The sequence below is a fragment of the Colossoma macropomum genome, unplaced genomic scaffold (genome assembly GCF_904425465.1).
Source record: "Colossoma macropomum unplaced genomic scaffold, Colossoma_macropomum, whole genome shotgun sequence".
Taxonomy (NCBI): Eukaryota; Metazoa; Chordata; class Actinopteri; order Characiformes; family Serrasalmidae; genus Colossoma; species Colossoma macropomum.
The window spans coordinates 41,015,017-41,136,043 of NW_023494789.1; the positions used below are offsets into that span (position 1 = coordinate 41,015,017).

A 121,027-nucleotide genomic window follows, 5' to 3' on the forward strand; every position below is an offset into this window, starting at 1 on the left:
AAATGTTCCAGCTCATGGCTCAGTCAAACTCCACTACAGCGGAGAGAAATGTCCCAGCTCATGGCCCAGTCAAACTCCCCTACTACAAGAAGTCAGCGCAGGCATCTGTTAGCTGATGTAGCAGATCTGATGGTTGGCACTTTCCTCCGAGTGTATTCGGCTGTCCAATGATGATGCGTTAGCAGCAGTTTGAAAAGATGCGGTGGTGCTTCACAGGACTTGGAGGAAGCCTGTGCTAGCCATCACCCTCCTAGCACTGGTATTGCGTGATTGGGGGAGTCCTAACTAGTGGGTGGAATTGGAAATGACTAAATTGGGAAGAAAATTGGGGAAAAATACATAAAAAAGAACAAAAATACACCAAAAAATCATTTAATTGCAAAAATGGTTTCGGTAGTGATAATTCTTAATGTTACACACTGCTTTTGGGACAGTTTACTTCAAAACAACAGTATGTAACTGCTCACCATGTGGCCATGAGGGACAGGGATGCAGTCTCACTTCCTGCTCTAACATGCAGGGGTGTGGCTAAAATAAGGCTCCGCTTAAGGAATCAAACTTGGTAGTAACATGAAAACATGGGAGAGCATTTTTTTAAATCTTTTTGAATTGATAAATTTAAACCTTTCAACTTCACTTTAAAAGAAATCTTTAAAAAAGAAAATGGAAAAAAATGTATTATTTTCACAAGTGTAAATTTAGGGGTTAGGGTTTGGGACAGAAACCTCTCAATAGAAAGAACTCTATAAATGTATAAATACATAATTAGATTATTACTCAATGAATCAATTAATCAATTACTACCTTGATTACAAATAGATCTTAATATAATCCTTGTAAATATGTAAGGTCTGAAAACCTTTGAATACTTTCAGAACAGAGTTTGAACTACTTTTGTAAAATGGTCCATATATGTGAGAAGAATGTTTTCATGCTTTTTCTTATTGAAAATGGCATGATTAATAAGAATATTTAAAACAAAAATGTTTTTAGGGGGTATTCTTTGCATTTTGTTGCCATAGCAACAAAAGTATGTGAACAGAAAAGTGCAATTCACATTAACATCAAGGTTAATGCTAAAAACTAGTCACTGCTAAAAAACTAGTCACTGCTAAAAAAGCTGTGATCCTTTCAAATATTGTCGAGGACAAGAGGCCTTGATGCGTGACCGGACAGACATATACTCTGTATCACACATTTTTCTTCCAAATTACAGAGTAAAGCTTAGAGTGACATTTGTAAACAGGATGTATTTGGATCACTCTACCCCATTAGTTTAAACTGCAATGTAGGCCTCATCAAAAAACAAACAGACTGACAGAGAAAGGCACGTAATAAGAGAGAAATTTACCATTTTACTCACAAAGGCCTACAGAAACACAATGAAGTAAAGGGTTAATATACTAAAAGGCTTTTTAATTATATCAGTAGTAGAACTCTTTGGGGTAATGGATTTGAAAGTCTTTTATTCCTCTGATCAATTGTCGTTTTAATGTGTAATTCAACTGAGAAGAAGAACAGCTGAAGACTTTCTAATTGTTCCTCAGTTTCATCCCTGAGGGACCCCCGCACTGCAGAACTGTGCACTCTCCCTTTTCTTGTATCTGAATCATCACATAAAGAGATTTAGGCCTGCAACTAACTGATTAAATGAATAATTTCACTTAGAGAGTGAAAAGCAGTGCAGTGCAGGTGTCTGCAAAGTGAAAAAACCCACTCCCACCAGAAAGAGAGGAAAAGCATCATCTATTTCTTTCTCCTTCTCTGTCTCTAGAAGCAGTATCTCAAAATACTTATTTTCTTAAAATATTGACTTAGTGTCTCAAAGTAGTGAATGAGATTTTGTTACTATGCTGCGTTATTACATTTCAAGGAAGTAATTAGTCATAATAATTAGTCATTATTATATTATGAGAAAAAAACAGGCATATATGAAAGAACACACCTGGTCAAATGACTTGTTGGATTAAGAACACAGATGAATATGGCATTTTTCTGCAACTTCTTGCACAATTTCTATTTATTTATTGAGTTTAACATATTGGGGAAAAAATAAAACATACAATATAAAATGTGCCATAACTTTTGCACAGTCTGCAATTGTATTATATTTTTACTGCAATGTGTTAAATTCAGCAAATAACCAGTAACTGTGCAACAACAAAAATGTCTTTTGACCAGCGGTGCCCAAACTTTTACAAAAGTGATTATTTTACATATTAATTAGTTATTACAAAATGCTAAGTCATTATTTTGATATTGGAAACTGCTATTTTTAGAAAATGTCAATATGCAAGATAGTAAGTCATTGTTTCACACAGCGAGTCAACAGGACACGGCGTCCGTGGTTTCCAAAAAGAGTTTCGAATTTTGATTCATCTGACCACAGAACAGTTTCCATTTTGCATTCTATTTTAAATGAGCTTTGGCCCAGAGAAGATGGCGTCGTTTCTGGATCTTGTTGACATATGGCTTCTTCTTTGTATGATACAGCTTTAACTTGCATTTGTGGATTGCACGGCGAACTGTGTTCACAGACAATGATTTCTGAAAGAGTTCCTGAGCCCATGCAGTGATTTCCAGTACAGAATCATGCCTGTTTTCAAAGCAGTGCCATCTGAGGGCCCGAAGAGCACGAGCATCCAATATTGACCGTCTGCCATGTCCCATGCATACAGGGATTTCTCAATTCTCTGAATCTTTTGATGATATTATGTTTTTTTATTAGTACTGCTTACTTTTCCAGCCTTTTGTTGTCGCTGTCCCAACTATTTTGAGATGTATTGCTGCCATCAAGTTCTAAATGAGTTAATGTTTTGCATGAAATGGTAAAATGTCTCACTTTTCAACATCTGATATGTGTTCTATGTTCTATTCCTCTCTGACCTCTGTCATTATTTTGATTTAGGAAACTGCTATTTTTTTTTTGAAAATGTCAAGATACAAGATATTAAGTCATTATTTCACACAGCAAGACAATAGTTTTACAAAATAAGTCATTAGTTTGGAGACACTAAGTCAAAATTAGGTGTTTTTTTTTTCTTCTACCTGGAGGGGACTCCTGTAAAAATGGCCCTGGTACTGAGGCCTAAATCAGACAAAACAAAAAAACAACATGCTTGAAGGAATCAGGCCCTATGTAAAAGTTTCCTCCGCAAAACAAATGAGTTGTTGTGAAACGCCTCCAGCATAGTTTCATAAGAAAAAGAGAGAATAACGAAGAAATCTCTGAAAGGCGCTGATCATGTAGGCTAAGCTAATCTGCGCCCGAGGACGCTGTGTTCTCTCATATGCCTGAACACTGTGTCACTGATGATTTTCTCGCGAGCTCCAAAGTGCCTGCGTTAACAATCACTCTATTGGCTCGCGCAGCCTTGAGTCTGTCAAAAGCCCCTTTTCACAGCGCAGCAAACATTTTTCAATTAACTGCCATCCACAGACACATTCAGCCCCCGAGAAGGCTTGAGTCAATACCAGCCTTGTCTCCCTGTGACCTTTGCAAGGTTCTTCATAATCTCCCTCGTCGTCGCGCGATAATACCGGAGAGGTGTGGAGGAGGCGAGGAACGTTTCTCCCGAGCTGCTATTTGCCAGTCACACCGGCTCAAGGCTAAACCACAAACTGAATTTGAATAGGAAAAGGCGGAGGTAACATGAGGGTAAAAAGTGGACGACAATGGCCGCCGTTAAATCGTGACACCTTGGATGCTGGAATTTAGTTTACTGATATCCAACGTCACTTCGTGAGAGATGAGCTCCGGTTTAAGGGATTGAGCACACAAACATTAGGTTTCTGGCTGTAGGCAGTAGTCTATAAGCAGGTGCGTATGGCCCCTGCACTACAGGGGCCTATAAAGGGCCCATATCCTACGTTTTCTGTATTTTATTTCCACTTATAACATTTGTGTGGGTTAATATAACAAAAACAGTCATAATTCATATTTACATGACCATTTTCAAACCTCTTTCTCTCTTTGAATCAAACAGGCTGTTTTTGTTAGTGTGCCTTTAAAAATTATGGTGACACTTTATTTTGACTGGTCAAAATAAACTGGACTGGTCCTTTTAGACAAAACAAACACTCAACAGACTCAAAAACATATGAGGGTGAGGGTTAGGTTTTGGGTTGAGGTTAAGGTTAAGGTCAGGATTAGGGCCAGGGTTAGGCTTTGGGTTGAGGTTAAGGTTTGGGTTAGGATTAGGGCCAGGGTGAGGGTTCGGTGTTGGGTAAGGTTGGTAAGGTTAGGTTTTATGTATTGGAAGTAACATTAACAATACATCTACTTAATGTAAGTAATGCATCAACAGAACATCTACAAGATATTTACTTGAATGTATTCAGATGCTTCACCACTGCTACTTCACTGATATGTTGTTGATGTGTTACTGATGCTCTGTTAAGACTTTATTAATCATCTACAAAGTCGCTCCAAATAAAGTGTTACCAAAATGATATATGTAAATGAGCTCTGTTCTAAATGGCTGCCCTGTATTGTGTGTCATTCAAAAAGCAGTCCAGGCTGAAACTCTCCTTATAACTTTGAAGTGAATGAGCCAGAGCTAAACTTTTTGAACTGAAAAAATATGAATTCCTTGTATGGACTGTTTGGACTGGGAAGTAAATGGTATGTTTTGAAATCTTAACAGTGTTTATTATATTGATACAGAAGGGGAAATCTGCTTTTCCATGATATGGACCCTTTAATGTATAATAATAATACAATGTTTGCGTCATTTTTCACGATATTGACTGAAACTTTTCATCAGGACAGTATGATTAGATTAGCCCAGAATATAGTTAAATATAGTGAAATATTATTTTCGTGTCTTTAATTTTCAATCTGTGAACATTTTCCTGATCGAAATTTAAACGGCTCATATCAAACATTTTTCTGTATTTTATTTTTTCCCCCAGATGTCCATTTATAACATTTGTGTGGGTTTATGTACCAAAAACAGTCCGAATTCATTTTCACATTACCATTTTCTCTTTATCCTTCAGGGTTAAACAGGCTGTTTTTGTTACTGTGCCTTTAACGTCAGTGTGAATCAGACATCAGAACGCATTTCTCTTTCTTGATGTATTTCAGAGTGAAATATAATACTCAGGTGGGAAGTGACTGTGTAAGGGACATGATTTTATTCTTCAGGATTTGAGTGGAGCGTGAAAAGTTGGTGTTCTGGAGTCACACTGTCAACAGAATCTGTCTGTTTTGCATAAAAGCCAAAGAGAAAAATAAAAAAAAATGAACAGATTTAGTCAAAAATGAAGTAGTATGACATATGAGTAGTATTTTCTGTAGTTTCTGAAATATGATTCATAATTTATAACTTGATTTTTTTTTTATTCATTTAGTTTTTAGTCATAGACGAGGGGAAGCGCCAGTTAGCATGCTGCAAAAAGCATGAGAAAAAAAGAAGTGAGCTTATCATTACAATAAATGTGTGTATGAGTATAACTGCCTAATGTGTGGGCAAGAGATGGACTGTGTATGCATGTGTGTGTTTGTGCATGTCACTCCATCATCAGTAGCCCTGTCCTCCCCAAACACCCCCCCCCCCCCCAGCCTCCAAGCTTCTCTGCATTGCAGCATCAGCACAAACACAGCCAGATATGTGAACTACCTCACTTGTGTTAACATGAACTCAGGTTGCCAGTGCAAACAAACATAAGTGATTATATTACAATTGGTCCAAAAACGGAAAGAGAGAGAGTAAAGCGAGGAAAGGAAAGGAGACTCTCTGCTGATATATGTGTATGTGCAGCTGGGAGCTGAGCAGATGATGCGTGATGCTCAGATATTATTGGTTCGTTTAATTTTTCCTGCTGCGTGAACAACTGGAAGCGACAAAAGTCACTGCACTTTAATCAAAGATTACAGAGTGGATTGGGCTTAATGTGACCAAGGAAATTAACCAACAAGGTAAAAAATGTCCATTTTGATTTCTGGTTGACATTAAGACTGATATATGTAAATCACCCCTGTTCTGATTAGCTGCTCTATATTGTACCTCATTTAAAAAGCAATCTGGGCTGACTTCAGTGTGAATGGGCAGGGCTAAACTGATAGGCTAAACAGGCAGACATAAATAAATGTGCTGGTTTTTGTGACGTCACATAACCAATGAATATAAAACAGGCTGTGTTTGCAGCTCAGTTTCCATATAGGAGATCCTGTAATGACCTGTGAGGTCCTGTAAGGCCTGGACAGTGAAAGTTTCGTTTTGAATCTTTCGGAATGTTTGCGTATTGCATCAAACACTTTTATCTAAAAAGGGAGGAACAATTGGTTTTCCATGATATGGGCCCTTTAAAGAAACATTAAATCATTTTATTTGTGCATATAAAATGACTAAGAATTATTAGCACTAACTCCTAAATGTCCAGATAAGAAAAGAAAAGAAGATAGCAATAATTTATCAGGCCATTTGAAAACTGTCCATCCTTCTATTGTCTAAAAAGTTCCTGATATGAGTAAACAACTCAAGTATGGATTCAGATTTCATGGCTGACGCACTTCTGGCTGTACTTGAACAGATTACTTTCCCTTAGTCTATTTGTCTGTTCACAGAGAGAGAGAGAGGCTTCAGGAGCACTCAACGTGAAGAGGAACACAGTATCCTATATATGACAGATACCTGCTGCGCTGAGTACCGCACCTACTGCAGTATTAGATACACTGCATAGCTCTCACTGCATAGCTGGACACATAAAGACATTTCATCCATAGTAGTATATGGACCATTCTAGTGAAAAAAACTGTTTGGTATTCAGTCCTTAGATATTTATAAGGATTATGCTGTCATCTTTTTAAACACAAGGCATCAATAGAGACAGGAATAAGCTAAATATATAATCATTTATAGAATACTTTCTGTTGGGAGGTGTTTGTCCCAAACCCTAACCTCTAAACTTACACTTTTTTATATTTTTCTCAATGTTTTAAATCTTTTTTAAGTCAAAAGATTTAGATTTATCCTGAAAACTTTACTCAAAAAAGCTGTCCCATGTTTTCATGTCGCTACAGAAACACTGCATTTTAGAGCAGGAAGTGAGGCTGCATTCCTGTCCCTCGTGGCCACATGGTGAGCAGTTAGATCTCATTGTTTTGAAGTAAAATGAGTCTCAAAGTCTGAAAATCAGTGTGTAACATTAAGAACTGTCACCAACGAAACACATATTTTCTGCGATTAAATAAACTCATTTGTGTTTTAATATTATGACTTTATATGTGTACAGCTGTTCAAAGCTGTGCTTGCTAGTCATGCACTGGCTAGCGTTTTTGAGTTCTGCCCAAAATTAGCTAAAATTGTCACGACCGAAACAGTCACTACCAAAACATTTGGTAAAGTTTTGGCAGTTTTGTGACTGTTTTGGTAGTGACAAAATAGCATATTCAGTCATTTAATAAAATAAACATAGTTAAGGAATAGCGTGACTCGAAGCAAAAATCTAAAGCCCAAGTCAGTTAGAAGTCCAAATTGTATTTTGAGCTCCGACTTTAAACCGGTTCAGTCAGAGTGATCCATATACGTCTGTGCATTCTACTAAGGTGCACACTAATTTTGATATTTGAGTATTCGTTAGAGGTAATGAACGGGAAAGGCAAAAACAAAACAAAAAAGGAAACAAATACACAAAACATTGGTTAAAAAAAAAGTTAATGTTGGCCTGAAGGCTTACTTTCTTCATTTTTAGGTGATAGTATAGTTGTTACCAGGCCTAAAATAAAACCCACAAGATTCTAGCAGCACACAGAGGAAAATATCTTTAAATATGTTTTATCATTTAAAAGCAGCCGAGGTAAATCAGTAGGTTTTCGTGAAGGTTGAATAACATAGTCTTACCAGATGAACTAATGAGCTAACACTAGAGTTAACCAGTGCAACCTTGGGTGCTAAAAAGACTCTACATGATGTGCCAACCTTTTACCGTTTCTGCACCTAGCTAACATCACCTAGTTAGCCTAGTTGGTATAAATGCTGCTACTGTGCTATTAAGACTGATATATGTAAATGATCTCCTATATTGTCTTCATACAGAGAAGCCAAAACACTCATCATGCCAGCAACAGGCAGAGCTAAACTCCTGTAGACTTAATAGGCGGATGTGTTTCTGTGACATCACAAAAACAGTGAACTCAAAACTCGCAGCTTAGTTACTGTAAATGGATCATATATACTGGACAGTGAACAACACCTTTTGAACCTTTAGCAATATTTACATAATTAAGCTCTTTTATTGTATAAAATTGATGATTTTTTCCATGATATGGGCCCTTTAAGGTTAATGCTTGAAACTAGTCACGGTCAAAGGGCTGGTATCCTTTCTGTACTGCCGAGTACAAGAGGTCAGACAGGTATATACTCTGTATCGCACCTAATTTTTCTGCTAAACCACAGAGCAAAAGTTAGCCTGGCTTTTGTAAACAGACCATGAGTGGACAAGTGGACGAGTGAGTGGAGGTTGGAGGTCTATGCAGATCATCTGTGCGCCACAACTACATGGTTTGAGCTGTGAGTCACTGGGAAACAAAATATAAGAGCAGATTGACAAATAGACGGGATGGATGGAGCCTGCTGAGCAAATGTGGGCCCATCTTCAATCACTAACATGTCTACAGACATTTATGAGCTTTTAATGAGTCCGAACGTAACACACTGCTGCCACGGCTGCTGAACGGGCTCTTAATAGGGTTCTGCTCGTGGAAGCCCACAGTCTTTTGTGAATAGGCCTGGTGTGAACAGGTTGACTTGATGCAGTCCTTATCGCTTCACCACAGAGAGACTGCCTTAGAGGGCACTGAGGGTGAAAAAAATACTTTGCTTTTCTATTCTGAGCTATTAATTCCTGACACAGGACTGCACACAAACAAATCACCACATTTTGTATAGAACGGCAAATGTTGTGACAGGGTGCACGTACTCACGCCTTTCTTTTCCATTTCTACATTTCGCCGCATCTGTGGGGCAGGGAGCGTACAAAAGCTGTTAATTAACCTATAAATCAGACAAAAGCCCCACACCACAGAGAACTGCCGTCAGCAGCTGCCTCACTTGACTCATATTCTTGTCCTCAAAAGTTTATGGCAGCATGTGTACACTGTTAGAAATAAAGGTGCTGTGCAGGTACATTTTTCGTTTATCAGAGTACAAATAATGTAAAGGTACAACAGTGTTTTTTAGGTCCAGTTGTGCACCTTAAATAAGTTTTCCAGGTGAAAAGTTTGTATTTGTACCTTTTCATAACCGAATGTTTTAAAACAGAACAATAAAATAAAAAGCCTGGAGACGAGACGGGGTGTGTGGAGTCAATACAGCTTAGAGAATATAGTTTCAGTGGATTATGGTTCAGTTATGTTCCCTGACTAAAGGTACTGAGATGTACCCTTGAGGGTTCCACCCCAGGGACAAGCGGGGTACAGCCCCAGGGACAGTTTAGTACCTTTGTTTCTGAGAGTGTATATAGTTGACAGAGAAGGCTGTCTCTGGTTCAAGTAAAGCCTCTGCTGACAGCAAATGAAACAGAGAATCTGGAAAATTTGTGATGTCAGCGGAAAGCATTGCCTAAATTCTGTTTCCCTTAGAATTAATCATGTAAAATGAAAAAAAAGGAAAGAAAAAAATCAAGGATACGAAATATATCTTTGTGAAACTCATAAGACAACGTTAAACACAAGAAAGAAAACAACTTTTGACTGCACTGCATTAGCCAACATTTGGGCATTTCTACATTGTTGATGTCACACAAGGAGGGAACATCAAATGGATGCAGTTGGTCAAAAGTCATGTTTTGATGATTTTCTAAGTGAAAAGAAGTGAACGCATCATCCGCAGAGAACTTAAGCCTTGTGTATTGCTGGTCTGCGGGACCCATTTTCACTGTTTACCAGAAGAAAATATTTATTATTATTTCAACCTCAGATTCTTGGCCTTTGCTCATTTTCTGTGAAAAACATAAAATAACCCATTTTCAGTGTCTTCACTCTGTTCACCCCACACATTTATATTACATGTGTGGTGTTGGGTGAACCCGCGGGAATAAAAGTGTGGAGGTGCTGTGTCCTTCACTCTGGTCTCCTCCTACATGGCCTGCTGTTAGTGTGTGTTTGTATATGTATGTGTGTGTGAGGGTGGACAACATGGACAGGCTGCTGACTGGCTACAGCTGCTAAAGGAGAACCCTATGCTGGACACTTGTGATATTTTAATCATCTGGTATTTGTGCATAAATTGTTATGGCTGTATTGATTAAAAAACAATAAAGTGGTGGCTCCACCAGACCACTGAGTAACAAACACATCACACCACACAAGGGTTAAATATGCCATTTTTCTGCACTACTTCAGTGCACAGTATCTATTTATTTGCCGAGTTTAACATTTCAGAAAAAAAATAAACATAAAATATGAAATGTGCCACCATAACTTTTGCACACGCCACATTTTTTCCAAAATGTTAAGTTCAGCAAATAAACAGTAATTGTTCATTAAAATGTGCAGAAGTGTGTTCTCTGTAGGGGACGTGTTCACCACTTTACAAGCCATGGGCCTGCCAGCGGGCCCAAGGTTTTATTACACACTTCTATAACCTAAGAATAGCTCCTTTAGTTTGCACTGAAGTCCCTGTAGTTACTGAATAATAAGCCTTAGTATGAAATAAACCTGGAATGTTGGAAGATTTCACTTATTTTCACTTAGAAAATCAACAAAACATAATTTGACCAGGGGGCGCCCAAACTATACCATTACTGTGTTGTATGATAGTGTCTTTCAACAATGGTAAACGCTGAAGAGCCTTGTTCACCATCTCCTCTTGTCTTCTTTTGCTGTGGTAGTAAAGGCAAACTCTGCAAATTTTCTTAAGAGAGGCTGAAAACCAGTCCATTCCAAAAATGTTGGATGGCATTGAGGTCAGGGCTCTGTGCAGGTCCGTTTATGGATAGACCTCGCATTGTGCACGAGGGCATGGTCATGCTAAAACAGCAAATGCCCAAATCATGAAAAACAGCCCCATTATTCCACGTCCATCAAGCTTTACAGCTGGAAACATGCATTCAGGCAGGTAGCGTTTTTCTGGCATCCACCAAACCCAGATTCATCCGCCAGACTGCCAGATGGTGCAGCGTGATTCATCACTCGAGAGAACACATTTCTACGAGCCCAGTGGTGGTGAGCCTTACACCACTCAGCCACTCGGCCATGGAAACCTAGTTCATGAAGCTCCTGACGATTTGTTCTTGTGCTTTCAGAAACAGTTCAGAACTCGGTAGTGAAAACTGCAACCAATCCACCTTACAGTAACAGTGCTTACAGTTGACCGGGGCAGCTTTAGCAGGGCAGAAACTTTATGAACTGACTTTTTGGAAAGGTGACATCCTACGACAGTGACACGTTGAAAGTCACTGATCTCTTCAGTACGACCCAATCTACTGCTGCTGCTCGTCTATGGAGAGTTCATGGCTGTATGCTTGATTTTATGCACCTGTTATCGGTAGATGTGGCTGAAATAGCCAAACCCACTAATAAGAAGGGTGGTCCACATACTTTTTGTAATGAATTCCAGCTCTGACTGAAAAAGTTAACCCACAGGAAATAACAGTTTCCATAAACTTTGGTCAAGATACGTTATGAGTCAAAAGTTTGGGTATACCTAAGTGTTTTCCTTATTTTTATCATTTTTGGTGCTCCTTCAAAGCAGCCCTTTACGTTGGTGCAGCTTTGCAAACTCTTGGAATTCTCTCAAAAAGCTTAATGAAGAGCAATCTCAGATGCTTCTCCAACAGGCTTAAAGAGGGTCCTACATATGCTGAGCCCTCGAGAATGACTTATTTGGAAGACACTAAATATAAAACAAAACTGGTGTGAAAATGAAGTCATACATAGGCACCAATGCCACTACAATATTTTGCCTTGGAAACAAATTTCAAGCATTTAAGCATAACGTCAAACTTTGTATCTCCAAGACGGTTTTCTTTTCAGGAGAAGGAAAAAAACTGAAATTTTAACACAATGTAAAGGCCAATTGATTTTTATAAATTATGTCAAAAAAATGCAAACTTATAAAAATGGATATACAAGGTTTTGTCCGGCCGCAGTGATAAGCTTTTAGATCAAAATGTCTTTAAGCCCTTAAATTCCCAGGCTTGTTACTACTAAGGCTTATTATTCAGTAACTACAGTGACTTCAATGCAAACTGGTTGAGCTATTCATATAGAAGATATATAATATTATAGAAGATATATAGAGGAGAACATCTTATAGAAGATCTCATATTCTTATAGGCTATAGAGCTATGTAAAAAAAAAAACTTTGGGTCCATCGGTGGGCCCTGGCCATTTAAGCAGTTAAGTGTCCAAACTTTTGACTGGAACCTCGTGTCTTTTAAAGGTAAGATTTAAAATAGAACAGATTTAACACAGAAATCATTTAGTCTTTACTGACCTCTAATGGCAGATGATAAAGCTTACAACAGCAGGCTGTAAACAAAATCAGCACAAACACAGTTCCTCTATAGCAAGGTCGGTAAAGTGAATTACAAACAATGACAAATTCATGGTTTATTTATTCATTATTTCATAAATCTAACATGATTATTACACATATACATTCTGAATCTGTTTGATCATTTAATACATTCGGAATAGGTCAGTGTGAAGTTATACAAGTGAACATAGTAGGATGTTGCAAAAGGCTTCCTTGCTTCATTTTCATGTTTTTTTTTGTTTGTTTGTTTTTTGGGCATTTAAAGCATTTACAACCACCTGCCACTATAATTAGGCCCAAACAGTGTAGACTACCAACTTGTACTTGCCTGTGTAATGGCCTGTCCCAAAGTCCACCCTAACGTGACATATTGCACAAGCACTCGTCAAGACATACATATGTACCGTATCAGAGTCAGACGGATGATTGCTGACATTCTTGCAATATTCGTTTCAAAACAGTGTTTCAAAAAGTCACCAATGCATTGAACTGCAGGTCATGTGCTACTGAAGCATTGTTTTCAATAATCTAAAACCAATAATGGTTGCAATAGTGGTATAAGTGTATAAAATGGTTCTAATATGCTCGTCATGCACAGTTTCACAGGTTTCAAACACTAGAAAGCTGTAAATAAAAATTTTAAACATATCCAGAATGATAAACAGAGCTGTAGATGATTAGAAAATGACTGAGAAAATGACTGTGTAACTTCAGAAGTTCAAGTGCTTTGGTTCTAAAGAAACTTGCCAGTTTCAAATTGTTTACAAGAACTAGATGTCTGAAGCTTCACACAAAGCTATTACATGAAATGTAATTGTTATAAACATGTTATGTTATAAACACACTGGCTGATATCTAAAATATCAGTAGTTCGGAGACATTTTTGGCCTAAAAGCACATTTTTCAGAATTCATCCATGGCAGAGAGGTATATTCAGATATTTTTTTTAGATTTTTCATCATTTTACCATCATCAACATTAAATATAAAACCTCAGAGGACACGTGTAGGTTCACTGGTGGTTTTGGATAGTAAATAAAATGGCTATATCTGTGTTGTAGACACGGCAACCCCTGGTTCCTATCACCACCACTGTAAAGAAATCTGAGTCTGTAAGTTTCTCTACAATGAACCGTTTAACATCAAACCACTCTGAATGACTTTAATTAGATCTTAAAGACTGAATAATGGAATTAAAAAAAAATCTGTTTGAGTAAAATCCATAATTCATCTCAATTCAAAAGTGGATATCAAATCTTGAGGCAAATGAATTAACTTCAAGAGAAAACTACAATGTATTATTTATCACTTAGCAAGTGATTTTTCACGGAATTCCTGAAATATTGAATTTAAAATCTAAAAATACCTTTTGGTGACTCATTTCTAACATTTAAATCAACATCTGTTTTATTTAGAACTGCACAAGTTTGTGATTCCCATTTTTGGACATTCCTGTAGTGAAGGGGTTGAGCTTTGTGTGGTCTTTTGAGCAATTTAGAAAACATACATATGTAAAATTTTACTGGTAAGCACATGAAACGCACACACAAAGTCCACAAAACTGCAAAAAAGTGAGTTTGGGACAGGCCAGGTGTTTTGTGTTTTGCTTTCTATAGCACACCTGATTCAACTCATCCTGTTATTATTGATCCCTTCATGAACTGATTAAGGTGCACTGGAGGAGGGAGAACACAACAAAGTGCAGTGCATGGAGATCCTTAATCTTTCAAGCATCAAGAAAACATTGATATGATAATGATGCTTTGGGTGAAGCCCAGGTCTTAGGTTGTACAGAATGAGCACATATTACGTTTTTCTTTATGTTCATGTTACCCACATTTTTCAGTGGAGCTCAGGTCAAAGCTGCACTGTAAGCTTTTTTTGTTAAAATTCAAAGAGTAGCATTAACGAGTCAGGAAAAAAAAAACTTACAATATGTAAAAAAAAAAAATCAGAGCCGTCAGATCAGATTTTGCAAGTTTTTCAGACCTCATCACACGTCTTTACGTATTAACGTCACGCACACAGCCTCAAAAAGAAGGTCCGGCTTGATGTTTAGGCCTCAAAACATAATCAGCATTATACTGATGAAGATACTGATATGACGACAATACTAGATAATTCTGTCCCATCCTCGGAAGACACGTCCTTCACCAAGTTTTGACTGAGTTTCTCTTTAAATCATCAATCATCAGATTCATCCACTGTGTGGGGTCCAAAGCACAGCCGATGTTATAAAAGGTTCTTCTGCACATTTCATACGATGACACATTTCCACCAGAGAGGTCCCCAAATCTTACACAGAGCATGTTTGCACTTCACATTAATGTGCATTTTTGGTGGTTTTGTCCATTTTACCGTCTTGGCTGTAAATATGTCTCAGTATGTGCTAATGCCCTGGTATAGGCTAAAAAAAATAATATAAACGGAAATCCAGACTTTGCTCTGCTTTAAGCTTTAGCTCAGCGATAGCTGCTTTTCTCGCATCTCCAGCAGGAAACTTTTTTCAAAAGTAGAACAGTTTCTTGTAAAATGTCCCTCAACGTTCAATTTTTTTATGAGGCTGAAATCAGCTTCTCATTCAGCACCTTAAACGGTGCCTGAGGTACCAGAATGTAACTGCTGCACTGTTTAAGGTGGAATGGGAAAATTGGAACAAGAAACTGACTTCAGCTTCGAGACTTTTTAGTGTTTGACAGTTTCTCGTTGCAGATTAAATGAGGGAACCAGCTGGAGCGATTATAAACGCAAATAAGTCCATTCATCTCCAAATGATCAATGTTCATCTTAAATATTTCTCTTTGCCTTTTTGTTAGCTACAAGCTAGGTGAGATTGTTATCTGTGTTGCTATGGTGACCAGCAGCCTTCGTGTTGATCTTCAGGGTTAAAGGGTGAATTAGCAGATATACATTAACTCCAGTGTTGAATGACCAGCAGAGCTTTATTTTACTGTAAAGGAGGATTATTTGATTTTTACCTAAAAATCTAATTCTGCTGTGGAGCCGCAACAGGGCAGTAAAAAAGCCACATGTTGCCGACCGCTGACATGGGAAAATTAGATATAATCTGGACACACTGGGGACGCACTCCCATTTAGGTGTAAACGGAATCCAGCCAAAGTTTATCCAGATACGATCCAGACACTAAACACATGTTAATGCAAGGTGTAAACAGGCTCATAGTGTAGCTTTAAGATAAGCCTTGCATAACTGTTCTTAAACTTATGTAACAAACTTGTTTTAATTTGGCTCATGTTCATGTTCTTTCTTAAATAATTGAAACAGCCGTTACTTGGTTTTCCAACCCAGCACTGGCACTTCCTATTGTCATTATCAATTAAATTGCCCCCTAAATTTATTATATCTTGTAATGTGTAAAAATATTTGCTACTGGAACAGAATCCACAAAGACAGAGCAGTAGTCATGACATTCTGAGAGACCTTCAAGAGCTGTATATCAAATCAAATCTGCCTTTCTGTATAAACATAAACTTCCCTTGTGTATGTGGGATGAAGATAAGTATAAAAAATGATTTGTTTCAACTGAGTCATTACAACGATCAAAATAAGTCAAAATAAAAAGTATATTCAGCTGCAGTTCAGTGCAAATATAATTGCATCATCCTAGAAAAGTAAACGTCTAGTCCAGAAAGACTAGAGTAAACCTGAGAGGAAATGCGGTACCGTATTCCTGCTTCAGAGGAAGTTTGAAGGCCACACTCGAGCATGTTTACATGAACTGTAAACTCATGCGCTGCCACGTGTTTTTGTTTTGGTATCCTCCAAAACAGGACTAAAACTGTTCATCTGGGCCGACATTTTGTGCCCTGCTGTAAGTCTCAGTTATCTAAATGGATGCAGTTTAGAGGTCCACAGTGGCGTCCAGCCGGTCCAGCGTTTCAGTACTGTTGCCTTCGATCAGCGCAGGCGTGGCGGAGGCGATGGATGGGTATGGCCGGGCTTGCTGCAGATTGACATAAGTGACCTGTAGGTTGACGTAGTGTTCACCCTCCAGCGACGAGTGGATGTCCTGCAAATCCTGCACCAGCATGGAGAAAGTCGGCCTGAAGTCAGGCTCTGGGTTCCAGCATTGCAACAGGATACACCACCTGCAGTGACCACGAAAACATACTTCACATACAGGCAGTGCGTATATATGTACATGGCAGACAGTGAGGTGTGCTTTACAAAAAAATGTCAAATATAGTCAACATTTCTCATTATGCAAGGCTATTATAAGATTATTCAACACAGTCCTGTACAAAGGTTTTAGTCACCTAAGCAACGACTCATTTAAAACATTTATCTGGGGTTACTTATTTTAAAAAAGTCATTATCTTGTGAGCTAGTTTGAAGAAGACAGGTCTGGTTCCTGACTTTGGTTCTCTGGGCACTAAGAATTCCACTGATTTCTTCAAAATTCAGTCGTTAAGATGTAAAAGAATCCAGAGTGGTTTGACACGAAATACTCCATTCCAGAGAAACTTTGAGTCAGAATTGTTCATAGTGGTGATAAGATCCAGATGTTGAATGCCCCTAAAAGCTCCCACACAGAAAGATATTACATTAAATGGTTACAGGTATGTTGTCTGATGCCTGAGACATTGTTTTCTGATAGTTTTGAGAAACATTTTGGCTTAAAACGTACACGTCTTTTTAAATCCATTCATGGCAGAGAGGTGAATGCTGGGCAAAATACGACCCAAAAAGAATATAATTTTTTCCGATTTACCACTATCATCATTATTACATATAAAAACTCAGAAGAAATGTTTCACTGGTGGCTTTGGATAGTAAATAAAATGGCTATATTTGCCTTATAGACATGGCGACTCCTGGTTCCTATCACCACCACTGTGAAGAAATCTGAGACTGTAAGTTTCTCTACAATAAACCATTTCACATCAAACCACTCTGAATGACTCTTGTTTTTGTATCTCAGTGACTCAGTTATCCCACTAAATCGTATCCTGAGATTCTCTTTAGCATTAGACCTGTGAAGATCAAATGACTTTACAAAAAAATGTACTTCAGCCATAAATGACAGGATGTGGCTTTACACTGTCTTAACCAGCTTCATGGAAAGCTGACCCAAAATCATGCAGCAAGAAGGTCATCCACACAAATACCCTTTAACCTCTGAATTATGATAGTAAACAATAGCAGACTATCACGCGTTCTTACAGGGAGTCGAGGCAGTACTGAGGCTGTGGCAGCCGCCGTCCCTGTAATAGATACGGAGTCATGTCATACGGGTCCACATCAGGATACGGACTTGCTCCTCTGGTCAGCATCTCCCACATTAAGACACCAAATGACCACTAGAGGGCGCACCAGAGACAAGGTGTTAAATATCAGATACTCTGTGTTTATAAGTGGTAACATAATAACTATACAGTACTGTTAAAAAGTTTAAAATCAACATTTTCCACAATATAAAACCAATATGGTTGCAGATAAATGTATAACATGATTCTAATATGCTCATCCTGTACAACTTCACAGGTTTGAGATAAGCAGAACACAACAAAGCTGTAAATGAAAATGAAGAAATGTTAAATGTGTCCAGAGCTGTAGAAGATCTAAAATGACTGAATTAATCAAATGAATGAATCAAATTAATCCAAAATTCTTCATATTTTTAAAAGTGGCCAAATCTCAAAGCAGAAACTTGAAAAAAAAGCATGCAAATAGATGATCACAGGATAATATTTATCATTTTATTCACTTGTTCGCAGAACTCTTGAATTATTGTATAAAACATCTAAAACACTTTTTGGCAAATAATTTGCAATATTTCAATCCATGTTGTTTAATTATTGTATATAAAATAACAAAAATGTGTTAATATGGCAAGTAATTCTAAACTTTTGAACATCAGTGTCACAAAATAATAAAAATAAAGTAACTTACCACGTCAGATTTGGTGGTAAATTTCTGGGTCTGTAAACTCTCTATGGCCATCCATTTAATAGGAAGTTTGGCTCTTTTATGGTCCTGAATGCTGTAGTACTCTTTATCGAAGACGTCCCGTGCCATGCCGAAGTCAGCCACCTTCACTGTAAACGTCTCATCCAGCCTGGCACAAAGATTTGTAAGACTAATTATATGCAGTATATAGCATTGATGTTATAGTCACTTCTCAGCTATTCATCCTTCTTATTAAACATCAGACAAGTCACTCACATGCAGTTTCGTGCTGCCAGGTCTCTGTGCACAAACTTCTTCAGTGCCAAATACTCCATTCCTTTAGCAACCTGAAGCCCAAAGCCAATCAAGTCCTTCACTGTGGGGCTCTAATAACACAGGACACAAAATACATGAGTGAATACAAAATATCTATGCATTAAAGCACACATGTCAGGCTTCAGTCCTTGTGGGCCAAAACACTGCAGTCTTCAGCACGCTGCCTCATTAGTTCAGCTCATCAGCTAATTGGCAAGGCCTTCATGAGCTGAATTCAGAGCGTTAGATGAGGGTAAACGCTAATCTCCACAGCACTTTGGCCTGGAAGGCCTCCGGTTTGACATGCCTGCATTAAAGGAATATGAAAACTCATATTTACTCCCCATTTTCTCTAAATGTAGGCCAAGTTTTCTGTTCAAAGTTTGCTTCCTTGGTTTTGCACTGGAGGCTGTAGCTAACAAGTAATGGAAGTTGTACCAACTGCTTTCCAGAAACTCAGGCTGCTTTTTGTTGAGATAGAGAGGGAAGTGTTAGGGCTATAGGGCCCTCCAAACAGAGGTTTTCAGAGGGACACTCCAAACGTAGTGCTATGAGAAAAACTTCCTAGTTAAGATTTCAACCTCTAACCCATGTAACTCAGTTCCAAGGGGCAAGGTGACACTCAAAAACAAAGTGCAGGGCTAAAAATAAGAAGTGGGATTCAACTCTGCCATGGCAGTATGCGTTAATTTAGCATGTCTGACACTTCGGTTGTTATTATTACAGATATTTTATGTTTATCAAGAAGCTATCATACTTCAGTGCTATCATAATTCATATCTTATCATATTCTCCACTGTACCTCAAAGGTGACACTACTGGTTACAACTATTCTTATATAACTAACGCTACAACTATCCTTTTAAAACCAGCAATCATGTTTGACAAGTATATTAGAGCATCATATACCAGACAAACATGCTGTAGATCCATACTTCACTAAAATAAAGTACTAAAACAATAATAATTAATAACAATAATAATATTTAATTATAAATTCATAATATAGTACTAATAGTTTGCTGATTATATCCATCCTGATTATGTACATTTCAGCTGTCCGATCTTGTTATCTTCATTTAGGTAAATGCTGTGCTTCCAAAGAGAGGACGCTTGCTTTATAGGGAAATTTTGCACTGGTTGTGGGGTTTATGTTAACCTCTCGTTAATGGGGGCATAATCTTGATATTGTTTTCTCTTGCTTGGAAAAAAAAAATATGCGGTGAATTGCCCAACACAGCGGTCAGTACACTGTCATTGTGGCGCTCCACAGACCTCATGCAACTTGCTGTAATATTAGAAAAAATTGGTACCCAAAAAAACTAGCCAGATAGGAGCCCACCAAACATTTGTGCCCAGGGGCCGATCACTTGATGATCCGGACCTGCCTGTGCCTCATGAGGGAGCAGTTAGAGGGTATGGCTCTGAGCAGTTTGTGTAATAAGCTGTGTATTAGTAAATCAAACGTTAAATTCAGGCACATTATGGGTGCATAATGCAGTTACATCAAGGCATATAAACTACAGGTATGAAAACAATGAAAAACTCATGCTGCGCACCCTTTCTTTAGAGCGGATGAAGTGTCGGAGGTCTCCGTGTTTCATGTATGGCAGGACTACCATGGGGAGCCCGTCAGCCGGCAGCAGAATTCCCAGCAGTGACAGCACATGAGGGTGGTGGAAGGCTTTCATCAGGATGCCCTCTCGCAGGAACAGCTCCACCTCCTCTACTTCTGTTATCCCTGTCAACATACAGCAAAATTCTTTCACCTGACTTTTTACCTGACTGTTAGGATGGCATGTGCACAACCGTTCTGTTAGGAATTACATGCTGTATTAATAAATTTTGTTATTTTACAAACAATAATCTAAAAATGGGGTTTTAAGTATTACGACATTTTCACCAAAAGGTATTTTTAAATGTTTTATTCAATAGTTTAAGAATTTGATGAATAAGAAATGAACAAAACTGTTTAAGAATGCACTTTAATTAATTACATTTTTGGTCAAGTTATCTGCCTTGGGACTTGATCTCCACTTCTGAATTATGATCAATTCTGGATATTAATTTTGGTATAAATTAACTCTGTGTTCTATAGTTGCGCAGGACGAGTGTACTTGAACAATTTTATACATTTATGTGCCACACAATTGGTTGGATCTTTTGAACAGCGATTCCAAACATGTGAATGGCAGTGAAACAAAAAGTTTGGGCGCCCCTGTTCAAATGACATTTGTTGATTTCCTGGTAACACTTTATTTGGATGGTCCACTGTAGATGCTTTGTAAATGCTCAGCATGTCTTGAAGTAACATTCAACTAAATATCTATTAAATGAAACCGAACTTCAAGTTCAGTATGAAAAATTTTATTAAATCTATTCCTAACCCTAAACCTAACCCTAACCTTAACCTCAAGGCAAAACCTACACTCACTCCTAACCCTAACCATACTGTTGTTGATAATCAACTGATTATCACCAGAAAGTTTGTTAGTGATTTAGGTATCTGTAGAGCATCTATAGGGGACCATCCAAATAAAGTGTGACTGATTTTCTAAGTGAAAATAAGTTAACATATCCTATATAGAGAACACAGGTTTCATGCACAATTACTGTTTATCTGCTGAATTTAACATATTGAATGAAATTAAACATAATTTGTTTATGACACAGGGGTGTCAAACTTCTGCATGCTTGTTGCGTTGATTTAACTTACAAAGTTGCTTATACAACAACAGAGGACAACATCTGTGTTCTACACGGTTTAAAACATGAATTCACTCACTGTTCAGTGACTTCACTGCACAGTGGATTTCACGGTTGTTACTGTCAGTAAGGTAGCCATGATACACTGTCCCAAAATGACCTGCAGAGATTTGAGAAACAAGGAAAGAAGAACGGATTTCAAATGATGGAAAAGAGAGCAGGATAAGTATAACCTGGATAAACTGGAGAATAAAGTTAAGCCTTTGAGGCCTAAATGAGCCCTAAACAAATCCAAAAAGTTTTAATAAAATCCATCTGAGGAGCTGTTACCCTTGCCGATGATCTGGTCCTGCCGGACTTTGAGCTTCTCAGGAGAGATTAGCACGTCCTTCACCTCCTCCAGCAGCTCAGGTCGCAGCGATGACATGGAGAACCTCTGAGGAGACACCAGAGGAACAGCAGAAGGATCTAGGGGGCCAGCGTACGCCAGCCCAGAGAACGCCATGCCGGAGCCATGCGAGCTACCATGGGACAGTTCTACAGGACAGAGAAACCACAGCTGACTTTATCACATCAACAAAACACCAGGAGAACCCAAACTTTTACATACAACTGTTTCATATTAAAGAACACAGGAATTGTGTACAATTTACAAAACCAGAACCAACTGTGTATTTTGTTGATTTCCATATTTGTAGGTGAGCAAGTAAGTCAACATTTATAAAAGTGTTGCTATCGTACTTAAATGCTATTTGTTTGTTGTGGCAGTATACAAATCTTTTTCTCACGCCTCCCTTTTGACCCCTTACTCAGAGACAACAGTGTCCGCATTCGTCTGATAACAGCTACTGGGAAAATATTTTATTGATTATATTGATTAAAAGCATCTGATTTGATTTCCATTCTGCTGGTAAAATGGCCTCTAGGGGGCCTGCAGGAAGAGGCTACATCATGTGTCAGTATGATGTTCGTTTGATTATACAGTCTAGTAAGGAGTAACAAATGATTTCCATTTGAAAAACACACTCGTGACTGATTTACCTCGTCTGTAGTCTCCTACAGGTGAGACATCCGCGCCTATCCCGTTCCGAGCGGAATACCGTGACAGCCGAGCCTCTGCTTGCATTGCTACAAATAAGACAAAACTCTTTCCAGATGAACTTGCAAGAAAGAGTTGTTATTATTACTATTATTGTTATTATTATTATTATTACAGATATTTTATGTTTATCAAGAAGCTATCACACTTCAGTGCTATCGTAATTCATATCTTATCATATTCTCCACTGTACTGCAACATTACTGGTTACAACTATTCTTATATAACTAACGCTACAACTATCCTTTCAAAACCAGCAATCATGTTTGACAAGTATATTAGAGCATCATATACCAGACAAACATGCTGTAGATCCATACTTTACTAAAATAAAGTACTAAAATAACAGTCAATAATAATATTTAATTATAAATTCATAATATAGTACTATAGAATTAATCTATATTATAGTATTTTAGTATTTTTATTTAATTGTGAAAAAACAAATTTTCTTCACATTCCTGAAACAAAAGAGTCTGATGTAGTATGTAAACACTGTTAAAGTTTCAAAACATACAGTTCACTCCCTTGTCCATATATGGAAACTAAGCTACAAAAACAGGCTGCTTTCTGTAAATTCACAGAAAACAACCCCTTGACACATCTATCTGCCTATTTAGCTGAGAGCAGTTTAGCTTCACCCACTCCCGCTGAAGTTATAAGGAGTGTTTTAGCCCAGACTGCTTTTTGAATGAAGGGCAGCCAATCAGTACAGAGGTAATTTACATATGTCTGTCTTAAAGCCACAATAACAAAAACAGCCTGTTTAAAGGGATGAAGAGAGGTTGAAAAATGTTCAATTCTGACTGTTTTTGGCACATAAAATCACACAAACATTATAAGTCAACCTTAATGAAAAGACAAATGCAAGGAAAATACAGGATATGGACCCTTTAATAGTATATGGTAAATTTAATAAGTAACATTAAAGAAAGGAGCACGTTATTCCACACAGAAATGAATTTGGGACAGGAATATGATCTCACCTTTCTTCCTCTTGCGCAAATGTCTCATTACTGCATACGCTAAAGCAGCGCCTACAGCCAGTGCTGCCAGTATACCCAGCACAATGCCCACTGTGGAGTTGTTTCTGAAGTACACCACCCGGCCAATTTCATACGTTTCCCCATTGACAGAAACCTGGAATGATACACAAAACTGAGAATGAAAAAAGTGTTGCTTTCTTTTGAACTGAACTACATTGAGGTGAACTGAGTTAAAAACAATGGAGGTTAATGGAGTCAGATAGCACCTGAAGCTGGTCATCTCACCCTGACAGGTGCCCCCTCCCTGGGGATGGTGACATTCTTGGGGATTCTGCAGACGATCTCGTTGTCCAGAACTTTGGCGTTGCAGTCCACTCCATTTATTGTCATGACAATGTCCATGCATTGGCTCACCAGGCTCAGTTTAATGTGCTTGAAAGAATAATTGCAATCAGATTCAATAATTAGTGCTTCTAGAATGCAGTAGGTCGGCTGACAATACAATACAGATTAAAGTACAAAACAGTATTATAGATTATCTGTGTCAGTCCTTGTATGTAATTTGTGCTTTGTCTTGAAGCTGTTTCTATATTTTCTAGTTGCTAGATTTTCAAACATTAGCCACTCATAATTTCAAACAAGCATAACTGGCTGTGTCTTGTGACAGAAGCACTGGCAGGGCTTTTTTATAAAGTTTACTCTGGCTGGCTATTTCTTTCTAAATAAAGCACTAAAATGACTCTTAGATTTCCTTTGTACTTTCCAGTACTACTTTTTAAATAAGTAATAAGTATAGTAATCTCACTACAGTTCAAGGTGAGTAATAAGTAATTTATAATGGATTACTTTTTTGGTAAATACCCCAACACTAGTTGTGCCATATCGAATAGTCCAAAAAAATCATCAATCTAATTTTCATGATTTTCCAGTTACCCCAAATGCTGTCAATCAGCCAAGAATAAAAAAAAAAATTTGCTTCTTTAGTTTAGAACTGGAGCTATGAGGCTAATGTTGCTAACAAAAAAATCTATAGTCTTCCAAACCGTTTCCACAAATACTTTCCCAAAACTTCTCTCAACTTGATCAAACTGCAATCAGATCTTAATTCAGTTTGCAGAGACAAGTCGATGCACTTTAGAAGAACACAGTATTAACTATGAACCTTTAGCACAAAGCTGAGGTTATCATCTTATTACAATTTTCTGTTCCACTTTATATTGTGCTGCAGCTACACTGTAACTGCAAGTACATTATAGAGTACAACTGCTGCACCATTTAAGGTGGAACAGAAAATTTGATGAGAAGCTACTGATTAGGAAGCCAGTATCAGCCTCAGATCTACATGTGGCATGACAGTATATGGGCACAATACACACACACACACACACACACACACACACACACACATTTTCTAAAACCGCTTATCCCTCTGGGTTGCGGGGGGTGGGGGGGTGGTTGTGGGGTGGCCGAAACCGATCCCAGCGGTCAGTGGGCGGAAGGCAAGATACACTCTGGACAGGTCGCCAGTCCATCGCAGGGCAGACAGACATATACATTCACACACCTAGGGGCAATTAAGCGTGTCCAGTTGGCCCGACACACAGAAAGGACCCTGGTCGGGACCCTGGAAGAGTCCTTTCTATGCGGAGTTTTCATGGTCTCCCCGTGTCTGCATGGGTTTCCTCCCACAGTCCAAAGACATGCGTTTGGGCCAACTGGACAGCTAATTGCCCCTAGGTGTGTGTGAATGTATATGTCTGTCTGCCCTGTGATGGACAGGTGACCTGTCCAGAGTGTATCCTGCCTTCCGCCCACTGACCGCTGGGATCAGCTCCGGCTCCCCACGCGACCCAGAGGGATAAGCGGTTTTAGAAAATGTGTGTGTGTGTGTGTGTGTGTGTGTGTGTATTGTGCCCACTTACTGTCATGCCACATGTAGATCTGAGGCTGATACTGGCTTCCTAATCAGTAGCCTCTCATTCAAATTTCATGTTCCACCTTAAATGGTGCAGCAGTTGTACTCTATAATGTACTTGCAGTTACAGTGTAGCTGCAGCACAATATAAAGTGGAACAAAAAATTTGAATAAGATGATAACCTCAGCTTTGTGCTAAAGGTTCATAGTTAATACTGTGTTCTTCTAAAGTGCATTGACTTGTCTCTGCAACCTGAATTAAGATGTGATTGCAGTTTGATCGAGTTGAGAGACGTTTTGGGGAAGTATTTGTGAAAACGGTTTGGAAGACTATAGATTTTTTTGTTAGCAACATTAGCCTCATAGCTCCAGTTCTAAACTAAAGAGGCGACAGCGCTACCCACTGCGCCACTGTGCAGTGGGCACAATAAAGATGAAGAAAAAGTAAACAGGAAATTGGTGGTAACGTACCAAACTATCCATAGATTTCTTTGGTCTGTTTTTGCAAAATGGAACACAACACCTCATTTTGCAGGTTTATTGTTATTTCAATATGTAACATCAACTCCCTTACGGTAAATAAGCCGTGCTAACACTGCGTACCTGCATAGTGCCTTTTTACAACAAACCGCAGTGTGAGACGTTATGCAGATGATAAGGCAGATGATAAAGATGATAATGTACTCCCAATTTTAGCTCGAAATGCGTAAATAGAGTCTGTCCAGGCTATTTTACCAAATTCTTTTCTTCTAAACAAGTCCACCACGCTTGTTGACATAATTTAATGTAAATATTGAACGATTTTTCCACGTATTCGTGGAACCGGTTTTGGTGTTTTGTTAGCACTGTTAGCCTGGCACCTCCAGATCTAAATTAAAGAAACAAAATTTGGACACCAGATATGTCTTGGCTCATCAGCTGCATTTGGGATAAAAAGAAACCTAATCCTGTAAAGCTGGTTTGCAAAGGAACATGTATGTATAGAAGAGTATGAAGAATACGGTGCAGACACACATGCAGTGAGACTTTAGTTTGTCCAGGCTCCAGCGGGAACACCCGGTCTTCATGCTCAAAAGGAATGGGTTGGCCATTGGGGTGACAGCTGAAAGGCTGAGAATAAAGATCTTTAGCTCCGTCCATGTCCACTGAGAGGACACCTTCAGAATCCTCACACACTGGACTCACACACTCCATCTGTGTGGGGGTAACAGTACCCACACACACCTGAAGGATTAAATATAAAAATATTTAGTCAACATTTTAAATTTCTATTAGCATAATAGGAATAGTAAAACAGACAGTGTTGAAAAAACTTACACTTTGGACAGCATTTGAGTTCTTGGGTGTATAGTAGATTGTTGTCTGGGAGGGTGTGTCCAGATTCTGCCCCATGATGATGATTTTGGATCCCCTTCAGGAGAAAACAGCCAAAATGTATTTTTAAGTAACCAAAAGTATTATTAAATTATTAGTTTATGCTGTCTCTAAATCTTCAGCACTACTACAGCTGAATAACAAATAGTGACAGTAAACATCTTGCCATTCTAATGTTTAGTTATATTCTAAGCAATAATACCTATACAGTGCAGTTTAAATATGATAAACTAAAGTTAAAAGTTATTTTTAGATATTTTATTCAACTCAAAAGATACGCTGGGAATTAGAATATTATCAAATGATAAATAATATACTGTATGTTTTACAGCTGGCTGTAATTATTTAAAACCCATGAAGGTGTGCGGCACTACCATCATATTAGAATCATTTGATCTGTATGGTAGTGTATATACACTATAAACGCTCACCGACCAGGCATAACATTATGACCACCTCCTTGTTTCTACGCTCATTGTCCATTTTATCAGCTCCACTTACTATATAGGAGCACTTTGTAGTTCTACAGTTACAGACTGTAGTCCATCTGTTTCTCTGCATACTTTGTTAGCCCCCTTTTACCCTGTTCTTCAGTGGTCAAGACCTCCATGGACCCTCACAGAGCAGGTACTGTTTGGGTGGTGAATCATTCTCAGCACTTCAGTAACACTGACGTGGTGGTGGTGCGTTAGTGTGTGTAAATGATCTTAAAAACTCCAGCAGCACTGCTGTGTCTGATCCACTCGTACCAGCGTAACACACACTAACACACCACCACCACTGAAGAACAGGGTAAAAGGGGGCTAACAAAGTATGCAGAGAAACAGATGGACTACAGTCTGTAACTGTAGAACTACAAAGTGCACCTATATAGTAAGTGGAGCTCATAAAAAGGACAATGAGCGTAGAAACAAGGAGGCGGTCATAATGTTATGCCTGATTGGGGTATATGCGCAACATGGCTGAAAGTATGCAGACTCCCCTTGGGCCGGACTTTGGACACCCCTGACTTAGGTGATCAGGGCTGTGTTGGCAGGGGACAAATATGATGAGCTGACTTCTTGGACAGGTCTTTTTCTATGACAGTCACTGAGCTCTTCAGTACGACCCACTCTGCTGCCAGTGTATTTCTATGGATTATGCATGGCTGTATACTTGCTTTCAAGCACCTGTTAGCAATAGGTGTGCCTCAAATGGTTTAGCACTGCAGTAAATGGATGTTTTTCTTAAGTTTTCCCCTGTAATGAGACTCACTTGTTAAAGCTGCAGGTGGGCTTCACCTCCGTCACTACAGGGTTTTCCCTGTAGCTGAACTGTTGGGCTGCAAACACAGTTGATTTGTCAATCAAAAGTGTCAAGTTCACTTCTGCTACGTCATCCACCCCCTCAGACACGAAGACTAGAGAGGACCAGGTCCCGTTGGATGACACACTGTCAAAAATGTAAAAGGCAGCTTTATGACAAGGGCATGAACAAAGTGAAATCAATAATGCTGAATGTGACTGTACTGCTAAAAACCTTTCAACTGTGCAAATCTTGTCCCCCAGACGGACTTCCCTAGTTAGCCCAGCGTCCAGATGTTTTCCTGATAGTGTGATCCTACTACCTCCAATCTTGGGCCCATAGTCAGGACTGATGTCTGTGATTTCTGGAGTCTGATAGTGAGAATTGATAAATTTCAACAATCTAACAAACATAACAGCTGATGCACTGTGTAGATTCCTAGGTTTGAACTTTATCCCTTTTCAGTACATTAAGGGTTTTACAGAAACAAAGCAGTGGCACAATGAATGAAATACAACCAAACTGATTCAGTTTTTTTTGTATACATGGATGCGGGAAGTAAGGGTGCTAAGGGGGTCGCAGCAAGCCCCAAACTGCAGGATTACAACTGCTAAAAAATTAATATTGAATACATTGAATTTTGTAATAAGTAGAGTGTAGTAGAGATCGATGTGTGCTTGGTTTAAAGTTGGGTTTGCATTTTTATATTTTGTCTATATATTTCAAAATCTGCTGTACTCATGCACTGTTTACAGTAACACTGTACTTTCATTACAGCTAACCAAATCAAGTGCTGGCCTGGACTTTGGGGAATGTCACTAAAACACAAGCAGGTATGTAGCATTTTATATATTTTACAAAACATATATATGGATCATTCTACTGAACTGGTTCAAAGTCAGAGTTAAAAACCCACTTCAGGCTTTTAACTGACTTGAACACTAAAATCGTTTTGCTTTGAGTGACCCTATATGTTATTTCTGGTTATTTTATCAAAATAAATGATTGACAATTCAATTTTGTCACTAACAAAACATTCATAGCACTACCTTTAAACTTTACCAAATATGTCAGTATTGACAGTTTTTTTATTGAAAAATTAAACTCACTATGAATCAGACAAAGAAATCAAAAAGATCATTGAAAAAAATATTATTTTCACAAGTTAAAATTCAATAACAGACCTTCCCAAAGAATGGACTCTATAAATAATGCATTTGTATATATTTCACTTAATATTATCTCTAACGATGCCTTGAGTTTAAATATATCACAACATAATCCTTGCAAATATCTAAAATCTCAATATTGAATTTTTAAATAGTTTTTTACTGTGGGAACGCAGTTTGAACTTATTTGGTACAGTAGTCCATATACTGTACTTAAAACTTTAAAAATTTAAAACCATTTGTCGTAATAATGGCATTTTTATCAACCATTACATCTCCTGGTCAGTATGTGTTCAAGAGTTAAGTTTCTGTTACCACATGTAAACACTCTGATTGGTCACTCAGTTCATTTGCATAAAGTCCATACAGAATGAGAAAGCAGAGAGAGAATGTGCATCAGCAGATTGATCTATATTTGTCTTCTTTCACCTCATTATCGCACATTATAACATGTTCTGTTTTTTATTTAAAAAAAAGGCAAAACATTCTGCATGGCGTCATCGTTCATGTCATGTATATGCCGCTTAAAATTTCAGCAACCCAACTTAAAATGTCCCGCATCCCTGTTTGTATAGCACTTTTCAGCTTTTCAGAAGAAGAGGAGCTCTTACCACGAAGCTGAAGCCTGATATGTTTGCTTTTCCAGAGATGGAATAACTGCGCTCTACTGCTCCCTCCTCCACACCCACACCGATCTCCACATTTTGCTCCAAATCCGAGGCCTGAGGAAGGATACTGCATACCAGCCTGAGAGGAGAGACAGGTCATGAGTTTATTGTGGTTGTGTGTGTGTGTGCTTGTTTTTGTATGCTTTCAGGACATATAAATGGACAGAGAAAAACAGTGCCTTTACCAAAGCTTTGTTTTTTTACAACTGCAAAACAACATAATTTCTTTTTGGTTACTGTGGCAAAGGTTAGGTTTAGGTTTATAAAAATCTTATTACATATACACACTTATATACAAAAGATTAAGGCACCTAAGGAAAATAGGTTCATAAAGCTATTTATCTGGTCAATAAATATCTCCTCATGGCAGCCTAGCATTATTTGCAGATGCAATCCAACAACTGGTTTGGCTAATTAATACTTCATAATGTTAACCCCTTAAAATCCCAGGCTTATTATTCAGTAACTACAGGGACTTTAATGCAAACTGGCTGTTATTTTTAGGTTATAGAAGTGTGTAATAAAATCTTGGGCCCTGGCCATTTATGGGTTAAATCAGATGTGCTGGTGATGGAATTTAACAACCCTATGTGATGACCATCATCGTCCAGGAGAAACTTCATTATTCAAACTAGCTCACAGGATATAATTTACTGGTTTGACAAGAAATTGCAAACACAGTTAACAAGCAAGATAAAAGGCTTAAAATAATGCGCTTAAGTGCCCAAGACAGTTGCACAATAATGCATAAATAATGTATAAGGCACATACAGCACTGTGCAAAAGTCTAGGCATCACTGTTTGTTAAGCCATTTATTTATTTAGCAAAAAACACTAACATTAGAATAAATAGAAATAAACAAATTAGTAATACACTGTGGTTTGATGTGTATGTTAGCTTGAAAAGTAAATTCTACTGATTTTCCAACACTTCTGCATAACGATCTGAGTTAAGATGTAAACAAACTCATTCAGAGTGGTTTGATGTGAAACGCCCCATTCTAGAGAGACATGCCAGAAATGTCAGAACTGTTCACAGTGGTGTTGATAGGAACCAGATGTCTGACTCTAAAAGCTCCCTCTCAGAAAGGTTTTACATGGCATGGTTATGAATATGCTGCCTGATGCCTGGAACACTGCTTAATTAAAGTTTTGCATTATTGATGTGGCCTAAAATCCAATGATGCATGCAAAAGAGTCCCCAAAGAAAATTTACTTTTTCAGATTTACCACTTTTTTACCATCAACAACATATTTAAACTCAGAATACATGTGTAGTAGATTTACTTTTTTTGAATAATAAATAAAATGCATATATTTGTAGACTTTGCAACCCCTGGTTACCATCACCACACTGTGAAGAAATCTAAATTGTTAAGTTTCTCTAAAATGCACCATTTCACAAAATCACTCTGAATGACAATATATATAAACATTTGAATTATTGAGAAATTTTGAAATATAGGTGGAATTCCCCTTTAAGCACTGGCAGTGGTCTCCTTGAGAAAGTCCAGTGCTTATACATACCCTTCAATATCTAGTTTATCTAATCCTTAAATTATTCTCAAATGAAATCAGGTGTGCTGCTGATGGAGTTTAACAAATCCATATAATGGCTGGAGTGAGAAGCCTGTGTCTTCTAACCGACATATTAATAACGATTTCAAAAAATGATAACACATTGCTTATATCACATGCTGAAGTTAGCCGTCATCAAACATTACTGCATGTGCCACGACAATGACCATTAATATGAACCCCGCACTATTATGTCACTGGACTTAATCTATCATGGCAACTCATGACAGTATATGACATCTCTCATGACACGTTTATGGCATGCTTATGATGATGATATATAGCAGCAAGTGCTACCAACAAAATAATCTTATGACATTTTAATGTGTTTATGTTTATTTATATTCATTTTATTGTTACATAATGTTTTTACCCAAAAAACAACTTACTGCTGAGAATAAAAACAACTTTCAGAGTCCAAGACTTCTGCACAGGACTGTATGTATGACATCATATCCTGATATCATAAACAAACGTGTTTGTGTGTGTGCACTACTCACTGGTTACTGTTACTCTTCTTTGGTATTATGGAGCAGCTGGTCTCTCCGACTCTAACTTGGTGAGTAGCTGGAGTGATGGCAGGTTTTGTAGGAGACTGGAGGTCCCAGCCACACAGCGTAAGCTCGGTCTCACCATCAGGGGGCGCCGTCTTTGGGAAAAACTGAAAAATCACAGAAGAAACCTATTAAAGCTGCAACAAGAGATTTTAGCACGACCATGTTGTGGCCATGACGCTGAAACACACCAGACATGTCAGGCAGACGACACGTCCACCATCAATAGACGCTGCTGATCCACGACTGACAGACAGTCCAGCAGTGCTCAATGTCTCTGACCGACAATGAGTCCTACTGAACTCATCTTACCACTCCTTCTACTACTAGTAAACCCAGACCGACACCATACAAATCCATAGAAGGCAGCTTAACCCCTTAAAGTCCCAGGCTTATTACATGCTAGGGCTTATTATTTAGTAACTACAGGCACTTCAACGCAAACAGGTTGAGCTATTCTTAGGTTATAGGCGACTTTGTGCTCGACGATGGCCCCTTGACCATGTAAGGGGGTAAAACTGTACACACAGATACGCAGGTGGTCTAAAGCTTTTAAGATAAACAGACAAACACATTGGATGATTTTCAGAAGAGAGCCTCAGCAGTGTGGATAGTTTATTTACAGTAAAAATGTCAGGAGGATTCTCTGTAAAATGTTTTGTTGTATAATACTGGGTATGACTGGACTTCAACAATGAGACGTTCAGCATCTGTGGATCCCAAAACAGTAACAAAAAACCTGGCTTTTAGTAAAAGCTGGGAATTTTTTTATATTGATGGAATTTTCTGTTAACTGTTACTACCACTACTCTTTTTATATTGTAATACTCTTATTATTGTAACTGTTCTGTGTTGTGTGACTGCTACTGGCTGCTAAATGGCTTTCGGCAACAATAATGTATGTATGTATGTATGTATGTATCTATCTATCTATCTATCTATCTATCTATCTATCTATTTGCTGCTGCTGGCAGTGGTGGTAGAATTTCCCATCGCTCCACCTACTGAAAACAATAAAATATAACATCTGACTCTGAGTTTATTCAAATTTATAACATTTCAAAAAAGTCAATTTCATTTGCTGAGTTTTTCACGATTTGCCCTTTAAGACATTTGGTTTAACTATATTTTTGCCTTCTAAACTGTTTTTGCAGTTTTTAAACTGGAATTAGAAACTCTTACTTACTTTGTGTCTCAATGGAATATACGTACTCTAGCTGTATCTATTGAATTGCCATACCTTTAACAATAAATTATAAGTTATAATCAATATATAATCAGCCAATGACACCATCCAGATTCTTCACATCATTTTAGTGTCACTGTTGTAGGTTACTGTGCACAGTTGTTCCTCGTCTCCAAAGGGTTCTCATTTATTACTTGGTTTGAGAACAGGGCGGGTGCCTGTCTGGATATCAGTATCAGTACTGCAGAAAATGCTGGATCGGATATCAGAGGAAAAAAAACAACAACTATCCAATTCTGTAACAAGTCTAACCTGCCTGTAGCAAAAGATCATATGTCACCTGAAGCCTAACATTTTTTTCTAAGGGTCCACATCTTAGAAAGCCAAGTTGTCCTCATTTTCTAGAAGTATGTTTTATAGCTGGAGCAGGCGATTCTGTAGAAACCAGGAAGAGCAATCTATTTTTTGAACTGAAAAAATCCCACCCCCTACTTCCAGACATCCTTCCAAAGCCACTCCCACAAAACAACGAACGTTCATGGCCTGCGAACATATACACACACAGATTACACACAAGATAAACACAGCTAGCTAGCATACACCTACAGCTTAGTTAGCACTGGACTAATACATAATGTAGCTACACAAGTAGCTAGCTATGTTGGCTACATAATTCAGGAAAATAACAAATTCCCCATAAACTAAACAAACCACATAATTACCTGTCCAACAGAAAAACAGCTTTACAGGCCTTTTAACTCCTTCAGGTTTCACCACCTTTTGAAAACCCACCGATGATCCCTCTGGTTTGACCTGCATATCCAACCTCTTTTTGTTCAAAGCCTTTTCTACCTCTGTCTCTACAGCAGTGCAAGCTGTTGTAGGTACCTGTGTAACTTCCTCTGTCATTATTGTGAACCTAGCTCACTACCTTTTAAAAGCTATGTGATTGTATGAGTCGTAATGTTGGCTAACGATAGCTTCTAGTAGAGTAGTAGTGTGATGAGCAGTTTTGCACGGTGCTTTTAGATGCCCGTCTTAAGTGAAGTGCTTCAATTAAAATCCCAGTCATATCATTATTCAGTAACAATATGAACTGCAATGCAAACTGGTTGAATTATTCTTAGGTTATAGGATTGTTCAACAGAAATTTAAGGGGTTGAAAGAATGAAAGCTCAGTGGCACCCTTTAGAGGGCAGCAGTGAGTAATGTTTGTTTGGCTGATGTTAATAACACCTTTAGAGGGCGACGGTGAGTAATGGTGGTGACTAATGTTTGTTTATTTTATGTAAATAACACCTTCAAAGGACGGCAGTGAGTAATGTTTGTTTATTTGAGTTCAAACTGTTTCTGTTGTCAGTTCAGAGCGACTGTATATTAACAGCAAGATAGCCAGTCAGTTAATTAGGCCACTTTAGGCCTGTCCTTTAGCAGTTGTATACACTGAACAATAAAAGACAATTACATTTATTACAGTTATTTATATCATCAGCTAAAACGTCATGATCGTGACAGGCCGAGCTATAGAGTAAGTGTTTCCAATAAAGCGGCTGCTGAGAGCGAATGGAAAATGTGAGCACGTGTCTTACAGAATCAGCAGGTATGTTCTATAAATGTACTAATCCCTGATTACGGTTTTAATACAATTATCCATGTCAATCAGCAACACAAACAGACTCCAATGCTCTCTCCCTTTCTCCTCAAGCATGAGTTTGATCATTTATTTTAGCCTTCATGGTATCTGCATCTTTATCAGTGTCGTCTGAGGGACACTTCCAAAGGAGCAGTGAGTCTAGTGACCGCACAATTATACTAACATGACTAAATCAAGGACCTGCTTGTTTAGACATGTTTTCACAAACACAAACCGACGCTGCAAACACACTGACACATCACAGTTTAGTGAGCGCAGCAAAATGCGAAGTTGGTAAGCAGGGACGTATGTATTACCTGGGTGATGGAGGGAGGGCAGGTGCGGTTCGTCCACTGTCCCTGGCACTCGGCCAGTCGAGAACAGCCCCCCTCGCACCAACCACAGCCCATAAACCATGGAGCCCTCAGACACTCTGAACAAGTCAGGAAATGAGCACATCCTGGACCTCTAGCAGACACGCTGACCACCTGAACACAGAGAGTAAGAGAAAGAGCGTAAGAGACGCTGCTATATGTGCACAGGACAAGAAGAGCAGTATAATAAAATGTTGTTCTGTCTGATGGAAGCAAGTTGAAGATATCTAGTAAGGAACCTGAAGAGGAAGAAGATAAATAGAGATGAAAAGAGAAAAAAAAAGAATATATCCCTGCTGTCGGAACAAAACCTCGTATCTCCAAAATGGTAACTTTAGAGGAGAAGGAAAAAACATACTTTACTTTTAATGTAAGTCAATGGAACCAGACTTTTTTCCACTTTTTTCCAATTTTTTAATATAAAGGGCAAGAAATTTTCAAATTATGTCAAAACCTGAAAAACGGGGCTCCCGAGTGGCGCAACCGTCTAAGCGTTGGCCCTATCATCAGGAGATCCAATGACGTTGCGTGAGCGTCAGTTCGAAAAAATGCAGTGGCTGGCTTCACAGGTCTCGGAGGAAGCCTGTGCTAGCCTTCACCCTCCTAGTGTTGGTAGTATCGTGTGATTGGGGGAGTCCTAACTAGCGGGTGGAATTGAAGATGACTAAGTTTTGTTCCGACAGCACCAATATACAAAGGGCAAATGGTTGCAGGAGTGGGCCACAGAAACAGAGAGAGAGAGAGAGAGAGAGAGAGAGAGAGAGAGAGAGAGAGAGAGATAGAGAGAGAGAGAATACTTCAGATCCAGCAGACTAATAAAGGTTGTCTTAAACTTTCGTAGACAATAAGGCAGCAAATTTCGTAATCAACTGTAAACATATCGTCACTGTGCAAAAAAGTATCTAAATTTTATGGATTTTTATTTTTGTACATCATTTGAGCACAGCAGCCGTCCTGTACATCGTGTAAAAAGTTCTTGATGAACAGACCAACAGAAGTGCTCCAAAATTGCTTGACACAAAGCCTCTTTACATTAACTTACATTACATTTACATTACATAAAGTTACCATTTTTGCAAGGTAAGTGTAGTTTAACCCCTTAAATCCCAGGCTTATTACATACTAAGGCTTATAATTCAGTAACTACAGGCACTTCAGTACAAACTAGTTGACATATTCTTAGGTTATAGAAGTGTGTAATAAAACTTTGGGCCTGCCGGAAGGCCCTGACCATTCAAATGGCTAATTATTTTGCCACAATTCCTGCTTGTAAGCTAGTCGAATTATATTTAGTCTATACAAACAGGCAACAGAAGTAAAAACCTGAACACATGAGTGGTTTAGTGATAGGAGAGGCGATTCCTCACCTAGAAGGTTGTGGGTTCAAATCCCAAGACTGACCAGATATACCTTGTTTTTCTCCTTGGCAAAGCACTTAGCTGCTCCCAGAGCATGGTTAGGTAACAAAATGGCCAGTCTCCCTTGTAGGATCGATAAAGTACAGGAATAATGGGTGCAGATGCTCACAGACAGGTGTACTGTGTCATACAATTAATATCCTACCATGCTCTGCAGCAAGAATACAAAATACTGATCAGAAGTTTGGATTAAGAGTAAAAGATCTAAGTAACTTTGACAGAGGGTACATTATTGTGACACAGGTGGCAGCAGCTTCAGTTACAAAGACTCCTCAACTGGCCAGTGTTTCGACAAGAACAGTAACTAAAGTGACATCTGCATTTCTATCTATGCAAAATAACAGGTAAATATTTAAGTAAACGAGGTTGGAAAACCAGAAGAGTAACTGATTTTGTCCTAATTTGTGCTGTGAGCATTTCAGACATTCAAATCAACGGTTCACCAAAGTTGGTACTACATTTTGTAGCACCTTGCAACTGCGATGTGTAGCAGTAAAACTGCAATTCAATATCATGCAGCCCTAAAGTGCGTATATATATAAAACCAGATCAATATGAATCAAAGGCGGAAAGAGAGAGTGAGAGATTTAGCAGAGAAATTGCACCTTGTTTCCCACGACAAAGAGTAAAGACTCCTCTGATCGATTAGCAGCAATGCGGGAAACCCTCTCCTCCTCTCCCACGAGAGAATAGTTGGCAAACACCATGGGGCTGGACCTTCTCAGGATGACCTGTATCCAACAGAGCGCACCAATCATCAAACAGAACTGTACAAAAAAATGCAATAAATTTCCGTGCCCTTCAGTGGCCAAGGATAAAGTGACCACCTGTAGAAGTCTCCCTCGTTCAGTGCCAATGTGGGCCACAGTGTCAGCACCGATGGTGGTGACCAGAATAGAGGTGAGTAGCTCTCTCATTTGTCCGCTGAAGAAGTCAGTTCTGACATGGGGCATTGCCACCATGGTGGGCACAGCTTCACACACGCGTTTATTCTCTGCCCCCTGGAAAACACAGAGAAGAGGATTCATGTTCACAACACCCCACAATGTAACAACAATAACTGCAACAACAACAACAACAATAATAATAATATTAATATGGTTAGTATAGTTTAGTGGGTAACCCCTCTGCCATCTATGCTGTAGACTGGGATTCAATCCCCCACCTGGGCGTTTACACCATACCAGTAAGAGTCCTTGGGCAAGACTCCTAACACCACTGTTGCCTACCTGTGTAAAATGATCAAATTGTAAGTCGCTCTGAATAAGAGTGTCTGCCAAATGCCGTAAATGTTATGTAGTGTAATAATAACTGATAAGGAGTATGGGACAGGGAACATAATGTAAATAAGAGGCTAGCTTCCATTCACTGTTAGCCATGGTAGCATCTTTAAGCATTTGTTTTTTAGAGCAAGCTTCAACCCATGACTAAATTCATAAATATATAGAAATATGTGAAGAGTATGTTAAGATTCTGTTGCTAGAGAATGAATTTATAAAACCATTAGTTGATAAGAAACACAGTTGTAACAGCAAACGGCCTTGGCTATTCCCTACTGTTAAAGAACTGATTAATGTACATAGCAAAACTACACTTTTCTGGTCTCCAGCATACAAATGATTCCACCAATCATGGTCCTGATGCCTACAGTCACGTGCAAAAATAAGTTATCACATCCTATAAAGGGAACAAACATAATATGGCATTTTTTTCACAAATTGTACTTCTGTTTATTTGCTGAGTTTAATATATTAGGAAAAAATAACCATTTACTCACATTTTATGTTTTACTTCTTCCCAATATAAACTTAGCACAGTACAAAAGTAAACAACAGTAATTGTGCATTAAATTGTGCATGAATTTATTCTTTGTAGAGGATGTATTTTCAACAAAACATGTAAATTGACTAGCAGCACCCAAAACTTTTGCACATGACTGCATTTGTTGAGAGCATATTGCTGCATGAGGCTAGAAGGACAGTGAGCAGAAGAGTAAAACTGCACAAGGTAAAAGCCTTGTTCCATCAATGTAATTATATATTTAAGCAGAAATGCATAGAGGAGTAAATATCAACTAGATATAAGTTAAGTTACTCTTTATTAATCCCACAACGGGGAAATGCACCTCCAGGCAGTCGTGGGCTAGAGGTTAGGGAACCGGCCTTGTGACCAGAAGGTCGCTGGTTCAATCCTCCAGTACGTGACTGAAGCACACCTAACCCCCAACTGCTCCCTGGGCATCATGGATAGGGCTGCTTACCACTCTGGGTAAGTGTGCTCACTGCCCCCTGATGTGTGTGTGCCTTTACTAGTGTGTATGTGGTGTTTCACTGCATGGATGGGTTAAAATGTGGAGGTGAAATTTCCCCATTGTGGGACTAATAAGGGTCACTTAATCTAACCCATCTGTGCTGCGCTGGGCAGTGAGCACACTTGCACACTTGCCCAGAGCAGTGGGCAGCCCTATCCACGGTGCCTGGGGAGCAGTTGGGAGTCAGGTGCTTTGCTCAAGGGCACTTCAGTCATGTCCTGTCAGCTCAGGGAGCGAACCGGCGACCTTGTAATTGGATTGTATTTAATTAGGAAATTGATTGTATGCATTATGACAGCCACAAGTCTGGTTGTTTAGACTTGATTTCACATATCACAAAAATACTGAATTCAAAATCAGCTTAGTTTCCTTATGTGGACTGTATGGACTGTATGAGTGAACGGCAGGTTTTGGAACTTTAATAGTGTTCACATACAAAATCAAACTCCTTTATATAAAAGCAGGGAGGTCAATTTGTTTTTCATGATATGGTCCCTTTAGTAAGACTGCAGGTAAATGGGTGTGTCCACCAGGCTGTGTTTCTGACCGCAAGACAGAGCACCAACTAATCACGACTGACTCATTGAAAAAGCCAACTGTAACCGGCTTCGGAGACGTAAGTCAGTGACATGCTTCACACTTCAGCTCAACTGTAGTTATTGTGACAGGATGAGCTGTCTATGAATGAGGAAGTCTGCAGACATCGACAGGCCACATGAGCCATTCCCACGCCTCTGGAGTCCTAAAGCAGCTCCATGCACACTCCTGTCCTGAGGCTGTGGGTTACAGCAGCGCTCACAGGAAGCACACTGTGTCAATAAACGTGAGCTTTTGGCAGAAAAGAAGCTGTTCTGCGTACTTACCAACGCAATCATGACATTAAGGAGTCTACTTTTAATGAATCATCTCAGGGCAAACATTTTTCAGAGCAGACGTCAGCAAAACATAAATATTGGAGGAGATTAACACTTACATGCTTTCTGTTTTCAGGACAGCAAGTCATTTTTTTAGCACTCTTGTTAATCTCCATAACATATTATGAGCTCAGCTCTGCTTTTGAATCTGAAAAGCTTATGAAGGCTTCTGCTTACATGATTGTAGTTATTTGTCAAATCAAAAAATAGAAGTGACGATGTCAAAGAGAAAAAAAGAATGAATGTGATCCAGTCCTGTAACAAACCTATCCTGAATCAGTGCTCACTCACACTGTGTGATGTAATGCCGTTAACTGAAGTTCTTCCTGTGGGGTTAATAGACTGAAGTAGTAGTTTCAGCAGAGACTTTTAGGTCATCTTAAGTGAAGTACTTGACTGCAATTTTAAAGCTTATTAGTTTTAAAACACACAAACACACACACGCAAATATATGTACATATATATCGCTTCTGTCAGGAAAAAATCTTGTATCTCCAAAATGGTAATTTTACAGGAGAAGGAAAAAACGTACTTTACTTTTAATGTAAGTCAATGGAACCAGACTTTTTTACAAGTCAGTTTGGGTCGTTTCTTTTGATCCATTAATCATGAAATTTACATGCAATGTAAAGGGTAATAGGTATTTTCAAATTATGCAAAAAACTAAAAAAAAAAACAAAAAACAGTGTATATACATACACACACACACACACACACACACACATACGCAACTGAATAAGCACTTTCAAATTTGCATTTAAATTAGACTAAAGTCCAAAATATGCTGCCATACAATACCACTATCAGCCAATACTCAAGGTTTACTGCTTTGGTATCAGAAAATAAAAAGTTGTTTTGTGCTGTCTCTATTTTAAATCTGTGACGTTGAACAGTACTATCATCATATTAGAATCTTTTTATACATTGTTAGGTTTTATATTGAAATATATTATTGAAATATAAAACTATAAAATATAAGGATATTTGATTCCAAATTTATTTAAATTTTTTTGTTTGTTTTGCTGCTATGCACATAGGATTGAGGGAAGGAATGGTTCTGGGAGGTGTGAGGTGGGTCTGAGGTGGGTATTTCATATATATATATATATATATATATATATATATATATATATATATATATATATTTTAATGAGTGGGGCTGGGTGATTTTTTAATTACAAAAACAATGTTTACCTGGCATTGAATATCATAACACTAGCTTTTCAGTACAGACTGGTGCACTATATAGTATTACACATCTAATGCTAATATAAGTGTGTAACAATACACAAAATTCAAGATCTGTTTTGATATCATACATCGTTTTCTGGATATAATTCATTTCTCAACATAGCAAAAAGAAGCAGTGCCTGAATTTGTTTCTTGTGTTCATCTGTGAATGTTTGTATGTTAATGTTCGCACCATTGCACAGCTCCCATGCGCACTAGGGGCTTATCGATGTACATACTGTACTGTGCAAAAAACTGTATTTTTAGAGCAAATAAAAACTGCCCAGATAAATAACTTTTTAAATATAATTTTCTCCCTAAAACCTTTCCTCAGTATTCTACGTTCAGGTTGGGGTTGAGATAAAGATTAATTTAAATTTGCCATATTTTGTGTGTCATAAATTATATTATAAATTATCATTCTTTAGAACTGTAATTATATACTACACAGACTGGTTTGGCTCAGATTAATAAATTTATTCTTACAAAATAAACTCCAAAAATCATAAACCGTAGAGTTTATCATTCATTTGAAAAAGCCCATCGATTTTATTCTTGACCGTGGTTTTCACAATACATGATAAATGACCCCTTACCTAATATCATACTATTGCATACCATTTTCCTTCTTAATTTGACATCATTTTATCCTAAAAAATCTTTTAATAAGCACATAGCTTGCCAATACTGTTCTACTGGTTCTTAATCTGACTTAATTCTTAATCTGATTTATACATGCACGTTGAAACTTGTTAAACAAAGCTTCCGCAATGCAATACCATACAAAACAATCCACTACAACCCTCTACCTGCAAACTGTCAACAGCTTCAGAGTGAATTCCTTCACACTAAACTGGGCACAGTATCTGCACAACACTGCTGACTAACCCTCAAACATTATTCACAGAAAAACACCTGAAAGTGTCTTATCTGGTTTCTCAATAACGTCTTTCTCCTTTGGTTCACTCGCAGTTCTTTCCACTCTAACACATTCCTCTCCTACGTGCTGTGGCTGTCGACCTCTGCTTTAGCAGACTGCAGGAAATGTCAGAAGCCACACTAAGCCAGTTTTAAGTCTGTAAAACACTGATAACTTGTGTGCTTTAAAAGTAACTGTCTACTTGAATTGAGCACAAAGTCATTCCAGCTTTCCAGACTTCAATAGCAAGGCTGGGCTCTTATAAAGCAGTGACTGTGCAATGCCATTCCACACCTTGATCCTGAACAAACATAAAAAAAAAAACATATGAGTCACTTCCTGATATGGCCTATTTTAGACAAGACACTACTCTGCAGTCTCCTCAGTTCCTGTTCAAGGCACACTAAACTAGAGAACAGGCTGAAGCCCATGTGTCAAACACAATCCTATCTGGCCTGCAAAAGTATTTTATTTTTCTATGGATATTAGCTTGTTTCACAGTGCACTGCACAACAGTCCCCAGCATGCACTGCAAAGCAGTGTGCTCTGACTCTCCTACCCTGACAACAATCTATCTGTGTACACATCAGTTCTACACATCAGTTCTACACAGTTCCACACCAGTCATATCAGCAGTCATATCACCAAACAACTGCAGTTCAGCCAGTTTAAACACTTACTGCCAGCTCAGCAGCTCAGAAACTGAGCCCAGATATTAATGAACTTGCTGCAAAGAAAGGACGCCAGGTGTCTAGTTCAAGCAAACAGGTAGGTTTAAAAGACTGAGCTTCTGGGGACATTTACATTTTGAATATTACGAGTATTCATGTAATATTTCAAGGTTTACTACTAGTGCCTATATTTGACCGTTGATGTTTTTGCATATTTTGAATAAACAATGGCCAGTTTGGGTTATAGAAAAATGTTAATTAAAAATAAAGTATAAACAGCAGCATTCTCTGGCGCATGGATTTATTGAGACTTTTTGATATAGCCCTTTAAGTGGTTGAGTTTGACCCCCCTGGTCTAATGGGTCCAGTCATACAAAACACAAATATATTACAACAATTTACATAACACAAATATATTAGTCTCTCTGAAAATTGATTATGTGAAAATGCCTTCATTTCAGTCACACAGTTATCTAAACAATATTTCCAACTGCATTTTACTGATTTATGAAATGTATGAAATATATGAAATTCAATATGAAGATATTTATGATAATATGTCAGTATCAGATGGTTTGAGAGTCAGCATTAATAAAGCTAATCAACTTATACCTCCTGAGTGCTACTATATATTTATATATTTCATAGATGTTATACTTATTATGTTATACCTATTATTGCACATTTGCACTGTCTGTTTTGCACTATTGCTACTATTTGCACTTCTGGTAGATGTTAACTGTATTTCGTTGCCTTGTACTGAGCAATTATAATAAAGTTGATTCTATCTATCTATCTATCTATCTATCTATCTATCTATCTATCTATCTATCTAAAAGAATGTCTTACAAACCTGACACAGCTTGTTTAGGGACTCTTATGCAGTATTGTAAGTGCTAACCAGACAGAAACCAAAGTTCCAAAAAGGAAGTGATTTATGTATTCTGAACAGTTTTTACGAAACAATCTGAAGCATAATCTCCTGGGGCCAAACTCATGAAAACATCTGGGGACAACCATGAGAGATTTTGTGCTAAATGTTGATGGGAATGTATACTTATTGTGTATTTATAGTGGAGTGGATATAGTGTATTGCGTATTCACGCTGAGGGTGAAATTCTTAAACTAGTCTGATGCCTCGTGAAAGGTAGGGGAATGATGGTGCACTCGTCAACATTGTTCAACAGACAGCAAGCCTGTTGTGAGCCCATGGATGTAACATACAGCTGAAAAGTCCCCCAGAAAACTCCAGTTGAGCATACATGATGCATACTATGTGTGCTGAGAACACATTACGTGCAGTAAAAATAAACATTACTCCTTACAAGGAAAAACAGTTCCATTGACTAACGATGGTGTTTCACTAGCTAGCCTGTTTTGCTTTTGTTACTGCTTGTTGTTAAAAGAGCAGAATAAATATATAGGAGTCTGGGGGTGTGTTTTAGAGGGGTGAGTACCTCTAAAATAGCCAATAATCAATGTAAATTTAACAAACAGTCCCCAGAGATGACTCTCCTGAAACTAAGTTTGGATGATAATGTGAATTTAAACAATTATCACCTGCAGAATTATCGTGATAATATCATCACGATCCAAAATCAGTTATAAAGTACTGCAGTATTTTGGAAATTTGAACAAGAAGCTGGCGAATGAGAAACTGACTTAAGCCTCGCGACTTTTTAGTGTTTGACAGTTCCTTGTTGCAGATTAAATGTATCAGAAGACCAGCTGGAGTGATTATAGATGCGAATAAGTCCATTCATCTCCAAATTATAGATTTTCGTCTTAAATCTTTCACTTTTCCTTTTCGTTAACTACTAGCTAGGCGAGACTGTTGTCTGTGTTGCTATGGTGAGCAGCAGTCTGTGCTGATCTTCAGGGTTAAAGGGTGAATTAGCAGTTATACATTAATTCCAGCATTTAAGACCATTCATTGTTAAACTGTGCTGAACGATCAGCAGAGCTTTATTTTACTGCAAAGAGGATTATTTTATTTTTACCTAAAAATCTAATTCTGTGTGGAGCCACAACAGAACAGAAGCCTTCCTAAAGTCTTTCATCAAAGGACTTAAATTTAGATTCAATACTAGTTTAGTACATTTTTATTTGACAAGCATTTGAATGCTGTCATGACAGTGTTTGACAGAATGAAAACAGCCAGCTTTGCATGAAGGAAACTGTATTTTGCCAAATGCCCTCTTTCTACTTCATCATATTTAAAGAATAATACTTGTTTTTGAAACAGTCTTATATGTGTTTCACATATCTTTGCATTTGCTTCGATTAACCTTACTGTTGCTGTTTTATTCTTAGATCCTGGTGATGATCAGCATGCTTTGAGGAACTGTCACTCTTGTTTTTGTCACTCTGTAAATTTTGTAAATTTAACAAATAGTCCCCAGAGATGACTCTCCTGAAACTAAGTTTGGATGATAATGTGAATTTAAACAATTATCACCTGCAGAATTATCGTGATAATATCATCATGATCCAAAATCAGTTATAAAGTACTGCAGTATTTTATAATAGCACATTGTATTTTGTTATTGAAAATGTATGTTTTTAATTATCACAATCAAATATAATATCTGTTGCCAGAACAGACTCTGTGTTGAGCTGCTAGTGAGCAACGAGGGGTGAAAGGGGAGGAGTGAGAACCCCCTGCTGTGAAAACAATTCACACTTCACAAAGACGGCCATGCTGAGATAAAATGTACAGCTACAGCGTTGTTGATATCAAAAAATCATGTACAACTGAAACAATAAAAGTGTCATTTAAAAACAATAAAACACTCTTGACTTGCTTGCTTATCTACAAAAATGAAAATACACACTGTACAGAACTGAAACAGGTCCAGCTTCTTGTCAAAAAAGTACAGATTTTACAGTAATTTTCTGTTGTTTGAGAAGCATGTTGGGAAAGTGGCTGGTACTTTGTGCAGTCTTGAGTAGCCTGCTCTAAATATTGTAGTGAGTGGTGGAGCTTCTTAGCATTACTTACAGCTTTGTTGGTTTTTCATAGGCGTTTTAGTAATTTTATTATTATTAAGTTTATTATTATTATTATTATTACAATTATTATTATTGTTATATCTTTTTTTAACAGGTTATTTCTATTACAAACATACATTTGAATGCATTTTACTCATTTTGTGTTCCAACCATCCTGGCTCTTGTGTTTCAGTAAACTACTACCTGTAATAATGCCATTAATAGATATTTGGTTGTGGGTGCCATTACAGCAGATATAAGCTGTACAATTTACACTAAAATTGTACAACATTGCTTCCAATTTTGTAAATCAAACATATTTTAATTATACAAATCGCTGCTGTCTGAACAAAACCTTGAATCTCAAAAGTGATAATTTTACAGGAGGAACAAAAACATACTTTACTTTTAATGTAAGTCAATGGAACCTGAATTTTTTCCAAGTCTTTTTGGGTCCTTTCTTTTGGTTTATTCATTGTGAAATTTACACACAGTGTAAAGGGCAACAGGCATTTTCAAACTATGTCACAAACCGAAAAACGTTGGACAAAAATGGAGATACTAGGTTTTGTTCCGACATCAGCAAAATATATTCCATCAGTGTAACTGAAGAAAAAATACACACTGAGTTACCTCCAAAACATTTATGTCTACTGTGAAAAGGGGTTAAGAGCTCCAGTATTACCTCATGAGGACAGCTCTCACAGGGCTGAAAGTGACACAATCCTCGGGAGAGTCGTCCTGATCTGGGCAAGCAGCAGGCATCCACACCTTGCTTAATGAATAAGTTCACGTTATCCATGGGAAACGCACAGAGGGCAGACTTGCTAGTAGGATTCCCTGCATCATCTGTAATAGCAAACACCACGAACAGAACTCCACTCTTATTATTCATGCCTAGCTCATGTGCCAGTTCCTCTTCTACTATGCTGAAATGGGCTGCCTGGGCTGCGTTGTAGATGATGTTCTCGGTGCTTCTCTTCTTTCGTTTGGGCCTGAAATGGCATTCCAATATGATCTCCCGGTACATCCAGGCCTCACTGTCTCTAGTCGGGAGCCGCCCCAGATGAGTCTGGAGCCTGGACGTTCTTTGTAGGGGGTTCTCTCTCTGGACGGAGAGGAAGTAAGTGAAGCCTAGTGTGGAGAAGGTGTAGATGTACTCGATGGGGAAAGAATCCTGGAAATCAGGAAGCACCGTAAGACCCTTGATGTGGGGGTCGAATCCATCCTCTGTGGCAAGCATGCGTCGTATTGAGATGGAACGTCGGCCATAATTAGCTGCAATTGTGCTGTTGATAGTGGCTGCTACAAAGAAGTAAGACGTCTGCCCGTCTTCCACAATGCTGACTTTCGTACCTAGAGGACTAGCGATGCAGTCAGGACAATCTGAAGGAGAATTATCTGCTTGCCTGAAGAGACATTGGGGTTCAAAAGGTGGTTCTTTCTCAAGATCGAGAAAGGTACAGATCCCGTACTGATTGCTCCCACAAATGTACAAGAACTGAAGAAAAGGTGAGGGATCCAAAAGAAGAACTTGGTTTTCCGTGTCCACTGGCGCATTCGGATCAGCCTCGATACCACAGTGGCACGTCTGACACTCCGAGCTGCCAACAGGACCAGTTCGCAACTCCCATATCTTCTCAAGACCGCTGTTCAGTGTTTCAATCACATTCTGAGACGCTACATATATCTCAGACCGGTCTGTGTTGACTTCTATATTCTGTATGGGTTTCAACGTCTGGAAATAGGGGGAAGAATAGGTAACAGTAAAATCCACAGCCTTCCGTGAAATTACAGGACAGGTTTCCAAGCTCGAGGTCACATGTATCTGGATCCAGATGCATGCTAACAATGCCTGTGCCCCGAATAGCATCTCCGTGCCTGCAGTCCTGTGTGCAGCCCGAGGAAAACAAGAGTGACAGTTCCTCAAAGCATGCTGATCATCACCAGGATCTAAGAATAAAACAGCAATAGTAAGGTTAATCGAAGCAAATGCAAAGATATGTGAAACACATATAAGACTGTTTCAAAAACAAGTATTATTCTTTAAATATGATGAAGTAGAAAGAGGGCATTTGGCAAAATACAGTTTCCTTCATGCAAAGCTGGCTGTTTTCATTCTGTCAAACACTGTCATGACAGCATTCAAATGCTTGTCAAATAAAAATGTACTAAACTAGTATTGAATCTAAATTTAAGTCCTTTGATGAAAGACTTTACGAAGGCTTCTGTTCTGTTGCGGCTCCACACAGAATTAGATTTTTAGGTAAAAATAAAATAATCCTCTTTGCAGTAAAATAAAGCTCTGCTGATCGTTCAGCACAGTTTAACAATAAATGGTCTTAAACGCTGGAATTAATGTATAACTGCTAATTCACCCTTTAACCCTGAAGATCAGCACAGACTGCTGCTCACCATAGCAACACAGACAACAGTCTCGCCCAGCTAGTAGCTAACGAAAAGGAAAAGTGAAAGATTTAAGACGAAAATCGATAATTTGGAGATGAATGGACTTATTCGCATCTATAATCACTCCAGCTGGTCTTCTGATACATTTAATCTGCAACAAGGAACTGTCAAACACTAAAAAGTCACGAGGCTTAAGTCAGTTTCTCATTCGCCAGCTTCTTGTTCAAATTTTCCACCTTAAATGGTACCTTAGGCGCCAAAATGTAAAAGGTGGAGTGGGAAAATTCGAACAAGTAGCTGAATAGAATAGTTACAAGAAACTATTCTACTTTTGCGGAAAAGTTTCCTGCCGGAGATGTGAGAAAAGTGACTATAGCTCAGTTAAAGCTTAAAGCAGAGCAGAGTAAGTCTGGATTTTTGTTTATATTTTAATTTTTAGCCTATACTAGCACATATTGAGACATATGTGCAGCCAAGATGGTAAAATGTACATGAAATATTGTGGCTCCCAAGGTGGTTTGATATTTGTTGAAAGGACAAAATGGCTCTTCTTAAAATTTGGGTTGCCGATCCCTGGCATAGAGATATGTGTTGATGCAAAGTTGTTTTAGAAGCATAATACTTTATGTTCTCTCAACTGTATCTCAAGAGCTTTAACTAAAAAAACAGAAAATAGAAAAAAAGTCATTTCATTTTGGAGCACCTAATATTTCAAATATTTCAGTTGCTATTTTTTGCGCTGGCTAGGAAGAACACATGCTTGATTCCAGATTTACCTCTGAATTTAATGTAAAGAAGCACTGAATTGGATGATAACTACAAATATTACTCATAGAGAAGTTTGGAAACGATTAAACAAAAACACTGACTGACATATATAAAATCTCTACTTTTGCAAATAATGTTACTGTTTCCATTTTAATATTGGTGCTTTTGTCAAACAAATGCCCAGATAATTAGCTTTTTAAATTAAACTCCCTCAGGTTTCAGGTGCCCAAGACCTTTGCCAGAAACTGTATACACCACACATAACAATAATTTGATAATAATTTGATAATATAATAATACGTTGAATATTTTCTGAGATTCAGAAAATACTTGTCAGGCCTACATGACTCACCAGCTAATTTAATGCATGTTATAAAATATTACTAGAGTACATACAACAGTTCCTCAAAACAGAGTTTCATTTTAAACACCAAAGCACAGAATGAGGAACGAGAAACTGAAAATGGTTAATTGGGTCGCGACAGAAACCAGATGTCTGAGGAGTTCGATACCTCACTTCACACAAAGTTATTACATGTAATAGTTATGAATATGTGCAATTGAGACATTGTTTTACGAGAGTTTTGAGAGAGTTTTAGACTAAAATACACTCATGGCGGAGAGCTGAGGCCCAAAGAAAACTAATTTTTACAGGTTTATCATTATTTTACCATTATCAACATAACATGCATGTTCACTGGTAGTTTTGGATAGTAAATAAAATGGCTACATTTGTGTTGTAGACATCACGACACCTGGTTCCTATCACCACCGCTGTGAAAAATCCATAGGTTTCTCTAAAACGAATAATTTTGTGAAAGTCCACTCTGAATGACTGTTTACATCTCAACCACTGAATCATGCAGAAATTTCAGTGGAGTTCCCCTTTCAGGTAGGTTCATGCCAGCGGGTGATAATTCAGCACCAGTGACGTACTATGACTGGGCTATGAGTGAGTGTAGCTTTTTCCTACATAGAAACTAGATTATGTAACTTTATTTGGCTTAACTGTAAGCATGACACAAACGCAACGTGATTTTATGAGGATAACTAGAATAATGGGAAATAATATGTAATAATCACACAAAACAACTGAGAGGAACTGGGCTGGTATCTTGTGTGCCAGACCAAATGTGATAAATCGATGTATATTTTTCCACTAATGGATCTGAGGACGTTTTCATTACTAGACTTGAGTGGCTGCACTTCCTGTAATCACAGCCCAGCTATTACATCAGGACTAAAACAGCTCTGCAGATGTCTAACGTAGAAGGATTATAGGAGTCCACAGTATTAATAAGCAGCCCACACCGGACATTAGCCTGACAGACAGACAGAATCAGGCCTACCTGGACAGGTTAGTGCGAGCCTAGTTTGAAACGACAGTAAAGAGCTGCTGGCTGGTTTGTGTCTTTCGTGTCTTCGTCAGAAACGTTAACAACCACGCCTTTAACAGGAGCGAACAGACAGATAAGTAAACTTTACCTGAGGAACACCTCCGTCAGCAGCACTGCACAGACAGACAGACAGACAGACTCTGGTTCAGTTACGTTGACTTTCCAGAGCCAAATTCCACATTCACCCCCCCTAAAAAGGGAGACAGAAGTCCTTTTATGGAGTAAAAGTCGCCAAAAGCCCCTCAAAAACTCTTAGCGCTGTGGCTTCGCTGGTTCTCACACGGAGCCTCTGCGTTTCTCTCAGCCACTCCGAGCTCGCGCCCGGTCCACGCCTTGACTGAGCTTCACAAGGAAGTAAAAGAGCAGATTTCACAATCTCACCTCCAGCCTGGAGTCCTGCGCTGAGCGAGGTGCACTGGTTTACAAGCAGGATGAGCCTTTAGTGAGGAAAGCCGAGCTTTATTAGCCCACTCACCACAGGATGGCCCGGAGCTGATGGCTTCACCACAGCAGTGTTTTCCTGAAAGCGAGAACGGAGTATGGTCTCTGAAAGACACTTGCAGCTCCTCAGGAGAAAAAACAGAGCAATTACCGCGCCGGGGATGCGTTTACACTGGTCAGCCTTACATTCCACATACTGATAGTGAAAAGGGAGTGTACGGAGCCCTGCTGGTGACATCCTGTATAAATAAAAACAACTTTGTACGACGTGGGAACGAGATAATTGAGTCATGCCATGACTTAGTAAGGCGCAGAAATACGGAGCCCCTATGGTACGGAGCCCCGCTGGTGACATCCTATATAAATGAAAATAATGCGTGGCCACGACTTAGTAAGGTGTGGGAATGAGATGATTAAGTCGTGGCCACGACTTAGTTAAGCATGGGAACGAGATCCTAATGCGTGGGCCTGACTTTGTACGACGTGGGAACGAGATAATTGAGTCGTGCCATGTCTTAGTAAGGCGCAGAAATACGGAGCCCCTACGGTACGGAGCCCTGCTGGTGACATCCTATATAAATGAAAATAATGCGTGGGAATGAGATGATTAAGTCGTGGCCACGACTTAGTAAAGCGTGGGAATGAGATCCTAATGCATGGGCATGACTCGGTAAGCCATGATCTCATTCCCACGCCGTACTAAGTCAAGGCCGCGACTTCATTATCTCGTTCCCACTCCTTACTAAGTCGTGGCCACGCATTAGGATCTCATTCCCACGCTTTACTAAGTCGTGGCCACGCATTATTTTTATTTATACAGGATGTCACCAGTGGGGCTCCATACAGAAAAGAGATCATGCCTTATTAAGCTGTGTTCAAGGCTTAATTATCTCACTCCCATGCTTTACTATGGGTACTTACACTACATACTACAATTATAGGTACATTTTTCAGTACTTGATAATTCCAGGAACAATGTGAGGAAGACGCTTCACTGATGTACTCAAAGGACAAACACAACGGCATTATCTGTACTGCAGCTATGCATATTTTAATAGCTATAATGTCTATAATTTGAAACAGGCCCTCCTTACCTCAAAGTAATTCCAGCACAAGGTGGTGATTGACAAAGTCTGATATAGTTAGAGCACAGACGCAAATTACACCACTTAGGCAGAGGAAAAAACTACTGTAGTCCTGGCCTAGACATGTACGGGAAGCCTCCGGAACCTACTCATATGAAAAATGTTATTATTGATAATGAAACCAAAAGTGGCATCACAAAGATGATGAATGAGTGCAGAGAGGCATTTTGTCTGCCAACACTGTGACCCACTGAGCCTCACCAAGGCCAGCAGTAGTTCGATGTAAAGCTTAATGAAGCTTGCTAAACAATCACCGAGGAGAGTGATGGGGATTGGTGAAGCATCTCAGAGCGAGAGATGTGGTCAGTTGTTAACACCAACTCTGTTTCTGCAGACTTTAGCTCTAACCATAATCGACCCCACCTGATCCATCCAGGAGTGTTTAACCTCTTACAATCAGGCTTATTACATACTAAGGCTTATTATTCAGTAACTACAGGGACTTCAATGCAAACTGGCTGAGCTATTCTTAGGTTATAGAAATGTGTAATAAACCTGACCTTATATCCTTATAAGGATCCTGGCCTTATAAGGGGTTAATTAGCTGAAGTGTGTTGCAGGTGACGGGAGGTGAAACCTGCAAAAAGGCAGATCTCCAGGAGGACATTGGTGACCACTGGGTTACAGACTCAGAAGGCAAATGTAAATACATACTTCTTTATTAGTCTTTAATTTACTTATATTGATTATCACATACACAAGAATACCAAATGCCATTGAGTATCTCATAATTAATGCTAAGTCATTCATAACTATGAGATACCTTTCAAAATTATGAGAAAATGTTCTCATTATTTTAATTAATCGGCTTAATTTTTTCCAGCAGTTTTCCTGTATGCACTATATGTCTAAAAGTTTGTGGACGCCTGCTCATCCAGCGTTTCTTCTTAAATGAAGGGTATTAAAAGTGAGTTTGTCCCTCTTTGCTGCAGTAACAGCCTCTACTCTTCTGGGAATGCTTTACACTAGATATTGGAACATTGCTGTGAGGATTTGATTGCATTCAGACAAGAGCATTAGTGAGGTCAGGTACTGATGTTGGATGATTAATACTGGAACTCCAGATCATCGCAAAGGTTTTGGATGGTGCTCCATCTCTCCAAATAAGTGATCCACAGCCCAATGACAATGGTGACCTTAGGCTTATATACGGCTGCTCCAGAGTGTCCCATTCTATTGGGTGCACAGAAGAGGGTGCACCTCAGAGTAACTGAATTCACAAGTTCACCAATTAAATTAAACCAAAAACTATAAATATATATATTGGATATATATGTGGATTAAACGATGAATATTTCACACACAGACACAGTATTGAGGCACAGTCCTAGATACATCATGGAGCAATTAATGCTTAGTCTTATATCTGCGCTGTTGCACTCTCTCTTTCCAGTCCATCTCACTCTCCAAATACTCCAGCATGTGTCAGTCTTTAGATTGAGGTCAGTGAGCTCTCTCAGGTGACTGCTGCACTTTACAGAGTTAATACAACACCGTCTGTAAAAAGGTGATGGTGCACCATAATAATAACTAATATCTAATATCTAACTAGCTAATATTATTAAGCCATATGTTTAATGTCAATATTAATGATTTAGTACCATATATATTTGATCAAAAAATATAGGAATGCAGTGGTCAGACCATTTTGTTTAAAGTTGATTATGTTTCATAATTTCATAAATTGCATGATGTCACAAAATAAAGTTCAGGATATTCAAAGAGATGATATGGACTGCTAACAGGTTTGAATTTCATCGCTTTTCAAATAGGCTGTGTGATATCAATATTTTATTCTGATATGTAACATATACGTAACATTATATCTCATCATCAGCCTCTTCAACCAGCCTCCTCCTCTCTCAATGGCTCGCCCTTTTAATGTGCCTGAGAAGACTTTGAGAAGCAGTCAGATTAGCACCTTCTGCTGACCACAGCATATTCCACCTAAATCTCAGGTCACCTGTACCCCCCCTATCAGTGGCCCCCTGTCCTTGTTGCCCATTGGCCATGCCTGCCCAGGTGGTCAACCAAAATCCAAAAATCCCCCTAAGACTCGAAACAACTGGCTGATTCACCATAGCCAGTGAGGACTAGAGCTGCGTAGTTGACGGTTCCTGGTGGGCCTTGCGGCGATCAAGCGGTCATCCATTCCAGACTTCTTCGCTCCTGATTCAGAGTCAGTATGGGGGCTGGGGCAAGCGCAGAGGAGAAACACTCCAGGGAACTGGAGAAGAAGCTCAAGGAGGACGCCGACAAGGATGCCAGGACCGTCAAACTGCTGCTACTGGGTAAACAACATTGGGCCTATGAGTGAGCCTTGATTAACACCATAGATTTAAACACTAACAGACCAAGTTCATGATTAGAGGCAAACTCTAATGCAAATGATATGGTTGTGTTGCAGGCCTACTAACTGTTTAACATTATGAGGAACCCATTCATTCATAGTTTGTCACTGGTTCTAGTTAAAACAGTCAAGACGATTTTATAAGAGTGGTATGCAATATGTATGTATTCTAAAGATTAGCTTGAAAGAAGAATTAATTGCATCTTATCTCATTCCTTCAAACCATGGAACTACAAAGAAGGCATAGTAGGATTTTGCAAACAGACAAAAATATTGTTCAGTTGGTGACTGCAGCTGGTTGCATGTGAAGAAAAAGACAATGTTTGACTAACTTATCATTTGTTGGATTTATGCTCATATTGAAATACCAAACATTACCAAATTAAGAAAAACATTTGTCTTTATAAGTCATTGCTGAGCTGAGATTGACTTTGTGTTAGATCTGGGTCAGGGATAAGGAACTTGCACAGCGTCCTCGCACTCATCAGCTTTTGCAGGCTTAGGGCTAAAGTAATGATCCCAAGCCTCTTATTGCGATCCTCCTAGAGATATACATACAGGACAGGAGAACATACCAAACATACCAGTGAGGGGAGAGGGGGAGAAAGTGATGGGGAAGGGAATGGAATTCTCCACATTAAAACAGCACCAAGATTTTGATAGTGAGTGTATGATCACTTTGGGAGTCATTAAATGATTCCTTTTCAGTTTAGTAAAACCAGCTAAAACAGAAAAAAATAGATTTTTCTTGGAAAATCATTAGCAAAGCTGTATGTAACATTTCCACTTCCATTCAAAACTTTGTAATCAGCGATGTTAGATGTGTCCAGAATGATGAACAGAGCCATAGATGGTTCTAAAGTGACTGAGAAAGCTGTAGAACACTGGGAATAAAGTTGTAATAAAATTAGCACCAGAATCCATCATGTTTGAAAGTGGTGATCAAATCTCAAGGCAGGTAGTGTAACAAGGAATTACTGTAAATAGGTAACTACAGTATTTTACATCATTTAACTTTTTGCTGTTCCTGAAAAACGTAAAAGCTTATTGTGTAAATCAACACTGTAAAAGTTATTGTTGAAGTGAAATAACAGCAATTATTCATTTAATCATTAAATTGAGTGTAATTCTCAATTTACCGTAACGTTTGACCTTCAGTCCATGATGACTGTCAAGGCCTTCATTAAATCATCATATGACATACAACTTTACCTGTATAAAGTGTCCCTCTGTGAATTGTTTCTAAATGAACAATGGTGAATCACCTAGAAAGCAAAAGTTCTGCTATCTGTGTTGATCCTTTAGCTGAATGTCAACACTTTGCTGTTTGATTGTGATCTCCCACTCTGGCATATCTGAGCAACCTGATCCACGAGACTTCGAACACGTAATATAAGTGCGTCAACATTCGGTCAAACAAGTCTTGTTGGAACCTGAAATTGAAACGGCGTGCATGTGAAATGCATGTGAATCTGATTCTGTTATTGATTATGTGAGAGATTCTAAGGCCTTGACATAAGGAATATTAAAGAAACAATATTTCATAACAATATTAAACTCCGAAATACACAATTACATTCATTTGTGTAGAGTTAGATTCAAGTCAAGTTCATGTTATTTCAGCAGATATGCCAAAATTGCTGGTCTTGAACTGTCAATCAACCCTGATTAATAGATGTTCAGTCAAATTATTATGTTCCAGAATACAGAACTGTTTACCTGTGATTTTATCCCTGTACTAACAGGGTCCATTGGTTTAATATAAAATTTAGTTAAATAATGCCATCATAAAAAGGCATTTTATAGATGTAGGGATGATCAGACTTAGATTCATCATTTCAATGAGGTGCTCTGTCTGTTTATATTTGGTGAAGTGCTGCCCCCTGCTGATTATCACTTGCGTTCCTCTGCTCTCTAATTTATGGTAAAACATAAATAAATACGTAAATACGTAAACATTGCATGCATGTATAGCAAGTAGTAAACTGAACTGCATCAGATACTGAATGCCAAATTGGTTTGTCTTGTCTATTTTTCAGGTGCTGGTGAGTCTGGGAAGAGCACTATCGTCAAACAGATGAAGTAAGTGTGCACTTCACATTCACTATTAACTCTATCAAGTGGATATTTTAGAATATAATTGCTTTATGAGCGTTCATAAGGCTAGACAACACCTACACGTACGTGCTAATGTATAAGCCCTTCAATGAAACTGACATAAACCTACATGTATTTTTCTACTGAACTGGTTCAAAACACATTTCAGACTTTTAACTGACCTGGACTTTAGACTAAAATCTTTTTGCTTTGAATGACCCTTAATTATATTTATGTTATTAAAACAAATAAGTGAACAATCATATCACTACTGAAACATTACCAAATGTTTTGGTAGTGACAATTTTAGCTCATTTTAGCAGAACTCAAAAACGCTAGCCATTACATGGTTTGCAAACAGCTTTGAGCAGCTGTACACTCAAAAGCATCATATTTTTCATTAAAACATAAAAAATGACTTTATTGCAGAAAATGTGTTTCAGTAGTGACAATTATTAATGTTCCACTCTGATTTTCAGACTTTTGGACACGTTTACTTCAAAACAATGCGAACTGCTCACCATGTGGTCATGAGGCACAGGGATGCAGTCTAACTTCCTGTTGTAAAGTGCAGGGGTGTGGCTAAAATAAGGCTCCGCCCACAAACTTAGACTCTGTGTTTCAGTAGAAAACGTGAAACAGCATTTTTTGAATACAGCTTTTTAAAATTTATTTATAAATTAATGATATATCTAAATCTGTCAACTTCACTTTAAAAAAATAAAAAAATAAAAATATAAATATACATAAATAAACACTGACGCTCCCACAAGTGTAAATTTAGGGGTTAGGGTTTGGGCAGACACCTCCCAATAGAAAGTATCCTATAAATGATGAGTTTGTATTTATTTAGCTTATTACTAATGCCTTGCATTTAAACAGATTATTACGTAATCATTCTAAATATCTGACGTCTGAATACTTCATTGTTTTTTAATAGTTTTTTTTAACTGTTTGAACTAATAAAGGCAAAGTAGTCCATACAGACATTTATAAAAGTGTCATAACACTTACTGAAGTAAAATAACAGCAAAAAACAGCCATTATGACAACTGACACTTGTTAAAGTAAAGTGTTAGCCGTTATTTTAAACCTTTTGCAGATCATCCAGATGCCTTTTTCTTCTACAGAATTATCCACAAAGATGGTTACTCCCTAGAAGAGTGCCTGGAGTTCATTTCCATCATCTACAGCAACACCTTGCAGTCGATTATGGCGATTGTGAAGGCTATGAATACGCTCAACATTGGCTACGGAGACCCCGCCCAGCAGGTATTGACATGGATAATTGTTTGGACTGCTGTGTTTGAAGGTTCTTCATTAATATTATACATATACATAAATAATCACTATGAGGTGGATCATATTTGGACCAGCCATCTGAGTGTAGGGTTTGTGTTTTGCAGGATAATGCCAGAAAACTGATGCACTTGGCTGATACTATTGAGGAGGGCACCATGCCGAAAGAGCTGTCTGACATCATTCTGCAGCTGTGGAAAGACACTGGCATCCAAGCGTGCTTCGACAGAGCCTCGGAATACCAGCTCAATGACTCCGCTGGATAGTACGTCCCAGTTAGACTGTCAAAAAAGTTAAAACCTGATTAGATTCAGCCTCTAAAACTAACAGTGAAAAATGTGATGGTATGTTTGCGCAATAAATGATGTGAAGGCACTTTCTGAGCATGTGATGGGTCAGTACTTCCAGAAAGTGAACAACAGCATATATTGTGAAAAAGGCCAATTAGAACAATTGTTAAGCATTTGTAAATGACAACAATCAGTGTATAGTAACTGCAGAAAACTACATGGTAACAAGTAGCTGATTGGATGTCAGCACATTATGCCATTATGTAATTTTTATGGGCCCACATACACAACACTGGTAACAATGCCTTTTTTAAAATGTATTCATATCAGTTGCTCGATGTGGGAACGGTGGGCCGATGGCGATATCTGTTACTTTTCATGTCTACGTCTTCTGATGTTGACACATCAACATTTGTAAAATGAAGAAATTTTGACTATATCTTTCTCTATTAGCGTTACAGAGAAATAAAACGATAAATACAGATGTTCTAGTAACCTAGCATCATCAGAACATTCGGGTCTTCTGGAGTGCAATAAAAACATCACCAAATATCTCTCAGAAATATTGTTCAAACCGTACCATTTGGCCAATAATGATTTGTTTTATATCTGCCGATAGCAATATAATTTCAATATCATTGTACATCCAAAAAAATATCAGTGGACTCACAGTTAAACATGACACTGCTAATTTGCAAGCATAGTTTGTCTTGTAACTTCCTCCCGAACCTCAAACTAAACATAGTGATGCTATACATCGCAGCATCTCTAAAATGGCAACTTTATAGGAGAAAGCAAAAACATTCTTTACTTTTAATGTAATATAATAATCAACAAAAATGGAGACACTTGTTCTTTTTGGAGGGTGCTGATATTTGCCGTATTGCCATGGATCACCATACCTCACATAATGGCACCATGTTGAGAAAATCCATCATGCCAAGAAGCAACCCAGTGCGTACAAAACCAACTATCGATCAAGCAAAAAAGGAATCACACTTTGTCTTTTCTCTCGTTCTTCCAGCTACCTGAACGACTTGCAGAGGCTGGTCCAGCCTGGCTACGTCCCCACCGAGCAGGACGTGCTGCGTTCACGAGTGAAGACCACTGGTATTATCGAGACCCAGTTCTCCTTCAAAGATCTCAACTTCAGGTACAACCCAACTAAACATACACAAACGTTTGGACAGTTGCTGTTTTCAATAATAAAAAAACAATTTTGTTTGTTGCAGATGTTCAAAATTAACCCTCTTTGACGCCAATGAGCTAATATTATATTAGTTTTAAAGCATTTGTTGGAAAATGTAAACATGCAGAAGTTTCTGATGCTAAACGGAGCTGTAGATGATTCTATAATAACCAAGAAAGCTGGACCACATCAATAATTAACTTATAATTAACTTCATATCCGGAATACCTCATGTTTATATAAGCAGCCTTATCATGCTGAGCTAATCGTAGTATTTTTGTGACTATAAACAGATAAATGACAGTTTATTATGTAATTACATGACATAACTTCTTATTTTTCCTACGAATAAATCATCTGTTTATCAAACTTGGACTAATAATACTGATCTAGGATCAGCTTTTGCTTTTTATCTGATACTGAATAAAATTCCATGACCTGATGAGATCTAATCATAGATCAGTACTCTTACTCTGAGATGCTTGATACATGTGGGCCGATATGCATCATCACCACCTTAAACCAGGGACGTTCCCCAAGAACTGCCTGCACAGATGATTTACAGTGGTGTTGATGTACATGTTGGCTCATAGTACACTGCCATTCGCAGTGTGGAATCATCGTCAGTGACACAACAATATTGCGACATGTAAGCATATCTGAACAATTGCAGCACGTAACGTAGCATGTATTAAACTCTGAAGGAGTGATTATTCATAAACGCTATCATGGATAATGGTTGGTTTTAATAGAGGCTGGTTAAGACGATCAGATTTACATTTATGCATAGAAGGGCTTATTATTATGGTAAAGGACTGTATGTCAGAATAACTAGTTGAATAAGTAGAACTGCTGAATTACAGAAAAAGGCAGTATTTCTAAGAAATTAAATGACTGTAATTTTACAATTTTTACCATCATTGAGAAAACATACTTTTACTGTTAATTAACTTATTTTTTTCTGACAGCCCTGTTTCCAAACATTTACCGTTCTTTTACGGTGTATATTAGGACACCGACTGGTTTGATAAAAACTCTTTCTTAAAGAAAAAAAAAAGTAGTTCTTGCTTATTAGCTATGAGTTTAGCTCCACCCACAAACACACCCAAAAGAGACCAGTATCAAAATGACCTTACATCTTATCAGAGCAGCTTTGTTAGATGCTCTATAAAGCTAAACATAAAAACTGACACAACACAGCTTTGCCTAAAGCAGTGTTTCCCAAATACAGCTCTGTACACCAGCACTGCATAGTCATATCATTAGCTAATGCTCAGGCTGAATCAGATGTGCTCAGAAGTGCAGTGCAGGTACACCTTCAGGTCTAGATTTGTGAGACGTTGGTCTAAAAAGCAAACGCATAGTAAACACACCGAATCCTGTGTGTGTAGGATGTTCGACGTGGGCGGTCAGCGCTCAGAGAGGAAGAAGTGGATCCACTGCTTTGAAGGCGTCACCTGTATCATCTTCATTGCTGCTCTGAGTGCTTACGACATGGTGCTGGTGGAGGATGATGAAGTGGTGAGTGATCGTTGAATGGTGGGAACTCATGAGCTGCTCATTTTCCACACAGCTTCTCAAGCCTTGTGGAAAAGCTAGATACATCCTTTACATTGTGCAAGATCTTCACCTGAGTCTAGTAGCTGGTTACTTCAATCTCGTTCTCTCTGTTTGCCTCTTAAAGAACCGAATGCATGAGAGTCTCCACCTGTTCAACAGCATCTGCAACCACCGCTACTTTGCCACCACCTCCATTGTACTCTTCCTCAACAAGAAGGATGTGTTCCTCGAGAAGATCAAGAAGGCCCACCTGAGCATATGCTTCCCTGATTATGATGGTAAGCCAGGAAATAAATAGAGTCTGCTTAATAGCCAAAAATGAACCATCTCATCCTTAACTTGAAATATCTGACAAGGCAAGAAAATATCTTTGCTGTCATATCAAAATCTCGGCAATAAAGACTTCATAACATATGCATATGCAATGTATTTATAAAGCTATTTTTGAGCATTTCTGAACAGCTTATACCTGTAAATGTTTTACAAAGTAAATGAGACAATGTATAGACACAACGGGGCCTTAAACACTAAAGGTAAGAGACCATGTATACCATTCATAACACTGTTGTGAAGCATTATTACCAGGTACTATAACTTATAAGGCAGTTCTATACAGTATGTAAAAGTGTGAACACCCCTGGTCATTTTGGTGATTTTCTGAGTAAAAATAAGTTAACACATCCTCTATAGCCCAGGGACCAAGTCAGGCCCATGACACAGTTCTATTCAGCCCCAAAATTATTTTAATTTTCTATTCCTATTAGCACGTTTCACCCTGAGCTGCACTACAGTCCCCAGCATGCACTGCAACATAGTGTGCGTTCTGAAGCACTTCCCCCAACAACAATCTAGGGGCAAGCGGTTACACAAAAAAAAGATGCTTGGTGTGTAGTTCAAGTAAATAGGCACTTTTAAAAAACTACCTAAAACAATTTATTTTTATTTAGAATTATTTTTGGAAAAGTATTCAATGCCTATTTTGCTGTTGTAGTGTTGTAGTCTTGGCATATTTTGAATAAACGATGGTCCGTTGGGGTCATGGCAAAATGTTAAGTAAAATTGCTGAGATTTTTTAATATGGCCCTTTTAGTGGTTCAGTTTGACACCCCTGCTCTACAGAAAACAAATCTTAGTGCACAATTTCTGTTTATTTGCTGAATACTTTATACTAAAACTTAAATGTGCAGCAGTGTGTCATTTGTAGAGGATGTGTTCACTTATTTTAACTTAGAAAATCAACAAAGCACGCCATTTGTCCAGGGGTGCCCAAACTTTTGCATATGACTTTATATTCATAGTTTACAAAGCACAAAAGTACAATTTTTTGTTATGATGCTTTATAACAGATACAAATGGAACTAATCTCTGTAACTTTGGTTCAAGGCCCTTTATGTCAATACATTAAGATTTACTTCATAAAACATTTTAAGTCATCTTGCAATTACTGGCATAAGTTGTTCATAAATATTTGTGTATTACTGTATAAAAACGTATTTCACTGTGCATACATGTGTTAGGAAGCCCATATGTAAGTAGCCTTCAAATACACCAAATACACATGGACCAACAGAAAATTATTTGCTATAAAATCTTGTTACATTATTGTTAATTAAAGTTCCAAACCTTCCCCTGTAAAGTTACCATTTTGGATATGCAGCAATGAAATGCCAGGAACTTCAGTCCCCAGAAGTATTAATCTGAGTAGCTGACAACATGACAAGGCTGTCGGAGCTTCTCTCTGTGAGAGGCTTTAAAATCATAATATGCTTACCACTAATGTGGTGACTGACCTTGCTCTACATCCTCAGCCTGTTTCAAGTTCAAGCACGCTTTAAAATGGCAACACAATTACCCTTTAGGTCCGAACACCTATGAGGATGCTGGCAACTACATCAAGGTGCAGTTCCTGGATCTGAACATGCGGCGAGACGTCAAAGAAATCTACTCGCACATGACCTGCGCCACGGACACAGAGAACGTCAAGTTTGTGTTCGATGCCGTGACAGACATTATCATCAAAGAAAACCTCAAGGACTGCGGTCTCTTCTAAACACGTCCACGCGTGAAAAGAGGTGAGACAAAACACTGAAAATCCATTTGATTTGGTGTAAAAGGTCCATTAAAAGGTACATGCCTTTGGCTTCTATGCATAATTAAAGAAGAAAAGCTCTAAAACAGCGACTGAAAATTCAAAGAATTGATTTGTGGCCCAGAAAACAGTTTGTCTGAAAGCCAGCTGCCCTTTTTGACATTGTGGCATGATGAACAGACCAATAGAAATAGTCTTTTTACTTGGAATAAAATTATGTTACATTAAAGGGACCTAAAACTATACTTTAATATGCTGTTTGTTGCACTATACAGAAATCTGTAGTGTGGCATTATATCCCTCAGCCTCATTAATTCAACATTTATGTAGTTATATCAGTACAATACCCAGCATGCACTGTGCAAATACATTATACAACCACTGGGAATTGCTGTGGTGTCAAACAATCCTGACTGTCAGTCTAGCTACTGAGCTATAGGCTAATAAATACAACCAAGCTAGCATTACCATAACTGTCACCTTGGTTGTCCAACAAAAACATAAAGAAAACAGTAATTTTATATTTATTTAACACAAAATGGACACCAGGAACGTGTTTTTTACCATTTCAGTCAAATAAATAAACCCAAACTGAGATGTCTAGATAGCCAGCTAACTTTGCTAACTTTAGCTTCTAGCGTATTGTCTTCTTATCTGACAAGTAATTTCTTTAGTTTGAGTATCCAAACTCTCTCCACTGTAGCGATGATTTGAAAACAGTTACTACAGTTGTAATAATCTATTTAGCGTCCTAGCACTAACCTTAGCTACAGATCTATACGCCCCTGGTCAAATCACGTTTATATTTAGTGTGAAAATTAGTGAACACATCCTCCACAGAGAACACACTTCTGCACATTTTCACAACTACTATTTGCTGAGTTTAACATAATTGGCAATAAAAAAATTAATAAATAAGTAAAATGTGCTAAAAAAGCTATATTTAAGTTTGTTCCCTATAGAGGATGTGTTAATATATTTCCACTGACATGGAATTTGAGCAGGGGTGTTCAAACTTTTGCATATGACTGAATCTGGCTTCATTCTGCATTTGCCAGCTAATAAAAAATAAAAAATAAACAAACAGCCCATTCTCAAAAATCCACCCAAAGTTCCACAGCATCAGAAGGGCGGTGGGGGGGGTGGTCCTAGTCTTTAAACTCATAAATCTCACTTGAGAGGCTACTGCTGCACCACTGTAGGATGTGAGTAGACATGTTTACAACTTAGTGAGGGTTCCATTTTTCATTTAGGCCAGACTGTCCCTATAAATATAAACACATTTCTTATCATATAAAATGTGAGGTTTACAACAGGGACGATTTGTGACCTGGACCAGCCACAGTTTTACTGCAGTCATGCTAAATTGTGAAGGTACATTGTACAGGATGTACTGGACTGAAAGTCTACTCTTCTTTTTCTTCTAGGCTCGGAGGAACGCATCGAATCTCTGCCCCTCTACTAAATTCCTCATTTCTCCAACTCAGGTCTCATCAATCACATACCTAACATACTCACACTCAATTTGGATTCCAACAGTATGAGGGTACAGACACTGTAATGCAGCATCTATAAAAGCAAGATTGAATCTGAAAAAGGGGAACAGATCTATACTGTTGCTATTGGTAACTTCCATTTCCTATAGTACATACTAGATGCTGCACAGGTACATGTGCCCAGTAGTGGTGGAATGTAGTTGTAGCAGCATTTCATCAGCTGTTCACGAAGACAGAAAGGGTCTGATGGAGTATTAGTTTCTCCCAGGTGAACAGGAGTTTGGGCTACGTGGGTAGGTGTTCGGCTATTTTAGCTTCTCGCAGTGGTCCATCCCTTAGTCTCCTGACTTTGGTACATGATATAGCTGCTCAGAAAAATGGCCGGCTTTCAAAACCCACCTGCATATGCACTTCAGCAGATATAAAGCAAGTCTACTGTATGACGACCAGTGAGAGTTATGTATCAAGTCATATCGTAGCAGTTACAGACTGCGTAGTTCATACATACTTCATACTTAAGCTTATATTAATAGGAAGAATCAGTCAAGTTCATCAGGAGGAAAGGTGATTGATTTTTCCTTCAGTTTAAGCTCAGATTGACTAGACTCTCACATTAAGATAAGACTTTAATTAAAACATACACAGTACTACATCCTGAAGTTGCTTTGCTCACGGAGAGCTATGTCCTATTACAGTGTAGAAAGGCTGAGTGTGACCAAATATGTGCTGGATCTCCAGAGTGCCCACATGGCTTGATAATCAATTCAATGTTAATTGAAACGACAATTTTTGACAATCTTCTGAATGTACGAATGAACGAATAAAGCTTCTGTAGACATGTAAAGCATTTGCCCTTTCAGCATCTTATTCTGCACACATTCATCAAACCAATACTGAATCCAAATGCACATCTGTGGAAAAGTGATTGGAGGTCCAAACAGACTTTATTCGTACTGGAATTAAAGACCCCCACTCTCAAACACAATTTTAATGGTTACCTCATGTTGGATGGCTTGTTATGATTACATGACTTGGTACTTGGGTCAGATTTCTCAGCACCAATTTCAAAAACAGAGACTTTCTCAGCACTTCTGTATAGAAATTGTTGCTGTGGAGCGACAAATGAGCTCATTTATTGATATCTACCATTATCCAATATAAAGTGACTGCCAAAGATATTTAGACACTAACAATCGGTATCATATCACAATCCCTAAAGACATTTTCATTATACCCCATACATATTACAATATTTTTAGTTTTATTCAACGTTTCACATGCTGCACTAAACCCATTTACATAAGACTAAATATGCATCTTTTTTATGAAACATGCAGTGGTTCAGTGTTCTTTAATTATGGACAATAGTCATGCACAGAAAAGCAAGTTATCTTAATAATGATACCATTTTGCCCATCTATTATACACCAAAAACAGTCATGATTCCATTTTTACAGGGACATTTTCCAAGCATGCTTCATGCCTAAGAAATAAGCCGTCTATATTTGTTACTATGTCTTTAAAACTGATATTTGCCAGATACTTTAATTTTGATTGGCTGCTCTGTATTGCGCCTGATTCGAAAAGCAGTCCAGGCTGAAACACTCCTTATAACTTCATTGAGTAGCAACATGGTAACCAGAAATGATTTGCAACAGAACACACATAGTTTGGACAGTCGGCCGTTATAGATGAGGACACCATATTGGCTAGTGTTAGATAATAACATTAACAGGCCAGTGTAGTTTTGCTGGACCACCACTGGCTGCATGGTATTTGTGTCATGTAATAAAAAAGACCCATGAATTATGTGCAGGTTGGCTAATTAATATCTCACTCCACCTGCCTGCAGTGTTTGGTAGATGACCACTTAATTTTTTTTTACCAACCACTTTGTTAACAAATACACACATTTTCTATCACTATTACAACTGCTAATAATAATGTTCATGAAATCTTATAAAATAATACAACAAATTTTTCGGAAATCTGACATGCTGCATCTGCTACTGCTATGCCATGACTAAATCCATGAAGACAAATTAAGCTTGCTCTCTAGCTCAGTCTAAGTAGCAGACTTATTAGCATAATAACAGACTCTAATCTTAAACTTGCACAAATGTCTACAGTTTGCTGGATACTCAGAATCATGTAGAGCCAAGCAAATGTATCCTTCCTCGTAAAAAGCATAAAAATATGAGCAAAAACAACTCATTCTTCATCAAATAGAAAATAGGCTAATAGCGCTAGCTTAGCTAACTGTAAATTGTTACTTTACAAAGTGTCATTCTAAAAATGACAATTGACACATCAGAAGACTATTCTAGTTTACATTCTGGTGCCCTTAGAGGTCACTAACTATCATTGGGTAACTTTATCCTCACCTGTAAGAGTGAAAAATTGCTAAATAACACTGCTCATGCTGCAAGGTGAGAACTTCCAGGTGAAGGCCATTGTAAGCCAAGCTCAAATAAACACTCAAAACTCAGTGCACCCGATATTATGAGCAGTGTTTTTCTAAGACCTATGAATTTTTTCAAAGTTTCAATCACTATTTTCCTCTTTCATTGTCTGTATGTTAGCCCAACATTTTGGGAGCGTGAGTGACGACTTTGCTGTATGACCACTTACTCTGCATTTACACTGCTCCAGCACATAGACAGACATGAACGCATCCTCCCTTTTCAGCTGGCTGCATTATGGCATTATGAGGGAGTTCCCTGCAAAATTGTCCTACATCCAGTTGAAATGTAGTTTTGCTAAGTCAATATTTATGTAAAGCATTTTTTGGTTGAATAATCAGAAAGTTAAGGTAGTATGCATACACAAACACAACCTGCCTCCTGATTGGGTAGACGCATTGTGTTGGCCAGAAGCATTTACATAAAGTTTAGCACTGCTCAACTTTTTGATGCAACACATTCTTCAAACCTACACGCTTCCCACTGAAAACGAATAGAATATGCTGCGGCGCGTTGACATGCTGGATCAATGTAAATGCAGTGTAACTGTCTGTCTTGTAGGCTGGCCCGCTGGAAGGTCCAGCTATGAAAAACATGACAATGCAAAGCAAGACACATACTGAAATCCCACTAATATCGAGCTGGTTTACTAGCAGTTAACTTGTTAATGTTAATTATAATAAAAAAGAGCAGTTGTACATTATCATACATAAAGAATAAGCAGATGTCTCCTCTTCAGACAATTACTATTCAAGATTAAATAATTCTAGATTTTATAGTGGTTTAAAGTACATATTCAGTGTTACCTAAAAGTGAAATCCATCACTTCAATAAAATCAGTTTGACACAAAAACAAACAGGTACAAACAATCTGAGTTTATTTTTGAGTAATCATAAAATCTTTACATGTAATGTCACAGATTACTTTGATCCCCAGATATTTGTGGCACAACAGCTTCAACAAAGAATTATTCTTCAGCATGCAAAGCTAAAGTGTGTTGGAGCTTTTCACTTATTATACCTTCGGCTACTACTGTGGTATAATCAGGTCTGTAAGGAAGAAGATTATCTAAGATTATCCCTGAGTCTCCTCTCTGATGCGAGAAAAAAATGAAAAGCTAAGTTAAATATTCTCTCTTTAAATTTCCAATTTTTCCTTTTTTGTCACTTGACTATTGTAATAAACCATCAGAGCAAACAAAGTTCAGAACCTGTTCATGAAATGGATCACATTACACTTCTTCCCATTCTAATTAAGGCAGATTGTTTGGTTCCGTATTTAACCCAATAATGCAACTTCAGGTTAGCAGCCATCAAGAGCATGTGCTAATATGAACTCATTCAAATAAGACGCTTCAATGAAAACGTCTCATTCTGAAAAAGTACCTGGTCCTGTTTTTAAATGAAGAACTGCTGCCATTAATAAAAGTCTACTGGATGGAAAAACTAAACCATTTCCACAATTTTCCACTTCTGCTAGATGTAGTCAATCTGCCAAGACTTGTTTGCCATCCAGATTTTGCTTCTTGCTACGTCAATAGTCACCGAAATCTTTTCCATAAATGTGTCACCAAAACGTCTCTCAACCTGCTCAACCTGCATTCAGGTTTTTTTTTTTTATTAAGGTCACACAAACTTTTCAATGTGGTTTATGACACAATATAACACTGTGGATTAGGGGTAGACACTACCTGGTACCCTTGGCCACAACATTTCACATTTTGGCACCTAAAAATGCAGAGCCTCTGTCCAGAGTAGCCACTTGCCTTGGATTTTGTTTGTACTCCTTTTTCCCTTCTAACAAACCTGTTTGGTTGGACATGAAACTAACTGCACCAAATCAGATTTTGTCAGAATGTGCAAACTGTCACCAATGCAATGGCTAACGGCATAACCACGGTCACCACAAATAAGCTGGTGTTACTGGGTTGCACACCAGCAACACATTAAAGTTTTTACTAAGTATTTTGTTTTTCAAAGCAACACCCGAGTGTTTTTTGGTATTAATGCATGCTTGTTAATGTATGATCCATATAATAAACATTTTTCTACTATTGTGGCTGGAAATGTACAATTCTCGCCACAAGATTCACTGGGTTAGTGGCCTGATTAGCCAGAGCATGTTTTATATTAGTCTAATCCTGCTGTGAACTATAAAAATAAACAAAACTTCACTGTGTAGCTAAATGCTGTCATGCTGTGTCCTAAATCACACTGACAATTCTGCATGACCTTATTTAAGATTTGGATGCCGTTTTGGGGATGAATTTATGAAAAGGTTTGGGTGACGACTGACTTCTAGTGTTCGTTTGCTAATATTAGCCTCACAGCACCAATGCTAAACAAAAGAAGCAAAATTTGGATATCAAACATGGTTTGGCTGATTAACAGCATCTGAGTAAGTGGAAAACATGCCAATATAATTTTCAGTCAAACCTCTCCTTTAACAGAAGTCAAGGTTACACAACAATTTCAAGAAACGCTCAAATGTGCAAGCAAAAAAAAGCATGTTTAATCAATCAGACTTGCAACCTCGCAAGTATAATCCTTCACACTGTTTTTAAATGACAGCCCTGGAATCATTACAATGAAATCAACAAGTAAGAATCAACTACCCAAATTCCACAATCACGGATAAATACTACCCCCAACGGCAGACAACTTACTGTATATCCAAGACAAAGGACAATCTAGAGAGGTGGAATCCTCTACACTAATTTTGATCGACAGCCCCTTATGAATACTACGATCCCTTTTTATGGCTTTGTTCACAGATCACACATCAGTATGAACCTCACAGACTTAACAAGAACTTGGTGGTCAGTACACACAGTTTCCATGTTTAAAAAACCTTGTGTAGTTGATCCTGAGGACTATCCAGAAACCTGTAGATGTATAAGGCACAGACTTTAAATTAAAAAAATAAAAAGTAATTAGAGTATTTAAAGCCTACATGGCCCCTCGAATGCAGCGACTCCACAACCATTAAAGGGGAATTCCACTGATTTTTCTAAATTTCAGCATAACTCAATCATTAAGATGAATAAAAAGTCATTCAGAGTGGTTTGGTGTGAAATGCTCCATTCTAGAGAAACTTATCGTGTCAGAATTGTTCGTAGTGGTGGTGATGAGAACCAGACATCTGAAGAGTTTAACGCCTCTAAAAGCTAAATCATATAAAGTTATGACATGAAATGGTTAAAAATGTGGTGTCTGGTGTAGAGGCATTGTTTTGTGATAGGTTTGAGACAAGGTTTTGGCCTAAAATCTATTTTTAAATCCAATCATGGTGCAGAGGTACATGCAGGCAGTTCTAATGCAAAATAGTTCTCAAAGAAAACATTTTTTCAGATTTATCAAATTTACCATTACCAACATTTACATTATGAGTATATCTGCGCTGTATACATTGAACCTCTGGTTCCTATCAGCACCACTGTAAAGAGATCTGAGTCAGTAAGTCTCTCTACAATGAACCATTTCATATCAAATCACTCTGAATGACTGTTTACATCTCAGCAACTTACATTTTTACATACATTTTAACTGCATTTTGAAATTTTGAAAAATTGGTGGAATTCCCCTTTAATAAGAGCACCTAAAAATGAAACACTTTAATACGATGCCACCTGCATCATTTTAGATGTCTACGCCTCTAGAATCTTGAAATTTTGAAAAATTGGTGGAATTCCCCTTTAATAAGAGCACCTAAAAATGAAACACTTTAATACGATGCCACTTGCATCATTGTAGATGTCTACGCCTCTATAATCTTCTTAGACTGTCAAATCGCTGCTTCTGGGACAAAACCTTGTATCTCCATTTTTGTCATTTTTCAGATTTTGACAATTTGAAAATGCCTGTTTTCCTTTACATTGTGTATAAATTTCATGATGAATGGACCAAAAGAAACAGCCAAAAATGACTTGGAAAAAAAGTCTGGTTCCATTGACTTACATTGAAAGTAAAGTAGGTTTTTTCCTTCTTCTGTAAAATTACAATTTTGGAGATACGAGGTTTTCTTCCGACAACAGCGACAAAAACAAGAAACAAGGCAATGAGAAGTGCTATGATTAAAGCTGCACTCTTACTCGACTGCAGGGAGGAGAAAGCATGTTGGAATCTCGTCTGTACTGGGCACGGCACTATGACATAAGATAAAAAATGAACGCTAACATTTAAAGAGAAGGTATTGCCAAGAGAATGAATGTACTGTAAACAGTTTGATTCACCGCAAAAAGTCCATATTCCTGGAAGGCAGACGGTACAAACTTGAAGAGGAAGCTCAGGCTAAAACTAGTTCCTTAAGATGGAGCAATACATGCCATCTCAATACATTTATACACAGCCCTTTTATGAATTCCGAAAACGGCACTGAAACATTATTAAAGTATAAACAGAATTAAAGATTTCATACCAATAATATGGAAAAACACTTAGCACGTCACACTCGTTCGCAGTGGTGGTGACGGGAACCAGCCGTCTAAAGCGTTTAATGCCAGTAAAAGCTTTCTCACAGGAAGGCAAGTTTCTCTGCAATGCAGTGTTTTGATGCAATGTGCACTCTATAGAACAACACCTTTACATGCGAAAGCTTTAAGAGGCATTTGCTGCTTCTGCTTCCCATCACCACCACTGTGAACAATTCTGACCGCTAAGTTCCTCAACAACAAACAGATTCTCGTCAAACCACTCTGAATGACTTTGTTTACGTCTCAGTAACTGAGTTATGCAGAAATTCTGAAACATCGGTGGAATTCCCCTTCAAAGGGATGTTAAAGTGACAGAGTGAATGAAACCTACAGGGCTCAGTGGTATCATCTATTCATTCACCGCTAGCATCACTAGCATTTGCACCTCCTCCACTGAACGTTCTCCCTGTAATACAAACCGGCCCCGAATGCAGCAACGCCAAACAACCAGACCAACCCATCACCCCCGGAAAGAGCCGACACCAGTGCTTTGTTAAATGTGTCCTAAATGCGAGGTTCACTGAAGGACACAGCTCCTTGTGCAAAATAAACAATAACAAAAAAAAGAAACATAAAAAAAAAATTCTCAGTTTGGAGATCCATGCTGCTGAGTCCCTCCAGGGGGTTTAGTGTTGAGGCATCTGAGCCTACAGGAGGCAGCGCTGAGGTCAGGAAAGGCCCACCATGTGGTCAATCTGTCTCATGTACATGCTCTTCAGAGGTAGAGCATAGCGTCGCTCCTCAGGGATGCGTTCACACTATAAGAGACATATCTACATGTTATACTGGATTTTCAAAATTGCAAAATTTGCTTCCCTTTTCTTAATCAAAATGTTTGTTTTTAGATCTACAGCAACATTTTAGAGTCTTTTTTGCAGGCATTCCAAAACTTGTAATTACACTGTAATAGTACTAATGTATGCGCTGAAACGCACTGTAGGTTTACCCACTATTTCACAAGCAATCATCTATATAAAGAATATATCGGCACACTATGCTTTTTTTGTTGTTGTTCTTTTGAATTTGTGCTCTTACATTGCTGATGTTGGCTGGAGGCTCCTTGGTGGGCTCCTCATATGGGAACTGCTCCTCCCAGGTTTTCTCCCTAAAGCGTGGGTCTATAGGCACCACGTGGCCCTCCGTGGTAAAAATGTACCTACTCCCAGATTGATGTAGTGGGTTGTCTTCATCAAAGAGCTGCAGAAAACAGAAGCCAAAACATGCTAATAAACAGTCAGAGAGACACACAACACTAAAGAGTCCTGACTCACTACCTTTCTGATGGTATGGTTTTTGGAGATGACAGATTTTTGCTCCAAACACACAACCGGCCAATTTATTATTTGTATTTAGGCAGATCTGTGTCAGTTTTATGATGTAAACAGTGTGAGGCAGGACACTGCACACATGCTGTATTTGAATGCTGTTGCTGCTACATCTACACTGAATTCTCATAGCATATTTAAGCGTATCTTCTTGTACTTCAAAGCAACTGCAACTGTTTTTTCCATTTACAAATTTAAATTAGCAGTTTGTCTCATTCAAGAGCAAATAAATGTTATTTATGTTGTGGTTTTTAGCGGAAAGTACTACAAAGTACAAGTGAGTTTTGTGTGTACATTTAGCCCATTCAGTGTGAGCTAAGGGTTAAAAATCAAAGGGAAAAAATTTTTTAAAAATCATGTTTGGTGCATCCCTAGTTTCAGGGTATCAACACTGCTGGCCAATAACAGAAGTGTATAAACAAAAAAACACATTTACTGACTGTACAGACTCATTGTGACCACCTGTAAAAATGGTTCAGTCTCTCACTGCTCTGGACCTGCATTTCTGAGACACATAGCAGCATCTGGTGTCTATACTTAAAGCATAAAATACCGCATCAACTGCACCTTTGTTCATACCTTGATATTCAACCAAATATTGTGATTATGGTGTGTGTACACAGTGCATTTAAATACCATTTGGTTCAGCTGTAATTTGAACACTGCTGACGTTTAATCAGAAATTGTCAGATAACTGAGAATTGTTTCCAACAGACACAGCTTGTAACAATGAAACTATATCATATTGCGAACAAGGATCTTCCTTTGAGGCAAAGATGAAGTTACACAAAAATAAGAATATAGCAGTGGAGAGCAGCACATACCAGGTAAAGGTATTTGCAGGTCTCACTGAGGAAGAAACTCTCCATGCGGTCCTCTTTGGACTTGTCCACCACATGATGGAGGGTGGCATAGCCACATCTGCAATCAACATTCATGTGTAAACATACAAAAGACATCTGGATCATTAAGATAACTGGATTCCAGGACATCCTGAAACCCCTTTAAGTAAATCCCTACTTGACTTTGGTATTCTTTTCAAGGCTCTGAAGGATATCCATGCCAACATGTAGATAGAAGGGATTCTTGGTGGCCTAAGAAAAAAAGTAAAGAGTAAAATGAACACATTTAACAGACTGTAAGACAGACCAGCAAAGAGACAGTGAGAGAAAGTATGTGTACCTGATAGAGCAGGTATGTGGATTCCACCAGCTCAGGTCTTAAAGGGTAAAAGAGCACGTCGGGGGCCTGCAGCTGCCAGTTGTACCTTTCTGGCAGCGCCCCAAAGCGCCTCCAGATTGCATAGTAGAAGGCATGCAGGCAAATAGCGTTCTCCACATCTCCATTTAAAACCTGAGAACAGGAGAGCAGAACAACTTGAAAAGGTCACCAAAGCAAAAAAGACAGAACCACAGCTCTGATGAGAACAGCGCAACAGCAGGTGTCTGTAAATGACTGTAAAAGCGCTTGTTAGAAACGAAACAGACGTTCGTGGCAGTGACCACAAAGATTTGCATTGCAAGCACAAAAGAAATCACCTTAACTGACTCATTTGTTTGTTGTGTGCAGAACAGGAAACTACTACTGAATTGGCTATTGATGTAATCTAACTAGTGTCAGTGGATGATGATGATGATGATAATAATAATAATAATAATGATAATAATAACACTACTACTACTACTACTACTACTACTACTACTAATAATAATAATAATGAAACAAATAATAAACTATATTTATACAGTACTTTTCAAAACAAGCTTGCAAAGTGCTTTGTAGTGCAAACAATCCAAAACAGGAATAACAATTAACATAAATATAAAAAGCAAAGCCATAAAAATAAAAATAACAAAAAAAGAATAATATTGGATTTACATATGCACTTAATAAATTCTAAAAACATAATAATATATGATAATAAAAAGACTGCATCCTTGATTTTTTTTTACTCCACTGAAACAATAATCTATGAATGATTACAAAAAAAAAAAAAAAAAAAAACACACCTTTGGATCCATTTAGCATGAGGGCTATACAAATAACAATAGATCCTAGTTAAAAAGCTAAAAAAAGAGCAAATCCTAGTTAAAAGCACTAATAAACAAAAAAGTACTGATTTTCTTTTTAAAAATGCTGAGTGTATCAACTGATCTCAAACGACCTGGAAGGGAAGGGCTCAATAACTAAAAGCAGTCTCCTGACTCTTTAGTCGGGTTCCAGGGATAGACCGCAGGCTGGACACTGTACTATACAGACAGACAGGATGACATACCTGCAGGCCAGGAAAGAATGCCTGAAGAGAATCAATCCAAGTGTTCATGATCTGTCCATTAAACATGTTGACATTTACATAGAGGGGAGGGTCCCCTTCTCCTTCATTACAAGCCTCTCTCCTGTAGAAGACATATAAAGACACATACAGTCAAAACACAAACAGGTACACACAGCTACACACCTACTTTCTTAGGCTCTCTACTGCCACCATACAACACGTCTGCATAGATTCACACAAGCCAGAGGCTGTACAGACTAGTCGACTAGTTGAATAATAAATCCACTAGGTGGTGCTTTGGTCAACAATTGACTACATGAGGACAGTGCTTGAAATACAGCAGGGGTAAAACAGCAGTGAACAGGCTGGAGGAGCGACCAGAGACCAGCTTTTGTGCTAACATAAAGCCCAAAGTACAATATTTGCCCTCTACAAATATTGACACCCCTGGTAAACATGAGCAAAACAGGCTGTAAAACTTTATTGCTCATTCTTTTGATCTTTCAGTCAACATATTAACAAAAGTCTATGTATGCTGTGTGCCATAACTAAGTCCCTCCAATGAAAAACCAAATATTAATAATTCCACCCAGATATAATTGCATTATCTGTTATGTTGTCATTTTGTACCACTTTTCACATTAAAAAACCAAATTATGCTTTATTTATCTGTTTAGTGACCACTTTATTTTAAAAGACATCAAACAATGCCATAGAATCTTATATGATTTTTACAAAAAGTCACATATACTGTTTTTCAGTGCAAGGGCTCAACTGTTGGCACCCCTAGATATTTCTGAATAAAATCTAAACCTCCCTTTCATGTTTTATGTTTTAAAGTTCGCTTGAGTGTAGGAACACTTCAATGGTCATCCATGATTTCCTGTTTTACTGGGGGATAAATATGAGGTGAGACACAGGCCAAATTCAGTAGTCTTCCATCACTAAGAGAAAGACTAGAGAATACACCAAAGACCTTTTCCATGTGTTCGCTGGTCTCATTAAGCATTATAAAAGTGCTATTGTCTTTGAATAGGGAGGCTGTACAAAGTATTAAACGAAACGGTGCCAACACTTGTGGCACACATACATTTGAGAAAAATATTAATTTCATGATAAGATTTACTTTTGACTTACGTTTACCAGGTGTGCCCATATTTGTGGCGGGCACTGTAGTTTATTAGTGTGGAAATACTAAACCATCAATAATCAATTTTTACTGCATACTGTGTAAAATTGAGCTGTTATACAGACTCATAAGCCAGACTGGGTGGGTTTTCAAGATTCGCCGACTCTGACAGAAAAGGGCTAATCCACTGGCGTGCAAAACACAACACTACAGTGATGTTATAAATCTGATAAAGTGGAGTAGTGGTCAGCAAATGCATGGCAAACTTGCTACCCACCTACCTACCTATGGTTTCAAACAAAGTGTAAGAATAACTTCTTAAAACAGGACTGCGCGAATGTTCTCTGGCTCAGCAACTGTATCTCGCTCTGGAAGGTTTGTCTAAACACCTGCTTGCTACAGTCAAGACTGATGTAGCCAGTTGACGGAAGCATGGACAGCCAGAGCCAGTTTCAGTTCTCAGTGCGAGGCGAGATTCTGAGAGTTGTGGTGATTTTAGCCTGCAGTTCAGACTGTGTACTTTTGTAGGAACAGTACCTGAGGCTGAAACTAAATGTAGTCCATAAAAAATAAAAAAAAACTCTTTTGCAGTGCATATCTTACACCTTAAACTGCAGCATCTGCCAGCCGAGCCCATTAGCAAGCCACTAACAGTATATGTTTCACTGACTTCTGAATCACCCACTTTTTGTTTTTTAAATGGTAATGATGACTAATCGACTAATAAACCCCCTAACACAAGCAATCACGTACCCTCTCCTCAGGTGGCTCTGGATGCTCTCGTAAGCAGCCTTAAACATCCTGTAGTCCTCTTTCTCTCCAAAAAGGATGTAGGACTTCAGCAGGTACTCGTAGAAAGAGTCCATACCAGCGCCCAGACCGCTCTGCTTCCCCACCCACTGACCCGTCTGGATGTTCACCACATTCCCTGAAATGCAGGCATGTTCAGAAGAAAATGTAATACTGCAATATCTTGTAAACATATTTAAAATCATACATTGAATGCACTGCAATATGTTAAAAAGATTACATACACTGATCAGGCATAACATTATGACCACCTCCTTGTTTCTACGCTCATTGCACAGACTGTAGTCCATCTGTTTCTCTGCATACTTTGTTAGCCCCCTTTTACCCTGTTCTTCAGTGGTCAGGACCCCCATGGACCCTCACAGAGCAGGTACTATTTGGGTGGTGGATCATTCTCAGCACTGCAGTAACACTGACATGGTGGTGGTGTGTTAGTGTGTGTTGTGCTGGTGATCGGTGCACTGAGTGGATCAGACACAGCAGTGCTGCTAGAGTTTTTAACCGCCTCAGTGTCACTGCTGGACTGAGAATAGTCCACCAACCAAAAATACCCAGCCAACAGCATCCTGTGGGCAGCGTCCTGTGACCGCTGAAGAACAGCGTAAAAGGGGGCTAAAAAAGTATGCAGAGAAACAGATGGACTACAGTCTGTAACTGTAGAACTACAAAGTGCACCTATATAGTAAGTGGAGCTGATAAAATGGACAATGAGCGTAGAAACAATGAGGTGGTCATAATGTTATATACAGCGATCAGGCATATCTGCATTAGAAGGAAGCTCAAAACATAACCATCTGCAATGTTAAGAGAGAAAGGGAAGGGTGCTTTACCTAGCAGCCCTGTCTCATTGCTCCTTAGGTTCCAGAGAGCTCGGACAGCCCTCCTGGCCACCCATTCAAACGTAGAGTCACCAATCAGACGGCTGAGGATGCCGAATTCCACCAGCAGAGAGCCAGCCCCTGCTGTACAGGTCTCATTAATGCTGTCAGGAGGCACGCCACTCTTCAGATTCACCTGTAAACAAAGATATAAAGAAGTTATTTCACCATTTAAAAGTGAAAAAACAAGTAAGTAGAACATTTGCTTAGATTGTAATAAGATAAACCTAATAAACAACAGCTCAACTCAAGCAAAAGAAGAAACATCAGACAAAAATCATGGCTACTAAATACCTATATGACATTACTCTCATCAGGATATACTGAATATATAGTACACACTGATAAATGATGTAGTCAGCACACTGTAGCAATAATCAGAATAAAGAGAGGAGAGAAATAAAGTACAGATAAGGAATGTCATCAACACAAATATGAAAAAAAATATCTGCTAATACTGATATGATTCTGATATATCGTGCATCCCTTGTGTAAAGAAGACCAAGGCTCTGCCCATGCATACATCATCACCTATGTGCACAGCTCTCCCCTGACAACTTCACAATACAATAACGTATGTGCAATATGAGACGCATGTATTTAAACGGGGACTGACCCTGGGGTACGGGATGCCGGTGCCGGTGTTCTCAAAGGCAGGCAGCAGCCGGACTGCCAGGTCATGAGCCAGATGCAGCAGCTCATTATCATAATCTTCCAGCTCTATGTCTCCAAAGGGGTGCCGAGGATCAGTCAGAAGAATATGTGCAGAGATCAGACTGCCGAGGATTCTACAGGGAGCAGGAGAAAAGAATTCAAGTTAACAGTCTTCAAAGCTGGCCACAATTCATTTATCACTTCATAAAAAGCCACAATCAGGATTTGCTGGAAGATTTAGACCAGTACTTACAAAACACATGCAATTTTTCCTTGTTGCAGTGCCTGTTTTAATGCGAGCAACTGCCAAATCACATTCCTTATAAGTTCTGATTCTGATTCAAATATGCAAGCGTCTCACAGCAACCGTCTATGATGGAACTAGTCTAAGTTTTCCTCAGGAGCAGGTTTAAAAACAAAAAGGAGACCACAAACCAGTTTTGCCCTGTGTTATAAATTACACCTGTCAACTAGAGGGGTCTAAAGCCCCTTAACATTGGGCTGTGGAGCATTCTTTAGAGTGATGGAGCTCCATCCAATACCTTTGGGATGTGCTGGAGTCACATTTGTGATCCGGAACAACTGATCATCTAACATTAGGACCTGACCTCACTAATGCTCATGTGGCTGAATCCAATCAAATCCTTACAGCAATGTTTCAGCATCTAGTGTAAAGCCTTCCCAGAAGAGTTGAGACTGTTACTGCAGCAAAGGAGGAACAACTTCCCTATTAATTCCCTTGATTTCCGAAGAAATGCTGGATGGGTGTCTAAAGACTTTTGGACAAGGTTTATTCTGCTTTGCTGCATACCTGAAGGAGCCTCAGGCATTTTCTAGAAGTGCCAGAAACCTGATTTCTGCTATTCAAGCTTGAAGGGCCCATGTCTCACATTTTATTGCATTTTATTTTTTACTCATTAGGTCCACCTGTGAGGTTTTACGTACCAAAAATAGTCTTAAATCATTTTTACATGCCCATTTTTTGATCTCTTAGAATGAAAATTAGAATGGCTGTTTTTGTTACTGTGCCTTTAAGTCTGATATATGGAAATGAGTTCTGTTCTGATTAGTTGCCCTGTATTGTGTCTCACTCAAAAGGAGATGAAACACCCCTTATAACTTCAGCTTGAAAGGGCAGAGCTACACTGAAGTAGGCATGTGTGTAAATGATTTTGTTTTTCATGACATCACAAATATTATGAATTGCTATTCATGCAGCCTAGGAACGGGGAATGAATGGTATCCTTTGAAATTTTAACAGTGTTTATACTACATCAAACTCTTTTTCCCTAAAAACAGAGGAAAATTTGGCTTCCCATGATATGTACCCTTTAAATCTGGGAACTGCCTGAAGCACAGCAGACTGTAAAAAAAGCAAAGAACATCCACGAAGTGATCCACAAAGAGTTTCTAAAGATTTTAAAGAATGCTGCACCTGATGTTGGCCTCAAACACTTGTACGGTCGAATCCTTGTCAAAGGAGACGGTGTCAATCACCAGCTTAACAGCCCGATGAAACTCTGACACATTTCCAAGCACCTGCAGAAAAACCAATACATAAGTTCATCTTCAGTTTCACCTGACTGCATCACATCCTGCCAGTAAGTGCAGTAATATACAACTTCATGCATAACTCTTTTAATGTTTCATGGCTCACACTTGGATGGAACTATCAAGAGTCATTCTTCCCGTATTATTGCGCCTGTGAAACACACTGGCTCATAGTGTCTTGAAGAAATGACTTCATAAGTACAGGTTAAGACACATATAACTAAACTGTTTTGCAGTTCCAATTTTGCAGCACAGTAAACTTTAATTACTCGCCACAATTACTCCCAAACACCAAAACAACAGTGGATGTGTAATATGACTTCACAACTGAACTGAAATTCTGCACTGAGATGAACTCAGTTTGTAATATAGGTCCATCAACACCCTATGATTCAAACGAGAATACCACCAGATTTAATGGTTGAGATGTAAACAAAGTCATTCAGTGTTTCAACGTGAAATGGTTCACTTATTACTGAGCTATTTCTTTACAGTGGCGGTGATAGGAACCAGGGGTCATAATGTCTACAACACAAAGGCAGCCATTTTATTTACTATCCAAAATGACTAGTGAACCTGCAAGACCTGTCCGAGTTTTTAAACATAATGTTCATAAGTTACTAATAAGAAGTTATCCTGTATTAATCCCACAACAGGGAAATTCACCTCCAGATTTAACCCATCTGTGCAGTGAAACACCCACATACACACTAGTGAATGCACACACACAGGGGCAGTGAGCACACTTGCCCAGGGAGGAGGGCAGCCCTATCCAGAGCGCCCGAGGAGCAGCTGGGGGTTAGGTGCCTTGCTCAAGGGCACTTCAGTCTTGTCCTGTCAGCTCAGGGGATCAAAGCTGGTTCCCTAACCTCCAGCCCATGACTGCCCCAATGATGGTAAACTAGTGAAAACCCAAAACTTTCTTTTGGTACTACTTTGCCTTAAAATGCCCTGCATGTACATCTCCACCATAAATGGAAAAAGTAGGTTTTAGGCCAAAATCTTCTCTCAAAACTATCAAAAAACTCTGTCTCAGACATCAGGCATCATTCATAACCATTTCTTAAAATCTCAAAGGCATTTAAACTCATCACAACCACTTTGAACAATTCTGACTCCAAGCTCCTCTGCAGTGGAGACATCAAACCACTGTGGATGACTTTGGTTACACGTTAACAACTAAGATGTGCAGAAATTATGAGACGATTGGTGGAATTGACCTTTAAAACAAGTAACTGCAGACCTCTGGGACTAATATGTCACGTTACTTCATATGTGCAGCTTACCAAAAGAGTATCAAGAGTGTCAATAAGCGTCAGGGAGTAGTTTCCAAGCACGTCGTTGATGTTGATGTTTGACCTGGAATGAAAGGATTAGACATGAGTGGATATTCAAACAGATGAGGTGACAACCACCTCCCTCAGACTTGCTTTTCTCTTCTTTTGTAACTACAAAACTGACATATTCCTAAGTCTGGCACTAAAACCCTGCTTCATTGAGACGACCCATAGCAACATGTTCAGCTTTTCAAGTGCATTAATCCACAATTTAGGCTGTTCTGAGGTCTCAGTATCAGGCCGATGTCAGCAGGAAATACTAATACTGGATATCGGAAGGAAAAAAAGAATGAATGTGATCCAATCCTGTGTAACTCTTAGTGTTTGAGCAGTTTGAGTACGATAGCCTACTTTTAGATGCTTAGTAGCTTTTAAACAAAAAAAATAATGGAACAGTAATGGTGTCAGTCCGAATTTAAGGTTTCATTACTGGTATCAGAAAAGAAAAAGTGGTACTTTTCAATCTCTAGTACTTTCCTGAGTGTTTTTTAATGATAATACTAAATGAATGTCATTAACCTTTAGTTTTACATTTACAGCATTTAGCAGACGCTCTTATCCAGAGCGACTTACAAAAAGTGCTTTGTCCATCTACAGAAAGTATCTTTGCTAGTTACAAATAGGTTAGAGAGAAAGCTGCTCCTGAGCTCAGATACTGCTAGAAACAAAAGTCCATGTTGATACCTGGAGAAAAAACATGGATGCATAGTGATATTAGAATCATATTGATGTCAGCAGATATTCTCTTAGAAAAAAAAAAAAAAATCACAAATGTTTACATTTGACTGATATTTGGTGTATTTATTGTGCTCTGGAAGAGCAGAATGTTTACGCAACACTGGGTTATTATGCTAAAATATCTGCATGTTCTTCACTTTACTGCATTTGTAACCCTAAATAAACGTTACATTTCTGGGAAATTCTAATTCAGGTCCCAATTCCAACATTTTATAAAAAGATTTATGTATCACCATCAGCAGATATGAGGTTTCAGGACACATATCGGATATTGCCATCGGCTCAGTTTCCATACTGGTGCATCCCTAGCTGCTAATTCTCCTTTTTTTTGGGTCGGTTCAGCTCTTGTACCGCTTTGTGATTGGTCAGGCTTCTCACTTTGGATGTTTATTATTTTATTTTAGACAAAAAAAGAGAGAAATAGAGCCAAACTTCAGTTCATTTGCTGACTGATAGATGTGGGATGTACTAAGAAGGTCCAAGGAAGTTCTATGAGATATTTCTGCTTGATTCATTACTTCACTGCAGTAACTGTGGTATGGATTCTGTCTACACAAGACAATATGATCAGCTCATACTTAGGAATCAGCTCACTTATAACCCACTGTTACTGTGGCTTTGTAGACACGTAAACAACAACACTGAAGGGTCACTTATGGTTACTTATTTTCAGAAGCTAGCTATCATTTACAGACGAATGAAGCTGAGGTACGTTAGCTGGCTCTGAATAACAGTGTTTGAGGGGTGATATTAGACTCACAGAAAGTTATTACATGGAATGGTTATGAATACGCGGCCTGAAGTCTGAGATGTTGTTTTCTGACAGTTTTGTGACACAGATATGGTCTTGTTAATCTATTTATTTTAGGCCATTCAGGGCAAAGGGATACATGCAGGTGCTGTAAGGCAAAACAGTGCCCAAAGAAAACTTTCTTTTTCAGATTTTCCACTATTTAACCATCATCAGCATTACATATAAAAACTCAGAAGACTTGTGTAGGTTCACTGGTGGTTTTGGAAAGTAAATAAAAAGGCTATATTGGTGTTGTAGTCATGACCACCCCTGGTTCCTATCACCACCACTGTAAAGAGTCTCCACAATTTAAACCACTCTGAATGTCTTTGTTTACAACTCGTCCACTGAATAAGACAAAAAATGTGGAAAAATTAGTGGACTTTCCCTTTAAGAACACTGACCGAACTACCTTAAAAAAAAAAAAACTACTGTTTATTTGGATATTGTGCAGCACAGTAAGTGAGATGCTGAATAAAGACAGTAATTAATAATCAACAATTAAATCGTTTTAAAAACACTGTCAAAAACTATGAGTACAAATTTGTATTCATTGATTTTAATAGCTTTTTTTCATTATTTGTCACCTTAGGTTACTTTTTTCTGTTCTTATTAACTTACTAAGCCTCAAAAACAAAATACCGTGACATCATGTATCGCGAAGACGTTCCTAAAGTATCGCGATATTTGAATGTGGTTTCCATATCGCCCATCTCTAAGTCCAGTTAGCTAAGCTAAAGAGAAGTAAAGTTAGAAGCGTACGGGTTGAGGACGTCTGGTCCTCTGCCCTCGCAGTCGATGGGGTTGAGTTCGTCCTCTGGAAAGGCGTATTTCATGTAGTTGTCGTATCCGAAGTAGAACATGTCTTTGGCCATCCTCCTCATCTCGACTTTGAGCGCGTCTGGGAAGGAGCTGTACTTCCTATCGTACTCGTCTCTGCCCTCCTTGAAGAAGCTGAGGTAGGACCTCTTCGGCGTGTTGGCGCTGATTTTGGAGCAGGTCCTCTCTCCGTGCTCGTACAGCCGCCGCGACCAGCCGGGGTGCCGCGCTGCCGCCGCGCCTCCATGCCCGGGCTCAGGCTCTGCTCTGGGCAAGTTGAAGCTGAACTGGATCGGGAAGTTGAAGCCCCAGCTGGGTCCCAGTCCGAAGGCGAGCCACAGGACGCAGTTGAGGGCCAAGCGTAGCACCAGAAGACCCACTACTATCGACCGCCATTGCATCTTTGCTCGCCGAGGGCCGTAAAAGTCATCATTCGGGTTGACGACGTTTTTCGAAGCGCACAAAACAAAAACAAAACGCGAAAACGCGGAGATCTCCAGCGCTGACTCGCCCTCTCTCTTTCTTCTTCCTCTCTGTTTTCACTCGTCAACAAACCCCTCCTCGGCTCTCCGCTCTGATTGGTCGTCACCGTCGCCAGGGAGACGGCTATAGGCTCGCGCCGCCGTCGGTCACGCGTGCGGGTCAGGTGGCGTGGCGCGCTGCACGTTAAAGCAACACCGACCAATCAGAGAGGCACAAGTGGTTTTACGCCTCTAGGGGCCCCAGTGACTTCGGGCGCGTCTCAAATCTAGTAGAGCCCTAGTTTCCTTTAAAGTGAAATAAAGGGGAAATCCACCAACTTTTCCAAATTTTATATACTACTTCAGTCGTTGAGATGTAAATAAGATCATTTAGAATACAGGACTCTTCTTTACAGTGGTGGTGAGAAGAACCAGGGGTCACCATGTCTACAACACAAACATAGCCTTTTTATTTACTACCCAAAACAACCAGTGAACCCAGGGGCACCAACTTGGGTTAAACAAATTCTGTAAATTGAGAATTTTGTATATACGTCCTCATCTGATTTGGGGAAAGGATGTTGAAGTACGAGCAGGAATCATATGTAAAATGATTTATTACATATTATATTGTTTATACATATTATATATGTGAAATATTTATCATTTTCATATGCTTGCATGTTTATGATGATTACGTAGATAATGTGATCGCTTTGCACTGCTTTCATGTCGTAATATTATGAGCAGATCTCTTACCCTGTGTGACAGGAAAGAACCTGTGAATGAAACACCTGCAGAAAACAGCAGTTTTTCCGGTTGCCGTGGGAACCTGCATGCTTAACATATTAAAAGCGGTTTCACTGTAGCAGCTATTTTCAGACTATTCCTTGCAGTTTCACTGCCATGGCTGTTCTACAGCTTTTACTTGGGGGGTGTTGCCCCCACTTCTCTAGGACCAGGGTTAGTGACCTAAGGAAGGGGCCTCTAATCCCAGTCCTAGTGGCTCCATGCTCTTGCACATTTTTGTGTTTTGCACTCTTCACACCTGACACAGCCCTGAAGGCCTTTGGAAATTAGCTAGTGATGTTAGTCAGGTGTGCTAAATGAGACAAGGCACAAAAATGTGCATAGTGTGGGGTAACCAGGACTGGGAACCTCTGCCCTAGGGGCGCTGGAACCAAGACATCCCCTAATGCAGTGGTCAGCAACCCCCCTCAGGGAGATTTGCTTTCCTAAAGTTAAGTTCCAGACTGCATGTAACACTAATTGAATGAATGAACTGAAGAAGTTCATTAGATGGAGTGGATGTGGCCAATTGTGGTTGGAACTAGAAAGGTAGATCTCCGTGACTAGGGTTAATGACCACTGCCCATCTGGGACAAATGTGTAGCCAAACACACACACACATATATATCGCTGGTGTTGGAACAAAACATCGTATCTCCATTTTCGTTGGTTTTCAGTTTTTGACATAATTTAAATAAACCTATTGTCCTTTACATTGTGTGTAAAATACCCTGATGAATGGACCAAATGGCCCAAAATGACTTGGAAAAAAGTCTGGTTCCATTGATTTACATTATATATATATATATATATATATATATATATATATATATATATATATATACACACACACACACACACATTCTCTGGTTTTACAAAAGGCTTGAGTGTCTCCAGATATATTACAAAGGGTTAAGCAGCAAAACGCCCCTTTGTTGTGGAGATCTGATGGGGCCTTAGCCTCCTCACTTGGAATCCAGTCCCCTCTAGATTCCTAACTTCTCAAAAAAAGTCTTCCAATGCCAATGAAAATGTTACAGAATGTAATTAGCCTCTTATGATACAGGATGGAGCTGAAGACACTTCTTGCAACCTTTCTCCACCTTAAACAAATAAAAGAGATGTTTTTTCCTCTGGTCATGGTATCTATAATGAAGTTGGCTAGTTGGTGGTTGTGAGCCTGTCTCTGGGACATAATGCTTCCTAGCTGGCCAAGCTGAAACCAGGCCCCCCTTAAAATGGGATTCTGGCTAAGCCACTGATGCAGTAAATCTAATCACACATTCATTAAGGAGAGAGTACTTCATGCACATGCACAGCACTGTGTGCTATATGAGCTTACATAAAAAACAAAAAACATAACACCTCCCTACTCCCCATGCCAATGGTTTTGAAACCAGTCAGGGATCCCCAGATGAGCTACATTTTGCTTCAATGCCCTTGTGTTGCGTTGCACTAAAGACCATAAGATAATGGCTTATACACCTAAGTAGTGTAATGTATGGCTGATAATGAGCATTTGGGATTCAGGCATAATGCTCTACATCAGGGGTGTCCAATCTTATCCACAAAGGGCTGCAGGGTTTCACTCCAACAAAGCAGGAAATCACCTGATAAAATGTTTGAAGACTAAGACCAACTGTTTAAACAAGTAGAATCAGGTGTGCTTCAGCTTGTTTGGAGTGAAAACCTGCAGCCACACTGGCCTTTTGTGGATAAGATTGGACACCCCGGTCTACTACTTACTTAATGAAATGGGGGCTTCTTAGTCCTTGCTTACTTCACACAAATACAAGTATTGGAACTTTAGAACAATTTCAATACACCTAGATTCAGTTCCTGTTCATTTATTTCTTGTTCTGAGAAAAAAAAACACCACCACAAGCAGAAGCTTCCTTTTAGACATCAACAATTATTTATTGGTTTATATTTACAAAAGTGCATTGATAATAGTGGGGTTTCAAATATTTTTGCCTCTTCGCAGAGGTCAAAGCAAAGATTGTGTTGATAATGACAACAGTACAATAACCTACCTTAAAAGCATGCCTATTTTATTTCGTTAATTTCTTAATAGGTCGTCTTTTTTTTCCGTCAAATTCCAGGCAGGCACACCCGGCATACTGTTTAGCTTGGGAGAGAGAGAGATACACGGCACAAGGCACTTTTAACTTCGCCCACTCTCTCGACCAGCCTACCAACAGCATCCAAAGACATTGTTGAGTTAAAGGAAAACAACTACACCTAGACCTTCCATACATTCACTTAAATATAGTTCTGCTCACCTTTGTAAAAATCTTACTTGATCAACATTTGTACATACCTGTCAAGCTATCTGCTGGCTTATTTACTCGTTCCTTTCAGTTAAATATTACATATGTTTTTCTCAGGAGGAAACATTTTGGCCAAAGACGAGAAAGAGAGAAGCAAAAGAAAGCAACAGTCATACATAATTACACTCGCACATGAGCCAAGACCTGGCATACTAGGAGGGGGGAAGGCAGAACTTCATCGAGTCTTTATTTTCCCCCGGGTTTCGTTTCGCAAATAAGATTGTTTTGGGGAGGAGAAGGAGGAGCGGGAGGGGACCCTCAAGAAGGCTGAACAGGTCTTGGTGTTTCTGACTGACTGTTACACCCCATCACAGAGGAGAGACCATTTAGCTTCTTGGTTTAGCAGGCGGTACTTCTGCTGCTCTGCTGAAGATGCAGTGTCGAAGGTTGAGGCGCTGGTTCTGCAGGCTAACATCTTGTAGCGACAGGCTTGAAAGATGGACTGGTAGTTAGGATGGGTGCGAAGGGGCCACTTGTGAAGAACTGGGGGGAGGGTAGTGTGATGGAACAGCAGGATGGACAACTGTACAGTTTTCACCGAGTGAGCAGGATGGGGTGCGAGTAACATGGCAGCAGACAAAGCTGGGACACACAGGAAGCCACGGTTTCAGCTCCTCCGCGTTTTCGAGTGCTGGATGAGCCACTGCAGCGTGATGTCTGGGAGGAGCGAGAGGGAGAACAGCGCTGAATGGATCGTTCGCAGTCAGGACCGCACAATCAACCTCACAACCTCAGGGAAATTTTGCTTTATGCCAAGAAATGTTGGCCTAGATCTTAACCACAATCATAACGGCTTACCAATGTTGTCTTTCTCTTTGCAGGAAATGGAGTAGCAGCAGATCTCTCTGTCCTGAATAGCAGCCAAGTTCCTGACAAAAAGAGAGATTTTATCACACCGGTTACGACGTCAGCTCATAACCATATTTGTGTGTCAAGTGAGCAAAAACTGAACTACAGCTGTATGAAGTCAAACGAATGCTCTATATAGAGCAGGAAATGCAACGTGTTTGTGCGTGGTTACTCAGGTCTGAATGATATGAAAATGCTGACGTCGATACCGAGACTTTTAAGGGACTAAAAATTCTGATAACTGATAATATCAGCACCTGTCTAGGGTGTTTTCTGCTTTCCACCCACTGAGCGCTGGGAAAGGCTCCAGCACCCCACCGCAACCCAGGAGAATAAGCGGATGATGAGCGAGAGCGTGAGATAATATCAGCAGATAATTTTATACTATTACTTTAGGTTCCAGTGCTTTACTGAGCGATATATATTATCAGTTCTCTATGGTCACATTTAATAAGCTCAAATTAAGAGTCTGTTTTGTAAGGGTGGTGAGCTTTTGAGCTTTTATCTCATTTGTTTTAGTTCAAAAAGTTTGGGGGTTAGGATTAGGGGGGGTTAACATGTTATTGCCAAGCTAAAGGTTAGTTCTGGATACATTTTCCATGTTCCTGTTAGACTAGCCATAATGGTGTTTTGTGTTCAGATTCACCAGTTCATAGTTTACTTCTGATATACAGATAAACAGGGGCTGACTAATTGGTTTCACAAGAGTGACTAGTGTCTAAAATGTTCCGTTATCATCAGGAGATGGAATCCCAACTGCTACCAAAAAGTAGGTAATTATCGGCACATTTACAACAATATTTCCGCAGATACCAGTAATACCACGGGTCGTTGATAGTGGCTGATATTACCGGCTAATATTGCAACACTGCTCTGGATTTAAATGTCACTCCCATTTCCCAGTCGTTAGTCTCACGTACATGTAAGACAAAAGGTCCTGATTCACAAAAGTAAAATATTTCAGCTGTCCAAAGAAAAGCATCTCCAAAACAGTAACTTTACAGAAGGCAAAAGATGTTCTTAACTTTTAATGTAAAGGGATTTTATTTAAATTGATTTTGGATTATTTCTATTGGTTCATTCATCATTAAATTTACAGGCAATGTGACAGGACAGCTGCCAAGTTCCAGTGGTGTAGAAAAAAAAATAAATGAAAATAGAGATACACACTCTGACATGCAGAGTTGCATTGTTTTATTTATATAAAAAACACACACACAGTATGCAAAAGTTTGGGCACCCCTGGTCTGATTACGTTTTTTTAATTTGAAAAATGACATTTTCTACAGAGAACAAATTTCTACACATTTTAATCCACAATTACAATATATTTGCTGAATTTAACGTATTGGAAAAAAATAAACATAAAATGTACCCTGTGCAAAAGTTATGACATTTTATATTTTATGTTTTTTTTTTCTAATTTCCAACTCTTTCTGTGCACTTAAATGTGCCAAATTTGCTCTATTTTACATGTTAATTTATTGGCACTTAGAAACTCAACATGTAATTTGACTGGGGGTGTTCAAACTTTTGCATGTGTGTGCATCCAAAAAAAAGTCACTTTCTCAGTGGCCTGTAGATGGCAGTAATTCCTTTGTGTGAGACACTTAATTTGAGCCAAAGATAGAGACAAGCACTCAAGTGAGACAAGAAGTGAGGAGTCATCGCAAAAAAAGGCTTCGTACTCTGACTCATTGTCCTCACTATCATTATAACAATCATAAAGGATTCCCTCTCTGCAAAGGGGCTTCAGTGGAACCTCAAACAGCTGATAAACATGGTGACTCAGCAAAGCAAAGACCAACAAAAACTGACTTTTAAAAATCTCTTATAAACCTGTCACTGGCTGTGTTTACATGCAGATTTTTGCCCATCTGATTAAATACATTCTGATTATAGTTTAAGACTGAGGTGTTTATCTGTTCACTCCACTCAGCAATCTGATGGAAAAACTCAGTTTACATGCTCACTACAAGTAATCCGATCCAAAATGATGCGCATGCTTAGAGAACCGCTTAGTGTAGACGTTACCATGAAAGCGAACATCACGCGAGTCCAGTCAGAGTGAGACGATTTGTGTTTTTAATTACTTTAAAATGATGTCAGACATGCTTCACATGTACTTATTAAAGAAGGCCGAGAGGAAGACGTCGTGTTCTGAGACACGTAAGCTGGATGTCCGTCCCACCGCCGTCTTTTAAAGCTCAGAGCATAAACTTCGTCTCCTCTGCAGACCAGTTTCTTTCACTACTAAACTTTCACTATGACGTGACGAACATGATCAGAACGGACTTAAACTTTCAGATTGAGAATGTAATCAGATACAGGCGTTTACATGGTTATTATTCTTCTATTTAACGGATTATTTACAAGGATACCCACCTTGTTCAATTGGACAGAAGCTGTATTCCGAATGGCCTCAATCGGACTAGACTATTCCGACTGAGGTGTATACATGGACGTACTCTATTCCGATTGAGCTATTAGACGGATTATTAACGGATTATTAGGCTGCACGTAAACGTGGTTAATAAATGTGATTGCAGCACAAACTCACCTACATTTTATGTTTGCTTTCCAACAATCTCCACATAGGCAAATATAAATAAACTGTGAGAACTCGTGAAATAGATCTCACAACTCTCATTTTCTTTTGACACATTTTACATATGCAATCAATGTTAGATCCAGATCTGTGTAGAAACAGACACAGCTGTGTTACTTACATTTTTTCAATAAGCTGTTTCTCATCCAGTGCGTTGGGTAGATCCCTCTTGTTTCCAAGTACCAATACCTGAAATACAGCATTAAATTTAATAGCCTAGCAGAAAACAGGATATTACTAATAGCCAGTCTCCTGGACAAGCACAAAGCCTTGGCTTGGTCCAAACTGAAATGTGAACAATAATTCACCCCCCGAAAAGCCTCTCAGTGTAGGACTCAGTGTAATCTGGGTCTGAGAAAGCGTTTCCAGATGTTTTAGTTGTGAAGCTGTGATGTGCTGAGAATGAAGTGAGGACTTACAGGAATTCCTTGTAACTGTGGTTTGTCTAACAGGTTGTGCAGCTCGTTTCTGGAGGCTTCTACTTTGTCTCGGTCCGCTGCGTCCACCATGTACCTTTGGTGAGAGAGTAGGACATTGAGGCACACGGGTATGCAATGTATTATTTCTGCAGTGGAATCTTAGCTCTAAATAATTCTGCTTTTTCTTTAACACATTATGACCCACCAGCACGTGTCATATGCCTCAACAGGAAGTAACCAGCATTTCCACAGAGATATTTTTCGCCCAACACCTTCTACCATTTAACTCCAAATCTAGTGCCTCTACCCATAAGTGTCAGTCACATGACTTTTGCCACGTTGATGACCTAGTTGAGAGCAGATAACAGGAAGCAGTCACCTCAGATAAAAGAAATAAACCAGTATTTAAAAAAAAAAAATAAATTCTCAGCGGATGTTCACCTTTCGATTCCCACCCAGATAAAACTTAAGGGTGTAAAGATTACTAAACGTACTGAAAAAGTTGATTTGAAAGTGTTTCGAAATCTAAAACCATCACTGATACGCCTCTGTGCCTCTTCCATGGAAGCCGCTGTCACCGAGGCATCTGGGTGCATCCTATCGAAGCTAAGTAGGCAAGGAGGGAGAGGGGCTTATATCATGCATGGAACCTTGCTCAACTTACCAGGCATTTTACAAGGCAATGATAAATTCTAGGGGTCGTAATTCTTGGGATTTCTTTGAAGGGTGGCTTTTAGCTTTTAGAAAGGTTCTATTAGAGAACTTTTATTTATATCTGCCAAACCAACTTGTGTAGTAATAATTACGAGCTCTGTAGAATCTTTTTTGCTGTTTTTAATACACAAATAATAAAAAAAAACTACTCAAATCTTGACCTTAGAATTAAAACTCATGCCAAAAGTTAAAATATGTGCATCAATATGCCCCAAATGTGTGTGCATCCAAACATTAACATATTAACACCAACATAAAAGGTACAAATTAACACAAGGCACAAATTCAGATTAGGGATGTTAATGATTGAGTGTTAACTATCAAACACATAAATGTTCGACCAGTGAAATTAAAAACTTAATTTCATCTGTGAAAAACAACTGATATTTGAATTTGTTTTTTCAATTCAATTTGACTACCATTTTTGAAATTGTACACGCAAGAGGGCGCAAGAGCTTCTGCTTAACGCAACTCACGACTCCAACTCTCAAATCCTGCCGCTGGAGCTACCGACTTTATGCTGATTGCTGTTTAAACTATGCATATTGACTCCAAGCCCGTCCCATACAGGCCATATACGATGTACCACCTTAAGACTCCACTGTGCCGAATGAAATCGAATTTTGTTTATTGTCAAACCCCTATACTATACTGTTGCAACCAAGAGCTGGACCATGCTGGCCTGTTTTATTTAGCAGACATACAGCCAAGCGGATGGTAAGCGTTTAGAGACCGGCAAATCACACAGAGAGAGAAATTAAGGCTTAGAGTTGAAGCATTCACTGCAAAAGTACAACATGTAAAGTTTGTTATATGTTACTTGAATTACTTAGAAGTATCCATGTTGATGCAAGATATGGCACAGGGACTGTTAAACCCAGCCTAGGAAAGTGAGCGCTCAGTGCTTTTAGCTTGGCACTAATTGTACAATAAAACTCCCAATGATAGCCTAACAGAAATTAGCATTATGGTAGTGGAGCTAATCAATAGCAAAGGCTTCTAATAAAGTGATGTCTTTTTCTTCAAACACTGTAAGTTAAACAAAAATGAAAGTTTTACATTAACTGCTGTAATGCAATGCACTTCTGGTGCTTGTTTATGGTTAATAAAACACCTCTGAAATGGCCTAAACGTCTCCTGCTTTATTAAATGCTGCTAAGTTACAGCTGCTTTAGTGCGTTATTGGCCTGAGCACCTGCTTAGCTCTTGTGTCTTTGTCCACTCAAAACAACATAAAACATTTGAATAATAATAACAACTGATTAGATGACTAATACTCAATAGCAGAAATCTTATCTTAGCCTAATGCAAGCGCTAGTGGTACAAGCAGGACTTGCTTGATTAATCCTGTTATACCTACAAAATGAAGGTCAATAAAACAGAGCTTATTTATGAAACACTCTACAGATAACGGCACAGGTGCACACACTGGCTTAAAATGAAAACAGGAAGTCCACATAGGACCGACTCCTTCTGTAGTTCTCTCTGTTCATAAAACATTACAACTACAGCTCAACACTCTTCATAATACAGTCTTATGCAAACGTCTGGGCGCCTCTGGTCAAACTGCATGTTTTTAAGTAAAAATTAGGTAATGCATCCTTTGTAGAGAACACACTGCACATTTTAATATACAATTACTAAAACATGGCACACTTACACACACACACACACACACACACACACACACACACACGTGTGCGTTTTATTATTTCCAATATGTTAAACTCAACAAATAAGTAGAAATTGTGCTTTAAAATCCGCAGAAAAATGCCAGATTTAAGTGTGTTCTCTGTAGAGGACGTGTTAACTTATTTCAGAAGATCAACAAAACATGTAATTTGACCAGAGGTGTTCAAACTGTTGCACATGACTGTGTACTACAGCCTGAGAATCCTTAATAATAATCCATATAGACTTAATGTATATTTAAATAATACAGTACATAAATAATGATGATACAACTGATGATTTCGCTGGCTACTTAAACCAGTTGCTAGTGTAAGTCATCAATATGGTGGGTGGCTTCATATGACTTCACATAAAACTGACGGTTAATCATTTTCTTCTCTTTACATAAACAGTAATAATAATAATAATAAATATTTTTCCCTGCTAAACTCGATAACGCATTTCACACAGTATACACACAGGCATTAAGGTAGAACATCTGATACTCACACTATTGCATTGACCCCTCGGCAGTACCGTTCCCACATGCTCCTAAACCTGGGCTGCCCGCCTATATCCCAGATCTGCACAGCAGAAATAATACCTCAGATTAGACCACACATTCGGTTTCATCACTCGTTAGTTCTCATTTACTCATCACAATTATAAAACTAGAGAGATCTGCCCCAGGATGCGGCGTCAGGAACCAGACCTTAATCGTGACATTGCCTTTCGTGACCTTCCTCATGTTGAATCCAACTGTTGGAATCATGTCTTCGCTGAATTGGCCCGACTGAAAAACAAACAGATAAAAATAATAAACCACCAAGGCTGGGAAAATATATATTTAAAGGAGAATTACACCAATTTCACAGCATAACTATTTCAGAGAAGCTTATATAGCCAGAATTGTTCACAGTGGTAGTGATAGGAACCAGACATCTGGAAAGTTTAATGGATATAGATTGACTTACATTAAAAGTGAAGTCTCGTAAAGTTACCATTTTGGAGATACAAGGTTTTCTTCCAACAACAGCGAGAGATTATAAATTTAATATATATATATATACACACACACATACATACATACATACATACATACAAATTTTATATATATATATATATATATAAATAATTTGTATGTATGTATATATATATATATATATCTGGCTATATATATAAAAATGAATATATATATATATATATATATATATATATATATATATATATATATATATATATATATATATATATATATATATGTGTGTGTGTGTATATATGTGCGTGTGTGAAATAGACAAAAATCAACAAATCTTATTTTTTTCAGACTTACTTCTATTTTACCGTGAACAAGATTACATATACAATACTCAGAAGACTCGTGTAGGTTCACTGGTCATTTTGCATAGTAAATAAAATGGCTATATTTGTGTTGTACACATTGTGGCCCTTGGTTCCCATCACCATGACTGTGAAGAAATCCCAGTCAGTGTCTTTTCATAGGACCCATTTCATATTTTCATATTCATATTTCAAGGACCCATTTCATATTAAACCATTCTGATTGATACAGTTTACATCACCATGACTAAATTATACATAATTATGTAGAAATTCTGAATTCCCCTTAAAAATATAACGTATAATATTCTGTTCCAAATAAAACGGTTAGCACATTTTTTCAATATGACCATGCTTATCTGAAAGGCCAGGATATGCCCAAGTGAAGGTTATGACTCATAACCAAGTCTAGAAAACATTTATGTCTTAAGTATACTTTTATCTATCGCATTAGTAATTTACCTCTTAATTTATGACTGAACCTGGACTCACTCAGCTTCTGAGGGGTTAATCTAGCCTCTGCCGAGGCAAGGTATGCATGGTATGCACAAAGTCTTGAACTTCAGAGAAATCTGACTTTCTGATCAACAGAGTTTTTTTTCAAAGGGCGGGATCTTTCTGCAAACTGCTGAAAACCAGTAAGGATGTGGTTTTAATTAGCACAGAGGCTTTAGAACTACTGGATTTATTTTTTTAACTGGGTGACAATAATCCATCACTAACACTTGTGTTTCTGCTTCAACTTTCAGTAAAAAAGGATCTTACTCCACATGGACTGTAACAGTGCCTTTAATAAAGACCTACTCTGTGGACTGAAAATGAAGACTTTGATCCTCCTTTCATTACTAGGCTACAAATGAAAATACATTTCATTTTGCCGTTCGGTTTAAATTCTACATTACAGTGCAGACCTGTGTCTAAGTAAAACATGTGACTAACTTTGAAAACCTTATATGAGATCAGCAATACGTCAAATGTAGAAGGTCTCATTCTTTTGCCTCTACAGACTGACCACTAAGGTGCGTGTGCAACGTACCACATGAGCAAAGACATCATCTGACCACGAGGGCCTAAGTGGAAGTGAGTGAATGAGTCTTATGACTAACAGAGCCCGCCCCCGCCTCCTCTCGACGTAAACAGACACTAACATACACCCACAGGCCTACGGCAAATAGAAACTTCACTACTGCACTTGGCTCAGTGATGCTCTTAGAAAAAAAAATCATCCTGTTGCTAAGCTATTACTATACGAGAACCAAGTGAGCTGAGGCTAATCTTTGATACAGTCCTATGCAAAAGTTTGAAAACTGTTTTGTTGATTTTTTTATGTGAAAATAAACTTGCATATCCTCTACAAGGAACATGGTTAAATATTGCATTTTTCAGCAAAATTTAGTACACAATTTTTTTTTCTGGGCTTAACAGATTGGAAAAAAATAAAACATAAAATATGAAAATTTGACATAAATTTTGCCCAGACTGCCTTTTTTGCTCTTCCCCAATGTGTTACATTCAGCAAATACAGTAACAGTAATTTGTGTGTTCAAATGTACTGAAGTGTGTTCTCTGATGAACAGAGGTTTCCAACCTTGTTCTAACACTCACCCACACAGCTGAACGCAAAAGCTTCCGCAGCGCACAAGATTTTACTGACCAGATAACAAAGTGCAAACAAGCATAATACACTAATCAATGCTGCCTGTCAATTTTGCTTGATTTTAGAATATAAGACAACACATTAGAAAGTGACTGAACATTTTCTAAGTGACTTAATGAGTCGGCTGATGTAATTTGGCAGCTAGCAGGTGCCAGTTAACATGTTGAGGCCTGGCTCAGTTCAGTAGGTTTAGATGCATATCTGTTTAGCCTCCAATTAATGGCGTAATTTGTTTGGCTCAGCACAGAGCTACAGTCACTCGTTTTCTGTTCTCGGACATGTGAAGCCTACAGGCCTTCAAACACTGAACACAAATTATTTGTGCAGTATTTTCAGACGACAGTAAATTAATTCGATCACATGTATGACTGATAATATCATGCACATCAAACGTAATTTTTCAGACGTCAAAAATGAGGCATTATTTTATTTGCGTTTGATATTTCTGAACTTTTACCGATAACTGGATTCGTTTACCTTCTGCTTTCTCTCGAATGGTGTTAGCATCTACAAAAGCAGCTAAAACGGGGCCCAAACTGAGTCACAAACATCTGAGCTGTATCAAAAATCTCTTCATAGCTCCTGCTCCTGAATAAGGGGCTGAAACTCTCCGTGCTCCTTTCACTTTTCCAGAATGGAAAGAAGCCCACTCAATGTCAGTTTGTCTGTTTTGTGAGGAGGAAAGGAGATCTTAGTCACCTGTAGACATTCTGCCTGTTTGTTTGTTTTGATTCTGTTTTTGTATTTTTCTGTTTCAGTTTATAATTGGTTTTCTTATTTTTCTCAGTCTGAAAAACGGTGGCTGTTTCGCATGAAGACCTCGGGAAACGTCTTACGTTGACTTGCACTGAAAATGTAAACATTGCAAGAATTTAGCCAGACTAGTAAATGAGGTTGACCTAAATATGAGGGTGTATTTCTGCAAACAATTAGTCATATTTAAAATAACATCTGGTCAAATGTCTACATACAGTAAAAAATACTGTAAAAAAAACACATGTGGGCCACAGGTTGAACACCACTGCTATAGAGGATGTGTTAACTTATATACTATACACTTAACTTAGATATACTTTGACTTGGGAGCCCAACCTTTTGCACATGACTGTATATCAGCACGAATTCTGGCTGAGTTCAAAATTTCTTCTGAACTTTCACCTTTTTATTATATTTACACAGCATTTCCTTGTTCAAACACTGCCATAGCAGGGATACACATACAGGACATTACGAGGAAATTAAATCTATGAGGACGTTCAGCTCTGATCAGACTTTACTAGAGACAAGCAGTGGTCTCACAGTGATTCTTCACTTGTTCCAGATTTCATTGTGGTAAGTTTCACAAATACTAAGTAACACATCCTGTTGCAAAAGAGGAAGCAGGCAGGGGGCCAAATGGCTTGTGCAAGGCCATACCTGAGGGCTCCTCTCAGAGCACATATCACATGTTTCTACATATGACAGAACGGAGCAAATCTATTGTCGTTCTCATCTTATTAAGTATCTGACTGCAGCTAATTACAGCCTGCAAGCAACGTACATTACATGCACTTGGGCAGCAACGTTGCACAACTGTTTGCTTTCTTTTTTCTTTTTTGTTTTTTAACAACACTGCTCCAATGTGCAAATTCTAGCACATTGACTGAATGGTATATATTGACTGAATGGTAGAATGTTTAACAAGTAGTGGACAGAGAGTACTGTACCACATATAAAGGGGAATTCCACTGATCTTCCAAAATTCCTGTATAACTCAATGAGTGAGAAAGTCAGTCAGAGTGGTCTGATGTAAAATGTGCTCTGTGAAGTAACCTACTGACTTTCTTTACAGTGGCAGGAACAGAAACCAAGAGTCACAATGCCTGCAATGCAAATACATTTACTATCCAAAACAACTAGTGAAGCTACACATTAGCAATGCTGATAATGGTAAAAATGTGGTAAATCTCAAAAATTAAGTTTTTTTTGGTGAATAGTTTGTATTATAGTGCCCTGCATGTACCTCTCTGCCATGAATGTATTTTAAAAACGCATTTTAGGCCAACATATTGTTGCAAAGCTATCGTAAAACAACATCTCGGGCAGCGTATTTGAATCCATTCAATGTAATAATTTTATGAGAGATAGTTTATAGAGGCATTGAATGCTTTGGATGTCTGGTTCCTATCACCACTACTGCAAACAGTTCTGACTCCAAGTTTCTCTAGGACAGAGGATTTCATATCAAACTACTCTGAATGACTTTATTTATATGTGAAGGACTGAATTATGCAGAACTTTGGCAGAAAATCATAGTACATGGCAACACAAACCAATACAGAATCTTTACCATGGATGCCTTCAGAATTAAGTTAGGATAGGTTTGTTAGTGTTTTGTGGCAAACATAATACCCAATATGAGAAACCTGGAGGAATTCCACCAAATTTTTAACTTTTTTGTGTAATTCCATAGTTGTGATGTAAACAAAGTCATTTAGAGTGGTTGTATGTGAAATGGTTCATTGTAGAGAAACTTACAGACTCAGATTTCTTTACAGTGGTGGTGATAGGAACCAGGGGTCACAGTCTCTACAACACATATACAGCCAATTTATTTACTAACCAGAACCACCACTGAACCTACAAAAGCCTTCCGAGTTTTTAAATTGTAATGTTGATGATGGTAAAGTAGCGGAAAAATGGATTTTCTTTGGGGACTATTTTGCCTTACAACACCCTGCACGTATCCCTCCACCATGAATGGATTAAACTAAATGGAATAACAAAACGTATAACAAAACTATCATAAAACAATGTCTCAAGCATCAGGCAGCATATTCATAGCCTTTTTGTATAAAAGCTTTCTGCGAAGGAGCTTTTAGAGGTGGACGTCTGGTTCCCATCACCACCACTGAACCATTCTGACTTAGATTGAAGCACTTGACACCAAACCACTCTGAATGACTTTGTTTACATCTTAACCTTTAATTATGCAGACATCTGGAAAAATGGGTGGAGCTTCCCTTTGATTATGACTAGGATACGTGTGCTGTTCGCATTGCTAATGCCTCGCAGTACACAGTGCTAATGTTTACACCTCAGCTGGCAAACTGGTAGAGCGTGTTGATCATGTGCTTCACACATCCAGCTTCAGGTTTCACAGCAAAATGTGAGCTTCATCGGCGGAGTGATGCAAGGTCGCTGGACACTTGCAAGTTTCGAAGCTAAACGAATAGTAGGACGCTGTAACTCAGTTGCCCAAAAACAAACCACACGTCTACAGATTTCGTTCGACTTAATATCAGAGTAGCTCAGCGAGTCTGCTCGGCGTAAAAAGCAGACATTTTTCTTAGCCAGTTTAGCTAACCTAGCTAGCTTCCTAACGTTAGCCCACCCTGGTGCAGCCCAACCTGGTGCAGGTTGCGCTGTTTTGTCTGTGTGAGGGGTTTTTCTCGTCCTACAGTCCACTATAGCACATTCAACCATCACAGAATAGGTTTAAAATGTCATTGGGCGTCTGCCCTGGTATTTATAAATGATATTTTCCGCTCCAGTTATGTCCAAAGTCCAGTCAGCCAGCAGCATGACACCAAAACCAACGTTAACTGTTTTCAAAGGCTAATCAGACAGATTACAGTGTCCATCTCAGTGTCTAGATGGCTGCAAAACTACGCAGCGATTCGCTATCAATCCGAATTAACTATTTAGCTAACCTAGCTAACGGCTGAAACAGTGTAAAAAACGTTAAAGGCAAAAATGATAGCCAGCTTAGCTGCAAGGTTTAGGCCAAAGGTAGCTAACCAGCTAGCTAACGCTATCCTCCGCCAGATTAGCTGCTATCTTATCTTAAATTAGTCACTGGTGCAGTCATTCACTAACTAACCGCTAGCCTTGTGGCTAATTTAAATCACAAAGATGACTAATTGTTAGCTGCCTACGCTTTTTGGGGAAAAACGACCCCAAACAAACAAACGGCAAGCTTGGAGATGCTAACTTAGCTAGGTTAACCTAGCTGCCTTTAAGAAGAGGGCTGATGAAAACACTTACAGCTATCACATTGACAAACGTGGTTTTCCCCGAATACTGAAGTCCAACGAGGGTTAACTCCATCTCTTCCTTCCAGAAGAGCGACTTGAACCAGTCTAGGAAACGATTAATGAGCGCCAACATTTTGGGATTGGAGATTTGCAAGACTTTGGATGGCTTTCTTTTCACTGGGGTCTGTGTAGCAGCGGCTGTAGCGTAATGTTTGGGAGGAACTGCCTGTTGTCATATGACCGTGGCAGGATTACTGTGCTGTATTCATTAGGGCTCGGCTGCGCTGCGCTGCACTGCACTGCCCTCCACTCTTGGATTAGTCAGGGCTCTTTTTGAGGCTCTGAAATTATCTGATGCAGGATGCATTTGCTCTTAATTTATAGTAAATTGCCCTCGATGATCAGGAATCCGTGCCAAATTGAAAATCGATCACCAACGTTACAGGGGAAAGCATTACTCTTCCATAGTGCCATGCAGAATAGGTGCCAAAATTAAAAAACAAACCCTCTGTTACATCGTTTCCTGTAGAAGCCCGTTTCCCCACCACTGTAAAAAAATGGTGTCATAATGATGAGACATAATTATGACTTAGTATCTTATAATTATGAGATTTGGTCTCATAATTTGATCTCATACTTATACTTTTTCACAATTATGTAAAAAAAAGAGGCTCATTATTATTAAGGAGTAATTATTATGAGATATTAAATCATAATTATAAGGAAAGTTTCTCATTATTAAGAGACACTACATCATTATAAAGAGAACTAAGTCATAATTATGAGATGCTACATCATAATTATGGAAAACTTTCTTATTGTTATAACTTCCTAAATGTTTTTCTCCACGGTCGAAATGGGCTTCCATAGTTTTTCATAGACCTCTTTACTAAAAACCGAGGAATAACGATTTGCTTTTTAAAAAACGAAATGCTGAACTGATGTCAGAATTTAATACAATCCACTTTAAAATGTAACAAATGCACAACTGTATTGCTTACCACTTTAAACAGATTTTCCTCACTGAAATGCAATCTTTAAACAGATTTTCCTCACTGAGATGCAATCATAACAGCTGAAACGGTGAAATGCAGCGCACACATGACATTACTTTTCCACAAGTATGTGGAATATGTGCCAAAATGAAAAGCAAAACCTCCACTACACTGTTTTCACATCGTTTGACCTCGTCTTTGTACTTCAAATGTATTTGCCCAATTAAAATGCAACCAAAACAGTAAAATGCAGTGCACGAGATTGCATTTAAACAGCAACATGCAGAAAACGTGCCAAAACATTGTTAAAGTACTGCACAGTGGAAAGCAATACAGCATAGTCTTGCCTTTATTACGTCAAGGCAGATTGTATTCAATTCTGACATAAATTCAGCGTTTTGTTTTTAAAATGCAAATCCTCATGCACTGTTTTTCAGTAGAGGTCACGAAACATAAAAGCAGTATAACACTGGATTTGTTTTTCATTTTGGCACATATTCTGCATGTCACTATGGAAAAGTAATATCATGTGTGCATTGTATTTCACGCTTTTCCACTGTCAGATCAAGTCAAAGTTTACAACAGGTGTTGTCACAAAGCAGCTTTACAGAAAAATCACGGTCCGAGCCTCCGTGAGTGTCACCAATGACAACATGGCAAGGAAAACGGCCAAAGAGCAAGAGAAAGAAACCTTGAGAGGAACCAAGTTCAAAAGGGGAATCCATCCTCCTCTGGTCGACACCGGATAGCAAACAGCATTAGAATATAATATTAGAATACAAAACGGGGAAAAACGGGCAGAGCAGTGGATAATTAGATAGTTTGAGTTTGTGCAGCGGCAGCATGATCAGGAGGTAGTGATTGCTTTTCAATTTGAAACAAATTCTTCTCCATATATTACAGGCAATGACATTAAACAACATACAAGGAATTGAGGCACATCTTTTTGTGCATTCAGTGCATTAGCAGACACTTTTATCCAGTAGAAGTAGGCGAATGTAGGATTAGGAGTCTTGCCCAGGGACTCCTGTTGATATAGTGAGGTGTTCTTGCCTGGGAATAGAACCCAGTTTACCATGTGGAGGGCAGCACAACACTATACCAACGAACAATTGCAGAAAATAACGCAAGAAAATGAGGCAATAATTTGCAGAAAAATAATAGACTAACACAAGCGTTTGTTTTCTTATATACAACTTTATTACAGCTTAAACACTGGCTGATAAAGTAGAATTATATGACAGACTTATGGACACTTTTAAATGCAGTTTTAAATGAACTGCTAAGTGCCTGGCTACATAAAGACTGGGTGGTTGAAGAGCAAATGTACTGCAGTGTAAGCCAGCATGCCCTGGGTGGAGACCATAGGTCTCTATAGAGTGCACTTGTGATATTATGGATGTGATTTGCACACAGCCACCACTAAAGCTTGGTTGTTTACTCTCAGCTTAATGTTTTTTTTAAATGGTTATTGTAACGGCTGAGAACACATCACCACAACAGCCATAAAAAGCATCAGATCAAAGCCAAATTTAATGTAAAAACATTTTCCACAACTAGATGCTCATATTCGATTTGCAGCGTGCCTGTTATATGCTACAGATGTCTACCCAAGTCTGTCTGTGCACTTGATGTGGAAATCTCTTGCTGCTTACATAAAGTTGGCATGTTGCAGTGAATTCAAGAAGTACGCCGATGAAATGTCTTGCCCGCTATGTCATAATAAAGTTGGGCAAGAATACAAAACCAATGACTGTTAATTGCAACAGATACTTAAAGCAGTTAAACCATCACCATCCTAGTTAGTAACAGGTGTTCTGATCCCAATCCTGGCTGTAAAAGTTGGCTGACACGTTGCTGAACAATAGTGAAACTGGGTTTAAAGACATGAGGTAGTGAGTAACTGGATATAAGAAAAAGAAAATAGGCCACTTTAATGCTTTAATGGACTCATTCAGAACGCTTGTTTCTCCATATGCACTCACCATCCACTTTATTAAAAACTTTGTTTTTCCATTCACTGGCCATTTTATAAGTGCCACCTACCACTATGGAGGTGTACAATTACAGACTCTAGCCCATCTGTTGCTGTACGGTTTATCAGCCCCCCTCTACATCATTCTTCACTGGTTTCAGACCACGAGACCACCGCTGATGGGATCTTATTTGGATGGTCGACCATTCTCAGCACAGCAGCACTGGTATGAGTGTATCAGACACAGCTGTGTTGCTGGAGTTTTTACACACATCAGTGTCACTGCTATATTGAGAGTGAACTGCCACCCAAAAATATCTAGCCAAGAGCAGCTCTGTGGTCAGAAACTGACTATTGACGAAGGGCTTGAAGATGACCAGCACAAACTGCATCAACAGAATCAACAGATAACCTGCAGTCTCTAGGTATAAACAAGCAAGGTGGAACTAGAAGGGAGGGGTTTCTAAGAAAGTGGTCGGTAAGTGTCTGTAAGGTTGTTTTATAGCTACAGTGCTGTGAAAAAGTATTCGCCCTCTCCTGATTTCCTCTATTTTACGCATATTTGTCACACTACATGGTTTCAGATCCACATAAAAAATGTAGCACAAGACAAGGAGAACATGAAGAAACACAAACTACAGTTTTTTTAGATGATCATTTCATTTATTGAAGGAAGAAAAGCTTTGCAACACGTAACACCTGTGTGAAAAAGTAGTAAACCTAATAACTGGTTGTGCCCTTTCCTTTAGCAGCAAGAACTGCAACCAGATGTCTTCTATAACTGGAGATCGGCCTTTCAAATCGCTTCGAATTGATAATTTGCTGCATAACCCAATTACACTTGAGCTTCAGATCACGGACTGATGACCGTATATTCTGCTGCCGGATTTTCTGGTAAAGAGCAGAATTCATAATTCTGTCAATTACGGTCGCCCAGACTCTGAAAGCAGCAAAGCATCTCCACCTCCTCACACTACCACCACCATGTTAGACTGTTGGTTTGATGCTCTTATTGTGGAATGCTTTGTTAGCTTTAGGCCAGATGTAACAGGACCCCTGTCTTCCAAAAAGTTGCACTTTTGACTCATCAGTCCACATAAGAGTATTCTGAAAGGCTTGGGGGTCATTAGGCGTTTTTCCATTTGACCAGTTTGTTTCTAGTAGTGGAACGCTGACCTCATTTGAGGTGAACAAGGCCTGTAGTCCCTTAGTAATTTGTCTGCGTTCCTTTGTGACTTCCTGGATTAGCCATCACTGTGCTTTTGGAGGAATTTTGGTTGGCCGGCCGCTTCTGGTAACATTAACCATTGTTCCAAGTTTTCTTCATTTGAAGAAAATGGCTCTTTCTGTGGTCTGCAGGAGTCCCAGAATGTTAGAAATGGTTTTGTAATCCTTTTCAGACTGATTTCCATTCTCATGTCTTCTGGGATTTCTTTTGATTGCAGCATAGTCTGTTTATCAAGCAAAATTTTCTGTTTAAGTGATGCTTAGATTCAGAAGGGCTGGCAGCAATTCAAGGGGCCAGTTACTTTTTCACACAGACTCAGTTGGTGTTGGATAACTTTTTTCATTCGATAAATGAATGAGTGTTTGTGTTATTACATTTTGTTTGAAGGTCTTAAACAATGAAGAGAGACATATATGCAAAATAGATGAAATCAGGAGGGGGCAAATATTTATTCACGGCATTGTATTGTTACCTTGACTTACCCCAAAGCGGGGTTATTAGGCCTGCCTCTCCCAATGTAACCCCACAGTGCCATGTTTTCATATATATATATATATAAAATCGCTGTCTGAGGAAAATCATCTCCATTTTTGTCGATTTTTAGTTCTCTGCGTCATTTGAACACAGTGGCTGTCTTTTATATTGTGTGAAAATTTCATGATAAACGGACCAATAGCAATGCTCTAAAATTACTTGGAATAAAATATTTTTACATTAACTTACATCAAAAGTAAAGAAGGTTTTTGCCCTCTCCTGTAAAGTTACCATTTTGGAGATTTTTTTCTTTAGACAGCGACAATACATTATTGACATAATTATACATCATTTTTTATAGTTACAATAGGAAGGTTGCTTACTTCAAGTTAAACAACATTACAGAAGTGCCACAAATTATCTTAATGAACTTAAAAATAGCCACGTAACCTCTCTGAGCTAACACTGCAAGCTAACATGCTTGAAGAGTTTGGCAAAATGAATTGTTCAAAACTGTGTTAAGACATCTCAGAATCTTACTTAAGTTGTTTTTGGCTACAAGATCTACTTGAGGTTACTTAAAGCAGCGCTCTGGCCTGAAACTAGTATTTAATATGTTATTTACCGTGTTATGTAACGTTCTTATGTAATACGTTACAACGTTGTAACGTTGTTATGTAACGTATTATGTAGTGCAGCATTGCACACTTCATTCTCACCAGTTTGGCAGAATTTATGACTTTGTATTGTTTTTCGTGTTTTCATTCTCTAATTACAATAACCAGCATGCATTATGCAAATACACCACACAGTCATTGGGAATCCTTGTGGTGTCAATAAATCCTGAATTATTGATAAAGATTATAAGAAATACTTCTGTGTTTCTTGCCAGCATCACTGATATAGCACTATCCTCAACTGGTCAACTTTTTTCTTTGTTAAATAATGATAATTCAGTTACAAAATTAACGCACTAGCAGAAAAAGACCTCAAATCCACCTAAATGCAGCGGTAGTCTTTTAAAATTTACTTTCCCCTTCAAGATACCTCATCAGAAGAGGGGTTTCCTAGACTTTAAACCAAGAAATCTCACTTCAGAGGCTACTGAGGCATTGCTGTAAGAGGCGAGTTAACTTGTTTACAAAAGATGTAGCGATGCTTCAATTTTTCATTTGGGCCAAAGTGTCCCTTTAACATCTCAAGGCAAGTGCTGGATGATTTAGGCGGGCAGTTTGCACAGTGCTAATTGGTTGGGTATAAATGTCCATTACTTAATTGCAATTAGCTGCATTAGCTTTGTAACTCCAGTGCAAAACTTAAAGAAGCAAACGTCAGACACCAAACATCTCCTGACTGATTTACTGTGTTCTGGATTAAGGGTAAAGTCGTATATCAGTTTTTTTTGCTACAACCTACCAACCCGAAGAAACACGTAACAAATCTTTAAGAAGAAGTCTCCACAACTCTCACCATGTGAAATGGTACAGGCACAAGATTGAAAGTCCTCCAAAGTAAACCGTCCGTTTCTGTGCAATGAACAGCGAGTTCTCCAGAATCGACCCTTCAGTGGGGCTGCTGGCCATAGCTGTAATCCGAGATAGATTCTAGGGAAAATCACTTCAGACTTCAGGTTTTGAAGTGGAAATGTCAGAGACATCACTGTCACACTCATCCCCCATTTCCTCCTTGGAGAGTTTACACGTGCATTCTTCAGAGGGCACGACCAGTGTGCGTGCGGTTGATCGGCGTCCTGCAGAAAGACACAATAAAGTCAAATGTGGGATTTCCCATTTCACACCATCAGTTTCTGTATAAACCCAGACACAGTGGCTTCCACTGTGCTAGGGCATTTGATGGTAACTTTGATGTTACTATTCAATCTGAGTGTGATGTTTTTTAGCTCTGACCATGCCACGCACGCTATCACAAAGCTTCAGTATCCACTAAATGGCTGGATCAGTAATTGGCCAGAATCCAGTCCTCATTGAAACTGAATAAACTTGAAAATGTTTGATGTCAACTTACTGTACTTCTTTCTCCTGTCTGTAGACCTTCGAATGCAGGCATTAATTAGCAGCGCCAGGCAGATCAGACCGTTGATGGCTAAGCACACCACTATGACCTTATGAGTCAGCTGATCCGAATCTGTGGGCAGTAAAGAATCAGTTAAGAGTGGGCAATATGAACTTCACAAATATCAGGGCACTCACAGCCACTTAGAATAGCATTCAAAACACCTAAAGTTCTTTGGAAAGCTTTCAAAACAGATAAAGATCTTATGACAGCATTCAGAACAAATAAGGACTTGATTTCCAGTCCATATATGGAAACTAAGCAAATACAGCCTCATATCACAGAAAACAACAATTATCTATTTTTCTTTTCGGACAAAGCATAAATCCACCTAATTAGCCTACAGCAGTTTAGCCTCTTGCATTCACGCTGAATAAGGAGTGTTTCAGCCCAGATAGCTTTTTGAATGAGATGCAGTACAGTTCAGCCATTGGGTTCACCACTCTGTGAAAGACTGCGCGATCAAATAGTGCAACAATTCAAGAATAACGTTTCTCAACGTAAAACAGCAAAGAACTTGAGGATTTCATCATCTACCATACATAAAATCTTTAAAAGATTCAGAGAATGTGGAGAAATCTCTGTATGTAAGGGACGAGGCCAAAAACCAGTATTTGCTGGCTGTGATCTTTGGGCCCCCCAGGCAGCACTGCATTAAAAACAGACAGTTCTGTAGTGGAAATCATTGCATGAGCTCAGAAGCACTTCTGAAAACCACTGTCTGTGAAAACAGTTCATTGCTGCATCCGCAAATGCAAGTTAAAACTGGTCTCCTCAGTTCCCCAACACTTACAGAGTGTTGTTAAAAGAGGAGGTGATGAAACACAGTGGTTCACATACTTTTTTGGAACATGTTGTTGGCATCAAATTCAAAATGGGCATATATTTTTCAAAACATTTCAACATTTGATGACGTGTCTTTGTAGTATTTTTCTTTAAAAATATGGTTTACGTGATTTGCCCATCATTGCATTCTATTTTTTTTAATGAGGTGGTATATATATATATATATATATATATATATATATATATATATATATATACATACAAGTCGCTGTTGTCGGAACAAAACCTTTGTACGGTCCATACATCATGAAATTTACATAAAATGTAAAGGGCAACAGGTATTTTCAAATTATGTCAAAAACTGAAAAACGTCAACAATGGAGATACCAGGTGGTGTTCTGATAACAGCGATATATAAATGAAAAAAAAAGGGTAGAATATGTGCATCAAACCTCACATGTGCAAAAATGTTAACTTGATGGGAGAAATGAATTGAAAAAAAGAAATGAAGATTATTGCAACAAGATTTTTCTGTTGGTCTATTTATAATTAAATGTTCACACGATTTAAAGGACAACTGGCTTTTTCAAATGCTGCGAAAAATGGGAAAAACGAGATGTGTTGACTTGGCAGCGATGATATGTTACACGATACACGATATGGCAGAGAAAATTATCTGAGGTTTTCATGTATATGTGATGTTTTTCACTTATCTAATCAGATACCAAACTGCATGCAGTTTTAGGGCAATGTCATACTCGCGTGCACAGCTCAGCTCAGAATGACTGCAACACTGTTGTAAACAGCTCCTCTCAAAAGCAGAGAGACACAGTAGGTGCTGATATCTGAGAGCTTGAAACAGCAGAAAAACTAGTTACTAAACTGGCCACTACGTACTTGACTGTATTCCAGCAGATACCAATGCCTCATAGGAATATGATGAAAGTAGTTCATTTCAATAAAACTCTAACATCACCCACCTCATGATACACTGATAAAAGGCACTGACCTTGCCAACCACATCTTGCGTTGTGCGTCCTGTTTCCAGGGAAGAGCTCACCCAAACCGAGTTTTCTGCAGCTGTTACCAGCAACACAGTGTTCACAGTAAAGACGTCAGAACACTTAGCAAGAAGAAGCAAGATAGTTGTAATGTTCAGAATTGGTTTTCGTCTTTACTGTGACTTACTTTACTATGGGTTCACACATGCTGTCCTCAGCATCGCTGTACATGTTGTCTGGGCATGGTTTACAAACATATGTGAAAGAAAAGGCACCTACAAAAAGTCCACAAAGAAAAAAGCTGTCAGTTAACATCGACGTCGGTGCCATTTGCAGAAATAATCAGTAAGGTTATACTTACTATCTTTATTTCTAGACTTACAGTACTGTTTAAAAGGCACATATCTGGGCAATGTAACATTAGAGTGAAGGCAAACATTTAAGCAGTAAAAGTAGGTAGGATTTCTTGTTCTCAAAGTAGAAGATATCTTGTTAGATTCCATCAGCAGCACACTTGATTTAACATAATAAAGAAGTGATTAGCCAAACCAGGAATTGGATAATATCTACATATAATGCTGGTCTGCTATGAGGAGAAGTTTGGAAATGGTTAAACAAACACAGTGACATACATAAAATCACTACTTGTCGTGTTAATGTTATTTATATTTATTGTAATATTAGTGTTTTTTGAGCAAATAAACACTTAGGTCCAATCCCATTTCACCCCTCGCCCCTACCACTTAGCCCTTAGCCCACTTGTTTGCATGTTCACGTCTAGGATTAGGGTGTCCCAATTTTTGTTGAGATTGAGGGGTAGGGTGAAGTGTTCCAAACAGAGGTCTTTCAGAGGCGCAGTCCAAACAGAGGGTTATGAGAAAAAAAGAAAGACTGGCAAGATGGCTGCGCGAGCGACCAAAGAAACCCACAAATGTGAGATTTTTCTCCATTAATAAATTACGATAATCATTGTATTATCTTATCTTATTAGTTTAATTTCGTTTCAATGTATTATGGTCGTTTTCTTTGTAACAATCGATAGTAGTATGCTAATGTCTCGGTAGCTAGTTAGCTAATTCTCCCGTTCCACCTTAAATAGTCCCGCAGTTCTGACGCCGACACGAAGTTAATGTGGAATGGGAAAACAAGAAGCTGGTGAATAGCTGACTTCAGCTTCGTATCACTGAAGAATTAGCAGTGGGCGATAATAAACAATTGTCTTATCCCCCCTCTTTGAAGGCATATGATGCCCTAAATGTAACTAAAGCCCAGCAGTGAGGTTGATGAACTTCACGCTTCTCTCCTATCACTGAAGTCGGGCCGGGTCGCCTACAGAGCACCGCTAGTAGCTGTTAATGAAGTAATGTTTTTATTTTTTTTTAATTTGAGGGTCTTATTTCGTAGGGCAAGATTTCAACCACTACCCTTTGTAACTCCGTTCCAAGGGGTTAGGGTGACACTCGAAAACAAGGGGTAGGGGTAAAAAGAAGAAATGGGATTGGGCCTTACTGTCCAGATAAATAGCTTTTTCACATGCTTAAAGCCTTTGTAAAGTATTCAGTATTTAACCTCCTTATTGAGGGTATTATTAACCTCAATATTGAGATTGAGTTTCTATAAGAGTTCAGGATATCCAGGTAATCAAGGAAAAGGAAAATAAAATGTTGACATTGCTTAAAAATTACAGTTTACAGAAAAAAAAATTGCAACAAAATTGTGTTCTTTTGCAGTATTTTTCTAGAGTAGTGATGATCAAGTAAAGTAAATGACATAGTTAGCGATAGAGCCACGTCTTTAATAACGCGTTCGTGTTTCGGAATAGCAGATTGTGATAATCAATCAATCTTTATTTAAACTTGAAGTACATTGAGGGAGACCAATGCACAAATCAGGGATTGATAAAATTGGGTTGTAAAAACATACCAAATGCTACAAAATGTAATAATAATAATAATAATAATAATAATAATAATTTAATAGTAAAAAGTCAATCAAATCAGAACAAACCATTAAAATTGCAACTTAATAAATAACAGATCACACACTCTGCTTCTTATCTTTCTGGGTCGCGGGGGCTGCCGGAGCCTATCCCAGCAGTCACTGGGCAGAAGGCAAGAAACACCCTGGATAGGTCACCTGTCCATCACAGGGCAGACACACAATCACACACATTCACCTAGGGGCAATTTAGCGTGTCCAATTGGCCTGACTACATGTCTTTAGACTGTGGGAGGAAACGTGCAAACTCCACACAGAAAGGACCCGGGTCGCCCCGCCGGGGAATTGAACCCAGGTACTTCTTGTTGTGAGGTGACAGCGCTACCCACTGCACCAAATAACCGATCAAATATGGATAAAATAAATAAAGTTAGTGAAATAAATAAAGAGATACAAAATAAATAAAAAGAATAATAAAAGTAACACAATAACTAACACATACCAAAATCATATTAAAAGTTGATTAAAATCAAATAAAACAGTTGCAGGCTGAGTGGTGGTGGTTAGAGACTAAAAGTTTAAAATGTAATGTGACACCAGCAAGCAAAGTTTTAGAGTTTCCAGTAATGAATTCCAGCTCAATGGTGCCCAGTTCAGTAAAAGCTCTCAGATAAACGCCTTATAGATAAAAAGAAGCCAATGTGTTTTCTGATGAATGGCCAGAGATGACCAGCCAACCTTTTCAGATAATACACAGTGATGGGTAGTGTAGGGGTCCCCTATAATAAATAAAGCAGAGTGGAATACAGAGTCTAAGGATTTTAGAGTAGTTGCAGATGCATAACTGTATATCACATCACCATAATCCATAAGAGACAATCGCGCTGCTTTGACAGAAGTTTTTGCCTCAGTTTACATGTAAGCTTGTTAACCTGGTATTTAAAAGTGCATTTGTCATCTATAGATGTGGGTAATCCAGGTCCAAAAAGTAAAAACCCTCCACAGGATTTTGTTCCAACTGCCTGAACACCTTTGCTGCTGGTTTGAGCAAATTAGAGAAGTCAAACAGTTGGAACAAAATCCTGGGGAGGGTTTTTACTTTTTGGACCTGAATTACCCACCTCTAGCCGTCTAGCCACTGCAGTACCAGTATAGTGAGCTGAACAGGACAAGATGGTGTTATCGACATATAAATGTACTTTGGAATCGACAACAGAGGTGGCAATGTCATTAATATAGATTTTAAATAATACTGGTCTGAGGATTGAACCTTGAGGGACCCCCTCAGTTACTGGTAGTAGCTCTTATTTACTTTGACCCAGGGCCACACGTTGCTGCCTATTGGAGACATAATTTCTAATCCAGTTGGTAGTTTGTGTTCAAAACCAATATTTTGTAGACGTAGAAAAGTAGAGAATGACCAATTGTATCAAAGCCTTTAGATCAGGGGTGTAAAACTCAACCACTAAAAGGGCCATATGAAAAAAATCTAAGCAAATCCGTGGGCCAGCTGTGTTTTTATTCAATTTTTACTTAACACTTTGCCATGATCTGAACGGGCCATTGTTTATTCAAAATATGCCAAAACTGCAACAGCAAAATAGGCACTGAATACTTATGAAAAATAATTCTAAATAAAAATAAATTGTTTTAGGTAGTTTTTTTTGTACCTGCCTATTTGCTTGAACTGGACACCAGGCATCTTTTCTTTTTGTGTAATCGCTGGCTCAGAGATTGTTGCTGGGGGTCAGAAAGCAATAATAATAAAATAGAAATAGAAATAATTTCGCAGGCTGAATAGGACTGGGTCACGGGCCTGACTTGGCCCACAGGCCTGGTGTTTGACACATGGGCTTTAGAGAGATCAGTGAAAATGACTGCACAATGTCATTTTCACTGATCTCTCTGCACAGTGATGGCACAATGGCACAGAAAAGATCATCTAAGATTGGAGCAGCGGCAGAGATTGTGCTATTCTTTTCACTAAAAAGCATAAATAAGACAAATATAATACACTTATAATATTCTCAAATACAAACAAAACTGTTGTGTTTCAGCCAGTATAGCCATGTTTTCTGTCTTCATGCAATGAAACATAACAAATATCTGAGTAGTGATTTGAGTCTGTTGGAGATGTCTGCACTGTACATTTGTACATATATAGTTTCACCACCTTTCTCAGACATGAATTCCTACTCTGGTCAAATGAAGCTTTTACACTTTAAACGCATTATCAGACCTGGATCATCCTATCGGGTTTTACGTTGGGGCCTCCCATGGACAACTATGAGAAAATCTCACCAGCTGCTTTGACTCATGGTGGAAATTTTAGTGGCACAGTGGGGAAAAAATGACCTCACTTCTGATTTGTTGTTGCGCTTGCGATACTGCCCATCATGATCTGGATGCTCTCTACATCTTTCCTAAACGTCGGCTTCATTTTTTCCTTCAATCACTGCTTGGCCACTGTCCAACTATTCACCATTTATCTGACTTTATGAGGAAATGCTGCACTGGTTTTTGGGTTTATGTTGATGTGTGTGCAGTCTTGCTATTTTCATATGTCTCTATTGAAAAAAAGGCACTTGTAGTGGTGATGTGCCCAGCACTGTAGTTAGTTTGCTGCCAACGAAGTGCCACACAGCTCTCATCTGACCATATACTGTAAAAAAAAAAAACTTCCCTGACCACCCAAGCAAGGTCGCCAGGAAGTTGCACACCAAACATTTGTGCATCCAGATGCCGATAACTTGAAGATCTGGGCCAGCACATTGTAGACCACTTTAAGATATTTTTCAGAATGTATATTATTGAGAGTGGACTTTACACATACAAGAGATATCAATGCTATAATATGATTAATACCACTTTCATTAGACAAATAAAAATGTATTTTCTCTTATATGTCAGCTGTTATTCTTTTCAAAAGCCTGTTATATCCAAAATTGTCACAAATGTATATACACCATTTTGCGAGTTTTCAGTTATTTTCCATTTACTGAGGAATAATTAGGCTCAAAGGAATCAAGCAAAGATTTGAAATGAGTTGCTTTCTGTCTACTTACAGCACCGGGGTCTCTGGGACCCCAGACAACAAGCAAGTAAAGCCAGTCTCAACAGAACATGAGGGTTAAGCAGTCACTGCAGGGCTAGCACACCTCAGGACACATGAGAACATCATCTACATTTCGATGAAGTTTATTTTCTGTCCATTGTTCATGTCCTTTTCAATTTCACACCTGATTTATCACCCTTCCCCACATGCACCTCCCATGGCAATAGTATGACTGAAAAAAGGTTCCACTTCAGACCGCAAGCGGAAGACCTGACCACAGCTGCATATGCTATCTGCTTTGACACCCAGGCTCTAATAATCAGATGATTAACATGCCCAACCGCATAGGTTAGGAGTTGCCACTCTATGGAATTTCTTACTCAGAGCAAAAGGAAAGGGTTCTGTCTTTACCTATTCTCCTGAGTTCTTCTCCACGTTTGCACCGCAGTCTGGGTCCGCATTCAGAACAATGATCGTCACTACACAAGGGGTTGTCACTGCAGGCACACCTGGTGTTACTAGCGTTTTTTGTGCACTCCTCACAATGACTGCTACAGGGTTCTTTATGATATTTGCCTGTGGAATCCAGCCAGATGATGAGGGTTACTTAAAAGTACATGTTGGCACAGAGTTCCAGTAACATTGTAATGTCTATACCAAGAGCACCAAGATACCTCAAGTTAATGATAATGTGGGGGATGCTGTACTATAGCAGTGTTCCCATATTACAAGAGACAAACAAAAATAGACACTTCTGATTTGTTTTTGTGTTTGTGATATTGTCCATCATAATCTGGATGCTCTTCACATCTTTCTTAAACATCTGCCTTATTTTTCTTTCAGTCACTGCTGTTCTATAGCAATGTTACCGTATTACAAGAGACAAACAAAAATAGCTACACCTATGACCGTTATTATTACTTATATTCGCTGTGGTTTACAATAATCATAATGGTCTTACCTGCAGGACATGCCAGACAACATTTCCCATTATATTCATAATGAGTCTTCCAGTTACAGTCAACAGCCAGGCACATGGACAAGAAACAGCCCACGGCAAACAGCTTCAGTCCAAGCTTTACACTGTCCATAATAGGAAGCGGCTCACAGGCGATGTGAGCTGCCTTCTGGCTGCTGTTGGCCTTTTATGTTTTGGTTGTGTGACGTCACTAGTTTCAGTTCATCCTGCCCACAAACAAAAGAGCAAGCTGGAACATGACATGGTTAGTGTGAAACAGAGACTGGGGTGTGTGGTTGGGGAGGGGCTGGCTGGAGGCGTTCATCTCCCCATTTGAGAAATATGCCTATAAACACCCCCTGGCAACAAAAGATAAGATCTTATTACTGTGAAAGAGATTTTTTTTTGGGAGTAATATAAACAAAAAAAGGGTTTCTGGTTGAGTTTCAGGGTTATGGATATCAATCAAATAGTTAATCACTGCCTTCTGAATGAGCTTCAGCCATGCAGACAAAAGCGGTCCTGAAGGTCTGTATGTGTGCCCATGCTTTAACCCCTGTGTGGTGTTGATGTGTTTGTTACTCAGTGGTCTGGTGGACCCACCACATTATTGTTTTTTTAAATCAACACAGTCATAACAATTTATGTAAAAATACCCCAGTCAGCAGCCTGTCCATGTTGACCATCCTCACACACACACACACATACACACACACACACACACACACACACACACATACACACACACACACACACACACACACATACACACATAGACACACACACACACACTAACAGCAGGCCATGTAGGAGGAGAACAGAGTGAAGGACACAGCACCTCCACACTTTTATTCAGCCCAACACCACATGTAATATAAATGTGTGGGGGGGTGAACAGTGTGAAGACACTGAAAATGCGTTATTTTATATGTTCTCCACAGAAAATGACCAAAGGACAAGAAATCTGAGGTTGAAATAATAATAAATCACATCATTTTTCCTTTTGGTAAACATTGAAAGTGGGTCCCACAGACCCCAACACCACACAAGGGTTAATTCCTTATAGTTTTAGAATAGTTCATTGTTAGTGAATAATAAAGCTTAATAACTGAATGATGCATCTGGAGTTTTTCAGCCTGAATAATTCTGGGGAGCTCTGACTGAAGAGCTCACATCCAGCCACAAGATCACATGCTTGCTGGCAGATAAGATCATCATGTTTTGATATCACGAAACTTCTAGTCTGCTTTGCCGTTGTCAAATCAGATCATGTCAAAGAGCTTTTTAGATGAGACATGATCACAAAGCAGCTATTAGCTGCAAAACTGGGTCCAGTACAGCTGGGTAACGTCATAAGGGAGAAACAACAAGAGGAACCAAGATTCGAAAGGAGAACCTCACCTGGGATACACAGAATGATGGATTTACAATGACGGATTATGTAATACTAGTGTACTGTGTAATAAAGTGACTCTTCATTTATTCAATTTTGATTCAAAGCAGATATTAATTGCAACTTATTACAGGAGATATTTGTGAGGAGGTTAGATGTAAGATATTCCCCTTGCATAAAAAATGGGGAAGTCAAGGGTACAAATGGGAGTCTCCAAAACTGGAGTTCAAAATTGACTAAAGCCACAGAGAAAATGAAACTCTTAACAAGCTTGCAAGATCTGGTAGACCACCAAAACTACATGGTATACCAATAATAGCCTTGGGCCAGACTCCAAATGCTACATTTCCCTGACCTCTAACGTGATTAAAACTGAGTCGTCTGCCAAACGCCATAAATGTATATAACATTTGCAACTCAAACAAAGAAGCTGCTGATGTTCTCAGAACAAGGGACTGACCACATCAGAGTCCGGACCTCAACATCACTGAATGTGTTTGAGATTTCTTGGAAGCAGAAGCAGAAAGTGAAACCAACATCTAAGACTGAACTTTTGGAGTGGTGGAACATATCTCCACAGATGTAAAACAAAAACTGAAAGTGAGTCATAGAGACAAAGAATGGACACATTAAAATATTGAAAAAAAAACGTTTTCCGATGGTGAAAAATTAACATTTAAGTGCGGTTATTTTGCCTGGAAATGACATAAATGAAGGATGGTCACTGATTTTTGCACAGTACTGTGTGCAGAACGATATCATAAAAGAGCTTCACCTTTGCAGTCTAAGAGGCAGAATCAGCATCTCGTCAGTGTCAAAAAAGTATCTCATTTTTTTCAATTTTTATTTTTCTATATCATTTGAATACAGCAGATGTTATTTGCATTGTGCAAAAAGTTTACATTAAGAGTTAAAGTTGAGAACGCTTTGCCTTTGCCTGTAAAGGTACCATTTTGGAGGATTTCATTGAAATAGATTTATTTATAGTAAGTAAATGTGTCCCACTTACAAACATGTCACAACATGTGGCAACTGTTCAAGTTCCAACGCTTTGTGGAAGTGTGTAACAGTGACTCACGCTCTCCCACTTGGATGCTCTGAATGCCAACAATTGCAACCCTTGTATCAGCATTCAGGTATCCATGAAAGTGAGGTGACACGAGTACACCTACGATTGTCTTGGGGGTAAAATGCTCGTGATGACATTTTCATGCAGATGATACATGCCAAAACTATTTTAAAGTTCCTAGTGACCTGAGGACAGGCTATAATTTTGGTACTATTTTTTTTTACAGTCTTAAATGGCTTCTTGATGGCTTTGTGGAATTATGGACACCATTAATTAACCATGGAAAATGTCAGTGCTTCCTGACTGAGTTCTTGAGGTTCAGTTATGCCAGAAAGGTTCTGTTTTTCCCATGAACGGTTCTTTGAAGGGCAGTTTCTTATAAAGGAGATATTTGCATCTCACTAAAGATAGAGCCTCACATGCCCAGCCATAAGGTCACATGCTTGATCAGTTGATTTAGATAAGTGAACTAAAGTCTCATCAGATGCCAGGACCCTCAAAGTTCACCAGGAAGAAACACTGAGCGAAACCAAGACTGAAAGGAGAACCTGTCCTCCTCCACTCAATGGACTTATAGGGAGAGATAAAATGAAAAAACGTGGGTTTAAAACTCAAATCAGAGTAGCTCATCTCTTAGATGCATAGTTGACGGTATCACTAGTAAGCCTAAAGTATACAGAGAATAATAAAAGCATGTTATGGAAATACACTTCAAATATACTTCTCTGTAGTTTTAAAAAAGTATATTTTTAAAGTAACACATTCTGAATTATGCTTTAGTACACTGTAAAACCTGCACATGTTAATCAAATAATTCAATTAGCACAACTTAAATACAACAGAAGTTTGGAGTAACTTAATGAAATCAAAAATGAATTGTTGAGATTCAGTGTTGCCATTCTCCCCAGCCTACCTTCCTTTGGGTGGCTACTTGGTTTTCTAAACCTTTGTGATTCATACTAGTCAGGACTGATCAAAAATCTGTGATGAGATAGCTGAGTTTCCAGGTTCCCACCTGCTGAGTGCGGTTCTGTTGTGGCTAAATGCTACAGAGACTACATCTGCACTCTGAACTACACTATCAGCATCTGGCCATGGTCCAGAGTAATATTTATTTGGACAATACATTGTTATCAATGTTTATTATTATCATATATTTGCAATACAATATGACTTTGTTACATTGATATCCCAGTTTAGCCAAGCAGTGAATATAATTTACAATTACTTCATTGTATTGAGTTAGTACAGCGATCATAAGTCCCAAATACATGATCAATTCAATATCAACAAAACAAATGGAGTTAGTACAATTTACTCAGCTATTATTAGGTCCCAAATATTAAATCAATTCAATATCAACAAAACAAATGGAGTTAGTACAATTTACTCAGCTATTATTAGGTCCCAAATATTAAATCAATTCAATATCAACAAAACAAATGGAGTTAGTACTATTTACTCAGCTATCATAAGGTCCAAATACTCAAACATGTCAATATCAGTAAAACAAATGAAGTACAATTTACTCAATTTACATAGGTGTATACAACAATAAACATATGTTTTGCTCAGTTTGGGGAATTATTATGATTTGAGTTATTCAACTTAAACAATTCAAGGCAATCAGTTTCCTCAAACCATTTATAGTGTACTCTGAAATACACTTGAATAAATGTATTCCTCAATATTGCTGGTGTTACAAAACCTCATATCTCCATTTTTGTTGTTTTTTTTTTTACATTTTTGACATAATTTGAAAATGCCTGCTGCTCTTTACATTGTGTGTAAATTTTATGAAGTATGAACCAAACATGGCATAAAATGACCTGGAAAAAAGTCTGGTTACACTGACGTACGTTAAACGTTAAGAATGTTTTTTTCCTTCTCCTGTATGGGTATCGGTACACCCAAGAGTTTCCGATTTAAATTCTAGTCTTAACAATTGCTTAAGTTAGCTTTATTTCAACATAAGTTGCTCAAATTTAGAATCTCAAAAAGCAATTTATAATTTAGAAAAGTGCTCATAAATGTAGATGTATAGAAGTATAGATGTATTTCTATATATATATATATATATATATATATATATATATAATAAATAAATAATTATGGTATATGTACTTTGTGTTTAGTTATTCCAACATATAATATCTACATGTGTACTTATAAAAGTGATACTGAAATATATTGTGAAATGCATTTAAGTGCATTTTTGTTGCAGTATAACTCAAGTAGCACTGAAGGGTATCAGCACATCCAGTAGTACCTTTATCATATATTAACAGTACTGTCTACAAATTACATACTTTAATCTACAACAGAAATTAAAAAAAGCACTCAAAAGCACAACTAAACCCATTTAATACACATTTCATAATAGCTTAATGACACTTTAAATACACCTGAGTTGTCATGAATAGGTATTAAAGTATTTTTTAAAGTGTTAAGATTTAAAATATGTAGTTTTCACATTAAAACACTTTGGTGTATAATACATTTTTCTTGCACAAGTCATAAAGAAGACAGGTCTACGAGATAAGCCTGCGACTAATGTTAAACATGTTAATGACTGTTATACAGAATGAAATCATGTAAGATTTTCATCTTTCCAAGAAAAAAAGTAGGATTGATATAATCAAGATCTCATCAAATTACTTTATAATAATACTAAATCAACATCACACAGGCTGGGAACATTCCAGTCGTTGCAGTTAGGCCTGTTTTATTGAACACTCTTCTGAAGCACATGCATCAACAAGTCACAACATGAAGCAGCCACCGGCTGAAAAGCTTCACAGTCCATTAAAATAAAAAAAATCTGTAAAATAAAAAAGAAATCTGTCTAGTCGTGACTCATGTTTCTCTTACTTGGATACTCATCATTACAATTATTCCGAGAAGATGATGCAGGTACACCTTTAATTGTACTGGAAATTGTGCTGAGGAAGACAATTCAGCCATATCGCTTTATAAAATTAAGTTCCAGTTGGCTTTGAATCATCATTAGCATCATAAAAAAGCAGTTCTCTAAGGCAGGAATACAGTGTATGCTAGCTGGAGTAGTTATGACATATTGCAACTTTCATGAGTTTCACAGTAGGCACGTACACAGATAGACCCCAGGGGTCCTTGAACCCCTGTCCCTTTGCCCTCAGACTGTACAAGTGCCCTCTTTGTCTGCGTTGATAATTGTGGATAATTGCGTTTTATGTGGCCATTCTTCAAAATCTGTTTCAGCTCAGCTCAGCTCAGCTCAGCTCAGCTCAGTGCTGGCCCTTGAATACCCTGTAGCTGATTACTGCTCCTGTCTGGTTTAGGTCTCCCCATACACATCATGTGGATACTTAGCTGAACAAAACCATGTACATCATTACTGTACTGTTCAACACTACTTCCCTGGCTCCACCACACATTTGATGAGTTGCACTCATCCAAAAGATGCTCTCAAAGGTAAGAGATTCCCCTCACTTACAAATCCATGCCGACATTTTTAGCCCACCAGCCTCCCATCAAGACGCCCAATCTGGAAACATCCTCCTCCGGTAGACTTCAACATTCAATCGGCCTGGAAAAGAGAATGGGAATCCAAGGGTGTCCCAGATAAACATCTGGTGTCATATCCTACCCAGCAGGTCCCTGGCTCAACAGATCCAGGACTGGCCATGGCCCGTGTCTGGCCAGCCTTCACATATGGAGCAGCAGTCCAAGCCCACTGCAGGCATGTGGAGAGGAGCAAATGATGGCACATATAATGGAAGCTTG

At 38.6% G+C, this 121,027-nt stretch overlaps 5 protein-coding genes across 5 annotated transcripts; 1 reads left to right on the forward strand and 4 right to left on the reverse strand.

The window, feature by feature from the left end:
• Positions 1-15,425: 15,425 nt before the first annotated feature.
• Positions 15,426-50,605, reverse strand: mst1ra (macrophage stimulating 1 receptor a). The gene is made up of 21 exons (XM_036571334.1): positions 50,352-50,605; positions 46,375-47,642; positions 37,481-37,654; positions 37,259-37,384; positions 35,179-35,349; positions 31,989-32,149; positions 29,854-29,989; positions 28,308-28,444; positions 28,044-28,220; positions 26,733-26,826; positions 26,430-26,639; positions 23,786-23,932; positions 23,501-23,654; positions 22,457-22,543; positions 21,746-21,952; positions 21,495-21,575; positions 20,269-20,450; positions 18,671-18,780; positions 18,398-18,563; positions 17,669-17,805; positions 15,426-16,593 (listed from the first exon to the last, which is right to left on the reverse strand). Exons 2-21 carry the CDS (start codon positions 47,560-47,562, stop codon positions 16,347-16,349), a joined length of 4,092 nt encoding a protein of 1,363 aa, XP_036427227.1. The 5' UTR covers positions 47,563-47,642; positions 50,352-50,605; the 3' UTR covers positions 15,426-16,346.
• Positions 50,606-54,034: 3,429 nt separating this feature from the next.
• On the forward strand, positions 54,035-62,701 carry gnat1 (guanine nucleotide binding protein (G protein), alpha transducing activity polypeptide 1). The gene is made up of 8 exons (XM_036569621.1): positions 54,035-54,140; positions 56,239-56,281; positions 57,427-57,568; positions 57,703-57,860; positions 58,910-59,038; positions 60,466-60,595; positions 60,759-60,912; positions 62,494-62,701. The coding sequence occupies exons 1-8, from the start codon at positions 54,035-54,037 to the stop codon at positions 62,682-62,684; spliced, it is 1,053 nt and encodes a 350-aa protein (XP_036425514.1). The 3' UTR covers positions 62,685-62,701.
• Positions 62,702-68,266: 5,565 nt separating this feature from the next.
• Positions 68,267-83,986, reverse strand: edem1 (ER degradation enhancer, mannosidase alpha-like 1). Its single transcript, XM_036571335.1, has 12 exons — positions 83,406-83,986; positions 81,062-81,134; positions 79,660-79,763; positions 78,187-78,358; positions 77,523-77,706; positions 76,636-76,810; positions 74,754-74,874; positions 73,661-73,831; positions 73,499-73,572; positions 73,303-73,399; positions 72,189-72,350; positions 68,267-71,911 (listed from the first exon to the last, which is right to left on the reverse strand). The coding sequence occupies exons 1-12, from the start codon at positions 83,861-83,863 to the stop codon at positions 71,822-71,824; spliced, it is 1,881 nt and encodes a 626-aa protein (XP_036427228.1). The 5' UTR covers positions 83,864-83,986; the 3' UTR covers positions 68,267-71,821.
• Positions 83,987-86,604: 2,618 nt separating this feature from the next.
• Positions 86,605-100,563, reverse strand: arl8ba (ADP-ribosylation factor-like 8Ba). Its single transcript, XM_036571336.1, has 7 exons — positions 100,328-100,563; positions 94,016-94,096; positions 93,814-93,887; positions 90,919-91,012; positions 90,621-90,688; positions 87,841-87,911; positions 86,605-87,699 (listed from the first exon to the last, which is right to left on the reverse strand). Exons 1-7 carry the CDS (start codon positions 100,448-100,450, stop codon positions 87,650-87,652), a joined length of 561 nt encoding a protein of 186 aa, XP_036427229.1. The 5' UTR covers positions 100,451-100,563; the 3' UTR covers positions 86,605-87,649.
• Positions 100,564-105,740: 5,177 nt separating this feature from the next.
• Positions 105,741-114,949, reverse strand: tnfrsf18 (tumor necrosis factor receptor superfamily, member 18). The gene is made up of 6 exons (XM_036571337.1): positions 114,804-114,949; positions 114,254-114,418; positions 109,037-109,124; positions 108,858-108,928; positions 107,015-107,134; positions 105,741-106,739 (listed from the first exon to the last, which is right to left on the reverse strand). Exons 1-6 carry the CDS (start codon positions 114,931-114,933, stop codon positions 106,609-106,611), a joined length of 705 nt encoding a protein of 234 aa, XP_036427230.1. The 5' UTR covers positions 114,934-114,949; the 3' UTR covers positions 105,741-106,608.
• Positions 114,950-121,027: the final 6,078 nt, after the last annotated feature.

Coding starts and splice junctions, on each gene's coding strand:
- tnfrsf18 (XM_036571337.1), bottom strand. CDS start 114,933: ATGGACAGTGTAAAGCTTGGACTGAAGCTGTTTGCCGTGGGCTGTTTC. Junction 109,125..114,253: donor AGAAGAACTCAGGAGAATAG/GTAAAGACAGAA, acceptor GACTTTTTGTAG/GTGCCTTTTCTTTCACATAT. Junction 106,740..107,014: donor AGACAGGAGAAAGAAGTACA/GTAAGTTGACAT, acceptor GTCTTTCTGCAG/GACGCCGATCAACCGCACGC.
- arl8ba (XM_036571336.1), bottom strand. CDS start 100,450: ATGTTGGCGCTCATTAATCGTTTCCTAGACTGGTTCAAGTCGCTCTTC. Junction 91,013..93,813: donor CGAGGGGTCAATGCAATAGT/GTGAGTATCAGA, acceptor CTCTCACCAAAG/GTACATGGTGGACGCAGCGG. Junction 87,700..87,840: donor CAAAGAGAAAGACAACATTG/GTAAGCCGTTAT, acceptor CGCTCCTCCCAG/ACATCACGCTGCAGTGGCTC.
- gnat1 (XM_036569621.1), top strand. CDS start 54,035: ATGGGGGCTGGGGCAAGCGCAGAGGAGAAACACTCCAGGGAACTGGAG. Junction 57,569..57,702: donor ACGGAGACCCCGCCCAGCAG/GTATTGACATGG, acceptor TGTGTTTTGCAG/GATAATGCCAGAAAACTGAT. Junction 59,039..60,465: donor TTCAAAGATCTCAACTTCAG/GTACAACCCAAC, acceptor CTGTGTGTGTAG/GATGTTCGACGTGGGCGGTC.
- mst1ra (XM_036571334.1), bottom strand. CDS start 47,562: ATGCTATTCGGGGCACAGGCATTGTTAGCATGCATCTGGATCCAGATA. Junction 29,990..31,988: donor AAGAAGAGTAACAGTAACCA/GTGAGTAGTGCA, acceptor CTCTCCTCTCAG/GCTGGTATGCAGTATCCTTC. Junction 17,806..18,397: donor TTACCACCAAATCTGACGTG/GTAAGTTACTTT, acceptor TGCGCCCTCTAG/TGGTCATTTGGTGTCTTAAT.
- edem1 (XM_036571335.1), bottom strand. CDS start 83,863: ATGCAATGGCGGTCGATAGTAGTGGGTCTTCTGGTGCTACGCTTGGCC. Junction 74,875..76,635: donor CAGAGCCACCTGAGGAGAGG/GTACGTGATTGC, acceptor TGTCTTCTACAG/GAGAGAGGCTTGTAATGAAG. Junction 73,400..73,498: donor GAAAAGAATACCAAAGTCAA/GTAGGGATTTAC, acceptor TGTTGATTGCAG/ATGTGGCTATGCCACCCTCC.